This window comes from Hyperolius riggenbachi, chromosome 10 (assembly GCF_040937935.1).
Source record: "Hyperolius riggenbachi isolate aHypRig1 chromosome 10, aHypRig1.pri, whole genome shotgun sequence".
NCBI classification, from domain to species: Eukaryota; Metazoa; Chordata; class Amphibia; order Anura; family Hyperoliidae; genus Hyperolius; species Hyperolius riggenbachi.
The window spans coordinates 278,548,765-278,692,943 of NC_090655.1; the positions used below are offsets into that span (position 1 = coordinate 278,548,765).

The following is a 144,179-nucleotide window of genomic DNA, read 5'->3' on the forward strand; positions in this document are numbered from 1 at the left end:
CTCCGCCCTCCATGCATGCAGGCCCAGACTCACATCACAGGCTCCTATAGGCACAGATGTCCTCACACCCTGGACTCCGCCCTCCATGCATGCAGGCCCGGACTCACATCACAGGCTCCTATAGGCACAGATATCCTCACACCCTAGACTCCGCCCTCCATGCATGCAGGCCCGGACTCACATCACAGGCTCCTATAGGCACAGATGTCCTCACACCCTAGACTCCGCCCTCCATGCATGCAGGCCCAGACTCACATCACAGGCTCCTATAGGCACAGATATCCTCACACCCTAGACTCCGCCCTCCATGCATGCAGGCCCAGACTCACATCACAGGCTCCTATAGGCACAGATGTCCTCACACCCTGGACTCCGCCCTCCATGCATGCAGGCCCGGACTCACATCACAGGCTCCTATAGGCACAGATGTCCTCACACCCTAGACTCCGCCCTCCATGCATGCAGGCCCGGACTCACATCACAGGCTCCTATAGGCACAGATGTCCTCACACCCTGGACTCCGCCCTCCATGCATGCAGGCCCGGACTCACATCACAGGCTCCTATAGGCACAGATGTCCTCACACCCTAGACTCCGCCCTCCATGCATGCAGGTCCGGACTCACATCACAGGCTCCTATAGGCACAGATGTCCTCACACCCTAGACTCCACCCTCCATGCATGCAGGCCTGGACTCACATCACAGGAGCCTATAGGCACAGATGTCCTCACACCCTAGACTCCGCCCTCCATGCATGCAGGCCCGGACTCACATCACAGGAGCCTATAGGCACAGATGTCCTGGCACCCTAGACTCCGCCCTCCATGCATGCAGGCCAGGATTTACATCACAGGAGCCTATAGGCACAGATGTCCTCACACCCTAGACTCCGCCCTCCATGAACCTACAAACACTGCCGAACTGCACCGCAAGTGTGCTGGCTGGCCCAGCTGTCACTCTTACCTTACTTTCCTTGCCCCGGCGTAGGTAGCTACAGGTGCCCCTTAGTATTAGGTAGCAAGAGCTATCCTCTGTATTAGGTAGCTAGAGGTGCCCCTTAGTATTAGGTAGCTAGAGGTCTCCTCAAGTGGAGGGAGATCCGGTCAATGTATTGCCAAGCCCTGAGTGAGTAACCTCTCATTTACACTCCGCTCGGGAATCTGTATAGGTAAGGCAGGAGGGAGGAACTTGGGGAGGAGAGTGAGCCACCTTTCCATCATCAGGCGCCTATAGGCACAGGCCTACAGTGCCTTATGGTAAATCCGGCCCTGGATCATCTATATGTGTCTCATGCACAATACATGGAAGTGTAATAATCTGTTATTACTCAGCAGTGCATTACACAGAGCTCTGGTGTGATGATGATGATGCAGCATGCTGAACCTTCAATCAGGGTTGACCAGCACCCCAATGGGGACAAGGCGTGTGCTCAGCTGAAATGGTCCTGTAACCCAACAGGGCCTAAGCATAAAAACAACTGATAACCGGCTGGCTGTGGCTGCCTCTCTGTCTTTTATGCAATAAATTGCTTGAAATACATCTACTTGGGGCACTTGCTTCCATGCTGTCAATTCATGCTGTGTGACATTTCTCTGCTAGTCAGTGTCAGAAGTTTTTCTGCCATTCATGTTGTCACAAGACAAACTATCAATACGTAGCAATCACACAACATTCAATTTCTGAGTATGGAAAAAAAATAGTTCTGCTTATGGACATTATTTGCCTGGAGTTTGTATGTTGTCTCTGTGTCTGCATGGGTTTATTCCGGAGACTGCAGTTTCCTCCCAGACCCACATCCCATTAACATGCACAGATAGGTTATTTGTTCTCTTCGCTCCTACAAATAATAACAAACAGTGTCGGACTTGTAGGTGGAAAAGCTGAGGAAATCCACCTGATTGCCAAGCAGCAGTAACTTGCTTAATATGTCATGGGGAGTCACAGACCATAGTGGGAGGTTCATCAAGCCTCCAATGCAGTCATGTCCATACACATACAATCTGATCTGGACTCAACCCTTATAGGAAAAAGGTTTCTAAATGTATTTCCATATTCAAGTGGTTATTCAGCAAAACAGAAAGTACAATGATTTGGGCTACATGTCCTTTGTCAAGTGCTTTAAAGGGCATGTAGCCCGAAATGTTGTGCTTTTTGTTTTGCTTTATAACCGCCTGAATATGGAAATACATTTACAAAAACATTTCTGATAAGGGTTGAGTCCAGATTGGATTGTATGTGTATGGACACATCCCAGTCCAGACAGTTTCTCCATAAATTCTGCCTCTTCCTCCCAGTCTGGATTAAGAAACTGACACTTCCTGTAACTATAGAGCCACATCCATATGCCGGTGTAATGTCTGATTACGCTGCCTCAATGCTGCCCTCCATGGCAGACATGCGCAGACATGACTTCCTCATTCCACAGAGAGAAGGCAGTAGTGATGGGAATTCCGGCTCTTCTCGGAGAATCGGCTCTTCTGAATCGGCTCCCAGTAAAGAGCCGGCTCTTACGGCTCTCAATCGGCTCTTCATTAAATATCACTGGACACCACTCAGAATCGGAATAAAAGCCCCGCCCCCGTCTCCATGACCACTCCAGACTGCTTCGCTGACTGCCCCAATCCCTCCTGCTACTGCTCTGCTCTGCCCCATACACTCCTACAAGCTGCAACTACAGGACTACATCTCCCAGCATGCCTCAGCGCCCTTTATTACACAGCAAATCAGAGCTGTGTGGGGCGGCTGAGGCATCGGCTCTTTAAAAACTGAGAGCCGGCTCTTGTCGTTCACAGCAAAGAGCCGGCTCTTAGAGCCGGCTCGTTCGCGAACGACCCATCACTAGAAGGCAGCACAATCAGACATAGCACAGCTCAGACTGTGCTTCTGCAGAGCTGCCCTCCAATGGTAATTAATCTGCAGCACTTCCGTGCTGTGAATGGGGTCTATTGTAATGCGCTGAAGGTGGCTGATTGCAGCAGAAGATTACTGACAGGAGGACAGGACATTAGGGCAGACAGCAGTCAGAAGTGCTTGATTTAGAATACTGAGACTGTAATCCAATCAGCCGTCTAGCTGCTGTTCCGTTTCCACAGTAATACAGTCACTGTACTTTTTCTTTTAACACGAGAGACCTGTTTTATGTTAGATAACTGCCAGGAGCAAAGACCCTTTTTATTTGGGCTTTATTATCCTTATTTAGTATTTATTTATTTTAACAGGAAGCACAATACAGGAAGCACAATGCCTCCAGCCTGTGGAGCTCTGGGGCAGCTTAAAAATACTGCATCTGCGCATGTGCTAAGAAATGTCACATGATGCAGTGTAATTCTAGACGATGTTGCTACTGAGCATGCGCAGCAGCATAATCCTTAGGGCAGCGTAATCAGACACAACACCGGCTCTAAATCTCCAGTCTGGGGACTAATAATAATGGCTGGATGCGGCAGGGGTAATTACCCATAATGCCGCTGTCCACCCTGCGTTTCAATGAGCTTGCAAGCGTCCTATTGGTCGCATTGCAAGCCTCACTATGGCACACTTCCAGCTTCCAGCTTGAAGGAGGAAGTGCGCTATAGCGAGGCTTGCAACGCGACCAATAGGACGCGAGACAGCGGCATTATGGGTAATTAACCCCGTCGCATCCAGCTGCACACCTGCCGCAATTAAAGCTCATTTGAATCACGAGTAACCGATGTGGTTACTCCAGAGGCGTATCTAGAGGGGTGCAGGCATGGCTTGTGCCATGGGCGCCACAACACCATGGGCGCCATGGCTGCCTCCTCCTCCCTCATGCTTCACCACCGTACTGAAGGATGCCTCTCAGGCGTTTGTATTATAGTGGGGGATATCTTTCATTACCTATACTGGGGGGGTCTACTTATACTGGGGACACCTGCCAAATCTATCCTGGGGGGTTACTTATACTGAGGGGAACCTCTCATTACCTATACTGCTACTTATACTGGGGGGATACCTCTTACCACTTATGCTAAAGAAGGCTACTTATACTGGGGAGACATCTCTAACTACATATACTGGGAGAGTAACTTAAACATGGGTCTACTTATACTGGGTGAACTACCTCGGGCTACCTATACTAGGGTGCTACCTCTGGTTATTTTTACTTGGGGGTTAACTTTAGCAACCTATAGTGGGGAGACTTGTATCATTGGAAGAAAATAAGCTGTTATTATGGGAAAAGGTGGTCTGTTGGGGGAGGGGGCGCAATTTCAGTGTTTGCCATAGGCGCTATGTCACCCAGATACGCCCCTGGGTTACTCACGATTAGCTCATGATGAGCAAGCCTGGTGGCTGTAGATGAAGATGTTGTTCAGTGATAGAGAAAATTGTAATACTAATATTATTAGATGACGCTGCAGTTAGCCTATTTACCACAAGATGGCGACCTCGCAGCTCCTATGTGGAACGCACGGATAGGAAAAAAATTAGACAAAGATAGGAAGTGATGTAAAAGCAAGGCGACAATTTGCAGGCGGTGGAGAGAATACTCGGCTGGAAGAGGTAATTGTTGTTGTATATTGGGCAGAGCAGAGGTCGGGGTGGACATACTTTGTTACAGAGGAGGTCAGTGTGGAGCTGTGACTGGCCGATCTTGTATGCCATGGAATACTGAGCCCATAAGATCCTTGTGGAGCAGCTGCCACCTCCAGCTGGTGCCTCACACGTATGCACACTCTCTGTATTACTTTATCTCTGGATTTCTATTACTTCTTATGCTATAAATCATACATCTAAATACACCTGTTATCATCTGTGTTTATTACTGCAGTCACAGGAGTTTTATGTTTATCCCAGACATTATGGAAGGCAGGCCTGTATCTCTTCCCTGTGGTGCTGAATGTGCAGGATACCACAGCTTATGGGATATTATCACCCCCTAGCAAATGATGTTCTTTTCTGTGCTCTGATTATTAATGCTAATATCTTACTGCTATAATTTGTTCTCCTTTCCAGAACTAAGATATAAGCTCAAAAAACAAGAGACATATGTGAGGAGTGATCAGCAGTCTATGGAGGAGGGTGACATGATGGGGACAAATAAAGAGGAAGAACAAGAGACATATGTAAGGAGTGATCGGCAGTCTATGGAGGAGGGTAACCTGATGGGGACAAATAAAGAGGAAGAACAAGAGACATATGTAAGGAGTGATCGGCAGTCTATGGAGGAGGGTAACCTGATGGGGACAAATAAAGAGGAAGAAGAAGAGACATATGTAAGGAGTGATCGGCAGTCTATGGAGGAGGGTAACCTGATGGGGACAAGTAAAGAGGAAGAAGAAGAGACATATGTAAGGAGTGATCAGCAATCTATGGAGGAGGGTGACATGATGAGGACAATTAAAGAGGAAGAAGAAGAGACGTATGTGAGGAGTGATCAGCAGTCTCTGGAGAAGGGTGATATGATGCGGACAATTAAACAGGAAGAAGAAAAGACGTATGTAAGCCGTGATCAGCAGTCTATGGAGGAGGGTGACATGATGAGGACCAGTAAAGAGGAAGAAGAAGAGACGTATGTAAGGAGTGATCAGCAGTCTACGGCGGAGGGAGACATGATAAGAACAATTAAAGTGGAAGAAGAGGAGACGTATGTGAGGAGTGATCAGCAATTTATGGAGGAGGGTTTAATAATAAGAGTGATTAAAGAAGAAGAGGAAGAAGAAACATATGTGGGGAGTGATCAGCAGTCTGTAGAGGAGGGGGAGATAATGGGGACAACTATGGAGGAGGACAATCTTACAGAAAACAGAACAGGTGAGTGATCAACATTACATATGAACTATTGTTTTAGTTGTTACAACTGTGCCACTGCCCACAGACTGTCTACATTAAGGGTTATGCTGTTAAGTACTCATGTTAGATTTTTGTCATTTAAAGTGACACTGAAGCGAAAAAAAATGGTGATATGATGAACTGGTTGTGTAGCACTGATAACTAATATTACATTAGTAGCAAATAAATTGGTCTCCTATTTTTATTTTCAGTTCTATTGCTTTTTTTTATAACACTGCATCATTCTCTAATATTTGTAGTTTACACATTTCACTCAGCATTCTAAAGGATTTCACAGAGCAGGCTAATGAACTTTCGAACTCTCCTCTGCAGAAAAAAACAAAATACAGTGACAGACAGTTGAGATAACAAGCTTCAGAAGACAGAGCTCTCTATGACTTTGAAAGTCGCAAAGCTCAATGGTTCTTTTGCATAGATAACAACTTGAGTTTCTTAAAGTGGACCCAAATTAAAAAAAACTACATTGTACCCTATTTGTTAAATTATAATAATAAATAACAGCATTTCTTCTGCTGCATGATGAAAATTACTATTTTTTTAATGTTGGAGGCAGTAACCCCTCCCCTCCTTTGAAATTGCCGGGAAAAAACCGGCAAACTGTAGTAGAGTGAGAGGTGTCCGGCAAAGGAGGAGATGGGAAGAGGAGACCTTGCCTTGCCGGAGACGGCCAAGTCTCGCGGTGTCTTGACCACTGTGGGTGAAGTCATCCAGCGGCGCCACCTGTCAAAAAGTGGAGAGGAGAGTAGCGCCAGTAGCCGCCAGCAACTGCCAAGAGGGAGCCGGGAGCCGCCAGGAGGGAACCAGGAGCCGGAGCGAGCCGCCAAGAGCCGCTGGGAGCCAAAAACCGCCGGGAGCCGGAGGCAGCTGTGAGCCGCCAGGAGCCGGAGGGAGCTGCGAGCCGCCAGGAGCCATGAGCCGCCAGGAGCCGGAAGGAGCTGCGAGCTGCCGGGAGCCATGAGCCGTCAGGAGCCGGAAGGAGCTGCGAGCCGGAGGTAGCCAGGAGCCGAGAGATGCCGTGAGCCACCAGGAGCCGGAGGGAGCCATGAGCCGCCAGGAGCCGGAGGGAGCTGCGAGCCGCCGGGAGCCATGAGCCGCCAGGAGCCAGAAGGAACTGCGAGCCGCCAGGAGCCATGAGCCGTCAGGAGCCGGAAGGAGCTGCGAGCCGGAGGTAGCCTGGAGCCGAGAGATGCTGCGAGCCACCAGGAGCCGGAGGGAGCCGAGAGCCGCCTGAGGATAAAAAGAAGATAGTGACAGCTACTGATTAAACTGGGGAGCGGGGACTATTGGGGCAGCTATTGCCTATACTTGGGGGGGGGGGGGGGGGGGTATAGGGGACAGCTAGTGACTATATACTAGAGGAGCGGGGTACTACTGGGGCAGCGATTGGCTATACTTGGGGGGGGTGGATAGGGGACGGTTACTGGCTATACTGGGGGAAGGGGGACTATTGTTGGTAGATGCTGGGTGAGGGAGGACTACTGGGGTCTATTGGGGCAGCTATTGCCTATACTTGGGGGGGGGGGGGGGGTATAGGGGACAGCTAGTGACTATATACTAGAGGAGCGGGGTACTACTGGGGCAGCGATTGGCTATACTTGGGGGGGGGGGGGGTGGATAGGGGACGGTTACTGGCTATACTGGGGGAAGGGGGACTATTGGTGGTAGATTCTGGCTATACTGAGGGAGTGTGAACTATTGGGGGCAGCTACTGGGTGTACTGGGGGAGGGGGGACTATTTGGGCAGGTACTGGCTATACTGGGGGAGGGGGGCACTATCTGGTCAGCTAATATGACTTGTCCTCAGGACACGCCAAGGGCTTGATTCACTAAACCGGGATAAGTCATATAATGACTGTTTTCACCTGCATTTTTGCCCGCGATCGCGAATTTGCATGCGCAAACACGAATTTCTGCGCACAAACGATGTCTTTGTGCACACAAACGCAAATTTGCGCGACAAAATATCATTTGCATGCAAATATTTGCGTGCGAAAAAGCGCAAATTCATGATCGTGCGCAAATTCATGATCAAGCGAAAATGCACGCAAAAAACGGCCGTGATATGACTTATCATGGTTTAGTGAATCAAGCCCCTAGAGTTGATGCTTTGTGTACATCCACACACGTTGTCCACAAAACATGAACTGTGGGTGTCGTAAAAGGTTTGAAAAACAATAGGGGCTAAAGAAGAAGAAGAAGAAAAAAAGAAAAGACCCTTTCTGTCTTTAGAAATTGCTCTGACAACTTACTGTTAGAGATTTCGGTGAATGGTTCCCGAACCGTTCACCGGCGAACACCTCACCCTGTACTACTTCCGGGTCGCTATGAGCTGGAGTAGTACGGCTGCGCTGGCCCGGTGGTGCGCATCCTAGATCGCGCTCCTGTTGCCGGGCACTTTCTGCGCATGTGCGTGATGTCATGAGTGATGTCACGCTCATGCGCAGAGAGTGCCCGGCAACAGGCGCGCGATCAAGGATGCACACGGCCGGGCCAGCGCAGCCGTACTACTCCGGGTCATAGCGACCTGGAAGTAGTACAGGCACATAAAGATTCGCCCACGAACAGTTCAGACCATTTTTACTTGCTGTCACTTCCTTGACAGGAGGAAAAAACAAATAAAAACACAGGCTGCTACTGATGATGTCACGGGAGGTGATCTCAGCTTGTGTGAGATTTCACATAGACAACGCCCATGTGAGGGAGGGCATCTGATGACAAACACACCCATGATCTAAAACCTCCTACTAAGCTCAGAAGTAATGGCTTCCTCCTGTATAACCATAGTTATGAAAAGAGAAAAGTGAAAGGCATGCATTGAAATGCTCATACGCTTGAAGGAGTGTTTATTTTTTTTTGTATGTATCAGAGTGGTGCAACTACATATTTTGTATTAAAACATTTTTTGGTTTGGGTCCACTTTAAAGCTTCCTGTACTGGAAACAATATTAGTCTCAAATCTCTGCTGCTAATGTTTTATTTTTCAGCTGTACTACACATATTACAAATCATTATATCAAGTTTATTTTCACTTCAGATTCCCATTATTCTGAATTGTGTTTGGTGGCAGCTCACTTACAATAACAGTACTGACATCTTGATGGCTTCAGAATATGTTCTGTTATGTTGAGACCGGAGGTGGTGGATGTGTGAGAAACATCCTGGTACATCTCACAGCAGAAATACAATGCTAAGGACAGGCGAAGACTTCCCAACTCTGAGGGCTCAGCCACACTATAAGCGCTTTTCTGAGCACTTTTTAAAAATCGCTCCCATTCACTTTCATTAACATTGTGGTAAAAATCGGCACAATCGTGCAATCACGGTGATTTTTATGAGATTTTTACTGCAATTCTTCTCACATTCCCTGTGTACATAATGGCCTCAATTCACAGAGCTTTATCAAACACTTTATCAAACGTTTGATAATTTACCTCATGGGTAAAAACTAATTTTGAATTCATTAATGTTTTATAGATTTATCGAATATTTTATTGATAAAACATTCGATAAATCTATAACACCTTAGTGAATTCAAAATTAGTTTTTACCCATGAGGTAAATTATCAAACGTTTGATAAAGTATTTGATAAAGCTTAGTGAATTGAGGCCAATGTGTTTACACCTCGTTACAGGCACACTGTGCAGTCACCTTACACACATCACACCCCTATTACTTCTCACATTCCCTGTGTACATAGTGTGTTTATACCTCATTACAGACACACTGTGCAGTCACCTTACACACATCACACCCCTATTACTTCTCACATTCCCTGTGTACATAGTGTGTTTACACCTCATTACAGGCACACTGTGCAGTCACATTACACACATCACATCCCTATTACTTCTCACATTCCCTGTGTACATAGTGTGCTTATACCACATTACAGGCACACTGTGCAGTCACAATACACATCACACCCCTATTACTTCTCACATTCCCTGTGTACATAGTGTGTTTATACCTCATTACAGGCACACTGTGCAGTCACATTACACACATCACACCCCTATTACTCCTCACATTCCCTGTGTACATAGTGTGTTTATACCTCATTACAGGCACACAGTGCAGTCACATTACACACATCACACGCCTATTACTTCTCACATTCCCTGTGTACATAATGTGTTTATACCTCATTACAGGCACACTGTGCAGTCACATTACACATCACACCCCTATTAATTCTCACCTTCCCTGTGTACATAGTGTGTTTATACCTCATTACAGGCACACTGTGCAGTCACATTACACACCACACCCCTATTACTTCTCACATTCCCTGTGTACATAGTGTGTTTATACCTCATTACAGGCACACTGTGCAGTCACATTACACACATCACACCCCTATTACTTCTCACAGTCCCTGTGTACATAGCATGTTTATACCTCATTACAGGCACACTGTGCAGTCACATTACACACCACACCCCTATTACTTCTCACATTCCCTGTGTACATAGTGTGTTTATACCTCATTACAGGTGCACTGTGCAGTCACATTACACACATCACACCCCTATTACTTCTCACATTCCCTGTGTACATAGTGTGTTTATACCTCATTACAGGCACACTGTGCAGTCACATTACACACATCACACCCCTATTACTTCTCACAGTCCCTGTGTACATAGCATGTTTATACCTCATTACAGGCACACTGTGCAGTCACATTACACACCACACCCCTATTACTTCTCACATTCCCTGTGTACATAGTGTGTTTATACCTCATTACAGGTGCACTGTGCAGTCACATTACACACATCACACCCCTATTACTTCTCACATTCCCTGTGTACATAGTGTGTTTATACCTCATTACAGGTACACTGTGCAGTCACATTACACACATCACACCCCTATTACTTCTCACATTCCCTGTGTACATAGTGTGTTTATACCTCATTACAGGCACACTGTGCAGTCACATTACACACATCACACCCCTATTACTTCTCACATTCCCTGTGTACATAGTGTGTTTATACCTCATTACAGGCACACTGTGCAGTCACATTACACACCACACCCCTATTACTTCTCACATTCCCTGTGTACATAGTGGGTTTATACCTCATTACAGGCACACTGTGCAGTCACATTACACACCACACCCCTATTACTTCTCACATTCCCTGTGTACATAGTGTGTTTATACCTCATTACAGACACACTGTGCAGTCACATTACACACATCACACCCCTATTACTCCTCACATTCCCTGTGTACATAGTGTGTTTATACCTCATTACAGGCACACTGTGCAGTCACATTACACATCACACCCCTATTACTTCTCACATTCCCTGTGTACATAGTGTGTTTATACCTCATTACAGGTGCACTGTGCAGTCACATTACACACATCACACCCCTATTACTTCTCACATTCCCTGTGTACATAGTGTGTTTATACCTCATTACAGGTACACTGTGCAGTCACATTACACACATCACACCCCTATTACTTCTCACATTCCCTGTGTACATAGTGTGTTTATACCTCATTACAGGCACACTGTGCAGTCACATTACACACATCACACCCCATTTACTTCTCACAGTCCCTGTGTACATAGCATGTTTATACCTCATTACAGGCACACTGTGCAGTCACATTACACACCACACCCCTATTACTTCTCACATTCCCTGTGTACATAGTGTGTTTATACCTCATTACAGGTGCACTGTGCAGTCACATTACACACATCACACCCCTATTACTTCTCACATTCCCTGTGTACATAGTGTGTTTATACCTCATTACAGGTACACTGTGCAGTCACATTACACACATCACACCCCTATTACTTCTCACATTCCCTGTGTACATAGTGTGTTTATACCTCATTACAGGCACACTGTGCAGTCACATTACACACCACACCCCTATTACTTCTCACATTCCCTGTGTACATAGTGTGTTTATACCTCATTACAGGCACACTGTGCAGTCACATTACACACATCACACCCCTATTACTTCTCACATTCCCTGTGTACATAGTGTGTTTATACCTCATTACAGGCACACTGTGCAGTCACATTACACATCACACCCCTATTACTTCTCACATTCCCTGTGTACATAGTGTGTTTATACCTCATTACAGGCACACTGTGCAGTCACATTACACATCACACCCCTATTACTTCTCACCTTCCCTGTGTACATAGTGTGTTTATACCTCATTACAGGCACACTGTGCAGTCACATTACACATCACACCCCTATTACTTCTCACATTCCCTGTGTACATAGTGTGTTTATACCTCATTACAGACACACTGTGCAGTCACATTACACACATCACACCCCTATTACTTCTCACATTCCCTGTGTACATAGTGTGTTTATACCACATTACAGGCACACTGTGCAGTCACATTACACACATCACACCCCTATTACTCCTCACATTCCCTGTGTACATAGTGTGTTTATACCTCATTACAGGCACACTGTGCAGTCACATTACACATCACACCCCTATTACTTCTCACATTCCCTGTGTACATAGTGTGTTTATACCTCATTACAGACACACTGTGCAGTCACCTTACACACATCACACCCCTATTACTTCTCACATTCCCTGTGTACATAGTGTGTTTACACCTCATTACAGGCACACTGTGCAGTCACATTACACACATCACACCCCTATTACTCCTCACATTCCCTGTGTACACTGTGTTTATACCTCATTACAGGCACACAGTGCAGTCACATTACACACATCACACCCCTATTACTTCTCACATTCCCTGTGTACATAGTGTGTTTATACCTCATTACAGGCACACTGTGCAGTCACATTACACACATCACACCCCTATTACTCCTCACATTCCCTGTGTACATAGTGTGTTTATACCTTATTACAGGCACACTTTGCAGTCACATTACACACATCACACCCCTATTACTCCTCACATTCCCTGTGTACATAGTGTGTTTATACCTCATTACAGGCACACTGTGCAGTCACATTACACACATCACACCCCTATTACTTCTCACATTCCCTGTGTACATAGTGTGTTTATACCTTATTACAGGCACACTGTGCAGTCACATTACACACATCACACCCCTATTACTCCTCACATTCCCTGTGTACATAGTGTGTTTATACCTCATTACAGGCACATTGTGCAGTCACATTACACATCACCCCCCTATTACTCCTCACATTCCCTGTGTACATAGTGTGTTTATACCTTATTACAGGCACACTGTGCAGTCACATTACACACATCACACCCCTATTGCTTCTCACATTCCCTGTGTACATAGTGTGTTTATACCTTATTACAGGAACACTGTGCAGTCACATTACACACATCACACCCCTATTACTCCTCACATTCCCTGTGTACATAGTGTGTGTATACCTCATTACAGGCACACTGTGCAGTCACATTACACATCACACCCTTATTACTCCTCACATTCCCTGTGTACATAGTGTGTTTATACCTCATTACAGGCACATTGTGCAGTCACATTACACATCACCCCCCTATTACTCCTCACATTCCCTGTGTACATAGTATGTTTATACCTCATTACAGGCACACTGTGCAGTCACATTACACACATCACACCCCTATTACTTCTCACATTCCCTGTGTACATAGTGTGTTTATACCTCATTACAGGCACATTGTGCAGTCACATTACACATCACACCCCTATTACTCCTCACATTCCCTGTGTACATAGTGTGTTATACCTCATTACAGACACACTGTGCAGTCACATTACACACATCACACCCCTATTACTTCTCACATTCCCTGTGTACATAGTGTGTTTATACCTCATTACAGGCACACTGTGCAGTCACATTACACATCACACCCCTATTACTTCTCACATTCCCTGTGTACATAGTGTGTTTATACCTCATTACAGCCACACTGTGCAGTCACATTACACACATCACACCCCTATTACTTCTCACATTCCCTGTGTACATAGTGTGTTATACCTCATTACAGACACACTGTGCAGTCACATTACACACATCACACCCCTATTCTCACATTCCCTGTGTACATAGTGTGTTTATACCTCATTACAGGCACACTGTGCAGTCACATTACACATCACACCCCTATTACTTCTCACATTCCCTGTGTACATAGTGTGTTTATACCTCATTACAGACACACTGTGCAGTCACCTTACACACATCACACCCCTATTACTTCTCACATTCCCTGTGTACATAGTGTGTTTACACCTCATTACAGGCACACTGTGCAGTCACATTACACACATCACACCCCTATTACTCCTCACATTCCCTGTGTACACTGTGTTTATACCTCATTACAGGCACACAGTGCAGTCACATTACACACATCACACCCCTATTACTTCTCACATTCCCTGTGTACATAGTGTGTTTATACCTCATTACAGGCACACTGTGCAGTCACATTACACACATCACACCCCTATTATTCCTCACATTCCCTGTGTACATAGTGTGTTCATACCTTATTACAGGCACACTGTGCAGTCACATTACACACATCACACCCCTATTGCTTCTCACATTCCCTGTGTACATAGTGTGTTTATACCTTATTACAGGCACACTGTGCAGTCACATTACACACATCACACCCCTATTACTTCTCACATTCCCTGTGTACATAGTGTGTTTATACCTCATTACAGGCACACCGTGCAGTCACATTACACACATCACACCCCTATTACTTCTCACATTCCCTGTGTACATAGTGTGTTTATACCTCATTACAGGCACACTGTGCAGTCACATTACACATCACACCCTTATTACTCCTCACATTCTCTGTGTACATAGTGTGTTTATACCTCATTACAGGCACATTGTGCAGTCACATTACACATCACCCCCCTATTACTCCTCACATTCCCTGTGTACATAGTGTGTTATACCTCATTACAGACACACTGTGCAGTCACATTACACACATCACACCCCTATTACTTCTCACATTCCCTGTGTACATAGTGTGTTTATACCTCATTACAGCCACACTGTGCAGTCACATTACACACATCACACCCCTATTACTTCTCACATTCCCTGTGTACATAGTGTGTTATACCTCATTACAGCCACACTGTGCAGTCACATTACACACATCACACCCCTATTACTTCTCACATTCCCTGTGTACGTAGTATGTTTATACTTCATTACAGACACACTGTGCAGTCACATTACACACATCACACCCCTATTACTTTTCACATTCCCTGTGTACATAGTGTGTTATACCTCATTACAGACACACTGTGCAGTCACATTACACACATCACACCCCTATTACTTCTCACATTCCCTGTGTTCATAGTGTGTTATACCTCATTACAGACACACTGTGCAGTCACATTACACACATCACACCCTTATTACTTCTCACAGTCCCTGTGTACATAGCATGTTTATACCTCATTACAGGCACACTGTGCAGTCACATTACACACATCACACCCCTATTACTTCTCACATTCCCTGTGTTCATAGTGTGTTATACCTCATTACAGACACACTGTGCAGTCACATTACACACATCACACCCTTATTACTTCTCACAGTCCCTGTGTACATAGCATGTTTATACCTCATTACAGGCATACTGTGCAGTCACATTACACATCACACCCCTATTACTTCTCACATTCCCTGTGTTCATAGTGTGTTATACCTCATTACAGACACAGTGTGCAGTCACATTACACACATCACACCCCTATTACTTCTCACATTCCCTGTGTACATAGTGTGTTTATACCTCATTACAGGCACACTGTGCAGTCACATTACACATCACACCCCTATTACTTCTCACATTCCCTGTGTACATAGTGTGTTTATACCTCATTACAGGCACACTGTGCAGTCACATTACACACATCACACCCCTATTACTCCTCACATTCCCTGTGTACATAGTGTGTTTATACCTCATTACAGGCACACTGTGCAGTCACATTACACATCACACCCCTATTACTCCTCACATTCCCTGTGTACATAGTGTGTTTATACTACATTACAGGCACACTGTGCAGTCACATTACACACCACACCCCTATTACTCCTCACATTCCCTGTGTACATAGTGTGTTTATACCTCATTACAGGCACACCGTGCAGTCACATTACACAACATCACATCCCCTATTACTTCTCACATTCTCTGTGTACATAGTGTATTTATACCTCATTACAGGAACACTGTGCAGTCACATTACACACATCACACCCCTATTACTTCTCACATTCCCTGTGTACATAGTGTGTTTATACCACATTACAGGCACACTGTGAAGTCACATTACACATCACACCCCTATTACTTCTCACATTCCCTATGTACATAGTGTGTGTATACCTCATTACAGGCACATTGTGCAGTCACATTACACACCACAACCCTATTACTTCTCACATTCCCTGTGTACATAGTGTGTTTATACCTCATTACAGGCACACTGTGCAGTCACATTACACTTATCACACCCCTATTACTTCTCACATTCCCTGTGTACATAATGTGTTTATACCTCATTACAGGCATACTGTGCAGTCACATTACACACATCACATCCCTATTACTTCTCACATTCCCTGTGTACATAATGTGTTTATAGCTTATTACAGGCACACTGTGCAGTCACATTACACACATCACACCCCTATTGCTCCTCACATTCCCTGTGTACATAGTGTATTTATACCTCATTACAGGCACATTGTGCAGTCACATTACACACATCACACCCCTATTACTTCTCACATTCCCTGTGTACATAGTGTGTTTATACCACATTACAGGCACACTGTGAAGTCACATTACACATCACACCCCTATTACTTCTCACATTCCCTGTGTACATAGTGTGTTTATACCTCATTAGAGGCACACTGTGCAGTCACATTACACACATCACACCCCTATTACTTCTCACATTCCCTGTGTACATAGTGTGTTATATTTCATTACAGGCACACCGTGCTGTCACATTACACACATCACACCCCTATTACTTCTTACATTCCCTGTGTACATAGTGTGTTTATACCTCATTACAGGTACACTGTGCAGTCACATTACACATCACACCCCTATTACTCCTCACATTCCCTGTGTACATAGTGTGTTTATACCTCATTACAGGTACACTGTGCAGTCACATTACACACATCACACCCCTATTACTTCTCACATTCCCTGTGTACATAGTGTGTTTATACCTCATTACAGGCACACTGTGCAGTCACATTACACACATCACTCCCCTATTACTTCTCACATTCCCTGTGTACATAGTGTGTTTATACCTCATTACAGGTACACTGTGCAGTCACATTACACATCACACCCCTATTACTTCTCACATTCCCTGTGTTCATAGTGTGTTATACCTCATTACAGACACAGTGTGCAGTCACATTACACACACCACACCCCTATTACTCCTCACATTCCCTGTGTACATAGTGTGTTTATACCTCATTACAGGCACACCGTGCAGTCACATTACACAACATCACATCCCCTATTACTTCTCACATTCCCTGTGTACATAGTGTATTTATACCTCATTACAGGAACACTGTGCAGTCACATTACACACATCACACCCCTATTACTTCTCACATTCCCTGTGTACATAGTGTGTTTATACCACATTACAGGCACACTGTGAAGTCACATTACACATCACACCCCTATTACTTCTCACATTCCCTATGTACATAGTTTGTTTATACCTCATTACAGGCACATTGTGCAGTCACATTACACACCACAACCCTATTACTTCTCACATTCCCTGTGTACATAGTGTGTTTATACCTCATTACAGGCACACTGTGCAGTCACATTACACTTATCACATCCCTATTACTTCTCACATTCCCTGTGTACATAATGTGTTTATAGCTTATTACAGGCACACTGTGCAGTCACATTACACACATCACACCCCTATTGCTCCTCACATTCCCTGTGTACATAGTGTTTGGTATACCTCATTACAGGCACACCGTGCAGTCACATTACATACATGCCACCCCTATTACTTCTCACATTCCCTGTGTACATAGTGTGTTTATACCTCATTACAGGTACACTGTGCAGTCACATTGCACACATCACACCCCTATTACTTCTCACATTCCCTGTGTACATAGTGTGTTTATGCCTCATTACAGGCACACTGTGCAGTCACATTACACATCACATCCCTATTACTTCTCACATTCCCGGTGTACATAGTGTGTTTATAGCTCATTACAGACACACTGTGCAGTCACATTACACATCACACCCCTATTACTTCTCACATTCCCTGTGTACATAGTGTTTGGTATACCTCATTACAGGCACACTGTGCAGTCACATTACACACATCACACCCCTATTACTTCTCACATTCCCTGTGTACATAGTGTGTTTATACCTCATTACAGGCACACTGTGCAGTCACATTACACACATCACACCCCTATTACTTCTGACATTCCCTGTGTACATAGTGTGTTTATACCACATTACAGGCACATTGTGCAGTCACACTACACACATCACACCCCTATTACTTCTCACATTCCCTGTGTACATAGTGTGTTTATACCTCATTACAGGCACACTGTGCAGTCACATTACACACATCACACCCTTATTACTTCTCACATTCCCTGTGTACATAGTGTGTTATACCTCATTACAGGCACACTGTGCAGTCACATTACACACATCACACCCTTATTACTTCTCACATTCCCCTGTGTACATAGTGTGTTTATACCTCATTACAGGCACACTGTGCAGTCACATTACACACATCACACCCCTATTACTTCTCACTTTCCCTGTGTACATAGTGTGTTATACCTCATTACAGGCACACTGTGCAGTCACATTACACACATCACACCCCTATTACTTCTCACACTCCCTGTGTACATAGTGTGTTTATACCTCATTACAGGCACACTGTGCAGACACATTACACATCACACCTCTATTACTACTCACATTCCCTGTGTACATAGTGTGTTTATACCTCATTACAGACACACTGTGCAGCCACATTACACACATCACACACCTATTACTCCTCACATTCTCTGTGTACATAGTGTGTTTATACCTCATTACAGGCACACTGTGCAGTCACATTACACACATCACACCCCTATTACTTCTCACACTCCCTGTGTACATAGTGTGTTTATACCTCATTACAGGCACACTGTGCAGTCACATTACACATCACACTCCTATTACTTCTCACATTCCCTGTGTACATAGTGTGTTTATACCTCATTACAGGCACACTGTGCAGACACATTACACATCACACCTCTATTACTACTCACATTCCCTGTGTACATAGTGTGTTTATACCTCATTACAGGTACACTGTGCAGTCACATTACACACATCACACCCCTATTACTCCTCACATTCCCTGTGTACATAGTGTGTTTATACCTCATTACAGGCACACTGTGCAGTCACATTACACACATCACACCCTTATTCACCTATAAAGTGCTGCATTGTGACTATATCCTCAGTGTTATGGGCTGTGATATGGTGAAATGGACGCCGCATTGTGTGTACCTAGCATTAAAGATTCCTGCAATGTGTGTTCCTTGTCTTCTGTTTTCTGACTGATAACGATCCCGATAGTGCCTTTGGAAACAGTGTGTCTCCCTCTTACAGAAGCCTATGAAGTAGATGCAGCCTGGAATGGAACATCACAAGTCAGTCAGTCAGGAATAGTGAATACACATATTCCTGCTAGTTACATTACAGTTTATAAAGTTACCAGCTACCTCCTCAGATCAGCCTCCTCCTCATGTCTCCTGCATGCTGTGACATGGTGAAGTATATTTGTAAGCTGTGTGAGGAATGATGGATGATTTTTAAGCAGGGAGAGAGAGCTGGGTGAATAAATAAAGTGTCCCTAGCACTAGTGATAATATGTACCCTAATGTATAGTAGTATATAGAGTATTAAAAAAAAAGTCATTTTAATTGATAATGTTCCTTTAACGTGAAAATGAGGTGAAGATAAACTGATGAGATAAACAATTATATTTATTCTCCTTCTCCTAAAATGCCTTTTTAGATATCCCATGGTTTCATTTTATGTTTAAGCGCTTCCAAAGTAGATTGAATGTTTGGTTGTCTCTGCTCAGTGGCAGCCTACCAAGTGTCCCTAAATGAAAATACTTGAACTATTGACCTTTTTCTATTTCCACCTGCTCTCAGAAGTTGTATTCTGCCAGGAAAACTTTTATGACTGTAATTTGCTTATCAGTGATGTTAACTATATTCCCGACAAAGTACTGTCAAGACAGAAGCTGTCACTTCCATGCCTTAAAAAAACCTCTTTCAGGCAGCAAAATAAAACAAGTAAAATAGCCCGGTTATTAATGTTTGGCACTGTACACACGCATGTTTATCTCATCATGTCACATGTCGCTTCAGGTACACTTTAACAGTGGGGGAACAGCGCTGGGGTTTCGCTGCATTTGTCAAACATCCTGAAATAGCACGTCGATTGAGCAAGTTGGCGCAACATCTTGCAGCATGCGCGATCGACTATGCGACCAATTTTCATCCCGAAATTGGTTGCATTGTCAGTCAGGCATGCACTTAATAATAATGGAATTGGATAGTCGATCGGCCGCCAAGTCGCCTGGGTTCCTTTACACAGAGCCCAGAAGGACCCCGCTCTCCTCTGCAGGCTGACTCCCAAGTGCCTGATTGAAATGTACACAGAGCCCAGAAGGACCCCGCCCTCCTCTGCAGGCTGACTCCCAAGTGCCTGACTGAAATGTACACAGAGCTCACAAAGCCCCGCCCTCCTCTGCAGGCTGACTCCCAACTGCCTGACTGAAATGTACACAGAGCCCAGAAGGCCCCCACTCTCCTCTGCAGGCTGACTCCCAACTGCCTGACTGAAATATACACAGAGCCCAGAAGGCCCCCACTCTCCTCTGCAGGCTGACTCCCAACTGCCTGACTGAAATGTACACAGAAGCCAGAAGGACTTCGCTCTCCTCTGCAGGCTGACTCCCAAGTGCCTGACTGAAATGTACACAGAGCCCAGAAGGCCCCCGCACTCCTCTGCAGGCTGACTCCCAAGTGCCTGACAGAAATGTACACAGAACTCACAAAGCCCCGACCTCTGCAGGCTGACTCCCAAGTGCCTGACTGAAATGTACACAGAACTCACAAATCCCCGCCCTCTGCAGGCTGACTCCCAAGTGCCTGACTGAAATGTCCACAGAGCCCAGAAGGCCCCCACTCTCCTCTGCAGGCTGACTGCCACGTGCCTGACTGAAATATACACAGAGCCCAGAAGGACCCCGCTCTCCTCTGCAGGCTGACTCGCAAGTGCCTGACTGAAATGTACACAGAGCCCATAAGGACCCCACCCTCCTCTACAGGCTGACTCCCAAGTGCCTGACTGAAATGTACACAGAAGCCAGAAGGACTTCGCTCTCCTCTGCAGGCTGACTCCCAAGTGCCTGACTGAAATGTACACAGAGCTCACAAAGCCCCGCCCTCCTCTGCAGGCTGACTCCCAAGTGTCTGACTGAAATGTACACAGAGCCCAGAAGGCCCCCGCTCTCCTCTGCAGGCTGACTCCCAAGTCGTCAGGCAACTGGTATTATTTTAAAAGGAAAATCCATATCCTTCTCAGTTTAGGTTCCCTTTAAGAAACTTCACTGGTGATCTATGCAAAAGAGCTTCTCCGAACTCTCCGACTAATTTAGTCAGAGAGCAGTGCTATTTTCTGAAGCACTTATCTCAACCTGTCTCTCGCTGTTCCTTGTTTGTTTAAGGTTTTACTGCAGAGCTAATGACCCTTTGAACTTTCCTGCTCTGTTTCATATTTTAAAATACAGATTATAGGTGTTGATTTACTAAAGGAAATCTCGCGAATATCCTCCTGTTACTCGCGCTATTTCCACAGCGTGCTTTTAGGGCTTGTACACATCTAGGGCATTTTCATTTTTTTTTCTTTAAGCTCCGGCGATTTTCAAAATCGCCCTAAAAACGCTTGTGCAATGATTCCCTATGAGAAAGCTCACATCTGAGCGGTTCGTTTCTGATCTGCTCAGCAAGGCGCAGCCTGGCCAATTTTTGGGGTGATTTGCCTCAATGGAAGGTGTAGGGAAATCGCAAAGCTCTTGAAAAAGCGCTTTATATAGCAATTTCCCCAGCGCTTTCATGAATAAATACAGTGTTCTCCCCAGAAAATGTTTCCAGCCGGGTGGCATGAAAAAGTAGCCGGGTGGGACTATATGAGAGAATGCAGCACCTGGCTAAAAGAACCTGGGGAGAACACTGTAAATACATTGCATTTATTCATTTCTGGGTGAAAGAGTTTACTTCCTGTGTGACGTCAGAAAGTGAAAAAACGAATCGCTGTGCAAAAACGCTTAGAAAAGCGCTTTTCTAAGCGCAAAGTGCAGGAAAAAGTGGAGGAAAAACTCTTAATAAATCCCTCAGCACTTGTTATAGCGCTGGCAATTTATGATGTGAACAATCCCTTAAAGTAATGCGCTGCACGCTATGCACACTAGTAGACGCATATCGCACATATACACAGGAGCGCACGCTATGCAGATTGGCGATATAAGGTGGTTGCAAGGACTGCAGCCCACCTGTGTGAGTATAAATACCCATTTGGCTCCTGGTCTCTCCTTGTCATTCAGGTGACCGTGGCATCCCCATTGTGTTGTGTCTTACTTCTGCTTCTCTAAATGGAGGGGCACGCATCCTGAGACCATAGTCAGGAGGCATGCTTCTTAGTGCAGACTTAAGTTGCCCATACATGGTACATTTTCTTCATTTTTTTCCAATTAGATAAATTCCTTCGATTATCCTATTAGATCGAAAAAATTGCATAGTTGTTTTCGAGGCAACACACACGAACGTTCGATTAGGCTGAAAATCCAAGGGAAAATGATTGAATATGCCGAAAAATCAAATTGAGAGAAAAAATAAAGCATTCAATCCATTGGTTTATTCGATCGGAAGTGACTTTTTTTCAACCGGAATCTTTTTTTTCAGCTCAAGCTGTATTTTAGCTCAGATACAGTGGGATTCAAAAGTTTGGGCAACGTTGTTAATCGTCATGATTTTCCTGCATTAATCGTTGGTTGTTACGGTAAAAAATGTCAGTTAAATACATCCTATAGGAGACACACACAGTGATATCTGAGAAGTGAAATGAAGTTTATTGGATTTACAGAAAGTGTGCAATAATTGTTTCAATACAATTAGGCAGGTGCATAAATTTGGGCACTGTTGTCATTTTATTGATTCCCAAACCCTTAGACCTAATTATTTAAACTCCAATTGGCTTGGTAAGCTCAGTGACCCCTGACCTACATACACGGGTGAATCCAATTATGAGAAAGAGTATTTAAGGGGGTCAATTGTAAGTTTCCCTCCTCTTTTAAATTTCTCTGAAGAGTAGCAACATGGGGGTCTCAAAACAACTCTCAAATGACCTGAAGACAAAGATTGTTCACCATCATGGTTTAGGGGAAGGATACAGAAATCTGTCTCAGAAATTCCAGCTGTCTGTTTCCACAGTTAGGAACATATTGAGGAAATGGTAGACCACAGGCTCAGTTCAAGTTAAGGCTCGAAGTGGCAGACCAAGAAAAATCTCGGCTAAACAGAATCGACGAATGGTGAGAACAGCCAGTCAACCCACAGACCAGCACCAAAGATCTACAACATCATGTGCATCGTTCAACCATTCGGCGCACTTTACACAAGGAGATGCTGTATGCAGAGGAAGCCTTTTCTCCACCCACAGCACAAACAGAGCCGCTTGAGGTATGCTAAAGCACATTTGGACAAGCCAGCTTCATTTTGGAATATAAAATTTAGTTATTTGGGCATAACAAGGGGCAATATGCATGGAGGAAAAACAACACAGCATTTCAAGAAAAACACCTTCTACTTACAGTAAAATATGGTGGTGGTTCCACCATGCTGTGGGGCTGTGTGGCCAGTGCAGGGACTGGGAATCTTGTCAAAGTTGAGGGATGCATGGATTCCACTCAATATCAACAGATTCTGGAGACCAATGTCCCGAATTAAGTGACAAAGCTGAAGCTACATCGGGGCTGGATCTTTCAACAAGACAACGACCCTAAACAGTGCTCAAAATCCACTAAGGCATTCATGCAGAGGAACAAGTACACTGTTCTGGAATGGCCATCTTATGCCGGGCAAACACGGCACGTTTTTTTTTTTTTTTTTTACATCAATCGAGCCGCTGATGGCTCAATTGATAATTTCCGACAGGTCCGATCACCACGCGGATCGATTCCCCGCTCAATCCCCTCGGGCGGACAATAGCGGGAAATTGAGCGGAAGCTGTGACAATCCAGCCCCGCGATCCCGTCGAGATCTGCTCCCGTTAGCGTACGCAGGAAGTACGGGTGCAGACGGACAACGAGACCAGTTGCTGTATCGTCGGAGGGAAGAAAGAAAAAGCGACAGAGCGTGCCAATCCCGTCTAATCTGATCCCGTTAGCATACGCAGGAAGTACGGTGAACAGACTGGCAATAAAGATTGGTCACGCAGTTGCCGACAATATGTAATGGGACAAATATCCACCAATCCCGTGTTACTAGGCCACTGTTGCCATGCAGGTCTCATGCACTAGAGACTGCTGGAGGCAAATTCACTGTGTGCGTAGTAAACGGTTAAGATTGGTTGGAGGTGCCCATACAATTCTGATTGTATGTACAATCTATAAACTAAAAAAATATCGATTTCGCGCTGGAAATCGGGTAAATACACTGCCACCACTGCCTGATTGAGGAGCAGGCAGTCTCCAACTAGGGTGAAGAGACCCCAACGCTATCATAATACGGTAGCCAGCCCAATCACGTTCGACATGCTCCAGTCACCGTTCGGGGAATAGTCACTTCCGACGGCTTAAAGACTGTGAGCAATGTGACGTTAAAGAAAGGTTGCTGGGTCCCTATATGATGCAATCTCGAATTGTATTTACAATTGAGAAACAAAAGTTATCGATTTTGCACAGGAAATCTGGTACTAGCTAATCCTAGAAGGAAGAAACGGTTATTTACAACCTAGCTAGCAAATCAACAATTTATAAGCAAATCATAAAACAATGTGGTAGTATGCCTGACTCTTCAGAGGGCAGATTCGTTATAGCAGCAATCAGATGACCAGAAAAGGCACAAGACTGAACGATAAAAATTGTTAGTTTATTTCTAAACTACAAAGACTAAACAAGAAAAGTAGTTCCCTCAAACACCGCACCACTCAGCAATAAATAGTAAATTCATCATCTTTATTCAAATTTAGACATAAAATCACTTAAAAACAATTGGAAGCCATACAACAAAAAAAGGGATCGGTTGAAAAGGGCGCCCGAGCTGCCTGTATGAAAAGGGCGCCGCCATAGACATCAATGTTATTTCTGGAAATATGGGCTACAAGGTGTAGAAAAGGGCGCCCGAGTTTTGATATAGGCTACAAGTGGGCTCCCCTTTGTAGCCCATATTTTTTCGGCTACAAGGTTTTCAGCTACAAGCGGGCTCCCCTTTGTAGCCCATATTTTTTTCGGCTACAGTAAGGTGCCCCTCTGTAGCCCATATTATTGCCTTTTTTTTCTAGCCTAAGTTTTTATATGGGCTACAAGCGCTGGAAGCCGAATTATTTCATTCCCCCACTATCCATGGCAGCCTGGAGGGGGAATAGTAATTAGCACATCCCGGAGTTTTTTTGTAGCCGAAGTTTTTATATGGGCTACACCAGGCGCCTTGTTTTTTTTGTAGCCGAAGTTTTTATATGGGCTACACCAAGCATCTTTTTGTAGCCGAAGTTTATATGGGCTACACCAGGCGCCTTTTTTGTAGCCGAAGTTGGTATATATATGGGCTCCACCAGGCGCCCTTTTTTACCGGCGCCCTTTTCATGTAGACCCCAAAAAAATAATATATATATAAAGTATAAATGAGTATTAAGCATATAATATATGGGTGCTAATCATTAACACTGTCCATAGAACACGATAATACTGGTAAGGTGCAGTAGTAAAGAGATTAAATGCTACTGATGAAATAAAATGCACAAAGCCAGGCAATCTGAACAACCACGTGATAATTTGAAAGTGACTGTGCAAAGAGAAGCCCACAAAGGGGTAAAAAACAACAAGGAATGTAAAGTGCAGAGTGCAGGAATAGGAACAGCGTAACCACGCTGGACAATAATGTGCAAGGAAGCATGAACAAGTGTTAAGTGCAAAGAAGACAGCGTGCCCGCTGACCAGTCAGCTAAACTTACCAGGGGAAAATCAAAAAGGACAGATAAGGCATGGCGTCCAAGGACGTGCCGTCGCGATTCGCCGCTCTCCGGAATGTGGCGGCTTCTACCGGGCATAAACTTAGCTCACTGGTCAGCATTTTATTTCATCAGTAGCATTTTATCTCTTTACTACTGCACCTTACCAGTATTATCGTGTTCTATGGACAGTGTTAATGATTAGCACCCATATATTATATGCTTAATACTCATTTATACTTTATATATATATATTATTTTTTTGTTGTATGGCTTCCAATTGTTTTTAAGTGATTTTATGTCTAAATTTGAATAAAGATGATGAATTTACTATTTATTGCTGAGTGGTGCGGTGTTTGAGGGAACTACTTTTCTTGTTTAGTCTTGGTATAATATTTCGAGTTCCTTACTGCACACTCAATATTCAGTACTTTATTGTATTATTGTGTGGTTGATGGTGCTTGCCCAGTTTTGTGGTTATTTCTAAACTACATACACACAGCTTATTTTAGAACAGATTGATTTGACAGAGAGAAGAGGTGAAAAGAAACAGAATGTCCGAATATACAGTTCAAATACCGTTATTGGTAGTCCATGCGGCAATCAAAGTCCAGAATGGCCGATTGTCATGCGGCCTTTGTGAGAAAGTCCCAAAATGGCGGTTTTGCCATGCGGCCAGAGGCCTTGTGAGAAATCCAATGGAGATTTTGCGCCAGTGTCCCGCTGGCTGCCCAGATGTTATGAGGCCAGGATTTCAGGTAAAATGGGCCAAGAGCTTTCTCGGCTCTCTGTGGTTATAGCCCTCACTCCAGCAAGGAGGGGTTAGGGGGCGTGGATCACACACCTCTTTGGAACAGGAGATCTGCCCGCCCCTCACATGAACACAAAAATATAGCTGAGTCATGATAGGTGTGCTAATCTTCAAACCATACAGGTTATGTTAAATCTGATAACATTTTCAGGTTGATCAGAATTTAATGATAACAATGATATCAAACTTGGGGGGTTTAGAGTGAACGGTGACCCCAAAATATCTCTGCTTTGGCAGGGCTTACCTTTAATTCGGAAGCATCCAATTGTGTGGTTTGTCCCAAATTTCATAATAAGTGGGTTCTAGAGGCTGTTGCCTATTTGGAAAGTCATCTTTATGACAAAAGATGGATTTCATATTTGTGAGATCACAGAAAGGTCAGCTGGGAGATGGATTCTCTTTGATCCTTCAGCTGAGGTAATCCTGGGAGAACCCCCTGGTGTGTTTGGTTCCTACCCGTCTGGGGGAAGGGGTGGTTTATTAGCTTCTGTCCATCTAATCTCTGATGGATGAGCTATAACCTTTCCAGGGATGCTGGGGGAACCGCTTTTAACACAGAGGTGAGAAGAGCTGTAATTAGAAGCTACCAAAGAGCCAGGGTTTGCTAGCAGCCAGAGAGTAAGAGAAAAAAAAGTGTATTTTAAACCAACAGATGTCAGTTTGGTTGGTTTGCGAAGAAACTGGCGTTCGTAACTCCATGACGCATTCGATATGTCATATCGACGGCGTCACAGAAGCGCCCGCGGGGATGAGCGGGAATCGATCCGGGCGGCCGCGGGGATGCGGCGGGAGTCGATCCAGCGGCTGATCGAGCTGCCAGATCGCTCCGTGTATGCCCAGCATTAGTCCTCAGAACTGAATATAATTGAAAATCTGTGGTGTGAGTTAGAGAGAACTGTCCATGCTCGGAAGCCATCAAACCTGAATGAACTAGAGATGCTTAGTAAAGAGGCATGGTCCAAAATACCTTCAACCAGAATCCAGACTCTCATTGGAACCTACAGGAAGCGTTTAGAGGCTGTAATTTCTGCAAAGAAGGATCTACTAAATATTGATTTCATTTCTTTGTTGTGGTGCCTAAATGTATGCACCTGCCTAATTTTGTTTAAACAATTATTGTGCACTTTCTGTAAATCCAATAACCTTCATTTCACTTCTCAAATATCACTGTGTGTGTGTCTCCTATATGATATATTTTAACTGACATTTCTTACCGTAACAACCAATGATTTATACAGGAAAATCATGACGATTAACAACGTTGCCCGAACTTTCGCATCCCACTTTAGTTAACACAGATGGCAGTTGTAGCTCAAAGCGTCTATTGAGCTGTATTTTTCCTCTGAGTGGTTAAATTTATTTATTGTGTTAAAGTGGATCCGAGGTGAACTTTTACTCATTGCATAATTGTGTACCTTTCCTATTGTTTATAGGGCATTCCTCAAGCCAAATGCTTTTTTTGTTTTAATACTCTAATTCCCTATAAACTTAACAAGCCACGCCCACAGGTTTTCAGAGAGCCTTGGTAGTAGCAAGGGCTCATGGGAGCTCAGTCTAAGCAGGAGGAGGGGGAGGTGTTACTAGCCATTGATTTCAGAGGCAGAGAGGAGGAATGGGGATTAGGCTGAGTGATGGAGATGCAGATAAGCTTACCTGTGTGTAATGTTTACAAACATGGCTGCTGTCATTTTATCACAGGAAGAAATAATCATATTCTGTTGAAGATGTTTGCTGTGTTAACTATCTAAACTTTAGATAAGATATATATAGACAAGTTACTTGTTATAGTTAGTTTTTAACCCGGACCCGCTTTAATATTACCTCAGAGCAACTAAATAGGTGTGTTTTACCTCACAGTGTTGGTATTTTTTTTTCGTGCTGAGGGAATTTTTACCACAGAGCGATTAAAATGTCTCTATAAACTAACAGGAAGAAAGCCAAAATTGCATTTGCATTGTAGGTACCTGTGGACTCTCCTTGATGAGGACAAACTTACTTTACTTTAGTAAGAAAAATATAATTATAAAATGATTTTAATCATACACATACTTCAATATTTAAAGGATACCCGAAGTGACGTGTGACATGATGAGATAGACATGTGTCTGTACAGTGCCAAGCACACAGATTACTAGGCTGTGGTCCTTTTTTTTCTTTCTCTGCCTGAAAGAGTTAAATATCAGGTATGTAAGTGGCTGACTCAGTCCTGACTCAGACAGGAAGTGACTATAGTGTGACCCTCACTGATAAGAAATTCCAACTATAAAACACTTTCCTAGCAGAAAATGGCTTCTGAGAGCAAGAGAGCGGTAAAAAGGGGAATTTCTTATCAGTGAGGGTCACACTGTAGTCACTTCCTGTCTGAGTCAGGACTGAGTCAGCCACTTACATACCTGATGTTTAACTCTTTCAGGCAGAGAAAGAAAAAAAAGGAACACAGCCTAGGTATATGTGTGCTAGGCACTGTACATACACATGTCTATCATCATGTCACATGTCACCTTGGGTATCCTTTAATCCTTAATCTTGTTATGAAGACAATGCAAATGTCTTTGAAACAATTCTTACAATTAGAATCTAAAGCTGGCCATACAGTAGGCCGATTCCCGCCAGATCGACAGCAGATTCGATCACTGGGATCGAATCTGCTGTCACATCGTTCCCGCAACACGCCGAATTTCGATCCATTTCGGCCGATGCCGTCGATCGCTCCGTGCGGAAAATTACCGTCGATCGCCCGCGGGTAGGGAGCGCGTCGCTAGCGGCGTTCGAGTACCCGACTGACGCAATAGAGCCCGCATACATTACCTGCTCCGCCGGCACGACTGCCCCCGGTCACCGCTGCTCCGTCTCCGCGCTGGTCTGGTCTCCGGGTCCGGCATGCTTCACTTCTTCTAGCCCAGTAATCATCAAAGGTCCGCACCATCCAATGTTCAAGTTTCAAGTTTCTTTATTTATAGCTCTTGTAAAAAGACATGACTAAAAACAAATCTGCATGATGATGACGCACAGGCGTTTTGATACTTCTTTCTCAAATCATTGCAGCATCTGACAATACATTACACACCACACACATCTTATATAGGTCTCGAGAGGACCTGATGGAAGACTTACAATTTGCATATTCATGAGTGAACTCTACCATAGGCTGTGAACACTATCTTTAGATTTTCATAAACAAATCATTAGGCATAATTAAAAACCAGTTTCCAACTTCAATTCACATTTCAAACATTTAAAACCACTCTCCAATGTCTCATTTACTGTTTTTAGCTCCACGGGAGAGAAATTGTCATATTGTGGGACACTCAACCAATCACCAGTACGCCTACAACGTCCGCCTAAGACTACATAGATGCGCAATAAAATACGCATATACGCGTACGTCATATTCAATCATAATCATGCCTACAACGTCCGCATGAAGACTGACGCGTCACATGCGTACATATGTACGCGTCCAGTCATAGCAAGCGTAAAAAAACGTCCGCAAAGCGACATTCAACGCATAAAAAACGCGTAAAAAACGCGCAAAAAATGCAAAAGGAACACGCAAGAAACGCGAAAAGACTTGATACCTTGGAACCCAAGGGGTTAAATCGTGAATACGATATTTGCAAACTTATTATGTAACGTATCTTGAGTTGAATGGATGGAGGTTTAGTTAGGAGATGGTTGTCATGTGTGGGGACAGTTTTCAACCAATGTGCCGGGTTTTTTTTGAACTTTACGGTTTTTTTGGAACTTTACGTTTTTTGATTACGCGTTCTTTTCGCGTTTCTTGCTTTCATTCGAACTTTCTCGACTTTCATTCGAATCGATCAGTTACATTGAATAAATGGGAAAATCGAATGTTTTTATTGTACCGTGTATGGGCACCATAACAATTATCAGCAGCTCACTGACCATCCCTAACTGTCCCTCCCCTCAGAATTATTTAATAGGAATTGATGATGTTTCTCTGTTTGCAGGTTGGAGTCCCGGCATCTGGAACCTCTCAGAGACTCATCTCCCTGTATCCACAGATTGTAACATGGGTGATTATGTCATTGGACAAGAGTCTTCTGCAGATATCCTGGGTGCCCCATACATTCCCACAGACTTGTCTTCCCTGTCTAACCCTATATGGTTTCATCCCCAGCACAGCTCTGCCCCTGCTGGAGGGCCTTATTTCTGTTCCACATGTGGAAAATGTTTTGTATTGAAATCACAGCTTGTTAGACATGAGAAATATCACACTATTAATAAGCCGTATTCCTGTTCTATGTGTGGAAAATGTTTTGTTTGGAGATCTCAACTTGTCATACATGAGCGATCCCACACTGGTGAGAAGCCCTTTTCATGTGCTGAGTGTGGAAGATGTTTTGGGAGTAAGTCAATCCTTGTCAATCATGAGAGATGTCACACTGGTGAGAAGCCCTTTTCATGTGCTGAGTGTGGGAAATGTTTTGGGATTAAATCAAACCTCATCATACATGAGAGGTCTCACACTGGGGAGAAGCCCTTTTCATGTACTGAGTGTGGGAAATGCTTTGGTAGTAAAGCACGTCTTGTCATACATGGGCGATCTCACACTGGGGAGAAACCCTTTTCATGCTCTGAGTGTGGGAAATGTTTTGGGAGTAAAGCACATCTTGTCCAACATGAGAGATCCCACACTGGCGAGAAGCCCTATTCATGTGCTGAGTGTGGGAGATGTTTTGGGAGTAAATCACAAATTATTGTACATGAGAGGTCTCACACTGGTGAGAAGCCTTACTCCTGTGCTGAGTGTGGGAAATGTTTTGCCCAGATAACAGCACTTATTTCACATAAGAGATCTCACACGGGTGAGAAGCCTTATTCATGTGCTGAGTGTGGGAAATGTTTTGTTCGAAAATCACAACTTGTTACTCATGAGAAATCTCACACTGGTGAGAAGCCCTTTCCTTGTGCTAAGTGTGGGAAAGGTTTTATAAGTAAATCTCATCTTGGCAGACATGAGAAATGTCACACTGGTAAGAAGCCTCATCCATGTGCTGGGTGTGGGAAATGTTTTCTGAGTAAATCACTGCTTGTTAGACATTCGTGTTGAGTCTAGGAAGTGCCTCGGCCATAAGAGTTCTTTGCCAATGTTTTTTTGCAGAGTTCACGTGATAACATTTTTTACACAGAATCTCCTGGACTGTTTCATGTTTCTCAACAGTGTATTGGTTTGTATTAAAGTTTCTGAACTTGGGTGACATGAGATAAATGTGGGTACCTATAGTATTAAGCCTAGTTAGCACTTGTCTGTATTTGCCTTTTTACATTTCCCATTGCAAAGGTTAATAAACCCTGGTGCTTTATATATAGAAATGAGGCAGGATCTGCAGTCTCATGCAGCCATGGCTCTCCTGAAGAGTAAATGGAAATCAAAACCCTTTTATCTGGCTAAACAAACACCCCTGATAACAAGAGTGCTGAAAAAATGTGTTTTGTTGGGAGCTAGATGAACCAGATTTTATGTCTCGCACAATTCAGACTCAGAATTCAACCCCCTTAAAGAGACACCGAAGTGAAAAAAAAATATGATATAGTGAATTGGTTGTGTACTATGAATAATTACTAGAAGATTAAAAAGTTTTCTGTTTTCTTTCCCATCGGAGGTGTGCATGGCTCCTTAATCGTAGCTCAGCTATGCGATCCCAGGCTCCCGCTGGTTATGTTGGTGGTTTGTAGCGATCCATCCTTCTACTACATTTCACAGTAGGAAGCAGATGTTTGGTTATGACCACACATTTCTGCCTCTTCAGTCCTAAATGTATCTGGTTTGTCTAAATGAGCTTTTGCATACAACAAGTAACTCTGTGGTATGAATGACTAAATAGACACGCCTGTCTATGAAGTTTTGGGCATATCCCAAATACGGTTGTGTGGGCAGTAATCAGTATTAAGCAGCTACATGCATTAAAGTTAGCAAAAATTACAAGTGTAGCCAAACTTTTGCACGGATAGCTTTTTATAGTTAACCCTCCTGGCGGTTTAAAAAAATCCGCCAGGGGGCAGCAAAGTAGTGTTTTTAAAAAAAAAACAAAGTCTCGCTACATGATAGCCGCTGCTGAGCGGCATCCCCCCAGCCCCTCCGATCGCCGCCGGCGATCGGAGATCAGGAGATCCCGTTCAAAGAACGGGATCTCCTGGAGGGCTTCCCCCGTCGCCATGGCGACGGGCGGGATGACGTCACCGACGTCAAAGGGGACTCCGATCCACCCCACGGCGCTGCCTGGCACTGATTGGCCAGGCAGCGCACGGGGTCTGGGGGGGGGGGCGGCTGCGGCGCGACGGATAGCGGTGGATCGGCGGGTAGCGGCGGCGATCGGATGCTACACGCAGCTAGCAAAGAAAAAAATTATGCAAATCGGCCCAGCGGGGCCTGAGCGGTGCCTCCCGGCGGCATAGCCCGTGCTCAGCACGGGCTTACCGCCAGGGAGGTTAAAGGATACCACAGCTGAAAAACACAGGATACCACAGCTGAAAAAAAAGATTGCTGCAGTGTGTGGGGAGTTAAAAGTACATACCATTATCTCCTCCTGCCCCCCTCCGTCTGCCGCCGTTAGTGTAATATACATGCCGGTGCCCCGGCGACTCGTTGACCTTTTTCCCGGACATACTGCGCCCTGTGTGCGCAGTATGTCCTTCCCTCTTCACTTCTGGCCGGCACATAGCGAGCGGCTCAGAAGCACACTGACCCGTCCGTCTACTCTGGGCTGGGTGTGCGCTCCATTACACCATGCGTCACATGATTAGCATGTGACGCTTGGTGTATTGGAATGCACACGCAGCCCAGCGGAGACAGGGGTCAGCGTACTTCTGAGCCGCTCGCTATGCTCCGGCCAGAAGTGAAGAGGGGAGGACATACTGCGCACACAGGGCGCAGTATGTCCGGGTCCGGGTGGGGGGTCGACCAAGTCGCCGGACACCGGGATCAATATTAGACTAACGGAGGCAGACGGAGGGGGGGGGGGGGCAGGAGGAGATAATGGTATGTACTTTTAACCCCCCACACACACGCGCACACACACTTTTTTTTCAGCTGTGGTATCCTTTAATGACTTAAACTAAATGCTGCTTCCCTAAAACCATGAAATATGAAAATATGATTTATTTATTTTTTGCAGAGGCAGCCGTGTAGGGGAGAAGCGGAGATGGCATCAGAGTGTCTTCTTTTAACTCTTGTAGAAGTTGTTAGGACAGGAAGAGGTGGGAGTCTTACAGCCACGCAGTCTAGAGGAGGGCTCATTTTTTTTGCTGATGGATGGCCAGTCAGCCGGGGTGCTGGAAAGCCCAGGAAGGCCTCTTAATTAGCTCTCACTTCTTATCACTCTGTGTTGTGGCTGTGATTGCAAACTCTTTTTCCAGCTATGGCTGCGGTGATATTGTAAATAAGGGGGGGATCACTAGATATCAGGGAACTGTATAGAGGAAGGGGGGGGGGGGGCACTAGATATCAGGGAACTGTATAGAGGAAGGGGGGCACTAGGCACCAGGGAACTGTATAGGGGAGGGAAAGGGCCACTAGACATCAGGGAACTTTTATAGAGCGGGGAAGGTGCCACTAGACACCAGTGAACTGTATAGGGGAAGGAGGAGGGCCACTAGACACCAGTGAACTGTATAGGGGAGGGAGGGGGGCCACTAGACACCAGGGAACTGTATAGGGGAAGGGGGAGCACTAAGCATCAGGGAACTGTATAGGGGAGGGAAAGGGCCACTAGACATCAGGGAACTGTAGGGGAAGGAGGGGACCACTAGACATCAGGGAACTTTATAAGGGAAGGAGTTGGCCACTAGACATTGAGGCTGGCCCACAACTTGGTCCCAGTGTTCAGTTTTTCCCACTTTGTATTTGAGTTTGGCGCCCTTGCTATAGACAAATGTGGGAAGCTGTTGCTGGAAGCGATTCTGTGTTATGTAACAAAATAAATCCTATTAGAATGGAAATCTGATGCGTTTCCAAGTTCCAAGTGTCTCTCCTGTGACTAAAGCTGCTAATAAAGTTATTCCTCTGGATAATGTGCTGAATATCAGCTGTATATTGTTCCCACAGTGTGACGTGTTTTGTTCCTCTGCATGGAATAAGATGTACGATTACTTGCATCAGTCACATTTACTGTAATAATTACATTGCATTGTTATAATTAATGAGGCCATTCTAAGCTCAGTCTCTTCCCTTCACCTCCATCCACTCCACAAGATTCTGCCACAACACATCCATTCCTAAGCTGTTACAAGAACTAGATTTGTTTGCCCACATTTTGAATCTGGAGCTAATGACGTTTAAGATCCCAGACCAAGCCAGCAGATTTTTAGCTGAATCTTTAGGAGTTCAGCTCCAACCAAACCAAAATACAAAAACGAATTGGGAATTAAAGTGAACCCAAGGTGAGAGTTATATGGAGGCTGCCGTATTTATTTTCTTTTAATCAATACCAGTTGCCTGGCTGCCCTACTGATCCTCTGCCTCTAATACTTTTAGCCATAGACCCTGAACAAGCATGCAGCAGATCAGGTGTTCCTGACATTATTGTCAGATCTGACATGATTAGCTGCATGCTTGTTTCTGGTTTGATTCTGACATTACTGCAGCCAAATAGACCAGCAGGACAGCCAGGCAACTGGTATTGTTTAACAGGAAATATATGGCAGCCTCAATATCCCTCTTACCCCAGGTTGACTTTTTTTAAACTTCCAAAAAATCCTAATGATCTCTACTCTGTTAATTATTCTCCCTTATTAAAAAAAAAGCTAGCCCAAGACGTCTTATTATGGCATAAATACCTGTTATTTAAGATAACCCTTCTGTCACACCTTTTCTATTACTTCAGGATGCTCCCAGTTGCTGTTTGTGGCAAGAGCGTTCAAAAACAGTGTCTTTCCTTCACTGGGCCCATAAACGTCCCAGGGTAAAATCTAACATTTTGACAACCTCACAAGATAATGCGGGTTTGAATGTTCCTAAGTTGACGGACGATTATAAAGCTGCAGAATTAATCCCACTAGCCTCTATTAACTCTGGGATTTACGCCCCACTCTGGATGCAGTTGGAGTCTTCTCTTATACAACCTTTGACTTGGTTGGGCATTCTTTGGTCTGGACTTGGTCAGGCATTCTTTGGTCTAGTCTTATGCTGGCTACACACCATGCGTTTTCCTGCTCGATCCGCGGGTCATCGGGATCGTTTTGACGATTTCCGACGTGCTCAATTCGGGCTTTGATCGTTCCTGCCATCGATTTGCATGTTAAGTATGCAAAATCGACCTTGCAGGAACGATAGGAGCCCGAATCGAGCACGTCGGAAATAGTCGAATCGATCCTGATCGACCCCCGGAAATGCATGGTGTGTACCCAGCATTAAAAATATCCCAGTGTTGTAGGAATTCTCCTTACACTGCTCGCATATTGAGATTGTAGAAGGCTAATAGATTTAAAGAGACTCTGAAGCGTTATTAAAAATTGCTTTTTACCCTATACTCAACATGGGCATGTTTGCCCCAGCTAAAACGCTGCCATCCGGCGGCAGAACGAGGGGTCTTTACCCCCCAAATCCCCTCCTGCAAAATCCACAAGCAACTTGGTCGTAGATTTTGCTGCTCATGGAGGCAGAACTAATGGCTGTAGTTCTGCCTCTCAGCGTGTCTATCAGCCGGTGGATCTCCGCCTCTCCCCGCCCCTCTCAGTGAAGGAAGACTGAGAGGGGCGGGGAGAGGCGGCGATCAGCGCTGATAGATGCGCTGAGAGGCAGGGCTGCGGCCTTTAGCCTTGCCTCAACAGGAAGCGCTCCCCGGGCACTATGGAGGGGATTTGGGGGGTAAAGAGACCCCTCGTTCTGCCGTGGGAGAGCGGCGTTTTAGTAGGGGCACACATGCCCCTGTTGAATATAGGGTAAAAAGTGATTTTTAATAACGCTTCAGAGTCTCTTTAACCTTCTGCCGCCCGCGTCACGCCAGTAGGCGTGGCCGCGGCGGCAGCCCCAGGACCGCCTAACGCCAATTGGCATAAAGTCCTGGGGCTCTGTTTTGCATGAGAGCGCACGCATGGTGCGCGCGCATCTCATGCTCGGAGGGCGGAGCTCCGCCCCGCCTTCAGTCTCCGAGCGGCTATTGCCGCTCGGGAGACTGTTAGACGGTGATCACGCCGTCTATTTACTAGGTGCAGCGCTGCGATGAACAGCAGCGCTGCACTAGGGACAGCTGTGTGACACGGCTGTCCCCATGGGGGACAAGAGAGCGATCGGCTCTCATAGGCAGAAGCCTATGACAGCCGATCGCCGTAATTGGCCGGCTGTGGGGAGGGAGGGAGCGAGGGAGGGAAAGGAATTAAAGGAAGAGGTTTTTTTTTTTTAAAAAGTGACAACATAAATATTTATTAAAAAAAATAAATAAACATGGGGGGAGCGATCAGACCCCACCAACAGAGAGCTCTGTTGGTGGGGAGAAAAGGGGGGGGAAATCACTTGTGTGCTGAGTTGTGCGGCCCTGCAGCTTGGCCTTAAAGCTGCAGTGGCCAATTTTGCTAAAAATGGCCTGGTCACTAGGGGGGTTTAGCCATGCAGTCCTCAAGTGGTTAAAGGGAATGTCCAAGCAAAATAAAAAAATGAGTTTCACTTACCTGGGGCTTCTACCAGCCCCATGCAGCCATCCTGTGCCCTCGTAGTCACTCACTGCTGCTCCAGTCCCCCGCTGGCAGCTTGCCGACCTCGGAGGTCATTGGGACGCATTGCGTACATTTTTACACATTCCCGCTAGTGCAGGAACATTAACACATACATTTTTACGCATTACTGGTTCAATGCGTAAAAATGTATGCATTGAACCAGTAACGCGTAAAAATGTATGTGTTAATGTTCCTGCGCCAGCGGGAATGCGTAAAAATGTACGCAATGCGTCCCGCCGACCTCCGAGGTCGGCAAGCTGCCAGCAGGAGACTGGAGCAGCACTGAGTGACTATGAGGGCACAGGATGGCTGTATGGGGCTGGTAGAAGCCCCAGGTAAGTGAAACTCATTTTTTTATTTTGCTTGAACCTTCCCTTTAAGTATGGCTTACAGTCAATGTTGTGGAATTACTTCATAATCCTGATTTCTTGCCAAGAGTGGGGTCTTTAAGTGGTGGCTTAAACGCAAGCTTACACTTTCAAACAGACAAAAGGCGGGGTTTTCTCTGAACCAAAGTTATCTTATTCATTCACAGTACCTTCAAATTGCGGACAGGACGTGTAGGTACAAAACCAGACTTCCATTTCACATAAAAAGATTGCCTGACATGTGTTTCACGGCCAAAAGCCACTTCCTCAGAGGTACATCATATACAAACATCCGTTTGTATACGATGTGCCTCTCAGGTCTCCTGCAACTTATGGATGCATACTATCGGCGCTGATTTCAGCTCCTTTTCAAACTACAGATTGTGGTGGTACTGTTGACAAGCCCACGGATGTTTGTATACGATGTGCCTCTGAGGAAGCGGCTTTCGGATGTGAAACACGTCAGGCAATCTTTTTTATGTGAATTGAAAGTCTGGTTTTGTACCTACACGTCCTGTCCACAATTTGAAGATACTGTGAATGAAGAATAAATAAGACCACTTTGGTTCAGAGAAAACCCCGCCTTTTGTCTGTTTGAAAGTGTAGCACTGGAATAGTTTTGGGGGTGGAACCACACTATTTTATCTTGCCTATATTAAACCCAAGCTTACCAGGGAGGGTCATGATTTTCTCCACTCTCTTGCTATTATTATGCATAGTCAGTTTTGCTAAAAGTTTCTTATGCCACACCGAGAACTCTTTAGATCTCTCCAGGGCATACATATGAAATCGCCGCCAGGAGACTTGGGCGCAGGATACAGCCGGTGTACGGCGGCGTTAATTGCTATTCCCCCTCCAGGTCCAGGTGGATGGTGCGAAATGATGTAATTTGACTTCCAGCTATTGCTGGCAGCCAAATTACAGTGTTTTATAATTAACTTCAGCTCTGTCATCTGACGGCGCCGAAGTTACTCAATGTGTGCTACTATACCCGTAATTCCTATTACGGTCTATGGTGGCGCCAGCTGCGCCCAAATCTCCTGCGCTGTAATTACAGCGCTCGCTCTCCAGATATTCCACTATAGTCAGTCATTGAAATCTTCTAAGAATACCATGGCTTATACTCCCTTTGAGACTTGGGCCTGATTCATAAAGCATTACCGCATACGGTAATGCAGAAAACAGCTGACTTTACTAAGCACTTAGGAAAATATCAATTCCTCAAGACTGTTACCGCATGGCAAGCAGAAATTACCAAGCAGTGAGGTAAATTACCGACTTGTGCGGTAATGACCTCAACACATGTCAGCAAATGTCAATTCATAAAGATTACAACATGCGGTTAAGCCCAGTAACATGTGCGGTGATTAGTGTCTAAAGCAGAGAGCCAATAGGAACAGCCTTCCTATCCTGCAAGTCCCACTGATACACTCCAACATGTTCTAAGGAGAGTCGAGCTTCTCTACCCCCCAGGCAGCAGAAAGTAGAGCCAACACAAAAGAGATTTCCTTTGCATCCCTTCAGATGTTTAACCCTTTAGGTTCCTGTTTGAAGATGCGGAGGAGCAAGTGGGGAAATTACCTAAGCATGACCTGTCTTATGTTTCTTGGAAGTTCATCTAAACTCTGGCCATTAAATAAACTGTTAATAAAGATGAATAGACAGATTCAGTGGGAGTAGAGCAGACACATACGGTACATCGAAAGGGATGCCAAGGATGCCTTTTACTTTTGTAATGCCGTCACTGCACAGAATTGGGAGAACAGCATGTAACAAAAAAGAGACCTTCTTTGCAGCTGTTCTGCTGTTACCGCACAGGTCTTTGTCATTTGAAGCCGTGATTTTCAGTAAATAACCGAACTTCGACCGCACCTGTGAAAATCTTTATGACTTGCCAAAAAAGTCTAAACTACCGAGTGCGGTATTTTACCGACCTGATTTTTTTTGTATTGCATAGCCCTTTACGAATTGAGACCAATGTGTAGAAATACTCTGCTCCAAAGAGATATGGTTTCCTTTTTGTATCAAGCCATCTCCTATATCCTGGGGTTATTATGGGTTGGGAAGCAGATGCAGCAGTAACTTCAACAGTAGAAAGATGGGCACACTGTTGTTCTACCCCAACAACTGGAAGCATGTACTATTCCATGCTGGAGACTTCCTTGTTACACCGCTCCTATCTGACCCGGCTAAGGTTGCACCAAATCGATCCTTCCAATTCTGCTTTATGCTTTAGAGGCTGTAACCAAATTGGTAACATTTGGTGGAGCTGTACTAAAGCTGGTAAGTTTTGGTTAGCGGTGCACACCAGCCAATGACTTCCCTTCCTAGCACTTCCCCCTTTGATCCCTCTATGATTCTCTGGGGAAACAGGCTGAAGAAGATCTCTAACCATGTTCACAAGTCTGTTGAAATGGTGGCAGCCTTATCTAGATGTCACCCAGCAAGACACTGAAAACCCTCTTACCTATCTGCCAGGGATGTGCTTCATTCAGTGACAAACCCCATGGTATTGGAATTTATACTAGCTAAAGCCAGTGATGGATTAGGAAACTTTCACAATTATTATTATTATTATTATTTAGTATTTATATAGCCCTGACATCTTCCGCAGCGCAGTACAGAGTATATTGTCTTGTCCCTCAGAGGTGCTCACTATCTAATCCCTACCATAGTCCTATGTCTATTTATGTATCGTATCGTGTAGTGTACGTGTCGTAGTCTAGGGCCAATTTAGGGGAGCCAACTTATATGCATGTTTTTGGGATGTGGGAGGGAACCAGAGTGCCCAGAGGAAACCCACATAGACACAAGGTGAACATACAAACTCCTTGCAGATGTTGACCTGGCTGGGATACAAGAAGAGTGCTATCCACTAAAGCCACCGTGCTGCCGACAATGTGTGGTCACATCGGAGGCTCAAACTTGAACATCTGTGTTTACGGCCTCTATTGCAGTTTTTGTTTTGTTCAATGAAGTTGTTGATGTTGGGCTACCTGATAAGCCTTACAAGACCGAGACTGTCCTTTTTATCGTCTGTTTAATAATATTGCATTCCTTTATGTTCCTTTATATATGTCTGTACACGTAAAAGTTGCCATATACAGAAGCTGCCCCTGCGAGGGCCACTCTTTGCATTTATATGGCTATGTTTTGGTTTTCATTGTGTGTATAACTAATAAAAATCTTTTGAAACTCAAGCTTCTTCATTAACCACTTAAAGCGGTATTGTCACCATAAAAATCAAATTTCAACAGCAACTGGTCTGAGTGTATTAAGTGATAAAGATGCTAATCCTGCATTCAAAACTTGCAAAACTTTTTCTGCTGTTATGGTTTGTAGTTATCACATACTTTAGGAGCACTGGCCCTAGTGCCAAACAGTGCCAAAGAGTTGAATGCTGGGAGTTCTTTTTATCTATAATATATTCCTCCTCTTCCATTTATTTCCCTGCCTAGCTGCTTATCAGAAACACCCTCTAATTACTTGTGTTTACAAGCAAGGCTGAGGTGACTCAGTGATTGGATGTAAAAATAAAAAAAAGACAGTGCAGTTGTTAGTATACACCTCAGTGGGAGTGCCTGAAGACTCAGGGAGGAGGGCAGCTAATGAATACACAATGAGCAAGAGAAGGAAGGGGGGAAAACAAGAGTCAGGGAGGATATGATGTAAGCATTAGCTTGGCAAGATGGCCACTGCCTAGAATAGGATTTTCTGCTTTTCCTTCATAAAATTCACAGGAATCATTATGTGGACAGCACAATGCATCTGTTATGTAAGTAGAAGTAGTATTTATCTACTTATATATGTGAATCAACGTCCAGCAGGTGGTGCTACCGTTCTGACCGGACATTGATTAACCGTCCGCGCTAACAAACCATCCCGACGCGATTGTGCGCACCGGAGAGGGGAGATTAAGCTGTCATATGACAGCTGGGATCTCCCCCGAGTGATCAGCAGCCATTGCGTATGGCTGCTGATCATGTGATCACTACGATCGCCGTCGAATCCTAGTGATCACTTTGACAGCTGCGGCGGTAGGGGGGAAAAGAAGACGATCGTCGCCCCCCTCTGCTCTGCCCAGCATCTCTGCTCCGGCCGGCATCTCTGCTCCGTCTGACATCAGCGCCGGGTCCCGGTTTGATGACGTCATCAAGCCGCGACCCGACCTGAGTGTCATTTGGAGCGGAGATGCCGGCTGGAGAAGAGGTGGCTACTGCGGCTCATTGCTGGAGCCTGGAAGGTGAGTGATGGCCGCCAGCTACAGGGGGGACAGCTGCCTCCATGGGGGACACCATGCCCAGCCAGCCACAGACGGGATCCAGCTGCCTGACCCCCCCCCCCCCCAAACGCGCCCCCCCCCCTCCCTCCATGCAAATTGCCCTGGTCCTTAAGGGGGGTTAGGCGGCCGTTCCTGAAGTGGTTAAGCCCGCAGGGTTGTTTATTTTTTGCATCTGAGTAATGCTACATACACACTTGAAAGATAAATGAAGGATATCAGACCAATTTTACCCCATTCCATGTAGTATGAGAGCCATACTCTACACCAGTGGTGCTCAACCTGTTTTGGCCCGAGGGCCGAACTTCAAATCAAGAAAAATCTCGAGGGCCGAAACACATGCATACAAAATTTCGATGTAAAACTTTTAACGTTTTTCTAGTAACAGTTAACATGGTGTTGGAAGTGGAAAGAAAACGACAATATAAGAATTGCTGTACTCACCATTTGATGCACATTTTCTTAATGAGAAGTTTGCGGGAGATTAATGCAGCAATGGTATCAGAGACCAGTGCTGGCTGAGGAAGCTGTCAGCTCTGCTGAGGAGGAACAGAGGCCTAATTACCCACACATGGCCTGCCTGTAGTGTGCTGGCTGAGGAGGCTGTCAGCTCTGTGTGAGGCTGAGGGGGCTGTCAGCTCTGTGTGGGGCAGAGGGGGCTGTCAGCTCTGTGTGGGGCAGAGGGGGCTGTCAGCTCTGTGTGGGGCAGAGGGGGCTGTCAGCTCTGTGTGGGGCAGAGGGGGCTGTCAGCTCTGTGTGGGGCAGAGGGGGCTGTCAGCTCTGTGTGGGGCAGAGGGGGCTGTCAGCTCTGTGTGGGGCAGAGGGGGCTGTCAGCTCTGTGTGGGGCAGAGGGGGCTGTCAGCTCTGTGTGGGGCAGAGGGGGCTGTCAGCTCTGTGTGGGGCAGAGGGGGCTGTCAGCTCTGTGTGGGGCAGAGGGGGCTGTCAGCTCTGTGTGGGGCAGAGGGGGCTGTCAGCTCTGTGTGGGGCTGAGGGGGCTGTCAGCTCTGTGTGGGGCTGAGGGGGCTGCCCGCTCTGTGTGGGGCTGAGGGGGCTGTCAGCTCTGTGTGGGGCTGAGGGGGCTGCCCGCTCTGTGTGGGGCTGAGGAGGCTGCCCGCGATGTCCTGCGGAGGAGGAGAGGATCGGTGGTATTGCGTAGTTATAGTATCGGCGTAGTCCCGCGCATACACCAGCTTGTGCTCCGCATTCAGCCCCGGGTAGCGCTGGGATAGTTAGAAAGCCTCGCTCATTGGTTACTGCAGGAACCTTCCTCCAATAGGAATCAGGCTGATTCCTATTGGAGGAAGGTTCCTGCAGTAACCAATGAGCGAGGCTTTCTAACTATCCCAGCGCTACCCGGGGCTGAATACGGAGCACACGCTGGTGTATGCGCGGGACTACGCCGATACTATAACTACGCAATACCACCCGATCCTCTCCCCCTCCGCAGGACACCGCCGCGCGGGCCACAGAAACTGGCCTTGCGGGCCACAAATGGCCCACGGGCCGTAGGTTGGGCACAGCTGCTCTACACAGTCTATTCTATTGAGCTGCACTCCCCTTCAGATAAAATCTTTGCAAGATGCTGCACACACAGATGCTGTAGACATGCGAAAGATCATTATCTGCAAAAGATCTGTTCCTGCAAAAGATCCATTCCTGCAAAATGCATTCATAGTCTATGAGATTTGCAGATCATCATACACACCTTGTTTAACAGACATTCATCTGCAGATCAGATCCACCAGGATGGATCTTCAGATCTGCAGATGATTGTCTGATCTGCAGATGAATGTCTGTTAAACAAGGTGTGTATGATGATCTGCAGATCTCATAGACTATGAATGCCTTTTGCAGGAATGGATCTTTTGCAGGAAGAGATCTTTTGCAGATAATGATCTGTTGCATGTGTACAGCATCTTTGTGTGCAGCATCTTGCAAAGATTTTATCTGATGGGGAGTGCAGCTCCATAGAATAGACTGTGTAGAGTATGGCTCTCATACTACATGGAAGGGGGTAAAATTGGTCTGATATCTTTCATTTATCTTTCAAGTGTGTACATAGCATAACTTTCACCTCCCATTCATTTGCCAATAACTGTTATCACTAATCACAATGAATTGATCTATATCTTGTTTTTTCTGCCACCAATTAGGCTTTCTTTGGGTGATACATTTTGCTAAGAATTCATTTTAAATCCATTTGAACAGGAATATTAATAATATGATTAAAAATCATTATTTCTCAGTTTTTGGCCATTATAGTTTGAAATTAATACATGCTACTATAATTAAAACCCATGTATTTTAGTTGCCCATTTGTCCCACTTATTACACCATTTAAATTATATCCCTATCACAATGTATTGCGCTGATATTTTATTTGGAAATGTGCATTTTTTCATTTTTGCATCCATCACTATTTACAAGCCAATAATTTAATTAAAAAATTATAATAATATACCTCTTTGACATGCAAATTTAAAAAGGTCAGACTCTTAGGTAACTATTTATGTTTTTGTTTTTTAATTGTATTTTTTTTATTTTATTTTTTTTATTAAAAATTTTATTTGGGTAATTTTTAGTGTGGGAGATAAACGGCTAATTTTTTAATGGAAAAAAAATGTATTTATTTATCGAAAAATGGATGTGGGTGTAGTTTTACTATTTGGCCACAAGATGGCCTCAGTCAAAAAGTCCTGAAAGAGTGAACGTAAGCTTCCAGGAAGCATTAGGAGGACGGCAAACTTTTCGTTACTCAGAAAAACTGCAGCCTCTGATAAGTGGCTGTCGGTTTTTCTGCGGGGGGCTTCAATCAATTAATGGGATCTATAATCCCATTCATTGATCGCTGGGCTAATTATTAAAATGTTTTTCTTGTAACTTAAATAGGAACTTTAAGAGGAACTGCAGTGAAATGGTACCCTTCTCCCTACCAACTGGCAGCAACCTCCTACCCACTGGCAGCCTCCTCACCCAGTGGCAACCTCCTCCTACCCACTGACATCCTCCTTCTTAACCCCTGACACCCTCCTTCTCACCCACTGGCTCCCTCCTCCTCCTCCCCCCCACATATTCACACCCTCCTCCCCACCCACTGGCACCCTCTTTCTCTCCCACTGACACCCTCCTCCTCACACAGTGGCACCCTCCTTCTCACCCACTTGCACCCTCTTTCTCACCCACTTGCACCCTCCTCCTCACTCAGTGGCTTCCTTCTCGCCCACTGGCATCCTCCTCACCCAGTGGCTCCCTCCTTCTCAATTGCTGGCACCCTCCTCCTCACCCCGTGGCACCCTCTTTCTCACCCACTGGTTCCCTCCTCCTCCCCACCCACTGGCACCCTCCTCCCCACCCAGTGGTACCCTTCTCCCCACCCACTGGCACCCTCCTCCTCACCCAGTGGTATCCTCACCCACTGGCACTCTTCTCCCCACCCAGTGGCACCCTGCTCCTTATCCACTGCCTCCTTGCTCCCCACCCAGTGGCACCCTCCTTCTCACACAGTGGCACACTCCTTCTCACCCAGTGGTACCCTTTTCCCAAACCAGTGGTACCCTTTCCTCCACACCCACTGGCACCCTCCTCCTCACCCACTGGAACCCTCCTCACCCAGTGGTACCCTCCTCACCCACCGGCCCCATTCTCCCCACCACCAGCTGCCCCCTCCTAACCAATGGCAGCCTCTTCCTACCCACCTACTCACACACTCCTTCTACCCACTGGCACCCTCCTCCCCACCCATATGGTTTTGCAGTTAACGCTGCAATGTTGAGTGTGGTTTGGGGTAATGCTACAATATTAGGTATGGTTCTGTAGATGCAGAAGTCTGTGCATGTGAAGGGTACTTTGCCTAATGTTTGGGAAGAAAATGTGGGTCCATTATTTTACAATAGGCTTTGCCCAAACGTGTCATGAATACACCCACTTACCGACAGTTTGCTAAAGTAGGGATGTAGCTTAAAGGACAACTGAAGTGAGAGGGCTATGGAGGCTGCCATATTGATTACCTTTTAACCTCCTTGGCGGTATGAAAAATACCGCCAGGAGGGAGCGTAGCAGTTTTTTTTTTAAAAATTTTTTTTTTAATCATGTAGCGAGCCGAGGGCTCGCTACATGATAGCCGCTGCTGAGCGGCATCCCCCCGCCCGCTTCGATCGCCTTCGGCGATCTCCGATCAGGAAATCCCGTTCATAGAACGGGATTTCCTGGAGGGCTTCCCCCGTCGCCATGGCGACGGGGCGGGATGACGTCACCGACGTCACTGACGTCGGGACGTCATTGGGAGTCCCGGGCCACCCCTCGGCGCTGCCTGGCACTGATTGGCCAGGCAGCGCTGGGGTCTGGAGGGGGGGGGGGGGGGCCCGCGCCGCAGCAGATAGCGGCGATCGGGCAGGGGCCGGCGGCGATCAGAGTGCTGGCGCAGCTAGCAAAGTGCTAGCTGCGTCCAGCAAAACAAAAATTATGAAAATCGGCCCAGCAGGGCCTGAGCGGCACCCTCCGGCGGCTTACCCCGTGTCACACACGGGGTTACCGCCAAGGAGGTTAAGCAATACCAGTTGCCTGGCTAAGCTGCTGATCCTCTGCCTCTAATACGTTTAGCCATTGACCCTGAACAAGCATGCAGCAGATCAGGGGATTCTTAGCTGCATGCTTGTTTCTGGTGTGTGATTCATACACTTCTGCAGCCAAATAGATCAGCAGGGCTGCCAGGAAACTGGTATTGTTTAATAGGAAATAAATATGGCAGCCTCCATAGTCTTCTCATTACAGTTGTCCTTTAAGGCCACACAGCGTGGCTTAAGGGTCCCTCTTTCTCAGCTTCAAAAGTTTTGGGGTCTGCATATGGCAGCTTTACATCTCCAGTCTGGGGACTAATAATATAATTCTTATAAATCATCATGAAATAGGATGTATCTGTAGATGAAGATGTTTTTAGTAGCAGAGAAAAATAGTAATACTAATAGTATTAGACGGCAGCGTGCAGGTGATTCCACACACACACATGCTGCAGTTAGCCCATTCACCACAAGGTGGCGACGTCACACCTTCCAGGTGGAACGCAAAGAAAGGAGGAAATTAACCCAAAGAAAGGAAGTGATGTAACAGCAGGAAAAGAGGTTGCAGGAGGTGGAGAGAACACTCGGCTGGAAGAGGTAATTGTGTGATTGTTGTTATATATTGGGCAGGGCAAAGGTCGGGGTGGACATATTTTGTTACAGAGGAGGTCATAGTACACCTGTCACTATCCGGATCATCCCCCTTGAAGTAATTGTCATACAAGAGACTTCTATATAACTGCTGTGACTTGTTTACCACCCGTTTCCCAGTGACCCCCCTACATGTGCCATAGATTATAGCTGGCATTTCACCTTCCTAGTAATAATTCAGTCACATCACAGAGACAAGAGAATATGTATATGGAATATTGCCATGTCCCTCCAGTGCTGGCATCTCACCTTCCTAGTAATAACTCACATCACAGAGACAAGAGAAGATGTATATGGAATATAGCCATGTCCCTACTGTGCTGGCATCTCGCCTTCCTAGTAATAATTCACACCACAGAGACAAGAGAGGATGTATATGGAATATAGCCATGCCCCCCCAGTGCTGGCATTTCACCTTCCTAGTAATAACTCACATCACAGAGACAAGAGAAGATGTATATGGAATATAGCCATGTCCCTCCAGTGCCGGCATCTCACCTTCCTAGTAATAATTCAGTCACATCATGTATATGATGTATATGGAATATAGCCATGTCCCTCCAGTGCCGGCATCTCACCTTCCTAGTAATAACTCAGTCACATCACAGAGACAAGAGAAGATGTATATGGAATATAGCCATGTCCCTCCAGTGCCGGCATCTCACCTTCCTCGTAATAATTCAGTCACATCACAGAGACAAGAGAATATGTATATGTAATATAGCCATGTCCCTCCAGTGCCAGCATCTCACCTTCCTAGTAATAACTCACATCACAGAGACAAGAGAAGATGTATATGGAATATAGCCATGTCCCTCCAGTGCCGTCATCTCACCTTCCGAGTAATAACTCACATCACAGAGACAAGAGAAGATGTATATGGAATATAGCCATATCCCCCCAGTGCTGGCATCTCACCTTCCTAGTAATAACTCACATCACAGAGATAAGAGAAGATGTATATGGAATATAGCCATGTCCCTCTAGTGCCGGCATCTCACCTTCCTAGTAATAATTCACATCACAGAGACAAGAGAAGATGTATATGGTATATAGTCATGTCCCTCCAGTACTGGCATCTCACCTTCCTAGTAATAACTCACATCACAGAGACAAGAGAAGATGTATATGGAATATAGCCATGTCCCTTCAGTGCCGGCATCTCACCTTCCTAGTAATAACTCACATCACAGAGATAAGAGAAGATGTATATGGAATATAGCCATGTCCCTCCAGTGCCGGCATCTCACCTTCCTAGTAATAATTCAGTCACATCACAGAGACAAGAGAAGATGTATATGGAATATAGCCATGTCCCTCCAGTGCTGGCATCTCACCTTCCTAGTAATAATTCAGTCACATCACAGAGACAACAGAAGATGTATATGGTATATAGTCATGTCCCTCCAGTACTGGCATCTCACCTTCCTAGTAATAACTCACATCACAGAGACAAGAGAAGATGTATATGGAATATAGCCATGTCCCTCCAGTGCCGGCATCTCACCTTCCTAGTAATGATTCAGTCACATCACAGAGACAACAGAAGATGTATATGGTATATAGTCATGTCCCTCCAGTACTGGCATCTCACCTTCCTAGTAATAACTCACATCACAGAGACAAGAGAAGATGTATATGGAATATAGCCATGTCCCTCCAGTGCTGGCATCTCACCTTCCTAGTAATAACTCACATCACAGAGATAAGAGAAGATGTATATGGAATATAGCCATGTCCCTCTAGTGCCGGCATCTCACCTTCCTAGTAATAATTCACATCACAGAGACAAGAGAAGATGTATATGGTATATAGTCATGTCCCTCCAGTACTGGCATCTCACCTTCCTAGTAATAACTCACATCACAGAGACAAGAGAAGATGTATATGGAATATAGCCATGTCCCTCCAGTGCTGGCATCTCACCTTCCTAGTAATAACTCACATCACAGAGATAAGAGAAGATGTATATGGAATATAGCCATGTCCCTCCAGTGCCGGCATCTCACCTTCCTAGTAATAATTCAGTCACATCACAGAGACAAGAGAAGATGTATATGGAATATAGCCATGTCCCTCCAGTGCCGGCATCTCACCTTCCTAGTAATAACTCACATCACAGAGACAAGAGAAGATGTATATGGAATATAGCCATGTCCCTCCAGTGCCAGCATCTCACCTTCCTAGTAATAATTCACATCACAGAGACAAGAGAAGGTGTATATGGAATATAGCCATGTCCCTCCAGTGCCGGCATCTCACCTTCCTAGTAATAATTCAGTCACATCACAGAGACAAGAGAAGATGTATATGGAATATAGCCATGTCTCTCTAGTGCCGGCATCTCACCTTCCTAGTAATAATTCAGTCACATCACAGAGACAAGAGATGTATATGGAATATAGCCATGGCCCCCCAGTGCTGGCATCTCACCTTCCTAGTAATAACTCACATCACAGAGACAAGAGAAGATGTATATGGAATACAGCCATGTCCCTCCAGTGCCGGCATCTCACCTTCCTAGTAATAATTCAGTCACATCACAGAGACAAGAGAAGATGTATATGGAATATAGCCATGTCGCTCCAGTGCCGGCATCTCACCTTCCTAGTAATAACTCACATCACAGAGACAAGAGAAGATGTGTATGGAATATAGCCATGTCCCTCCAGTGCTGGCATCTCACCTTCCTAGTAATAACTCAGTCACATCACAGAGACAAGAGAATATGTATATGGAATATAGCCATGTCCCTCCAGTGCTGGCATCTCACCTTCCTAGTAATAACTCAGTCACATCACAGAGACAAGAGAAGATGTATATGGAATATAGCCATGTCTCTCCAGTGCCGGCATCTCACCTTCCTAGTAATAATTCACATCACAGAGACAAGAGAAGATGTATATGGAATATAGCCATGTCCCTCCAGTGCTGGCATCTCACCTTCCTAGTAATAACTCAGTCACATCACAGAGACAAGAGAAGAGGTATATGGAATATAGCCATGTCTCTCCAGTGCTGGCATCTCACCTTCCTAGTAATAACTCACATCACAGAGACAAGAGAAGATGTATATGGAATATAGCCATGTCCCTCCAGTGCCGGCATCTCACCTTCCTAGTAATAACTCACATCACAGAGACAAGAGAAGATGTATATGGAATATAGCCATGTCCCCCCAGTGCCGGCATCTCACCTTCCTAGTAATAACTCACATCACAGAGACAGGAGAAGATGTATATGGAATATAGCCATGTCTCTCCAGTGCCGGCATCTCACCTTCCTAGTAATAACTCAGTCACATCACAGAGACAAGAGATGTATATGGAATATAGCCATGTCCCTCCAGTGCTGGCATCTCACCTTCCTAGTAATAACTCACATCCCAGAGACAAGAGAAGATGTATATGGAATATAGCCATGTCCCTCCAGTGCCGGCATCTCACCTTCCTAGTAATAATTCAGTCACATCACAGAGACAAGAGAAGATGTATATGGAACATAGCCATGTCCCTCCAGTGCCGGCATCTCACCTTCCTAGTAATAACTCACATCCCAGAGACAAGAGAAGATGTATATGGAATATAGCCATGTCCCTCCAGTGCCGGCATCTCACCTTCCTAGTAATAATTCAGTCACATCACAGAGACAAGAGAAGATGTATATGGAATATAGCCATGTCCTCCAGTGCCGGCATCTCACCTTCCTAGTAATAACTCACATTACAGAGACAAGAGAAGATGTATATGGAATATAGCCATGTCCCTCCAGTGCCGGCATCTCACCTTCCTAGTAATAATTCAGTCACATCACAGAGACAAGAGAAGATGTATATGGAATATAGCCATGTCTCTCCAGTGCCGGCATCACACCTTCCTAGTAATAATTCAGTCACATCACAGGGACAAGAGAAGATGTATATGGAATATAACCATGTCCCTCCAGTGCCGGCATCTCACCTTCCTAGTAATAATTCACATCACAGGGACAAGAGAAGATGTATATGGAATATAGCCATGTCGCTCCAGTGCTGGCATCTCACCTTCCTAGTAATAATTCACATCACAGGGACAAGAGAAGATGTATATGGAATATAGCCATGTCCCTCCAGTGCCGGCATCTCACCTTCCTAGTAATAATTCAGTCACATCCCAGAGACAAGAGAAGATGTATATGGAATATAGCCATGTCCCTCCAGTGCCGGCATCTCACCTTCCTAGTAATAATTCAGTCACATCACAGAGACAAGAGAAGATGTATATGGAATATAGCCATGTCCCTCCAGTGCTGGCATCTCACCTTCCTAGTAATAATTCAGTCACATCACAGAGACAAGAGAAGATGTATATGGAATATAGCCATGTCCCTCCAGTGCTGGCATCTCACCTTCCTAGTAATAATTCAGTCACATCACAGAGACAAGAGAGGATGTATATGGAATATAGCCATGTCCCCCCAGTGCTGGCATCTCACCTTCCTAGTAATAATTCACATCACAGAGACAAGAGAAGATGTATATGGAATATAGCCATGTCCCCCCAGTGCTGGCATCTCACCTTCCTAGTAATAATTCAGTCACATCCCAGAGACAAGAGAAGATGTATATGGAATATAGCCATGTCCCTCCAGTGCTGGCATCTCACCTTCCTAGTAATAATTCAGTCACATCACAGAGACAAGAGAGGATGTATATGGAATATAGCCATGTCCCCCCAGTGCTGGCATCTCACCTTCCTAGTAATAATTCACATCACAGAGACAAGAGAAGATGTATATGGAATATAGCCATGTCCCCCCAGTGCTGGCATCTCACCTTCCTAGTAATAATTCAGTCACATCCCAGAGACAAGAGAAGATGTATATGGAATATAGCCATGTCCCTCCAGTGCTGGCATCTCACCTTCCTAGTAATAATTCAGTCACATCCCAGAGACAAGAGAAGATGTATATGGAATATAGCCATGTCCCTCCAGTGCCAGCATCTCACCTTCCTAGTAATAATTCAGTCACATCACAGAGACAAGAGAAGATGTATATGGAATATAGCCATGTCCCCCCAGTGCTGGCATCTCACCTTCCTAGTAATAACTCAGTCACATCACAGAGACAAGAGAAGATGTATATGGAATATAGCCATGTCCCTCCAGTGCTGGCATTTTCCCTGTATAGCCTCTTCTGCCCCTAGCAGTGCCATATTACCCTGCAGCACAGCCATATGCCCCCCAATATCACCTTCTTGGTATTGCAGTGCACTCCCTGAGGTCTTGGTCAGGTATCTCTTTCTGGTTCAGCTCATTTGGGGGGTTTGAGATGTGATTGGTGCCCTTATGTTTAATAATAATGGGAGGGACTGAAGCGGGTAAAGGGGAGGTGGTAAAGATCTCATCGTATAAAGCATAAGGGTGTGTGCACAATCATTTTTGATTGGCCAATCTTACCATTTCCAAATAGTATGAGAGTTTGCCTACACATTCTGTTAAAATGTGTTAACTCTTAGGCCCTGTTCACAGTGGTCAGTTGCATTGCAGAATTCTGCATGTCATCTCATTGCCCATACAATTCTATGGGGCTGGTCACAGTACTGTGTTGTAATTGATCATTGTAACTTGTTGCATGCAGGCTTTGTATTAATGTCTATGGCCTATGTCTATTGCTGTTCACACTCATTATAACGAATGTGTTGTGCAACTGACCACTGTGAACCTAGTCTCATCCTTCATGGATTTGATAAAATTGGCCAATGAAAACTGCATCTGTGTTTTCACCATAAATCTTATACACACTCACCTAAAGGATTATTAGGAACACCTGTTCAATTTCTCATTAATGCAATTATCTAATCAACCAATCACATGGAAGTTACTTCAATGCATTTAGGGGTGTGGTCCTGGTCAAGACAATTTCCTGAAATCCAAACTGAATGTCAGAATGGGAAAGAAAGGTGATTTAAGGAAATTTTGAGCGTGGCAAGGTTGTTGGTGCCAGACGGGCCGGTCTGAGTATTTCACAATCTGCTCAGTTACTGGGATTTTCACGCACAACCATTTCTAGGGTTTACAAAGAATGGTGTGAAAAGGGAAAAACATCCAGTATGCGGCAGTCCTGTGGGTGAAAATGCCTTGTTGATGCTAGAGGTCAGAGAATGGGCCGACTGATTCAAGCTGATAGAAGAGCAACGTTGACTGAAATAACCACTCGTTACAACCGAGGTATGCAGCAAAGCATTTGTGAAGCCACAACACGCACAACCTTGAGGCGGATGGGCTACAACAGCAGAAGACCCCACCGGGTACCACTCATCTCCACTACAAATGGGCAAAAGAGGCTACAATTTGCATGAGCTTAACAAAATTGGACAGTTGAAGACTGGAAAAATGTTGCCTGGTCTTATGAGTCTTTATAGAGTCAGAATTTGGCATAAACAGAATGAGAACATGGATCCATCATGCCTTGTTACCACTGTGCAGGCTGGTGGTGGTGGTGTAATGGTGTGGGGGATGTTTCTTGGCACACTTTAGGCCCCTTAATGCCAATTGGGCATCGTTTAAATGCCACGGGCTACCTGAGCATAGTTTCTGACCATGTCCATCCCTTCATGACCACCATGTGCCCATCCTCTGATGGCTACTTCCAGCAGGATAATGCAACATGTCACAAAGCTCGAATCATTTCAAATTGGTTTCTGTAACATGACAATGAGTTCACTGTACTAAAATGGCCCCCACAGTCACCAGATCATAACCCAATAGAGTATCTTTGGGATGTGATGGAACGAGAGCTTCGTGCCCTGGATGTGCATCCCACAAATCTTTATCAACTGCAAGATGCTATCCTATCAATATGGGCCAACATTTCTAAAGAATGCTTTCAGCACCTTGTTGAATCAGTACCACGTAGAATTAAGGCAGTTCTGAAGGCGAAAGGGGGTCAAACACCGTATTAGTATGGTGTTCCTAATAATCCTTTAGGGGAGTGTAGATTGAAATAAGATCACCCCTTAAAGTGAACCTCCGGACTAAAAATCTACTCAGCAGAACTGAAAAGGCTTGGTGTTTCTTTAACCGTTTCACAGTATCAGAACTTTGTTTTTCTTACCAAAGCATCATTTTAGCTGCATTTTTAGCTAAGCTCCACCCATCAAAGAAAACTGTCCGGCCTTTTTTTCCCTGATGCTGTGCAAAGCATGATGGGATTTCCTATGTTGTTATTCACATTGCCTAGCAACTGGGAGTGGTGATCAGCACACAGGACAGTTGGAACTGTGTCTCATGCTCCCTGTCACCTCCTTTCAACTAAAAAGATGACTGCCCTCATGAAATCACAAACATTTGCCTGTTCTTTTAAAACAGGGTGGGTAAGAGATTATATTACCTATCTATTTTAATTAACATAACTAATGTAACTTAATGACAGTATGTTTGTTTAGGCTGGAGTTCTTCTTTATGCTTCATTACTGTGTTATTAATGACTGGAGTGACAAAGTTTATATGGCTGAGAGATGTCTGATGGAAATGTTATACTTTTTAGTGCTATAAGGGTTGTGAGCAGGAATCCTGGCGCATACATCTTCAGAGAAAGAATTTACAGTGAAGAAAATTATTTTGCTTTTAGGGTAGTCGGCCTTTATTCCTGAGAATGGTACAAAGTATCTGTATGGGGAATTAGGTTAGATAATTGCATCTCAGGGATGGAGACATAGAGAAGAATATAATCTGTGAATAGTGCGGAGTGGAGCTGTGACTGGCTGATCTTGTATGCCATGGGATACAGAGCCCATAAGATCCTTGTGGAGCAGCTGCCACCTCCAGCTGGTGCCTCACACGTATGCACACTCTCTGTATTACCTTATCTCTGGATCTCTATTACTTCTTATGCTAGAAATTATGCAACTAAATACACCTGGTATCATCTGTGTTTATTACTGCAGTCACAGCTGGTTTATGTCCTGCAGTAGGAGAGTCTGCACAAAGATAATGGCTGGTGGGTCACAGCTAGGGGGTGGAGCCAGGTAACAAGGGGCGTGGCTGGTAGGACAGGCAGAGAAGATGGAGGCTGCAGCTGGAGAGGGGTTGGGTGCCCTCTGCTGCTTCGGTCCTGGTATTGGCACTGTCCCAGCTGGGAGGTTTGTTGCTATGGCTCTTGGAGGGTTTGGGGTTAGTAGGTGATGGACAGGTGGGCTCAGGTATGGTCAGGATATGGAGCTGCAGTCCCATCTGCCTAGTTCTTCAGGTGCCAGAGCCATAAGTAATGATAATTTATAGCTTATTAGCTGCAGGCCTCTGCTCCTATCTCCCTCTGTCTCCAGCTGTTCTCTCCTCACATCCTCATCCATCTACCGCTGCTGGCACTGCTGTAACCTCCCAGGAATGTGTGCATGGAGAGGAGGAGAGAAGCACCAGATGATGAGCAAGGCACACTGGAGGAGAGGACTGTGGTACTGAATGTGCAGGAGACCACAGTGTATGAGGGATTATCACCCCCTAGCAAATTATGTTATTTTCTGTGCTCTGTTTATCACTGCTAATATGTTACAGCTATAATCTGTTCTCCTTTTCAGAACTAAGATCTGAGCTCAAAGAGCAAGAGAGGAGTGATCAGCTGTCTATGGAGGAGGGAGACATGATGAGGACAATTAAAGAGGAAGAAGAAGAGACGTATGTGAGGAGTGATCAGCAGTCTATGGAGGAGGGTGACATGATGGGGACAATTAAAGAGGAAGAAGAAGAGACATACGTGAGGAGTGATCAGCAGTCTATGGAGGAGGGTGACATGATGAGGACAATTAAAGAGGAAGAAGAGGAGATGTATGTGAGGAGTGATCAGCAGTCTATGGACGACTATGACATAATGAGGACAATTAAAGTAGAAGAAGAAGATGAAGAGACGTATGTGAGGGGTGATCAGCAGTGTATGGGTGGTCTAATAATAAGAGTGATTAAAGAAGAGGAAGAAGAGGCGTATGTGAGGAGTGATCAGCAGTCTATGGAGGAGGGCGACATGATGGAGACAACTAGAGATAAGGATCTGCTTATAGAGGGTAGAACAGGTAAGTAATAAACAAAATATTGAATATTTTTAGTTATTATAACTGTGTCACTGCTCACAGACTTGCCATATTAGGGGTTATGCTATGTACCGTACTCATTTTAGAATTTTTTTGTCATCTAAAGCTATTATTCTTGATTGTATTTGCTGACAGCTTAGTAATGATAACAGTGTATACACCCTAATTCAGGGGTCAGGAAAACATTGTATACCCTAATTCAGGTTCTCTAGGGTTTCAGCAACATCAGCAATTTCCAGAGAGCCAGACAGGAGAAATACTAACAGCTTGTACAATTAGCTAGCTGACTTGGGGGTTGATTCACTTTGTAGGACGAGATCCCTGTACTTTGGCCCAATAGGCTGTCAAGTGACAGGCAGTTTATTCTGCCAATCAAAGTGCGGGGATCTTGTCCTACAAAGTCACTGGACCTGACAAGGTCCAGAGTGGGACAGTTGTAGCGGCCGTTAGTTTTGGGGGGAGCGTGAGTAAGTTAGTAGTGTATGCTACAGCAGTACTTTTACTTGCCACACCAAGCTGTGCTGCTTGAGCAGTGTAGCTTAGCGAATCAAACCCTATTTATTTATTTATTGTATTTATAAAGCGCCAACATATTACGCAGCGCTGGACAATAAATAGGGGCGCTGGACAATAAATAGGGGACTGAATTGTCTGTGAGCCAGATGTAGCCATCAAAAGAGTCACCTCTGGCTCCTGAGCCATAGGTTCCCTGCCCTAATTGCTTTGGAATATGTTCTGTTCTGTGGAGAGGGGGAGGTGATGGAACTATAAGAAGCCTCCTGATACATCTCACAGCAGAAATACAATGCTGATCAGGTGAGGACTTTCCAACTCTGAGAGTCACTCACTAAATTGTGTTTATATCTAGTAGCAGTAGAGTATTGTACCGTGTTAGCCATCAGTAAAAGCAAGAAGTTTTTGAATCAGGATGATACCATTTATTGGCTAACTTAAAAGAATAAGAGTAAGCGAGCTTTCGGCTTTGCAGCCTTTGTCGGGCTTCAGTCCTGTTTGCTTGCAAGCTTATGGAACAGACAGCTGTATACTGTACATGCAACATCAAAAGGGGATACATAGATTTTTTTCAAGCATAATTACATGTCATTAAGATGCCTTAAGTGAAACAGAACATCTAAATGGGGTGGGAGGTTGTTAGCTGAGATAAGACTCCTTGTTTACACAATACTCACAGACTTGGGAGTCAGACTGTCACAGAGGCATCGTAAATTCCAAGTTCATAAGTTTAGTTACAAGCAGAGTGGATGCAATAAAGGCTGAGAAAGAGTTATGGCATTAAATCTAATCCGCCTCATACCAGTATAAAACGTTTTGTCGTTATTCAAGACTTTGTCCACAGCTTTGAACCACTTTATAAATTTTGTTTCTGCTATTAATCGATCATTTGACATTTTGAAGCCACCCTTCAGGGCAGTGACACGAAGATCATCCATGCTGTGTCCGTTGGACTGAAAGTGTGTAGCAACTGGGAGTCCAGATTTGGTATCTTTAATAGTGTGCCTGTGTCCATTCATACATTGGCGCAGAGTTTCTCCAGTTTCTCCCACGTACATAACATTGGGGCATTTAGCCACATGATCAGATACACCAGATTGGTGGAACCACAGGAAAATGTGCCTTGTACCCTGTACTCCTGTTGTGAACCTGGTATCGTTACCCTGTCAGTGGAGTAGATGTGTCTGCAGGTCCCACACTTGTTTTGTCGGCAGGGTGATGTTCCGTTTTGTTGTGGTCTATTCAAAGAACTCCTGACAATCATCTGTTTTAGATTGTGTGGTTGCCGATATGACAAGAGGGGAGGTTTAGGGAATATCTTTCTTAGTCTGTAATCCTTGAGTAAAATGGGATGAAGTTCCTTAGCAATCCTCCTTAAGCTTTCCAGGTGTGGGTTGTAGTTGATGACCATTGGGACACGGTCCTCTTTCTGGTTTTGCTTATATTTCAGGAGTTCAGTCCTGGGGATTAGGCCTGAACAATTTCAGGAAAAGATTGAATTGCACGATTTCAGTCAGAAATTGCGATTTTGATTCGATGCACAATTTTTTTTTCTAATCAAGCTTTAGCACTAAAGGGGATCAGCGTTACATATAAATTTAATAAGGACACTGGGAAGGGTGTCTTTAGGGAGGAGGTGGGGTTAGGTAATGGCCTTGTGCTGGGAGACTTTATCGTGCTCACATCAACACATGATAGCAGTTACTGCACTTTGCAAATTGGGGGTTACATCTCTTCCACAATTTAACCCAGATAGGGCGTTTTGGAAAGCTAGAATATCGATTCCATCTAATAGAATGCATAGAGAGTGCCTGCGGGCGGAGTCTGCCGCCCGCTCAGCTGATAGGCAGCCACTGCACACTAGGCAGACATTAGGGGAGAGAGGAGTGAGCCCACCTCCTCTCGATTGATAGGTGTGCGGGCTGCCCGGTGCCCGCCCCCTGCTGATGACGCGAGGTGCTAGGCCAATAGCCTGTGCTTAGTCCGCTCACCTGATAGGCTGCACAATAGATGGAAGTAAAGGGACAGAGTGTGCTGCGGCCGCTGTGAGTTTGGGACAGAGCCACTGCACGGAGCAACAAGCTGTAAATAGCAAGACAAAGGATTGATGGATTGGCTGCAGAGAACAGAGGGGGAAAGCTTGAAAATCGATGGTTTGATGATCATGGAATCGCCATTTCCGTGATCGCGATTTAGATCCCTAAACGATAAATTGGGATGATGTTAGCTTTCCAGATTTGGGACTCAGTCATAAGAAGTAGCAGTGAGTTTGAGGGGCAAGGCCACAAGTTGTGAGTCTGAGGGTGAAGCCAGAAGTTGCAGTGAGTCTGAGGGGAGGGGCCACAGGTTGTAGTGAGTCTGGGGTGGGGCCACAAGTTGTAGTGAGTCTGAGGGGGAGGGGCCACAAGTTGCAGTGAGTCTAAGGGGCAAGGCCACAAGTTGTAGTGAGTCTGAGGGATGAGGCCACAAGTTTTAGTGAGTCTGAGGAGCAGGGCCACAAGCTGTAATGCATCTGGTGGGCGGGGCCACAAGTTGTAGTGTGTCTGAGGGGCAAGGCCACAAGCTGCAGTGTGTCTGAGGGGCAGAGCCACAAGTTTTATTGCGTCTGAGGGGCGGGCCACAAGTTGTAGTGAGTCTGAGGGGCGGGGTCGCACATTGTTGTGAATCTGATGGGAGGGGCCACCAGCTGTAGTGTGTCTGAGGGGCAGGGCCGTACATTGTGAATCTGATGGGAGGGGCCACAAGCTGTAGTGTGTCTGAGGGGCAGGGCCACAAGCTGTAGCGCAGTTGAAGCTAAGATGCAGATTTGAATGAACCACAAAGCAAATGAGGTTGTCAGGAATTAAAGCGGACCCAAACCAAACATTTTTTTTTATCAAAAATATTTAGTTGCACCACTCTGACACATACAAAGATAAATAAACACTCCTTCAAGCCTATGAGCATTTCAGTGCATGCTTTTCACCCTTCTCTTTTCATAGCTAGGGTTATACTGGGGGCAGCCATTAGCAATTCCTCCTTTGCCAGACACCATCTACTCCACCAGTTTGCCGGAAAAATCCCGGCAATTTGAAAGGAAGGGAGGGGTTCCTCCACTAAATGTAAAATATTATATATTTGTCATCATGCAGCTGAAAAAGGGCTGCTATTTATTATCATAATTTATAAAATAGATTTTATTTCTGAAATCTTGTATTTTTAATTTGGGTTCACTTTAACAGTCCACACTTTAGGATGATGGTGGGTCTGGGCAGTGAGGACTATGCCTCTCCTGGCAAGGACAATACAAAGCATATGCACAAGGGAGCGGTGAGGAGAGCATAGCCATCCCGTCCCCACAGCAACAGACTTTACAATAACAGGGAAAAGCATATGTGGGTTCAAAAATGTAACCCGTCCGGTCATAACCCGTATGCCAGGGTCCATGCGGCAAAGAGGGCAACAGAGCCATTATAACCAACAGGAGCTCTGTGAACAGGTAACTGAGGTGGAGGCCCCTCGATAAGAGACCCATTAAGGCATCACTCGAATATGACAAGCATCGCAGTAAGAAAGATCTCACCCAGTGTGGCTGGTCTGGGAAGATGTCTGATTCCTGCACCTCCCTCTGTGGCCAGCAGTGCACCATCTGCTTCTCCACAAGTCTCCGGCGTTCCCAGAGGCCATTCACAAAGCTTTATCGGTGGGAGGTCCAGGATAAAGCAGAATTCTCGGTAAGTCCTCCGGTGAGGACAGGAAAGCCGATTCACCTTCATGTAGCTGAAAGGGGTATCCCTGCCTGTAGTGTAAGTGCTTCTCCCTTAGTGCATCCAATACCGGCAGCAGTGCTCTGCACATCTGCAGGGGGAGGCTAGACTAGGTATGGGCAAACTCATCCCTCCAGCAGTTACGGAACTACAAGTCCCACAGTGCATTTGCCTTTATGAGTCATGACTGTGGCTGTCAGACTCCTGCAATGCATTGTGGGACTTGTAGTTCCTGCAGGAGGGCCAAGTTTGCCATGCCTGGGCTAGACAGATCTGCTGATATGGAGACTTTGACACATCAAGGTCCACGCAACTCCACGCTTATACTTAATTCTCCCCCATTTATACTTAATACTCCCCCATTTATACTTAAAGAGACTCTGTATTGTTAAAATCACACAAAAGTAAACATACCAGTGCGTTAGGGGACATCTCCTATTACCCTCTGTCACAATTTTGCCGCTCCTCGTCGCATTAAAAGTGGTTAAAAACAGTTTTAAAAAGTTTGTTTGTAAACAAACAAAATGGCCACCAAAACAGGAAGTAGGTTGATGTACAGCATGTCCACACATAGAAAATACATCCATACACAAGCAGGCTGTATACACCCTTCCTTTTGAATCTCAAGAGATCATTGTGTGTTTCTTTCCCCCTGCATCTCTCATGCACTGAAGTTTCAGGCTGCTCTTTTCTTCCTGCAAACAGCATTGCCCTTGTTTGTAATTCCTCAGTATGTGAAAGCCCAGCCAGCTCAGAGGACGATTTATCCAGCTTGTAAAAGATAAGAGAGAAGAGAGAAGCTGCTCTAATCTAAATAATACACAGGCAGTGTGCAGAACGGGGCCTAGAAGGGGGAGTTCATAGCAGAACCACAACACTGAAGAACTTGGCAGCCTTCCAGACACAGGCCTGACAAGTCTGACAAGAGAGAGATACATTGATTTATTACAGAGATGGTGATAGTAGAACATGCTGCAGTTAGCCAGAACACATTAGAATAGCTTTTGGAACTTGTAGGATGATAAAAAACAGGATGCAATTTTTGTTACGGAGTCTCTTTAATGCTCCCCCACTTATACTTAATACACCCCTATTTATACTATATACTATAGCATGACGGCCTCCTTAATGTTATATTGATAGATTTTGCACGTCGCATGGACTGTCAGGATCTCCTACAATAACTCTTCATTGTGCCTACTTCCTGCTTTCATGGAAGCAGACATATTGATCACATTCTGTGTTTACAAATTAGCTGCTCTGCCATGGCAGAGAAGATTCCTGAGCTGACACAGCTGAGAGATCAAATAACAGCTGTGATTAGTCACAGATGAGGAGGAATTAGAACGGCTAAACTCTCTTAATTTACACAAAGTGCATTTCTCTATGTCTTCCTTCTGTCCTGTGCAAGAGTTCAGGTCCACTTTAAGTTGCTAGTGACAGATCCACAGAAAGTGACAGGTTAAAGTAAGGTTCTCGAAGTGGTTTTCCACTCCTAGTTGCCGCCAGACAGGCCTTTTATTTAACAATAGCTTTTTATTGATATTTATATATGAAAATAAATGAAAAAGCAAAGAGAGCAATATTACAGGGCCTCACTCAGGGTAGGATGGACTATTCTGTAGATGTTGCTATAAGCACCTCTGCGTGAAAAAATGAGTTTAGTCTTCTGGAGGCAGAGAACATAGAAACTAGAAAAGAAATGCAGAACACAAAAGAAAAGAGAAGATAAGTTCTTGACTCTATAATTGTTATTATTATTTATTGTAGTTATAAAGCACCAACATATTATGCAGCGCACAATCATGTAGAGTACACTAGGGGGATGGGAGAGGGTACAGATTACATGATCAGGTGATTTGGGCTGGTTAGGTAGGTCCAGTAATAGAAGTATGAGGCAGTCATAGGAAAGGAGCACAGGATCCTGTAGAATACACTAGGGAAGAAAGAGGGTACAAGATACATGATCATGTGATTTGGGCTGGTTAGGTAGGTCCAGTAATAGAAGTATGAGGCAGTCATAGGAAAGGAGCACAGGATCCTGTAGAATACACTAGGGAAGAAAGAGGGTACAAGATACATGATCATGTGATTTGGGCTAGTTAGGTAGGTCCAGTAATACAAGTACGAGGCTGTCATAGGAAAGGAGCACACAATCATGTAGAGTACACTAGGGAAGAAAGAGGGTACAAGATACATGATCATGTGATTTGGGCTGGTTAGGTAGGTCCAGTAATACAAGTACGAGGCAGTCATAGGACAGGAGCACACGATCATGTAGAGTACACTAGGGGGATGGGAGAGGGCACAAGATACATGATCATGTGATTTGGGCTGGTTAGGTAGGCCCAGTAATACAAGTACGAGGCTGTCATAGGAAAGGAGCACACGATCATGTAGAATACACTAGGGAAGGGAGAGGGTACAAGATACATGATCAGGTGATTTGGGCTTGTTAGGTAGGTCCAGTAATAGAAGTATGAGGCAGTCATAGGAAAGGAGCACAGGATCCTGTAGAATACACTAGGGAAGAAAGAGGGTACAAGATACATGATCATGTGATTTGGGCTGGTTAGGTAGGTCCAGTAATAGAAGTATGAGGCAGTCATAGAAAAGGAGCACAGGATCCTGTAGAATACACTAGGGAAGAAAGAGGGTACAAGATACATGATCATGTGATTTGGGCTGGTTAGGTAGGTCCAGTAATACAAGTACGAGGCTGTCATAGGAAAGGAGCACACAATCATGTAGAGTACACTAGGGAAGAAAGAGGGTACAAGATACATGATCATGTGATTTGGGCTGGTTAGGTAGGTCCAGTAATACAAGTACGAGGCTGTCATAGGACAGGAGCACACGATCATGTAGAGTACACTAGGGGGATGGGAGAGGGCACAAGATACATGATCATGTGATTTGGGCTGGTTAGGTAGGCCCAGTAATACAAGTACGAGGCTGTCATAGGAAAGGAGCACACGATCATGTAGAATACACTAGGGAAGGGAGAGGGTACAAGATACATGATCATGTGATTTGGGCTGGTTAGGTAGGCCCAGTAATACAAGTACGAGGCTGTCATAGGAAAGGAGCACACGATCATGTAGATTACACTAGGGAAGGGAGAGGGTACAAAATACATGATCATGTGATATGGGCTGGTTAGTAAGGTCCAGTAATACAAGTACGAGGCTGTCATAGGAAAGGAGCACACGATCATGTAGAATACACTACGGAATGGAGAGGGTACAAGATACATGATCAGGTGATTTGGGCTGGTTAGGTAGGCTCAGTAATACAAGTACAGGCTGTCATAGGAAAGGAGCACACCATCATGTAGAATACACTAGGGAAGGGAGAGGGTACAAGATACATGATCATGTAATTTGGGCTGGTTAGGTAGGTCCAGTAATACAAGTACAGGCTGTCATAGGAAAGGAGCACACGATCATGTAGAATACACTAGGGAAGGGAGAGGGTACAAGATGCATGATCATGTGATTTGGGCTGGTTAGGTAGGTCCAGTAATACAAGTACAGGCTGTCATAGGAAAGGAGCACACGATCATGTAAAATACACTAGGGAAGGGAGAGGGTACATGATCATGTGATTTGGGCTGGTTAGGTAGGCCCAGTAATACAAGTACGAGGCTGTCATAGGACAGGAGCACACCATCATGTAGAATACACTAGGGAAGGGAGAGGGTACAAGATACATGATCATGTGATTTGGGCTGGTTAGGTAGGCCCAGTAATACAAGTACGAGGCAGTCATAGGAAAGGAGCACACGGTCATGTAGAATACACTAGAGAAGGGAGAGGGTACAAGATATATGATCATGTGATTTGGGCTGGTTAGGTAGGCCCAGTAATACAAGTACTGGCTGTCATAGGAAAGGAGCACACGATCATGTAGAATACACTAGGGTATGGAGAGGGTACAAGATACATGATCAGGTGATTTGGGCTGGTTAGGTAGGCCCAGTAATACAAGTACAAGCCTATCATAGGAAAGGAGCACACGATCATGTAGAATACACTAGGGAAGGGAGAGGGTACAAGATACATGATCAGGTGATTTGGGATGGTTAGGTAGGCCTAGTAATACAAGTACGATGCAGTCATAGGAAGGGAGCACACGATCATGTAGAATACACTAGGGAAGGGAGAGGGTACAAGATACATGATCATGTGATTTAGAGCTGGTTACATAGGTCCAGTAATACAAGTACGAGGCTGTCATAGGAAAGGAGCACACGGTCATGTAGAGTACACTAGGGAAGAGAGAGGGTGCAAGATACAGGATCATGCGGTATGGGCTGGTTAGGTAGGCCTAGTAATACAAGTACTGGCTGTCATAGGAAAGGAGCACACGATCATGTAGAGTACACTAGTGAAGGGAGAGGGTACACGATACATGATCATGTGATTTGGGCTGGTTAGGTAGGTCCAGTAATACAAGTACGAGGCTGTCATAGGAAAGGAGCACACGATCATGTAGAATACACTAGGGAATGGAGAGGGTACAAGATACATGAGCATGTGATTTGGGCTGGTTAGGTAGGCCCAGTAATACAAGTACAAGGCTATCATAGGAAAGGAGCACACGATCATGTAGAATACACTAGGGAAGGGAGAGGGTACAAGATACATGATCAGGTGATTTGGGCTGGTTAGGTAGGTCCAGTAATACAAGTACGAGGCTGTCATAGGAAAGGAGCACACGATCATGTAGAATACACTAGAGAAGGGAGAGGGTACAAGATACAGGATCATGCGGTATGGGCTGGTTAGGTAGGCCTAGTAATACAAGTACTGGCTGTCATAGGAAAGGAGCACACGATCATGTAGTATACACTAGGGAATGGAGAGGGTACAAGATACATGATCATGTGATTTGGGCTAGTTAGGTAGGTCCAGTAATACAAGTACGAGGCTGTCATAGGAAAGGAGCACACAATCATGTAGAATACCCTAGGGAAGGGAGAGGGTACAAGATATATGATCATGTGATGTGGGCTGGTTAGGTAGTCTCAGTAATACAAGTATGAGGCTGTCATAGGAAAAGAGAACACGATCATGTAGAATACACTAGGGAAGGGAGAGAGTACAAGATACACGATCATGTGATTTGGGCTGGTTAGGTAGGCCCAGTAATACAAGTACGAGGCAGTCATAGGAAGGGAGCACACGATCATGTAGAATACACTAGGGAAGGGAGAGGGTACAAGATACATGATCATGTGATTTGGGCAGCTTAGGTAGGCTCAGTAATACAAGTACGAGGCTGTCATAGGAAAGGAGCACACGATCATGTAGAGTACACTAGTGAAGGGAGAGGGTACAAGATATATGATCATGTGATTTGGGCTGGTTAGGTAGGCCCAGTAATACAAGTACTGGCTGTCATAGGAAAGGAGCACACGATCATGTGGAATACACTAGGGAATGGAGAGGGTACAAGATACATGATCAGGTGATTTGGGCTGGTTAGGTAGGCCCAGTAATACAAGTACAAGGCTATCATAGGAAAGGAGCACACGATCATGTAGAATACACTAGGGAAGGGAGAGGGTACAAGATACATGATCAGGTGATTTGGGCTGGTTAGGTAGGTCCAGTAATACAAGTACAGGCTGTCATAGGAAAGGAGCACACGATCATGTAGAATACACTAGGGAAGGGAGAGGGTACAAGATACATGATCATGTGATTTGGGCTGGTTAGGTAGGCCCAGTAATACAAGTATGAGGCGGTCATAGGAAAGGAGCACACGGTCATGTAGAGTACACTAGGGGGATGGGAGAGGGCACAAGATATATGATCATGTGATGTGGGCTGGTTAGGTAGTCTCAGTAATACAAGTATGAGGCTGTCATAGGAAAAGAGAACACGATCATGTAGAATACACTAGGGAAGGGAGAGAGTACAAGATACACGATCATGTGATTTGAACTGGTTAGGTAGGCCCAGTAATACAAGTACAGGCTGTCATAGGAAGGGAGCACACGATCATGTAGAATACACTAGGGAAGGGAGAGGGTACAAGGTACATAATCATGTGATTTGGGCTGGTTAGGTAGGCCCAGTAATACAAGTATGAGGCTGTCATAGGAAAGGAGCACACGATCATGTAGATTACACTAGGGAAGGGAGAGGGTACAAAATACATGATCATGTGATTTGGAGCTGGTTACATAGGTCCAGTAATACAAGTACGAGGCTGTCATAGGAAAGGAGCATACGATCATGTAGAATACACTAGGGAAGGGAGAGGGTACAAGATACGTGAACATGTGATATGGGCTGGTTAGGTAGGCCCAGTAATACAAGTACAGGATGTCATAGGAAAGGAGCACACGATCATGTAGAATACCCTAGGGAAGGGAGAGGGTACAAGATACATGATCATGTGATTTGGGCAGCTTAGGTAGGCTCAGTAAGACAAGTATGAGGCAGTCACAGGAAAGGAGCACACAATCATGTAGAGTACACTAGGGAAGGGAGAGGGTACAAGATACATGATCATGTGATTTGGGCTGGTTAGGTAGGCCCAGTAATCCAAGTACGAGGCTGTCATAGGAAAGGAGCACACAATCATGTAGAATACCCTAGGGAAGGGAGAGGGTACAAGATACATGATCATGTGATGTGGGCTGGTTAGGTAGTCTCAGTAATACAAGTATGAGGCAGTCAAAGGAAAGGAGCACACAATCATGTAGAATACACTTGGTAAGAGAGAGGGTACAAGATACATGATCATGTGATATGGGCTGGTTAGGTAGTCTTAGTAATACAAGTATGAGGCAGTCATGGGAAAGGAGCACATGATCATGTAGAATACACTAGGGAAGGGAGAGGGTACAAGATACATGATCATGTGATTTGGGCTGGTTAGGTAGGTCCAATAATACAAGTACGAGGCGGTCATAGGAAAGGAGCACATGATCATGTAGAATACACTAGGGAAGGGAGAGATTTCAAGATACATGATCATGTGATTTGGGCTGGTTAGGTAGGTCCAATAATACAAGTACGAGGCTGTCATAGGAAAGGTGCACACGATCATGTAGACTGCACTAGGGAAGGGAGAGGGTACAAGATACATGATCATGTGATTTGGGCTGGTTACGTAGGCCCAGTACTACAAGTACAGGCTGTCATAGGAAAGGAGCACAGCATCATGTAGAGTACACTAGGCAAGGGAGAGGGTGCAAGATACACGATCATGTGATTTGGGGCTGGTTAGGTAGGTCCAGTAATACAAGTACAAGGTGGTCATAGGAAAGGAGCACACAATCATGTAGTATATACTAGGGAAGGGAGAGGGTACAAGATACATGATCATGTGATTTGGGTTGGTTAGGTAGGTCCAGTAATACAAGTATGAGGCGGTCATAGGAAAGGAGCACACAATCATGTAGAATACACTAGGGAAGGGAGAGGGTACAAGATACATGATCATGTGATTTGGGCTGGTTAGGTAGGTCCAGTAATACAAGTATGAGGCAGTCATAGGAAAGGAGCACACGATCATGTAGAATACACTAGGGAAGGGAGAGGGTACAAGATACATGATCATGTGATTTGGGCTGGTTAGGTAGTCTCAGTAATACATGTATGAGGCAGTCAAAGGAAAGGAGCACACGATCATGTAGTATACACTAGGGAAGGGAGAGGGTTCAAGATACATGATCATGTGATTTGGGCTGGTTAGGTAGGTCCAGTAATACAAGTATGAGGCAGTCATAGGAAAGGAGCACACGATCATGTAGAATACACTAGGGAAGGGAGAGAGTACAAGATACACGATCATGTGATTTGGGCTGGTTAGGTAGGCCCAGTAATACAAGTACGAGGCTGTCATAGGAAAGGAGCACACGATCATGTAAAATACACTAGGGAAGGGAGAGGGTTCAAGATACATGATCATGTGATTTGGGCTGGTTAGGTAGGTCCAGTAATACAAGTACAAGGCTGTCATAGGAAAGGAGCACACGATCATGTACAATACACTAGGGAAGGGAGAGGGTACAAGGTACATAATCATGTGATTTGGGCTGGTTAGGTAGGCCCAGTAATACAAGTACGAGGCTGTCATATTAAAGGAGCACACAATCATGTAGAATACACTAGGGAAGGGAGAGGGTACAAGATACATGAACATGTGATATGGGCTGGTTAGGTAGGCCCAGTAATACAAGTACAGGCTGTCATAGGGAAGGAGCACTCGATCATGTAGAATACACTAGGGAAGGGAGAGGGTACAAGATACATGATCATGTGATTTGGGGCTGGTTAGGTAGGCGCAGTAATGCAAGTACGAGGCTGTCATAGGAAAGGAGCACACAATCATGTAGAATACCCTAGGGAAGGGAGAGGGTACAAGATACATGATCATGTGATTTGGGCTGGTTAGGTAGTCTCAGTAATACAAGTATGAGGCAGTCAAAGGAAAGGAGCACACAATCATGTAGAATACACTTGGTAAGAGAGAGGGTACAAGATACATGATCATGTGATATGGGCTGGTTAGGTAGTCTTAGTAATACAAGTATGAGGCAGTCATGGGAAAGGAGCACATGATCATGTAGAATACACTAGGGAAGGGAGAGGGTACAAGATACATGATCATGTGATATGGGGCTGGTTAGGTAGGCCCAGTAATTCAAGTACAGGCTGTCATAGGAAAGGAGCACACGATCATGTAGAATACACTAGGGAAGGCAGAGGGTACAAGATACATGATCATGTGATATGGGGATGGTTAGGTAGGCCCAGTAAAACAAGTACGAGGCTGTCATAGGAATGGAGCACACGATCATGTAGATTACACTAGGGAAGGGAGAGGGTACAAGATACATGAGCATGTGATTTGGGCTGGTTAGTAAGGTCCAGTAATACAAGTACGAGGCTGTCATAGGAAAGGAGCACACGATCCTGTAGAATACACTAGGGAAGGGAGAGGGTACAAGATACATGATCATGTGATTTGGGCTGGTTAGGTAGGTCCAGTAATAGAAGTATGAGGCAGTCATAGGAAAGGAGCACACGATCATGTAGAATACACTAGGGAAGGGAGAGGGTACAAGATACATGATCATGTGATTTGGGCTGGTTAGGTAGTCTCAGTAATACAAGTATGAGGCAGTCATAGGAAAGGAGCACACGATCATGTAGAATACACTAGGGAAGGGAGAGGGTACAAGATACATGATCATGTGATTTGGGCTAGTTTGGTAGGCCCAGTAATACAAGTACAGGCTGTCATAGGAAAGGAGCACACGGTCATGTAAAATACACTAGGGAAAGGAGAGGGTACAAGATACATGATCATGTGATGTGGGCTGGTTAGGTAGGTCCAGTAATACAAGTACAAGGCTGTCATAGGAAAGGTGCACACAATCATGTAGAATACACTAGGGAAGGGAGAGGGTTCAAGATACATGATCATGTGATTTGGGCTGGTTAGGTAGGTCCAGTAATACAAGTACAGGCTGTCATAGGAAAGGAGCACACGATCATGTAGAATACACTAGGGAAGGGAGAGGGTACAAGATACATGATCATGTGATGTGGGCTGGTTACGTAGGCCCAGTAATACAAGTATGAGGCTGTCATAGGAGAGGAGCACACGGTCATGTAGAGTACACTAGGGAAGGGAGAGGGTACAAGATACATGATCATGTGATTTGGGCTGGTTAGGTAGGCCCAGTAATACAAGTACGAGGCTGTCATAGGAAAGGAGCACACAATCATGTAGATTACACTAGGGAAGGCAGAGGGTATAAGATACATGATCATGTGATATGGGCTGGTGACGTAGGCCCAGTAATACAAGTATGAGGCTGTCATAGGAAAGGAGCACACGATCATGTAGATTACACTAGGGAAGGCAGAGGGTACAAGATACATGATCATGTGATATGGGCTGGTTACGTAGGCCCAGTAATACAAGTACGAGGCTGTCATAGGAAAGGAGCACACGATCATGTAGAGTACACTAGGGAAGGGAGGACCTTGTCAAAGGCTTACAGTCTATAGGGAGGGGAGATGGACACACTAGTTAAGGCCGTAGAGTTAGTATTCAGTAAGCTTTTTAAAAGTTTTTTGAGGGCTTTCTTGAATTTATTGAAGCAGAGTATACTAGGATGTATAACAGAGGCGCCAACATAGTATAAAAAGGCTTAAAAACAGTTTAAAAATAGGAAAGAGGAAGCGGTGGTGGACTTACCTCCTCCAAGAAGACACCAAAAATTGTTGCTTTATAGTAAACAACAATTTATTCACAATGTTCTCAAAGCGCAACACGTTTCGCAGGTTTGATCCTGCTTCATCAGGCAATAACAACGGAGTAATAGCATATATGGTCAGTAGAGGAGCTCTGGTGCACATTATCTTCATTTGCAGTATTGGGGACAAGAGAGAGATAGAGGGACATTACAAGGGGCATATGAGTGACACGAGGATACAATGGTAATAAGAATGGAAAAGTCCATTAGCCCAGTGTACAGTGATCATCTGGTAAATACAGCTTCTCTACAGACCTATGACTATGATTTCATTTCCGTAAAATTCATAGTGCAGATGTGTATGCCAAGTCCTATGACCATACTTGAGCTGGGTCAGTGATTGGTCACATGGGCAGCGTGCCTCTTGCTGCTGGTTGTGGGTGCTCCACCCACTGCTAGGGAGTAGGAGGAGTCAGAGAATCCATGGTACAAGGGTCTGTCATGGATGACCCCTAATAATGTCCTCTGTAGAGTGGAGTGGAGTATTAGAGGCATTTAGCATTTTAAAATTTAGGTTTGCTTTAATGTAGCAGCACGGTGGTGTATTGGTTAGCGCTCTCGCCTTGCAGCGCTGGGTCCCTGGCTCGAATCCCAGCCAGGTCAACATCTGCAAGGAGTTTGTATGTTCTCCCCGTGTCTGCATGGGTTTCCTCTGGGCACTCCGGTTTCCTCCCACACCCCAAAAACATGCAGATAAGTTAATTGGTTTCCCCCTAAATTGGCCCTAGACTATGATACATACACTACACAATACATATATAGACATATGACTATGGTAGGGACTAGATTGTGAGCCCCTTTGAGGGACAGTTAGTGACAAGATAATATATGCTCTTGTACAGCTCTGCGTAATATGTCAGCGCTATATAAATACTTAAAGAGACACTGAAGCGAAAAAAAAAATATGATATAGTGAATTGGTTGTGTACTATGAATAATTACTAGAAGATTAGCAGCAAAGAAAATATTCTCATACTTTTATTTTCAGGTATATAGTGTTTTTTCCAACATTGCATCATTCTATAATATGTGCAGATTACACAACACTCAGCATTCAAAATGAGTCTTTCAGAGCAGTCTGTGAAGTAATGACCTCTCCTCTGGCAGAGGAAAAGTAAATAGTCCAGGAACAGTTGAAATAATAAAAGTCAGATAACAGCCCTCTCCACGACTAAAGGTGCCCATACACTCGTCAGATTGGCAGCAGATAGATAAGAAATGCATCTGATGATCTATCTGATGCGTTTTTAGAACATTTTTTACCAGAATAGAATTCCAATAGATTTCAGTTTGAAATCTATTGAAATTCGATCTGATGGCATTATTTTGCCATCAGATTTCCATTAAGGCCAATGCAAACTGATAAGCAATCTCATCAGATCGACCTAAATTTTCCACCCTGCCAGCTCGATGGAAATCCATCGAAATCGATCGAAATCGGCCATCGATCGGTCGATTGGTCAACCGATTTGCAAACGATCGATCGATCGGGATCGATCGGTCGGCCAGAAAATCGGCTGAGTGTATGCAAACTGATAAGCTGAGTGTATGAAAACTGATAAGCAATCTCATCAGATCGACCTAAATTTTCCACCCTGCCAGCTCGATGGAAATCCATCGAAATCGATCGAAATCGGCCATCGATCGGTCGATTGGTCAACCGATTTGCAAACGATCGATCGATCGATCGATCGGGATCGATCGGTCGGCCAGAAAATCGGCTGAGTGTATGGGCCCCTTTACTTAGTCGGAGAGCTTAATGGCTTGTTTGCATAGAGATAACAACTGGAGTTTCTCAACTCTTCCTGTACTGGAAACAATTACACTGATGTATCTGATCTTAATGTTTTATTTCTTAGCTGTGCTACACATACAAATCATAATATCATCATTTTTTTTTCGCTTCAGTGTCTCTTTAAGGTAAATAAATAAATGTGTAAGTGACACCACATTGCTCTACAAACATAACACAGATTTCTTGCTATAAGTACATATAGGTCTGTTGTCACAGGAGTAACACATTGCTTCCATTATCTCGTCAAGCCTTACAATATACTGCTTTCCATGTATGGCCAATGCTTTATGTGTAGGGAGGGTCAGTGAGATGCAAATAACTCTGACTTGTATGCCAACATGATGCAAATTGTATGCCCATGATTGGCCACCTGTAATGAGCACAACCTTCTGCTGCTCTCTGTCAAGTTGATAACTGGTGTTGGTCAGTGACATGCCAATAACTCTGAGTTGGTGCAAATAGTGTGCTAATTATATGCAAAGCTATGCCACCGCTATTATTATTAAAAACATATAGATAAGTTAATTGGCTCCCCCCTAAATTGGCCCTAGACTATGATATATACATAAAACAAACAGATGAAAGGCAGCACCGGAAAGCCACAGATGGAGTGTGCCTGTACCCAAAACCCCAGTGCCTCCTGGAGTACTGCAGATCCACACAACGAAAAGGGTCGGCACCACTCAAATGTAAATAAAGCTCTTTATTGTAGTGCATAAACGGCAGCAGGACAGGCCGCTGTTTCGGGACTAAGCCCTTCTTCAACTGCATCAGCCATATCATATATATATATGGCTGATGCAGTTGAAGAAGGGCTTAGTCCCGAAACAGCGGTCTGTCCTGCTGCCGTTTATGCACTACAATAAAGAGCTTTATTTACATTTGAGTGGTGCCGACCCTTTTCGTTGTGTGGATCTGCAGTACTCCAGGAGGCACTGGGGTTTTGGGTACAGGCACACTCCATCTGTGGCTTTCCGGTGCTGCCTTTCATCTGTTTGTTTTATGTATATATCATAGTCTAGGGCCAATTTAGGGGGGAGCCAATTAACTTATCTATATGTTTTTGGGAGCTCGAGGAGAACATACAAACATACAAACTCCTTGCAGATAATATCTGGGTTGGGATTCAAGCAAAGGATCCAATGCTGCAAGACAGGAGTGCTACATCTGTATCTGGTCCGATTCTAATCTGCATAAACTTTGCATCAATGGTTCCCTAATGATAATTGCTCCTCCCCTCAGAATTCTCTAACAGGAAGTGATGTTTCTCTATTTGCAGGGCGGAGCCCCGGCATCAGGAACCTCTCAGAGACTCGTCTCTCTGTATCCACAGACTGTACAACGGATAATGATGTCATTGGACAAGAGTCTCCTGCAGATATCCTGGTGACCCCAAATATTCCCCCAGACTCCCCTCACCTGTCTAACCCTGAGGGGCCTCATACCCAGCACAGCTCTCCCTCTGCTGGAGGGCCTTATTCCTGTTCCACATGTGGGAAAAGTTTTGTATGGAAATCATACCTTGTCAAACATGAGAAATCTCACACTAGAGAGAAGCCCTGTTCATGTGCTGTGTGCGGGAAATGTTTTGTGTGGGAATCAGAGCTGGTCATACATGAGAGATCTCACACTGGTGAGAAGCCGTATCCATGTGCTCAGTGTGGCAAATGTTTTGCTTGGAAATCATACCTTGTCAGACATAAAAGATCTCACACTGGTGAAAAGCCCTATTCATGTGCTGAGTGTGGGAAATGTTTTATTCAGAAATCACAGCTTGTTATACATGAGAGATCTCACACTGGTGAGAAGCCCTATTCATGTGCTCAGTGTGGGAAATGTTTTGTTCAGAGATCACAGCTTGTCATACATGAAAGATCTCACAATGGAGAGAAACGTTATTCGTGTGCTGAGTGTGGGAAATGTTTTGTACAGAAATCACATCTTGTCAGTCATAAGAGATCCCACACTGGTGAGAAGCCCTTTTCATGTGCTGAGTGTGGGAAATGTTTTGTAAATAAATCACAGCTTGTCATACATGAGAGATTTCACATGGGAGAGATGCCCTATTCATGTGCTGATTGTGGGAAATGTTTTGCACATAAATCAGTTCTTGCTAGACATGAGAAATCACACTCTGGTGAGAAGCCCTATCCATGTGCTGTGTGTGGGAAATGTTTTGCACATAAATCCGTTCTGGTCAGACATGAGCGATGTCACACTGGAGAGAAGCCATATTCTTGTGCTGATTGTGGGAAATGTTTTGTTCAGAAATCACAGCTGGTCATACATGAGAGATCTCACACTGGAGAAAAGCCATTTTCATGTGCTGAGTGTGGGAAATGTTATGTTCAGAAATCACAGCTGATTATACATGGGAGAGCTCACACTGGTGAGATGCCGTATGCATGTGCTGAGTGTGGGAAATGTTTTGCACAGAAATCAAATCTTGTCAAACATGAGAGAACTCACACTGGTGGTAAGTATGGGTCAGTGAAACAGAGCTTCACCTTCAGTGAACCTGAAGTGGCCACAGCACACTGCTCTCCATCTCCCCAGCAAAGCAGGAAGTAGGAAGTATGGAGAGGGGAGTGCAGCGGCCAATCACAGACTTGTTCAGTTACACTTATCCCTCTCTCATTACTGGTGAGAAGCTCTATTACTGCACTGAGTGTGGGAAATGCTTTGGCCATAAGTGTTCGTTTTCATTGTTTCTTTTATACAGTGGGTTGCAAAAGTATTCGGCCCCCTTGAAGTTTTCCACATTTTGTCACATTACTGCCACAAACATGCATCAATTTTATTGGAATTCCACGTGAAAGACCAATACAAAGTGGTGTACACGTGAGAAGTGGATCGAAAATCATACATGATTCCAAACATTTTTTACAAATAAATAACTGCAAAGTGGGGTGTGTGTAATTATTCGGCCCCCTGAGTCAATACTTTGTAGAACCACCTTTTGCTGCAATTACAGCTGACAGTCTTTTAGGGTATGTCTCTACCAGCTTTGCACATCTAGAGACTGAAATCCTTGCCCATTGTTCTTTGCAAAATAGCTCCAGCTCAGTCAGATTAGATGGACAGCGTTTGTGAACAGCAGTTTTCAGATCTTGCCACAGATTCTCGATTGGATTTAGATCTGGACTTTGACTGGGCCATTCTAACACATAGATATGTTTTGTTTTAAGCCATTCCATTGTTGTCCTGGCTTTATGTTTAGGGTCATTGTCCTGCTGGAAGGAGAACCTCTGCCCCAGTCTCAAGTCTTTTGCAGTCTCCAAGAGGTTTTCTTCCAAGTTTGCCCTGTATTTGGCTCCATCCATCTTCCTATCACCTCTGACCAGCTTCCCTGTCCTTGCTGAAGAGATGCACCCCCCGAGCATGATGCTGCCACCACCATATTTGACAGTGGGGATGGTGTGTTCAGAGTGATGTGCAGTGTTAGTTTTCTGCCACACATAGCATTTTGCATTTTGGCCAAAAAGTTCCATTTTGGTCTCATCTGACCAGAGCACCTTCTTCCACATGGTTGCTGTGTCCCCCACATGGCTTGTGGCAAACTGCAAACGGGACTTCTTATGCTTTCTGTTAACAATGCCTTTCTTCTTGCCACTCTTCCATAAAGGCCAACTTTGTACAGTGCATGACTAATAGTTGTCCTATGGACAGAGTCTCCCACCTGAGCTGTAGATCTCTGCAGCTCGTCCAGAGTCACCATGGGCCTCTTGACTGCATTTCTGATCAGCGCTATCCTTGTTCGGCCTGTGAGTTTTGGTGGATGGCCTTGTCTTGGTAGGTTTACAGTTGTGCCATATTCCTTCCATTTCTGAATGATCGCTTGAACAGTGCTCCTTGGGATGTTCAAGGCTTTGGAAATCTTTTTGTAGCCTAAGCCTGCTTTATATTTCTCAATAACATGATCCCTGACCTGTCTTGGTCCTGTTTTGTGTGTTCTTTGGACTTCATGGTGTTGTTTCTCCCAATATTCTCTTAGACAACCTTGGAGGCCCTCACAGAGCAGCTGTGTTTGGACTGACATTAGATTACACACAGGTGCACTCTATTTTGTCATTAGCACTCATCAGGCAATGTCTATAGGCAACTGACTGCACTCAGATCAAAGGGGGCCGAATAATTATGCACACACCACTTTGCAGTTATTTATTTGTAAAAAAAATGTTTGGAATCATGTGTGATTTTTGTTCCACTTCACATGTGGAACACTTTGTGTTTGTCTTTCATGTGGAATTCCAACAAAATTGATTCATGTTTGTGGCAGTAATATGACAAAATGTGGAAAACGTCAAGGGGGCCGAATACTTTTGCAACCCACTGTATCTTGCTGTAGATTCACATGGCATTGGATTGTAAAGCATTACAGTCTAAACTGAGGTGGCATGACATAAACATGGGTACATATACTATTATACACACAGTATGTATGTCTGTGTGTCTTTTCCGCTCTACACCCAGCTCTTTCCACCAGCCTCACCCGGAATGTCTTCATGTATGTTAACTCATTTATGAGAGAAATGAAGTGGATTTGCAGCGGAATAGCTGATGGTGCTGGACTTCTGGTTTCTTCATGTGAGTGACATTAAGTACTATAGAAAGAAAAGAAAAAACAATCGAGAGTCCCCAATAGTGTATTACTGTTGGACCAGTTGCGTATAAATAACAGATGAGATGTATACTCACAAGTGTGGGTTGCCAGCCTCAGGCAACCACTCCCAATGCGTATGGGGAAATTACACCTGTCCCCACTCAGGCTAAAAGAAGTCGCTCTCCGTAGACAGAAAAAAGGGTATAATCACCCATCCACCAGGGGGATTCCAATGTGTAAGAACGGAACAGAGGCGCCAACAGAATAAAAATAGTAACCAATTAAAACCAATTAAAATGTGGGTGGCGAGGGTGGACTCGTCTCCCCAACAAAAACCACAACCGCTGTGTATGTTACAACAATTTTAATCAATTTAGTAGGTACTCCAAAAATAACTGCAACGCGTTTCTCGGGTCTCAAGCCCGCTTCATCAGGCAAAAATGTAAACAGGAGTAACAGCGCAGTAGTGTGTGCTCGTGTAGCGTCTCTGCCATTAAGTACTAAGCCTAGTTAGCACTTGTCTGTCTTCACTTTTTATATTTTTGTAGAAAGGGTTATTAACCACTTGAGCCCCAGAGGTTTATACCCCCCTAGTGACCAGGCCTTTTTTTTTTACAATTCAGCACTTAACAACTTTAACGGTTTATTGCTCGGTCATACAACTTAGCACCCAAATTAATTTTACCTTCTTTTTTTATAGATAAAAAAAGACCAAAATATTTGTAAAAAAAAAAATATAATAATTTATTCCCCACCCCCCAAATTGGCCCTAGAATAACATATACACTACAGTATACATACATATACACATGCCTATAATAGGGATTGCATTGTGAGCCCCTCTGAGGGACAGTGAAGTGACAGGGGTAGATTCTGTACAGTGCTGAGTAAGCGCTATATAAACAGTGTTAGTTTACCTAAATACAAAAACCAGCCTGCTAGCGATGACCAGCCACTGGCAGGCTGCTCACTGGCCCCCACTGTTTACAGTGACAGAAGGGAGTGCAAGCGCAAGCCCCCCTCAAATCTCGCTACACACGAGATGACACCATATGGTGTCATGGAGGAACAACACAACAGAGCTTCTCTGCCGCTGCCATCCTGCGTTAGGTGATTGGCAAGGGGTTAAACGAGCTGTTTTATCTATTCAAATGAGGCAAGGTCTGAAGTCACATGCAGGTACAGCTGTTCTGAAGAGTAAATAGAAGTCCACACACTTTAATCTAGCTAAATACCGGGCCCTCCAACAGAGAAAAGGAGCAGCCTGAGGAGGCGGCGAGGGGCTGAGTGGCCTGAAGGAGGCTGGAGGAAGCCCAGGTAAGTATAAAACCTAAGACGTATTTTGTCTCAGGCACATTATAACTCGTGAAACTATTGTCAGCTCCTGTCCAATTCTTCATGATTTTCAAACTCCCTTAGCTCATGAAATCGATTACTTTGATTTGTTGTTGAATTTGAGGTTGGTGACGACATATGTAGAGTATAGTGTTACTGTGTAACTTAGTTTGTAGGTTAGTGACTACAAACTAAGTTACACAGTAGTACTATACTCTCCATATGCACTCCCCGCAGAGCTGCAGGGAATCCACTGAGAATGTTGTGCACGCTGATCGCAGAGGTGTTGTCTATCATCCAATATCTTGATGATACAATTCCAAACAAAAAACTGGTATGACCCTCTAGTTGCCATTATCTACCCACTTCAATGGTTGTCCCACTAGTCTCCTTCTAGCTACAATTGTCAGCTCTTCAGCCTACCATGATCATTTATCAACACTCCCCTCAAACGCACTGCGTAGTATTCTGCAGGTGCTACAATAGATATAGTCTTCAGTAGATAAAAAGACTTCCAAACAGGGCCCAGATCCTGCAAAGGTCCAATGTCGCCTCTGACCAAATCCAACCCAAGTGGATGAGGAAATAGGATGAGTGATAGCAAACGGTTTAAAGGGAGACCTAAGGTGCACCCGAGGCACCGTGTGACATGATGAGATAAACATGTGTATGTACAGTGCCAAACATTAATAGCCAGGCTTTTTTACTTGTTTATTGTGTTGCCTGAAAGAGTTAATTTTTAGGCATGAAAGTGACAGCTTCTGTCTTGTCGGTACCTTGTCGGGAATATAGTAAATCTCACTGATAAGCAGATTACAGCCATACAAGTTTTCCTTGCAGAATACAACTTCTGAGAGCAGAGGGAGATCGAAAAAGATCAATAGTTCACATATTTTCATTTAGGGACACTTAATAGGCTGCCACTGAGCAGAGACAACACAACATTCAATCTGCTTTGTAAATGTTTAAATATAAAAAGCATGGAATATCATTTTTGGGATTAGATGGATAAATACAATAATTTATCTCATGAGTTTATTTTCACCGCAGGCTCACTTTAATTCAAATTAAAAAAAAGAGAGTTTAACTTACCTGGGGCTTCCGGCAGCCCCCTGGAGTCTTCCTGCACCCATGATGTGGGTCCGACTCCCTCAGGCAAGCAGCGGCAACTCCTACAAAGCTGGCCATTCACCACCAGTAGGCGGCTACTGCGCATACGCAGCCCGAAGCCATTCACACCCTGATTGCACTCCCGCTGCCAGGGGCACTGCGCAGGCGCAGTAGCGGTCTTTGTGTACTGGGAATCCCGGCCATGGGAGTGCAGAGAGGAGGGGCGTGGCCAGCCAGTGCTGCAGGGGTCGCCATTGCTTGCCGGAGGGACTTGGACCAACGTTGTGGCCACAGAAGGACTCCAGGGGGCTGCAAGAAGCCCCAGGTAAGTTAAACTCATTTTTTTATTTGCCTTAAAGGGAACCAGAAGTGAGAGGTATATGGAGGCTGTTATATTTATTTACTTTTAAACAATACCGGTTGCCTGGCAGCCCTGTTGATTTATGTCGGAGTCTGAATCACACCAGAAACAAGTATGCCGCTAATCTGGTCAGATCTGACAAAAAAGTCAGAAACACCTGAATTGCTGCATGCTTGTTCTGGGGTTATGGCTAAATGTATTAGAGGCATACGATCAGCAGGACAGCCAGGCAACTGGTATTGCTTAACCACTTAAGTACCAGCGGTACAATAACGACAGAATCCCGAGGAATCGCCGGGCATACCCGCCGCATGCCGGGATCCTTATAACATCCACTCTGTTGTCTCTATGACGGCAGAGTCATGTGAGCCGGTCAGGAGCCGCTTTCATTGGCTACTGACCGTGTCTATCAATGTAAGCCAATAGGAGCGGCTTACATTGATAGACACAGCCAGGAGGCAATGAAATCGGCACCTGACCGGCTCACGTGGCTCTGCCATCATAGAGAGAGGCAGGGCCAGTGAGCTGCGGCGAGAGACGTCGGGTTTGAGCGTGATTGGCAGGGAGCGACGGAAACGGCGGATGCACGCTGTGGGCGGTGATTGAAATCTACGCCCTGCCAGCCGGGAGCCCACCAAAACAGGGCTTAGATTTCAATCATTTTGGCCCTTAACCTCCTGAGCGGTCTGGACGAGCTCAGCTCGTCCATCACCGCCGGAGGCTGCCGCTCAGGCCCTGCTGGGCCGATTTTTATCAAATAAAGTGCAGCACACGCAGCCGGCACTTTGCCAGCCGCGTGTGCTGCCTGATCGCCGCCGCTCTGCGGCGATTCGCCGCGAGCAGCGGCGATTCGCCGCGAGCAGCGGCGAAAGAGGGCCCCCCTAGCCGCCTGAGCCCTGCGCAGCCGGAACAAAAAGTTCCGGCCAGCGCTAAGGGCTGGATCGGAGGCGGCTGACGTCAGCTGACGTCGATGACGTCACTCCGCTCGTCGCTATGGCGACGATATAAGCAAAACAAGGAAGGCCGCTCATTGCGGCCTTCCTTGTTTATTCTGGGCGCCGGAGGCGATCGGAAGATCGCCTCCGGAGCGCCCTCTAGTGGGCTTTCATGCAGCCAACTTTCAGTTGGCTGCATGAAATAGTTTTTTTTTAATTTAAAAAAAACCCTCCCGCAGCCACCCTGGCGATTTAATCAGAACGCCAGGGTGGTTAAGTAGTTAAAAGGAAATAGATATGGTATCCTCTATGCACCTTTTGCTTCAGGTACCCGTTAAGATTTCCTTTGAGTATAAGATTTAACACAAGTATTTGATACTTTTCTTTTGCTATATTTAGCTACTTTAATATTTGTGTTTGAATGCTCTTTCTCTTTACCTTTCTGCCTTGCTAAACAACAAAAGCTGTTATATAATATATGATAGTGAACAACTTGGATGGTACTGTTCTATACAGCTGCAGTGTTCTCCCCAGAATCTTTTTCCAGCGGGTGGCATGAAAAAGTGGCCGGGTGGGGCAAGGGCTGGTGCTTCTCTGCACAATTCTGCCTAAGACATAGCAGGAGGTGAGCCGATGACAGCCGGGTGCTCACCGAAACTAGCCGGGTGGAGCACCCGGCTAAAAGAGCCTGGGGAGAACACCGAGCTGGATTGCTGTAGCGTTTGTAGTTGGATACTACTATGATGACATTGTAAACACAGTGGAAAAAACAAACCAATTAAAAAAAAAACCAATAAAGATTGTCTAAAGCCCAAATGATTTTTGTTTTGCTTTTTTTTTTGCTCCTGTCTGCGTCCTCTGCAAGTACTCTTACCAAGAACTAGTTTTGATTTCTATTTAAAGGATACCCCAAGTGACATGTGACAGGATGAGATAGACATGTGTATGTACAGTGCCTAGCACACAAATAACTAGGCTGTGTTCCTTTTTTTTCTTTCTCTGCCTGAAAGAGTTAAATATAAGGTATGTAAGTGTCTGACACAGTCCTGACTCAGACAGGAAGTGACTACAGTGGGACCCTCACTGATAAGAAATTCCAACTATAAAACACTTTCCTAGTAGAAAATGGCTTCTGAGAGCAAGAAAGAGGTAAAAAAGAGGAATTTCTTATCAGTGAGGGTCACACTGTAGTCACTTCCTGTCTGAGTCAGGACTGAGTCAGCCACTTACATGCCTGATATTTAACTCTTTCAGGCAGAGAAAGAGAAAAAGGTACACAGCCTAGTTATTTGTGTGCTAGGCACTGAACATACACATGTCTATCTCATCCTGTCACATGTCACTTCGGGTATCCTTTAAGAGCTAGGGATGGCAAATTTCAAGTTGATGCAGTATTTTGCGAATGTATGCAGCTTGAACGTGAACCAATCATTTCTGACATTGTTGTCAGATCTGACAAGTTTAGCTACAGGTTTGTTTCTGGTGTGATTCAGACACTGCTGCAGCCAAATAGACCAGTAGGGCTACCAGGCAACTGGTATAGTTTAAAAGGAAATACATATGGCAGCCTCCATATTTTTCTCATTTCACTTTCCTTTAAAGTGCATCTCTGGTGTACATAAAAACACAGAGGTATACTTAAAAGTTACAGTTTCCCAACACATTGTTTAATAAGATTCACTGGAACCCGTAACAGCTGGGCTCTGGTGCATAGCGGCCCTGGCCTTTTTCTGCAAGGTAGTTCAGCTACACACCCGAACCCAGCTAATTTAGGGCACTGGTGAATCTTATTATACAGACAATGTTTTGGGGAATTCATATTGGCAATGACAAGCCGGGATGACCGACTGGGTAGAATAGAATGTCATCTTTCAGGCCAGGAAGCACATGGACAAATGTGACCAGAGAGATATGGAGGCTGCCATGTCTATTTCCTTTTAAACAATACCAGTTGCCTGGCTGTCCTACTGATTGTATGCAAACAAACCGAAAGGTAGTACAGGTAATAAAATATGTCACACTTTGCTTGTTAGGACCTAACCTATTTGTACAGCAAGTGATAGCATCAATTACTCGTAATCAGCCGGTCCATAAATTGTGTAAAAGACCAGCTGAAATGAAGAGATAATTTGAATAGTGCAAAAGTCCACAAACGCACAGACTTCGATAGGTCTGCCTACATCATATCATAGATGAAATATTAGAATCCCCACCCCCCCACACACACACACACTTGTGTCTATCTAGTGTGATATTCTGGGGGTTTTAGCTCATTGGTAGAGTAAGTCAGCAGCATCAAGGGTCACAACATACCAGCCAGTGAGTCTTCTTAGGGTAAAAATAAAACAATCCAGCTTTATTGTCAGTCACAACAATGTCCAGACACAGCAACAAAAATACCCCACTCTTGGTATTTAGTGATCACAGCATAAAATATACAACCTTCTGAGTCTGTACCACTTCCGTCTCAGGCTTCTTGCCTTCTGCAGCCACACTGGCTTGTGAGGGACCTCTTATGGCAGTCCTGGGCCACTCACCTTTTCTAGGCTTCTCCTGGTCTACCAGTACTGGAGTAACTCTCCTCCAGCACTTCCGCATCAGCAGCTTCCCTGCTGCTACAGGCCTGGCTGCCCTCTCTTGGCTGCACAGCCTTCCCAAAGCCTTCTTGCTCCACATACAGCCCACTGCATAGTGAGAGATGCAGCTACTTAACCAATTCATGCAGGTGAGTTCATTAACCCCCTCTCGGCCAGACTCAGACCTGGAGGAGTGGCGGGTAAGGCCCACCCTTCTCACAATACACGCCAGCCCTGGATCCCATACGAATCTACAGGATAGCGTTGTTGCAAACATGCAACAACTGACACTATCCAGAACCTTTTCCTTCAAATCCAGACCAGAACCAAGCAGACCTCTGCTCTCTAACCATCACACTAGACTGTGGAGTGTAGCTATTCCCACCAAAGGAGCCCACAGTGTATGGTCACCTCAGATGAAATAAGGCCAAGCACGTTTACAAAGAGTGGTTGGAATTGATGGGGAGGTGGTATATCAGTAGAATACGTAGTTTCAATGGATGCACACCATGCACCAACACTGACACATGAGTAATGTTGGTCAGAAAACCAATTCATTGCAATGCCACACTCACAGCCTTCATCAGAATCATTTATTTTGCCAAGTACAAACAGGGATTTGTACCCAGAATTGGTTTTGCTCATACAGGTTCTGGAAGGATGGGGGGGGGGGATAATGTCAGAAAGTCAAGAGGCTATGGTGCCACCAGTCACACTTGGCAATCGTCTGTTACCCCTAAAGAGACATGGGGGGAGGGGGACAGAGGGAGGTAGAGGTTCAGCAGTGATGACCCAGTACTTCATAGAATCCTGCGATGTTGGCTGACACTGCTGAGCAGAGCTGGGACAAGGTCCTCCAGCACCCAAGGCTGAGACACCGAAGTGCGCCCCTCCACCCCTCCCACCCCAGCCATCACCCACTGATTGCTATTACACTAAGAGGTGCCCCAAGGCCCCCAACACCTTAATCTCTAGTTATCTGGCTTGCAGTCACTGCCATGTATCCCCTTTTCTTATTTCTCTCTGCTTCAAACACAACAGGGGAATGATAGCTGAGTGAGTTGTGCGCCCCCTCCTACAATGCGCCCTGAGGCTGGAGCCTCTCTCGCCTCTGCCTTGGCCCATCCTTGTGTGTGCCCCTCCTACACTGCACCCTGAGGCTGGAGCCTCTCTCGCCTCTGCTCGGCCCGACCCTGCTGCTGAGGATCCCAATTGCAGATATCTGGTATCTGGCAGTGCTGGCCAAGTTGTTCCAGTTCAGAAGATGCAGTAGTGTTCATTTCTGTGGAGGGTCCCGACTCCTGGGCAGCGTTCGGCAGGGCTGGTCAAGATAATCTGGTTGTCACAGAAGCATTCGGTTGCAGCAGCCCTTACTTCCGGTTTAGTGGCTGACATCATAGAGGGGCTGAACCAGAGGTGTCCCTGCTGTGATGGAGCAGCAGCAGCTGATGGATGAATGAATGGAGCCAGCATCCAGCGAGGCCAAAGGTTTCCCGATCAGCATGGTGTCTTCCTACCTCAGTGGAAACCCCGACCTCCTGGGTAGCTGGGGTGGACTCCACGCTGTCTGTACCTGCACAGACAACAGACATGGGCAGCTGCAAGGTGGAAAAAAGTCCCGAACTCCCCACAACCCGCACCAGCATCCCAGGCTACACTGGACCACACTGCACACCTTCAGGGGGGAAAACAAGATTAATTGGTAGGTAAAGAGAAGAAAAACAAGAAAAAGCCAGAATCCTGCAGCAGTGGCTGCCAATTAAGATGCCATCTTCCTGAATGGCCGTTCATAAATGGCAATTAAAGGTATAAATGGTAGGAATAAAAATAATGGGTGCATACTACATACAGTCCAAGTGTATAACTCCACTAGTTTCATCCTATGAAAGGGCTTTGTCAGGAGAAACAATACAGTGCAATAAAAATATTAAACAGAAGACCCCCCGCCACGCAGTCAAAGATTCCCCCAGCAATAGCTGAAGTCTACTTACAGTGTTTCCCTTTAACCTCCTTAGCGGTATGGACAAGTTTTTTCGTCCATGACCGCCGGAGGGCGCTGCTCAGGCCCCGCTGAGCTGATTTTCATAATTTTTTTTTTTTTAACGGACGACCGCCGCTACCCGCCGCGTAAGGGCCCCCTCTCGAGACCCCTGCGCAGCCTGGCAAATCAGTGCCAGGCAGCACTGAGGGGTGGATCGGGACTCCAGATGAAGTCACGACGTCGATGACGTCATCACGATCGTCGTCATGGCGATGGGGGGAAGCCCTAAAGGAAATGGGTAATAGCGCCGACGGCGATCGGAGGGGTGGGAGGGATGCGGAAGGGAGGGGGGCATTATGTAGCTAGCGCTAAGCTAGCTACATGATTGAAAAAAAAATAGCGCTGCGCTGCCTCCCTGATGATCTTAATAGAACGCCAGGGAGGTTAAATATGGAGCCTGATGCTCATGGGGATGGCCAGTGTAGCTCCACCCACTCACCCCTGATAAGCAATGATCCATGGTGCTCACACATCGGTCCTCGGCCATAGAAATCTGGAGTGAGGAAAATAGAGCCCCGACCGCTGCATGTGCACTGAGCTCTGAATCGCCTGTGATCCACCCATGCTGCGAGCAGGGGGATTCTGAGCTGTTGCCACCTAGCTGGTCACCATGGTAATATGTATGTACCACCATGGCGCCGAAATGTATTGTGGCGGTATTTAAATGGACAAAGGAGAACAGGCGGCGATTAACACCTCGAGAGACCCGTCTCTGCCTAACTTTAGGCACATTAGAAAAAGCTGACTGACCTTTTTAAGAAATTGACTGAATGCCCGATCCTATCAGTCTTTTATGACTTACCAAAGATTCACAAGTGACCTGTTGACCCTGTGGGTAGACCTAAATCTCAGGCAGGGAGAGTCTAACAGACACTCAATACATCAACACTTTTTTGAGACCCTTAACTACTTGAGGACCATAGGCTTACACCCCCCCTAGTGACCAGGCTATTTTCCACAATACATTGGCTGTTCAGCTTGGTCAGGTTGCTGCACAGCCCTGCAACTCAGCACACACGATTTTTACCTCCTTTTAGTGTCCTTAATAGGACACTCTGCCGGAGGTATCTGATCGCTGTTGCAATCTTCGATCGCAGAGCTGTACAATTGTAAACAAAGGGGTATTACTTCCTCTTATGGCGGAAAACGGCCTGCTAGCCGCGGAGCTCCGTGAACCAGCAGGGAAGGATTGTGCATGTGCGCACACATTGCCTTCTAAACTGCAGCTCCAGGACGTGATGCCAATTGGCGTTAAGCGGTCCCGGGTCTGCCACCGCGGTCACGTCCATTGGCGTGACGCTGTCGTTCGGTAGTTAAAGGATACCCGATGTGACATGATAAGATAGACATGTGTATGTACAGTGCCTAGCACACAAATAACTATGCTGTGTTCCTTTTTTCTTTCTCTACCTGAAAGAGTTAACTATCAGGTGTGGAGATATATTGGGGTGCTGATGATGTTAGGAATACAGGAACATACTTCTTTCATTTTTCTGTCTACTAAGTCTGCTAACAGCTAGACTGGCTCTTGAAGGTGTCACCTAGCTCCAGGAAACGGTTAATGGGAGCCTGTATGTACATGTAAATTCTGTATGCCTGTTACAAGAAATTCTGGCTTTGGGGAAGCTGTGTGTACTATAGGACAATAGGAAGTGCTTTTGAGTCTGTATGCAGTTCCTCTGAGAGTGAGTAACTGCTAATTGGGTTGTCTGCATAGGTTCTGAACTCTTTGACATGGAGACACCAAATTGTCCCAAAAGACAATCGGACTAATTGAATCTGCCAACTTCATAGGCTATCAGGAAACTCGGTAATTTACTTCACACAGGACATCCTGCTGCAATGTGAAAGCCTTAATCAATTGTCACCTGTAACCTGGGGAGATTGGAGGTTAGGGAAATCTTTTCATGTATGTGGGCTATAGTACATTTTTCCCATATGGATGTTAGATCTCTGGAAATCCAATTATGACTGAGATTTAATTAAAAACTAGTTCCTCCCCTCCCCAAGGAAGTTGCAGCCTCCAGGCGTATCTTACAGTATAAAACCGCAGCTAGGATAGCCACAACTTGTAGTTCTTGGAGGTAGCTCACACGGCTAGAACTAACCTGGTTCCTGACCAGAAGTGCGTACCCCCCGCAACAACACCAGATCGATACGCTGGTACGTTTATTTCCCGTTTATTTTGGTAAGCAAAATCGCTTTGTGTGGTATCTTTGTAACTCTTAATTTTGTACCTTTTTTACTTTGTTTTTTGTAATCTTTTGTATATATTAAGTTCTGCATTGTTCTATGTTTTTCTGGAATATTAAATTATTATTTAATAAGCTTGACTTCTGCCGTACTAAACTAACACTCATAGCCTAGAAGAGACTGAAGTGTAACCGTGTACAAGTTCATGCCTAATTGTACGCTTGAGCAACACTACCGTATGAAATTGTAATTGCATTGTGTGTGGGGGCGTTTGTCATACGTTGGCCTAAGCGCGCAGCTGACCCAACGTACGAACAACGGCAGTGCGAGTAGCGACAGCAGAGTGGCTAACAGTATCGTTCGGAACGACTGTTAGTGGGTCTTTGCTTCACGACAGTGTAAGATTGTAACTGTGTGTGTGTGTGGGTGCGTGGCGTTCCCGTATTTGGCCTAAGTGCAAAGCTGACCCAAATACGAAAACGCGGAGTGCGCGCTGAGGACTCGACAGCAGAGTGGAAGTGTCTAGCGAACTGCTAGTGGTGGCAGTGAGAGGTGTTCTGAGGGGTCCCAGCCTTGTTTTAGCTTGACTAAGGCTGCTTCCCCTCTCAGTCTGGTCAAACCCGCAGTCGGGAACCGTATACGCAGGCGTGCCGCGGGCCGGTTCCTGACATAATTGGCTGGCAGTGGTGGGATCGTTTAGTACATTAGTACGCAGTTTAGCTCTCTATTCTGAGTACTAAAGGCTGGAAGCTTGCTAGAAGCAACTAGCCTACAGAAGTCTACTCAGTGCAGAACCTATATACGTTTTTTTTTTGTTCAAAGATACACACTTGGTATTTGCTTTCCCTCCCCCCTTTTTTTCTTTTTCTTTTTTGCAACACGATGGCTCAGAAAGCATCCAGCTATGCAAGGCAAAACAAAGAGATACTACTCAACCTGTGTGAGCACAAAGGCATCGAGACGGTGAGCGGCCAGACTAAGGAGCAGTTAGTTCGTGCGCTCGAGGAGCATGATGAGGCAGAGCGAGCCTGTGCTTCAACGTCAGCGGATGCAGCTCACGACACGCCAGAGGAGGAATCGCTCCCGCCACAGGATGCGAGTGGTGACGATGTCCTGGATGATCCACCGAACACGGAGATGACATCTCTGGAAGCCGACCTACAGCTACTAGGTTCGGCTGAGCCCGAACTGTGCCTAAAGCTGATTCTGGAACATCGGCAAGCAGAGAGAGAAATACGACAAGCTCAGAGGGAACAAGTTGCACAGCGACACCAGCTGGAGCTGGCTAAACTTCAGCAGCAGAACCGGTCTGCTGGACTCGCAGAACGCGAAGGTGAGCGAGTCCACAGAATCCCCCTGGATAAGTTCCCCGCTATGGACAAGGATTCTGACATAGACACTTTCCTACAGGGGTTTGAAAGGACTTGTCGGCAGTATGGGGTGCCCCTTGAGCAGTGGGCAAGATACCTCACACCAGGGCTGAGAGGCAAGGCCCTGGAGGCGTTTGTGAGTCTCCCCCAGGAGGAAGAAACAGACTTTGAGGCAATTAAGAAAGCCATTATTGCGCGATACCACCTCACGCCAGAGGTGTATCGCAAACGTTTCAGGACAGTGCAGCAAGGTCCTAAGGACAGCTACCTGGATCATGCTTGCAACCTGCGCACTGCCTTCCAGCAGTGGCTAAAAGGACTGTCAGTTAAAACCTTGGATGCCCTGCAGGAGCTGATGATAAAAGACCAGTTCCTACACACCTGTCCTGTGGAGGTCCGGCTGTTTGTGCTGGATCGAGAACCAAAGACAGTGGATGAGGCTGCGGAAATGGCCGATGCCTACACCGCCCATAGAGCACCTGAGTCCCGGAGGACTACTACGCCCAGCTGGAGAGGAGAACAGATTGCTAAACCTGTTTCACCCAGCACCCAGAGGAGGCAAGCACCGCTGTCTCCTGGATTCAAGCAACCTGACACTCGGAAATGCTTTGTATGTGACAGGGTGGGTCATATCAGCACGACTTGCCCAGAGAGGAAGAGGGAGGCCCCAAAATCCAGTGAGGCCTCAAACGCCAGTGAAGTCCCAACGGCTTTGTGTGCTACCAGGAATGCCACTGGCTATGCAGAGAATCTGCAGCTTGTCACGGTTGGGGGTACAGTTGCCACTGGGCTGAGAGACACTGAAGCAGAAGTGCCTCTCCTACATCCCCAGCTTGTGAACCTGGAGCAGTACATACCTGGGAAAATGATTGCTGTCAGAGGAATTGGGGGTGTCACCCCAGCAATACCCACCGCCTTGGTCCACCTGGATTGGGGGGCCGGCAGCGGACTGAAAGAAGTTGGGGTAACTGACAAAATCCCCACCAACGTTTTGCTGGGTACTGACCTAGGACGGTTAGTGGCCCGGTATGAGCCTACTCCAAACCCCGTGGAGCCTGCATCCCCAGCAGGAGTTCAGGACTCTTGCAAGGTACTGTCTGATAATGCTGTGCAAATGGGGAGTGCTGGTGAGGCCCCAGGGGCTATGGACTGTGTGCTAGGAGCCAGCCCTAGTGAGTCTCCAGTGCCTAGGCCTGGAGTGGGACATGTTGATACAAAGAATGCAGAAATTGATAATGTCATTTATGACGCACGGACTATCGAGGTGATCGATGCAAGAACTGTTGATGCTACTTGTGAAGTGCTGAGTAGCAATGTGTGTAAAGATACAGATAATGTTGATGTTTTATGTGATGTCCCAAATGACAATATATGTAGGGCTGATAATGCTGATGTTATGTGTGTTGTGCTACGTAATGCTGTGTGTCATGTGGACACTCCGTCAGCTGCAGGAGGAACCAGCGGCGCTCGCTGGGCTGCAGCAGGTGGACTGTCCACTGAAGGGGCAGATGGCACCAGGCCAGATCCTTCCCCTTCAGATGGTTTCAAGACCAAAGGTGATGTGGTTTATGATATGTGTAAGGTGGGCGCTCCCTCGGCTGCCGTGGTAACCCGCAGCGCTAGCGAGTCTACAGCAGAGGGACTGTCCACTGAAGTGACAAATGTTGCTGGGTCAGCCACATCCACTTCGGAACCTGGCCCTGAGGGCCCAGGAGCCTCTCCGTCTGCAGCCTTCCTGGAATGTGTGACAGGCAGCACTGAGCTCTCTGGGGCTGTTCGATTTGACAGCAGCCTGGAAGAGCTCAGGGGGCTAGCCAGCAGGTCACCAGCTGGGAGGGGCGGGCTGAGAGGGTTCTGGGAGGTTATTCCCTCGGAGCTGTCCGAAGTGGAGGAGGCAGACCGTCAGAGAATCGTTCCCCAAAGGGACCGAGAGATAGCTCCTGCCACTATAGAGAAAGTGCGTGTAGCGACGGTTGGAACCCTCCCCCAGCTGCAGCACTGTCTCTATGGTCGCGAATTCACGGTCGTCACTGACCCACATTCCCCTGGTTGGTTACGTCAGGTTGCCAAGGGCAACGACACATTGCAGCAACCGGACCTAGCTTTCCAGTCCTGTAGCTTGGAGCTAACTGACAGGTGGGGAACCCTCCTGAGGATGCTAAAGGGTTTCCACACCCGGCCAGGCCGTCAATGTAGGCTTTGGCAGGATGATTCGTTAGATTCACCTGCCAGCTCCATCTGGAAGGGGAGCAATCATGGGAATGCGGACGGGCTGTCCCGTCAAGCAGAACCAACAGTGTAGGTGCAGGCAGGATGATCTGGGAAGATCATCTGCCTTGCACCAAGTTAACGGCGGAGGTGTGGAGATATATTGGGGTGCTGATGATGTTAGGAATACAGGAACATACTTCTTTCATTTTTCTGTCTACTAAGTCTGCTAACAGCTAGGGTGGCTCTTGAAGGTGTCACCTAGCTCCAGGAAACGGTTAATGGGAGCCTGTATGTACATGTAAATTCTGTATGCCTGTTACAAGAAATTCTGGCTTTGGGGAAGCTGTGTGTACTATAGGACAATAGGAAGTGCTTTTGAGTCTGTATGCAGTTCCTCTGAGAGTGAGTAACTGCTAATTGGGTTGTCTGCATAGGTTCTGAACTCTTTGACATGGAGACACCAAATTGTCCCAAAAGACAATCGGACTAATTGAATCTGCCAACTTCATAGGCTATCAGGAAACTCGGTAATTTACTTCACACAGGACATCCTGCTGCAATGTGAAAGCCTTAATCAATTGTCACCTGTAACCTGGGGAGATTGGAGGTTAGGGAAATCTTTTCATGTATGTGGGCTATAGTACATTTTTCCCATATGGATGTTAGATCTCTGGAAATCCAATTATGACTGAGATTTAATTAAAAACTAGTTCCTCCCCTCCCCAAGGAAGTTGCAGCCTCCAGGCGTATCTTACAGTATAAAACCGCAGCTAGGATAGCCACAACTTGTAGTTCTTGGAGGTAGCTCACACGGCTAGAACTAACCTGGTTCCTGACCAGAAGTGCGTACCCCCCGCAACAACACCAGATCGATACGCTGGTACGTTTATTTCCCGTTTATTTTGGTAAGCAAAATTGCTTTGTGTGGTATCTTTGTAACTCTTAATTTTGTACCTTTTTTACTTTGTTTTTTGTAATCTTTTGTATATATTAAGTTCTGCATTGTTCTATGTTTTTCTGGAATATTAAATTATTATTTAATAAGCTTGACTTCTGCCGTACTAAACTAACACTCATAGCCTAGAAGAGACTGAAGTGTAACCGTGTATAAGTTCATGCCTAATTGTACGCTTGGGCAACACTACCGTATGAAATTGTAATTGCATTGTGTGTGGGGGCGTTTGTCATACGTTGGCCTAAGCGCGCAGCTGACCCAACGTACGAACAACGCCAGTGCGAGTAGCGACAGCAGAGTGGCTAACAGTATCGTTCGGAACGACTGTTAGTGGGTCTTTGCTTCACGACAGTGTAAGATTGCAACTGTGTGTGTGTGTGTGTGTGTGTGGGTGCGTGGCGTTCCCGTATTTGGCCTAAGCGCAAAGCTGACCCAAATACGAAAACGCGGAGTGCGCGCTGAGGACTCGACAGCAGAGTGGAAGTGTCTAGCGAACCGCTAGTGGTGGCAGTGAGAGGTGTTCTGAGGGGTCCCAGCCTTGTTTTAGCTTGACTAAGGCTGCTTCCCCTCTCAGTCTGGTCAAACCCGCAGTCGGGAACCGTATACGCAGGCGTGCCGCGGGCCGGTTCTTGACATCAGGTAAGTGGCTGACTCAGTCCTGACTCAGACAGGAAGTGACTACATTGTGACCCTAAGAAATTCCAGCTATAAAACACTTTCCTAGCAGAAAATGGCTTCTGAGAGCAAGAAAGAGATAAAAGGGGGAATTTCTTATCAGTGAGAGTCACACTGTAGTCACTTCCTGTCTGAGTCAGGACTGAGTCAGCCACTTACATACCTGATATTTAACTCTTTCAGGCAGAGAAAGAAAAAAAAGGAATGCAGCATAGTTCCATAAATTCTCTTCGGGCCCAGACTTCAGGAATGAAGACAAAATGTGACATCCAGAACAGTATAGACAGTATAGGTCAACCCCGTGTGCCTTATTATTATTTTTTATTTATATAGCGCCAACATATTCCGCAGCGCATTACAAAGCACAATAAGACAACAAGGGAAACATAGATACACAACAAACAAAACATAACAAAATGTAAAACAGAGTTCCAAGCAGCACACATATTGTGACAAAAACAGTAAACATTAGGAGGATGACCCTGCCCTTGCGAGCTTACAATCTAATGGGTAGTGGGGGACACACTAGGTAAGGGGGTGGAGGATGGATGAGGCAGTGACCCTTTGCCTCTGATTACATTGTGTCAGATAAGTAAATAAGGGCTATAGAATGTTATAAGCTTGTCTGAAAAGGTGTGTTTTAAGAGTGCGTTTGAAGATGCCCAGGTTTGGAGCATGACGTACAGGCTGTGGTAGAGAGTTCCAGATAAGAGATGATGCTTGTGTAAAGTCTTGGATGCGAGCATGAGAGGAGGTGATCAGCTTAGAGGCCAGGAGAATTTCTTGGGAGGAGCGGAGGTTGAGGGAGGGACAATATGTTGAGATTAGTGAGGAGATGTATGGAGGAGACAACTCGTGGAGGGCTTTGTATGTTAGAGTCAGGAGTTTGAACTGGATCCTCTGGGTAATGGGTAACCAGTGGAGAGAGCGGCACAGTGGTGCTGCATCGGAAGAGCGTGTGGAGAGGTGAATGAGGCAGGCCGCTGAATTTAGTAGGGATTGGAGAGGTGCTAGCCTTTTTGTGGTAGACCACAGAGCAGGGTGTTGCAGTAGTCTAGGCGGGAGATGATTAAGGCATGTACAAGCATTTTGGTGGCCTCTTGTGTGAGGAAGGGACGGATATGGAATATATTTTTGAGTTGGAAATAGCAGGTGGTGGTTAATGAGGCAATGTGAGGTTTAAAGGAGAGCTCTGAGTCAAGTATAACCCCCAAGCAGCGGGCCTTAGTGGTTGAGGTTATTGGGGTGTTATCTACAGTTATGGTTGCAATTGGTGGGGGTGTAGATAGCGATGGTGGAAAAATCACAATTTCCATTTTAGTCATGTTGAGTTTGAGGAAGCGGGAGGACATGAATGCAGAAACGGCACGTAGACAGTCGGGGACAGTGATGACACATAGTAGTGATGACACATCAGGAGCTGAGAGATAGATTTGGGTGTCATCCGCATAGAGGTGATACTGGAAGCCAAAAGAGTTAATTAGTTGTCCCAGGCCATGAGTGTAGACTGAGAAAAGAAGTGGCCCAAGAACAGAGCCTTGAGGAACACCAACAGACAGTGGGCGTGGGGAGGAAGTACTTTCTACAATCATGACAGATCAAAATCGTTTTTTATAAACAACTTCATCAATTGTGCAACCGAAAAAGTTATCTACCAAATTCGGTGTCCATGTGACTTAATCTATATTGGCAAGACTTACCGTGCCCTGAATGTAAGAATTGGGGAACATATATCCAATATTAAAAGCAACACGATTGATAGGAAAAAATTGAACCCAATGGCTTTGCATTTTAAGACTGCGCACAATGCAGACCCCAGGGGTTTTAAAGTAATGGGAATATATAAGCTCAATATAAGCTCAAGAAGAGGTGATTACGACAAGAAACTTCTTAGAAAAGAATCATATTGGATTTATCAATGTGGGAGCTTGCACCCGTTGGGGTTGAATAAAGATCTTAATATTAAAGCTTTTCTATGAACTTTGTGATGTCATCCTGCATCTGGAATACAAGGTTTAAAACAGTGATCCCGCGCTGTATTGTTTTAAACCTACATATCTTTTGCATATACCCGCCCCGCTGGAGGATAAGTAGGGGATCTGGTATGCAGAGAGTACGACTTCCTCAGACTCCTTGTGTATAAATATCTTTCTGCACATGTGTCCACGTTGTAACTGGCATTCATGCTGTAAGATCTGACAACAAGTTTTTCCTGCTGATACTGGCTTGAGAGGTTTGACATTTAATATATATATATGTCAGTAATGAGCATGTAGATGCATATTTTGCATAAAGGCGTGCAAATGGATGTAAGGCACGCGGGGTTGACCTACACTGTCTATACTGTTCTGGATGTCACATTTTGTCTTCATTCCTGAAGTCTGGGCCCCGAAGAGAATTGATTGCAATATAATTAAAAGCTGTAAATTATCTTCTTTGATGGGAGTGCACTCCAAGGAGTCATAGTTTTTTGCATTGCTCAGCTCAAGGTTGTTTGACAAACATCAGTTTTAAGGGGGGGGGGGGGGGGGGGAGTTATATACACTTATTCACAGTTTTTGACACTGCATATTTGAATAATAAATGGAATATTAATTAATTAAATATGGGTTCTGGCTCCCTTAACCTTTCTCTAATTTGATTGCATACTGTTTATAAGGTGAGACGGATACACAAAAATAATTTTGAGGTTGATATCCCGTAGCTTTCTTTGAATGCAGCATAGTTATTTGTGTGCCTGGCACTGTACATACCCATGTCTATCTCATCATGTCACATGTCAATTCGGGTATCCTTTAACCCTCCTGGCGGTCTATTAAAAACCGCCAGGGGGCAGCGCAGCAGTTTAAAAAAAAAAAAATTAAAATCATGTAGCGAGCCTGGGGCTCGCTACATGATAGCCGCTGTGCAGCGGCATCCCCCCACCCACTCCGATCGCCTCCGGCGATCTGCGATCAGGAAATCCCTTTCCAAGAATGGGATTTCCTGGAGGGCTTTTCCCATCGCCATGGCGACGGTCGTGATGTCGTCATCAATGTCATCGGGAGTCCCGATCCATCCCTCAGTGCTGCCTGGCGCTGATAGGCCAGGCTGCGCAAGGGGTCTGGCAGGGGGCGGCGGTTAGCGGTGAATCTGTGCGGAGCGGCGGCGATCGGTGTGCACACGCAGCCAGCAAAGTGCTAGCTGCGTGTAGCAAAAAAAAATAAAATTATGCAAATCAGCCCAGCAGGGCCTGAGAAATCCTCTAGCGCGGCTTACCCCGAACGACGTTCGAGGTTACTGCCAGGAAGGTATATATATATATATATATATATATATATATATATATATATATATATATATATATATATATATATATATATATATATATATATATATATATATATATATATATATATATAGATATATATATATATATATATATATATATATATATAGATATTCAGGGGATCTGGGATCAAGTTTCACATAGTTTAGGCAGCCATAAAGTTGAAAAAAAACAACAGTTTTGTTTATTCTTGCAACACAAGTTAGGCATCCGCCAGAAAAACAGAAAATAAAGTGCAGCTTCACTCAGCCAACAAAACTATGCAGTTCATTGTTCAATTCAACATAAGGGAAAAGTCCATCTTTCTTCAGCAACCCAAACTTAAAAGTCTTTGCAAGAAACAGTTCAATTTCTGACACACCTCAGTATTTCTTTTCTTTTTAGCAAGAGGGTTACCTTCCTTGTAACACTGGGAAGTCCAGCCAGGAGCTCTGATCCACACACACACTGTCTGCAGCCTGCACAGCTCATCAGCAATGCACACCTGCTCAGGAAAATCACACACTCCTTTCCCAGAGCTCCTTGCAGATATTGCTTCCTGCAATAGGTTAACCCCTGCTGTACTGGCATTAATTTTATCAAGGCTATCTCCAGACAAGCCCTGGGGTGGAATGGAAGAGCCCGCCCAACCATTTCCCTTCCATTCCAGAGTCCGGGCCCTAACAAATGAAAGAACATGCAACCCTGGGTTGCAAACTACCCCGGACTCCTTCCCCAACTGCCTGTCTAAAGGGAGCCAAAACCAAAAATAGGGGAAATGTATCTTCCGTCCAGGACCCATCCCTGGAGTCCTGTACATATCCCCCCCCTTTGCCTCAACCCGGAGGAGGTGGAGGCATCACTAGACACCATACAGTGGACTCGGGAGAGGGCATCAGCATTTTGATGCAGTCTCCCGGGTCTGTGCTCTACCACAAACGAAAATTCCTGTAGGGACAGGAACCACCTTGTCACCCTGGCATTGGTTTCCTTGTTTCTCATCATCCAAGTCAAAGGAGCATGGTCTGAAACTAACCGGAATTTCCTACCTAATAAAAAGTAGCGTAACGAGTCAAGGGCCCACTTGATAGCCAAACATTCCCGTTCGACCACAGCATACCTTCTTTCAGCTGCTGTTAACTTCCTACTCAGAAACAGCACAGGATGCTCCTCACCACCCACTATTTGTGACAGGACAGCCCCCAGCCCAACATCTGATGCATCAGTCTGTACCACAAATTCTCTTGAAAAATCTGGAGCAACCAATATCGGGTGCTGACACAAAGTGGCCTTTAGCTCCAGAAAGGCCTTTTCTGCATATGTGTTCCAGCTCACCATGACTGACTTCCGACCCTTAGTCAGATCAGTCAGTGGTGCTGCTAGAGTGGAAAAGTTGGGTATAAACCGCCGGTAATACCCAACTATGCCAAGGAATGCCCTTACCTGTCTTTTTGTAATGGGGCGGGGCCAGTCTTTTATCGCCTCTACTTTATTGAGTTGGGGTTTTACCAAACCTCTACCCACAATGTACCCCAGGTACTTAGCCTCCTCCATCCCAATGGCACACTTTTCAGGGTTCACTGTGAAGCCTCCCTCTCTTAGTGAGTCTAACACAGCTTGCACCCGGGGAAGATGGGAATCCCAGTCCCTACTAAAAATCACAATATCATCAAGATACACAGAGGTGTAACGTTGATGAGGCCGAAGCAACCTGTCCATAGCTCTCTGAAAGGTGGCTGGAGCAGTGTGAAGACCAAAGGGCATTTTTTTGTACTGGAACTGACCATCTGGAGTGGAGAACGCGGTTTTCTCCCTGGCACTTTTGGATAGAGGTATCTGCCAGTACCCCTTTGTCAGATCCAGAGTGGTAATAAACCGGGCTGGGCCTAGCCTTTCTATCAACTCATCTACTCGAGGCATGGGGTAAGCATCAAATTTTGACACCTCATTCAATTTTCTGAAGTCATTGCAAAACCGCAGAGTTCCATTGGGCTTTGGGACCAGCACGATGGGACTCGACCAGTCACTCTGCGATTCCTCAATTATATCCATTTCCAACATTTTTTTAACCTCGTCTGAAACTGCTTTCCTGCGGGCCTCGGGAATGCGGTATGGCCTGACACGTACTTTGACTCCAGGCTCAGTGATAATGTCATGTTCTATAACGTGGGTAAGGCCTGGCAGTTCTGAAAACACTTCTTTGTTTCTCTGCAAGAACTCTCTCACCTGTTGGGATTGTGCCCCTGACAACGTGGGGGATATTTTCACATGCTCAATCCCTTTGTGGGGTTCAGGGCTTAGGCCTACCAATGCCAGTGCTGGTTCCCGGTCTCTCCAGGGTTTTAACAAGTTTACATGGTAGATCTGATATGGCTTCCTTTTCCCAGGTTGGTACACTTTGTAATTTACGTCTCCCACTTTTTCCACCACTTCAAATGGCCCTTGCCATTTAGCCAGGAACTTGCTTTCCATGGTAGGTATTAAGACTGCCACTCGATCACCCACTTGAAACTGTCTAACCTTTGCTGACCGATTGTACACTTTTCTCTGTGCTTCCTGAGCACTCTGGAGATGTTCCCGGACCAAGGGCATCACCTTATCGATTCTGTCTCTCATTTGGGAGATATGTTCAACCACTGTTTTATGAGGCGTGGCCTCACTTTCCCAGGTTTCTTTGACAAGATCAAGCAACCCACGTGGCCTCCGACCATACACTAACTCAAATGGTGAGAAGCCCGTGGATGCCTGAGGAACCTCCCTGATAGCAAACATCAATGCAGGTAGCAGACAGTCCCAATCTTTACCGTCCTGTTGTACTACCCTCTTTAGCATGGACTTCAGGGTTTTATTGAACCTTTCGACCAGCCCATCTGTCTGGGGGTGATAGACAGAGGTCCGCAACTGCTTAATCTGAAACAGTTTGCAGAGGTCTGCCATCACCCTCGACATAAATGGGGTGCCCTGGTCGGTAAGGATCACCTTAGGAAAATCAGTTCTTGAGAACATCTGAAACAGTTCCCGTGCAATGATTTTCGAAGTAGGGTTTCTTAAAGGGATGGCCTCTGGGTATCTGGTAGCATAATCTAGTACTACTAGTATGTATTGGTGTCCCCTGGCTGATTTCACTAGAGGGCCTACTAAGTCCATGGCAATCCGCTCAAAGGGAACTTCGATTATGGGCAGGGGCACCAAGGGACTTCGGAAGTGTGGAGCCGGAGCGGTTAACTGACATATGGGGCAGGAACTACAGTATTTTTTAACATCTGCCTTAAGCCCTGGCCAGTAAAACCGGTCCATAATCCGCGCCTCCGTTTTTTCAGCACCCAGGTGTCCTCCCAAAACCTCATTGTGGGCCATATCCAACACCATTCGCCTGTAAGGTTGGGGAACCAAAAGCTGCTCCATTACATCAGAGCGTACCTTGGCTACCCGATACAGCAAATTATCATTCATTGAAAAATAGGGATATCTGTTCTCAGCCCCAGGTTCTTGAGGCACCCCATTTATTACAGTTACCTGCTGACGGGCATGTACTAAAGTGGGGTCTTGTACTTGAGCTGTACCAAAAGCTCCTTTCCCCACTTCCAAATCTGGATAAACCGTATCAGTGGAGGGGTCTCCTTCATCCTCCCCAAGCATAACTTGTAATGGGGATATTTCCCCCCCCTTAGAGGTTAACTCAGACTCGTTTGTCAACTCTAGCAGGGGTAATTCCACTTGATCACCTTCTGACATAGGTACAAGTGGATCACCATTCATTTCTACTTCTTTTAACACCATAGTTGAATCATGCTGCATCAAGCTCCATAACTCTGAAAACAATGGGAAGTCACATCCTATTATAACATCATACATTAGGGAGGGTACCACCCCCACATTATGTGTCATAGTTCCACACATGGTAGAAATGGAGACAGCCACCAAGGGATATGCCTTAGTGTCCCCATGTACACAAATAACCCGCAAGGTGGGTACCATTGGATCGACCTGTCCCACCACCCGGGTATGCACCAGAGTCACCATGCTTCCTGAATCTAGTAAAGCATGAGCAGGAAAACCATTTACATTAACCCTGCATTCAAATTGCCCCTTATTCTCAGGGCGTGCGGTGCAATTTATTTGAGCATGAAATGATACTCGACGGACAGTTCCACATTCCATTGGCTCTTCTTGCAACGGGCATTGTGCCCTCACATGCCCCCAGGCTTGGCACTTCCAGCACTGTGTTAAGCCAGCCTTCCGGGACACAACACCCTCTTTAGGGGGGCTGTTATTGCTAGATCCCCTGCTTGAGCCAGGAAAACGTGTAGCTCCTCCTTCCGACACTGAGGAGGTCTTTGTCACTCTGTTAGCCGGGTAGTTCCTAGGCCTTGAAGGTCCTAGCAGATCCTCTACAACAGTGAACCTTTCCACCATATCTACAAGCTGGTCCGCAGTCTTGGGGTCCCCATGGCTCACCCAGCGCTGTAACGGTCCAGGAAGGGCCCTTAAATACCGGTCCAGGACAATGCGTTCCACTATCTGTGGTCCTGTCAAGGTCTCCGGCTGCAACCACTTCCTCACCAGCTGTATAAGGTCATGCATCTGTGACCTAGGGGGTAGATCAGGTTGGTACCTCCAGCTATGCACTCTCTGCGCTCTGACAGCTGTAGTAACACCAAGGCGGGCTAATATCTCTGCTTTTAAGTCATCATAACGTTTAGCTTTCTCTGAAGGCAGATCAAAATATGCTTTTTGTGGATCTCCTGTTAAGAAAGGTGCAATAAGGCCAGCCCATTGCTCTCTTGGCCATCCCTCTCGCTCTGCAGTTCTCTCAAACGTGGTAAGAAATGCTTCAGTGTCATCTGAGGGTGTCAGTTTTTGCAAAAAATGACTGGCCCGAATGGTTGCCTGGTTGCTAGGGGTAACAGCAGCTGTTTCACGCCCCTGAGCGAGCTGCTGCACTGCCTCGGACAACATTTTAGACTGTGCCTCTGTAGACTCTCGCAAGGCATTCGCTTGCGCTGCGGTAGATTCACGCAGGGCTGTCAGTTGGGCCTCAGTGGCTTGCTGTTGCACTGCCATACTCTGCTGCATCTGCACTGTAGCCAGAGCTAATTGGCGCACTAATTCCTCCATTGTGTGCACCACACTAGGCCTTTAAATGTTAAATTAGAAAACAGTACATGTACTTCTCTGTGATGGCTGCTGCCCGCATCCGAAACACCAATTGTGATATTCAGGGGATCTGGGATCAAGTTTCACATAGTTTAGGCAGCCATAAAGTTGAAAAAAAACAACAGTTTTGTTTATTCTTGCAACACAAGTTAGGCATCCGCCAGAAAAACAGAAAATAAAGTGCAGCTTCACTCAGCCAACAAAACTATGCAGTTCATTGTTCAATTCAACATAAGGGAAAAGTCCATCTTTCTTCAGCAACCCAAACTTAAAAGTCTTTGCAAGAAACAGTTCAATTTCTGACACACCTCAGTATTTCTTTTCTTTTTAGCAAGAGGGTTACCTTCCTTGTAACACTGGGAAGTCCAGCCAGGAGCTCTGATCCACACACACACTGTCTGCAGCCTGCACAGCTCATCAGCAATGCACACCTGCTCAGGAAAATCACACACTCCTTTCCCAGAGCTCCTTGCAGATATTGCTTCCTGCAATAGGTTAACCCCTGCTGTACTGGCATTAATTTTATCAAGGCTATCTCCAGACAAGCCCTGGGGTGGAATGGAAGAGCCCGCCCAACCATTTCCCTTCCATTCCAGAGTCCGGGCCCTAACAAATGAAAGAACATGCAACCCTGGGTTGCAAACTACCCCGGACTCCTTCCCCAACTGCCTGTCTAAAGGGAGCCAAAACCAAAAATAGGGGAAATGTATCTTCCGTCCAGGACCCATCCCTGGAGTCCTGTACAATATATATATATATATATATATATATATATATATATATTAAAAATATATATATAAAAATGGGAACTTAAAACAAGAACTAAGAAAAAAGACCAGAAAAAGAACTCCCAAAACATCCTAGAATGATAATATACACACAGTAGGTTCCAGCACAGAGATCAGAAGCATTGTATACATATTTATCTAAGGGTGCGATTTCGCATCGTTTTTTTTCTGCGATTCTGCATGTGATTCCACATAGGTTAGGGTATATGCGAATTTAACCATGTCACTGCCTGTGTGATTTAACAGTGATTTCTATGTGGAATCGCACGCGAAATCGCGGAAAAAAACACGACAAAAACGTATGCGATTTCCCTATTAAATACATTGCGTGCGATTCGCATAGCGGTGGGCGGGGAGCGAATTCTGACGGCTCTGCCGTGCAGATTTTCCCCGCACACAAAAACGCTCCGCACAACGCACAAGTGGAAACAGGCTTGTGCTGCAGCCCCTCTGTAATGATATATTTCTTATGGAGGTTGGGGACCTCCTGTGCTGCGTGCATGCTTTGCATAGAATTGCATAAAAAAAATTTGGTTTGTGCTGCTTACCCCTTGGTATTTATTTATAATTATCCCCTGTAAGCCTGCATAACCACACCCACCTCTAGCACAGTTAAGCATATAAATTAGTGCATTGCACATGTTCAGAGAGTTCATTTGGTAGCTAGTGAAAGGTAAGGTGTTTTTAATTTCTTTTTTTCCCATTTAGTTGACTCTTGGGTTTTTGGTTTAGTTCCCACTAGACTGCTTATAAAAACTGGCATTATGCATGGTAGAGTAGGACTCACCAGATCGGGGACACTTTGGCGCAGTTGGTGAGCTTAAGCGCGTTAAAGCGTAACCAAGAGCCCCTGTCACTGTTTTCCTATTGTGTGCTGCAGCCCCTCTGTAATTATATATTTCTTATGGAGGTTGGGGACCTCCTGTGCTGCGTGCATGCTTTGCATAGAATTGCATAAAAAAAATTTGGTTTGTGCTGCTTACCCCTTGGTATTTATTTATAATTATCCCCTGTAAGCCTGCATAACCACACCCACCTCTAGCACAGTTAAGCATATAAATTAGTGCATTGCACATGTTCAGAGAGTTCATTTGGTAGCTAGTGAAAGGTAAGGTGTTTTTAATTTCTTTTTTTCCCATTTAGTTGACTCTTGGGTTTTTGGTTTAGTTCCCACTAGACTGCTTATAAAAACTGGCATTATGCATGGTAGAGTAGGACTCACCAGATCGGGGACACTTTGGCGCAGTTGGTGAGCTTAAGCGCGTTAAAGCGTAACCAAGAGCCCCTGTCACTGTTTTCCTATTGTGTGCTGCAGCCCCTCTGTAATTATATATTTCTTATGGAGGTTGGGGACCTCCTGTGCTGCGTGCATGCTTTGCATAGAATTGCATAAAAAAAATTTGGTTTGTGCTGCTTACCCCTTGGTATTTATTTATAATTATCCCCTGTAAGCCTGCATAACCACACCCACCTCTAGCACAGTTAAGCATATAAATTAGTGCATTGCACATGTTCAGAGAGTTCATTTGGTAGCTAGTGAAAGGTAAGGTGTTTTTAATTTCTTTTTTTCCCATTTAGTTGACTCTTGGGTTTTTGGTTTAGTTCCCACTAGACTGCTTATAAAAACTGGCATTATGCATGGTAGAGTAGGACTCACCAGATCGGGGACACTTTGGCGCAGTTGGTGAGCTTAAGCGCGTTAAAGCGTAACCAAGAGCCCCTGTCACTGTTTTCCTATTGTGTGCTGCAGCCCCTCTGTAATTATATATTTCTTATGGAGGTTGGGGACCTCCTGTGCTGCGTGCATGCTTTGCATAGAATTGCATAAAAAAAATTTGGTTTGTGCTGCTTACCCCTTGGTATTTATTTATAATTATCCCCTGTAAGCCTGCATAACCACACCCACCTCTAGCACAGTTAAGCATATAAATTAGTGCATTGCACATGTTCAGAGAGTTCATTTGGTAGCTAGTGAAAGGTAAGGTGTTTTTAATTTCTTTTTTTCCCATTTAGTTGACTCTTGGGTTTTTGGTTTAGTTCCCACTAGACTGCTTATAAAAACTGGCATTATGCATGGTAGAGTAGGACTCACCAGATCGGGGACACTTTGGCGCAGTTGGTGAGCTTAAGCGCGTTAAAGCGTAACCAAGAGCCCCTGTCACTGTTTTCCTATTGTGTGCTGCAGCCCCTCTGTAATGATATATTTCTTATGGAGGTTGGGGACCTCCTGTGCTGCGTGCATGCTTTGCATAGAATTGCATAAAAAAAATTTGGTTTGTGCTGCTTACCCCTTGGTATTTATTTATAATTATCCCCTGTAAGCCTGCATAACCACACCCACCTCTAGCACAGTTAAGCATATAAATTAGTGCATTGCACATGTTCAGAGAGTTCATTTGGTAGCTAGTGAAAGGTAAGGTGTTTTTAATTTCTTTTTTTCCCATTTAGTTGACTCTTGGGTTTTTGGTTTAGTTCCCACTAGACTGCTTATAAAAACTGGCATTATGCATGGTAGAGTAGGACTCACCAGATCGGGGACACTTTGGCGCAGTTGGTGAGCTTAAGCGCGTTAAAGCGTAACCAAGAGCCCCTGTCACTGTTTTCCTATTGTGTGCTGCAGCCCCTCTGTAATGATATATTTCTTATGGAGGTTGGGGACCTCCTGTGCTGCGTGCATGCTTTGCATAGAATTGCATAAAAAAAATTTGGTTTGTGCTGCTTACCCCTTGGTATTTATTTATAATTATCCCCTGTAAGCCTGCATAACCACACCCACCTCTAGCACAGTTAAGCATATAAATTAGTGCATTGCACATGTTCAGAGAGTTCATTTGGTAGCTAGTGAAAGGTAAGGTGTTTTTAATTTCTTTTTTTCCCATTTAGTTGACTCTTGGGTTTTTGGTTTAGTTCCCACTAGACTGCTTATAAAAACTGGCATTATGCATGGTAGAGTAGGACTCACCAGATCGGGGACACTTTGGCGCAGTTGGTGAGCTTAAGCGCGTTAAAGCGTAACCAAGAGCCCCTGTCACTGTTTTCCTATTGTGTGCTGCAGCCCCTCTGTAATGATATATTTCTTATGGAGGTTGGGGACCTCCTGTGCTGCGTGCATGCTTTGCATAGAATTGCATAAAAAAAATTTGGTTTGTGCTGCTTACCCCTTGGTATTTATTTATAATTATCCCCTGTAAGCCTGCATAACCACACCCACCTCTAGCACAGTTAAGCATATAAATTAGTGCATTGCACATGTTCAGAGAGTTCATTTGGTAGCTAGTGAAAGGTAAGGTGTTTTTAATTTCTTTTTTTCCCATTTAGTTGACTCTTGGGTTTTTGGTTTAGTTCCCACTAGACTGCTTATAAAAACTGGCATTATGCATGGTAGAGTAGGACTCACCAGATCGGGGACACTTTGGCGCAGTTGGTGAGCTTAAGCGCGTTAAAGCGTAACCAAGAGCCCCTGTCACTGTTTTCCTATTGTGTGCTGCAGCCCCTCTGTAAATATATATATATATATATATATATATATATATATATATATATATATATATATATATATATATATATATATATATATATATTAAAAATATATATATAAAAATGGGAACTTAAAACAAGAACTAAGAAAAAAGACCAGAAAAAGAACTCCCAAAACATCCTAGAATGATAATATACACACAGTAGGTTCCAGCACAGAGATCAGAAGCATTGTATACATATTTATCTAAGGGTGCGATTTCGCATCGTTTTTTTTCTGCGATTCTGCATGTGATTCCACATAGGTTAGGGTATATGCGAATTTAACCATGTCACTGCCTGTGTGATTTAACAGTGATTTCTATGTGGAATCGCACGCGAAATCGCGGAAAAAAACACGACAAAAACGTATGCGATTTCCCTATTAAATACATTGCGTGCGATTCGCATAGCGGTGGGCGGGGAGCGAATTCTGACGGCTCTGCCGTGCAGATTTTCCCCGCACACAAAAACGCTCCGCACAACGCACAAGTGGAAACAGGCCCATCCACTTGTATTGGCTATGCTAATCCGCATGCGGACAACGCATGCGGATTCGCGATAGTGGAAACGGGCCCTAAATGAAGAGCAATGATATATTGCGTAATAAGCATCCCAAAAGGATCATTAACCCGATATGCCTCTTAGTTTGTTTTCCATGTCTAAATTGAGAAGAGCTTGATGTAGGATGTGTTCTATATTAGGTGGTGAGCAATTCTTCCAATGAGAAACAATAAAATTTAAAAAAAACCTCTCTTCCCTCTGCACCCACCACCATGCCACAACAATCCACCTCAGGGTATGTGTTCCTACCATGTTGTTTTGCATGTATACATGTTTACATGTTGCCTTTACTGGAGTTAATAAATTGTGAATGACAGCAGTGCCGGCGCTTTTCTCCTTCCTTGTTGATGCAGACACACTGCTGCCTGAGCACGCTGGGGACTCACCTATCCTTACCTGACTGTGTGGAATGAGCCATCTCCCTCCCCCTCCCACCTATACAGGAGTTTACTAACTGCAGTGCCAGCATTTTCACATCTTTACTTCTTACTGCATTCAAGAAACAATAAAATGTCTAGTGGCACATAGTAAGGCCCAGTGCACACCGAGCGGTTTTTGGAGCGATCCGCCGGCCGCATCCGCCTCTAAAAACGCTTGTCTAATGTATTGCAATGGGATGGTGCACACCGGCGGTTTGCGGTTTTTGCCAAGCTGCAAACGCGCCTCCTGCTGCGCGTTTGCGGTTTTCGGAAGCGTTTCGTCCTCAATGTAAAGTATAGGAAAAACCCAAACCGCTCTGAAAAACGCTAGTTCAGAGCGGTTTGCCAGGCATTTTTGTTACAGTAGCTGTTCAGTAACAGCTTTTACTGTAACAATATGTGTAATCTGCTACACAAAAACGCACCCAAAACCGCTAGGTATGTTTAGAAAACCTCTCTAAACATACCTAGAATCGCTCTGAAATCAGCTCCCAAAACCGCTAGCATATTGCGGATCTGCTAGCGGTTTTGGTGTGCACTGGGCCTAAGTGTGTAGCTAATAATCTATGATCATGTGGGATTTGGTGTAAATCTACGTGTAGTAAGGCCAGTTTGGGGGAAGGGAGAATTGTCCGACCTATGGATTTAGAAATTTCAGAAAATAATTGTATCCATACCGGTTAGATTACGGGACATTGCCACAATAAGTGGTATATTGTGCCTACTTCTCCACAGTTCCTCGAACAATGCGCTGAATCTCCTTTGCAAAATTTATGTGTAGCATAATGAAAGTCCTTTCTTTGCTAGACGTCCTTTCTCAAACAAGGTGAGCAAAGGTTCAGGCCAGATGGATGACTGGGAAGAGGAGCTGTTAATAAAGTGTCTTAATTGGAGATACGTATGAAATTCTAAATTAGGGATATGGAAATCATCTTTAATTTGTAGGAAACTGAGCACACCTGCGGGTGAACTTAATTGTTGGGTATTTATTATACCAGCTTTAAACCAATTTTTAATGCTAATATTGTCAATTAAAAATGGGAGACTGAGGAGTGGGAGTGGTAAGGAGGTAGTTAGGGAATGGTGGGTAGGAAGTGATGTTGCATGTTGCCAAGCTTTACAAATGTTTACATCTAAAGGGATGTCGGGATGCCTTCTATTGTAAATGCCTCACGGCAGCTTGTATCAGCACAGAGACACTCCAAGCTGCTCTGCACTGCTGTTATCCAACAGCCTTTGATGAATTGAAGCCGTAGTAGTTCGGTAACTTAACGAACATCTACCGCACATGGGAAAATATTGATGAATTAGCACACCAGTGTTGCCAACTCATCCCTTTAATTACTGACACATCTAAGTTATACAGGTTCTGGGGCTATTTGCACATAATCAGTGCCTTAACTGCATCTACCTAGCCACAAAACCTGTATAATTCATATGTGTCAGTAATTAAAGGGATGAGTTGGCAACACTGTAGCACACACAAATGTAAAATACCGAATGCGGTATTTTAACGACTGGGATTTTGTTATCGAACAGCCTTTGATGAATTGAAGCCTAAGTCTGTGCGACATTCACAGTGCACACATTGCATTTTTGGGTAACGTGTAGCGTTATTAGAAAGTGCTGCATGCTGTGCGTTTAGCAATGGATTTTCTGCGTTATGTGTGTTGCACATGCTTAGTAATGTTTTTTTTAAAAAATGTAACGCATGCGCATTTTCGTTCCATCACTATGCGATGAAAAAGGTGCACCAAGAGACACGTAACACAGTGTTGAAGAATGCACAATAACGTCCAAGTTAATGTCCATATGCGGTGCATTAGGCCTACGATATGCGACCTTAACGTCACACTGAAACGCAATGTCCTACTGTGAAAGTAGCCTGAAGGTTATTTTGCTGCTGTGTTTCTTTGAGAGCAGAGAGAAGTTCTGAGTTCAGGTCCATTTTAATCCAAGTCCCCGTGTGAATGACGCTGACAATGAATTAGATGCCGCGTCATTCACAAAAGCCGATTCTTACACATCCACTCATTCCTTCCTGTTCCCTAATAGTATGCAACAGAAAAGAATGCATGAGGCCATCTTGTGGCCAAATATTAAAATTACACCTACGTACAATTTTTTGTTAATAAAAAGTCATACATTTACATTTAAAATGAACTATTTCCTTCCCACACTCTCCCATAGTACCCAGGGTTTTTTGTATTAAAAAAATCATTAAAAAAACATAAAACATAAAAATTTAAAAAATATCAGAATTATATCCTTGTGACAGACATATTTAAAAAGTTCAGTCCATAAGGTAACTACCTTATGGACTGAACTTTTTAAATATGTCTGTCACAAGGATATATTACTGATATTTTTTAAATCATGGGCTTGTAAATAGTAATGGATGCGAAATTGAAAAATATGCACCTTTATTTCCAAATAAAATATTGGCGCCATACATTGTACTAGGGAAACATTTTTAATGTTGCAATAACTGGGACAAATGGGCAAATAAAATGTGTGGGTTTTAATTACGGTAGCACATATTTTAAAATTATAATGACCGAAAACTGATAAATAATGAATTATTCCTATTATTTTCTTATTATTCCTGTTAAAATGTATTTAGAATAAAATAATGATTAGCAAAACGTAACACCCAAAGAAAGCCTAATTTATGGCGAAAAAAACAAGATATAGATTGTTTCATTGAGATAAGTAACAATAAAGCTATAGGCGAATTAATGGAAGCAGCGCTATTGCTCTGTGTGTACCTTTACAGTCTGAGTACAGGTGATTCCACAAACAGAGGCTGCAGTTAGCTTATCGAGCACAAGATGGCGACCTACCCCTCTCCAAGGTGGAACGCATGGAAAAGAAGACATTAAACTAAAGATAGGAAGTGGTGTAATATAGGCAGGAAGTGATGTCACAAAAGGAGAAGAAGTTGCAGGAAAAGGAGAGAAGACGTTGTTGGAAGAGGTGATTGTGAGACTCTTGTTATATATTGGACAGGGCAGAGGTCGGGGCGGACATACTTGTTATATATTTGGCAGAGCAGAGGTCGGGGTGGCATACTTGTTATATATTGGACAGAGCAGAGGTCGGGGTGGACATACTTGTTATATATCGGGCAGGGCAGAGGTCAGGTGGACATACTTGTTATATATTGGGCAGAGCAGAGGTCGGGGTGGACATACTTGTTATATATTGGGCAGAGCAGAGGTCTGGGTGGACATGCTTGTTATATATTGGGCGGAGCAGAGGTCGGGGTGGTCATGTTTGTTATATATTGGGCGGAGCAGTGGTTGGGGTGGACATACTTGGTATATATTGGGCAATGCAGAGATTGGGGTGGGCATACTTGTTATATATTGGTTATTTATATACGCTAGCATTAAATCGGGCACTTCCAGCACAGCGTACCATAACTTGGGAAGTATAAACTTCCCCATAGACTTTGAGTGCAGCTATTTGCTGCAAAGCACCGCGCCACTGTGAAAGGGCCCTTGTGTTTGGGGCATGCTAATACACAAAGGTTGGATTGTACATAAGACACTGTTCTCTTGTGCCTATAGGCTCCTGAGCTGTGAACCCAGCCCTGCTAATACATGAACCAAATAAATCACTATGGGCTTGATTCACTAAGACAAATAGCATGCCTTATGAGAATTAACATGTCTTATCAGAGTAGCATAGCGAATTTATGCCTGCTAACTGGCAATGACGAGAGCTCCACTCATCCTGCCCTGAGCCCCTGCAGGTCCAATCACTTTAAAGGACATTATCCCTGCACTTTGATTGGCCCAATAGGCTGCCTGCCACTTGACAGGAAACTTGACAGGCAGCCTGTTGGGCCAATCAATGCGCTGGGATAATGTCCTTTTAAAGGGATTGGACCCACAGGAGCTCAGGGAAGGACACATGGAGCTCTCGTCATTGTCAGTTAGCAGGCATAAGTTTGTAGCGCTCGCTGTGTTACTCTGATAAGGTTTATCAACTCTGATAAGGCGTGTTAGCGCTGATAAGGCATGTTAACTGATCAGGCATGTGAACTCTGATAAGGCATGCTATTTGTCTTAGTGAATCAAGCCCAGTGTAAGGATAAGTGATATATTGTGCTGTCCGCTTTATGTTTTGCTAGTACAGAGTTTGACCACTTTTCACCCTTCGCACTCTACACATTCCTTTTCCTCATTCATTTAGACGCAATGCACTTAGCGCGATACTCTTTCATTCAAAGGCAGGCAAATGGAAGCAGTTTGACTACAGTGCTGATCATGGAATAAACCATTTTGTTTTTTAGGGTTTTTTGGGGTGCAGAAATGACTCGTTGTATAATTCCGGGCTGCCTGAGTTGTTCTGGGCAGAGGAAGCAGAGGAAGAACAAGCCCGAAGTTATAATGCATACTTTCCCAAAGGATGTACCGAGAATTGAAGCGTGGCTCCTTGCCGCTGGGTTCCACAAGGACGTCTTGTGTAAGATGGTAGAAGATATCACTGTCGACACCAGAGGACACAAATTCCGCATATGTTCTGCTCATTTTTCTCCAGAGGACTACAAGCTTTGTGGACAGAAGATGACCCTGAAAGACACCGCAAAACCTAGTGTATCTGTGGAGCACTATGGTGTTATGTCAACCACTTGTGCCGCCCGTCAGGCAAGTATGCTACAACTGTCTCAGTTTGTGATGTCACCCTCTGATGTATGTCTGTGCAGTTGTTGCAAGCATAAAAAAGCCACCTTTGTTCCAGAACGTGCTGACATGGGAACACAAACCCAACTTTCAGTATTTGCTGCTGTCCAACAAGTCCTAGTAGTTTAAGTGGAGCACTCCTCTAATAAATCCCATGTGATGTGCCACAGTCAGGCCGGCCACACTCCAGCTCTTAAAGTAGTTCCAATGGATGAGACTGGCACCATCAGGTAAATATAAGCTCTTTTATTCAATGACAGCCACAGCTACAATGGCTGTCATTGAATAAAAGAGCTTATATTTACCTGATGGTGCCAGTCTCATCCATTGGAACTACTGCTGTCCAACAAGAACACCTAGAATTGTCCGCCAGAGCATCACAAGTGGACCATACCGATGAGTCAACCCTTGTTGTCTCCACTCCCTCCAGTAACGTTCGGTGAAACTTACTGTCAATGTTGAATGCATCTCCATTAACATTGTTGGAACAAGAGCCATTGTTATTAACCTTTTCCCGACCGCTCCATGCCAATTGGCATGAACGAGGCAGCTCCCACAGGACTGCTCAATGGCAATTGGCGTGAAATCCTGAGAGCGTGTTTTGCTGGGGATCAAGCACGCCAAAGCACATGCATCCCCGGCAGTTTGCACCGCCCCAATGTGTCATCAGCTCACCGGCCAATTAGCAGCGCTGGCGGGCTGTAATTATACGATCTGCCCAATAGAAATAGTATAATACAGACTGTTTAGTAAACGGGTTATATTACACTAACTGCCTCCTCTGGTTGTCTCCAGTGATGAGCGACGGATTAAAAACAGATGAAAGCCAAATGGGTTTTATTCGGACTTCATCCTCCTAATTACTGCAGCTGAGCGGGCATGTAAGGGGGGGAGGGGGGGGGGATTAAACTTACCCAGCATGTGTCTTCTTTCATCCGTACCACGGCGCCTCCCATGCTGCGTTCCAAGCGGCGGTCACGTGACTGCAAACACTCCCTCCTTCCGGTTTGAAGGAGGAAGTGTTTGTAGTCACGTGACGCGGCTTGGAATGCAGCATGGGAGGCGCCGTGGCATGGATAAATGAAGATGCATGCTGTTTAAGTTTAACCCCCCCCCCTTACACGCCCGCTCAGCTGCAGTAATTAGGAGGATAAAATCCGAATAAAACCCATTTGGATTTCATCTGATTTTAATCCGTCGCTCATCACTGGTGGTCTCCTTATCGCCGATCGACCACCAGAGAGGACAGGCAGCCCTGTGAGTAAAAGCACACCACATTTCCAGTTAGGCACATTTGACCCCCTGATCGCCCTCAGACCTCCCTCAGATCGCTCTCTGATCACCCTCCCTGCCATTGTTTACATTTGATCCCCCCCAATCACCCACTGATCACCCCCGGTCACTGTCACCCATTTGATCAGGCCCTAATCAGCCCCCTGCGGGGTCCTGATCACCCCCCCCCCCCTCAGATCCCTCTCTGATCACCCCCCAACCCCCGCCCCCCCCACTATTGTTTACTACTGATCTCCTGTCTGTAAGGCCTTTAAACAGCCTTTTATCACCCCCTGATAGCCTCCTGCCAGCCCCCTGTCATTGTCACCCACTGATCAAGCCCTAATCTGCCCTCTGCAGGCTCCTGATCACCCCCTTATCCCCCCCCCCCTCATCACCCCTCCCCCCCACACACACACACACACACATCACCCCCCTGTCACTATCCTAGTGATCTAAAAACAGTGATCAGTAAAAACTGTCACTGTTTTAGTATTATTAGTTAGGCCAGTTAGTTAACTCGGCCCCTTTGTTGGGTAGTTAGCGCCTAGCCCACCACACGACTAATAAGTCGCTGATTAGCGTCATCACTGTCATTAGTCAGCATTGGTACTATATAGTATCCAGTGTTCTCCTTAGAAATTTTTTCCAGCCGGCTGTCATGAAAGAGTAGCCGGGTAGGACGAGATGAGAAAATGCAGGGCCGGTGCTTCTGTGTGAAACTCTGCCTACAGCAGTGGAGGAGGTGAGCTGATGACAGCCAGGTGGTCACTAAAACTAGCCGGGTGGAGCACCCAGCTAAAAGAGCCTGGGGAGAACACTGAGTTCTGAGTAAGTGATCAGTACTGATCGCAGTCAGATCTATATCGGTACATTAGGGTCTCCTTCGTTTAGGCTCCACTTAAAATGCAGGGTTTGCCCTATTAGGCCTGATCATTCGCCCCCACACTTGCGTTCAGCCCGACCCACCGCAGTGACAGAATTTTTTTTAAATCGCTGCAAAAACACAATACAATAGCTACAGCCATAAATTGTCCGACAATGTTGCGCTCCTCCTCCTCTCAATATCCTATCAGTCTCTATAGACCGGATCGCAAAACCCCAATACAGTCACCTTTGAAACAATCAAGAGAGTGTCGGCGCTCAAAACGGTGTCCTGTGGCAGTCTTTGTGACAAATCAGTTTAAACTCCAACAGCCATATGCACTCCAATTTCTGATGGTAGTTTACATAATCAGCCTCAGGCGAGCTGTACATATGTTGAATGGAAAAATAGAAAAAGGGGACTACATAGTGTAGTAAATTCTGTTCAAATTTGCACCATCACCATCCCGTGCACCACACATCCAGCAGTGATACACTCGAATGGCGGTATAATGAGCAGGATTGCTGCTCAATTACAAACAACAACGGAAGTCTTTATATAAACCCAAACGATCACAGCTTCTTCATATCAGCTCCTGGGTCCAGGTAACCTCATAAGAATATATAAAAACGAGATCTAGTTCAGTATCTCTATGCTTGCATGCACCTCCACCCATTTTACCAGGCGCCTTGGCGCCTCCTTACATTTTACCAGGCGCCTTGGCATCAAACCATACATCCCAAGCAAGCGTGCCCGCCGTATGGGGTCACATTGTATAAGCTGTGAAATGGCCACGGGCTATACTTATCGTTTAAAGGGGAACTGAAGAGAGAGGTATATGGAGGCTGTCATGTTTATTTCCTTTTAATCAATACCAGTTGCCTGGCAGCCCTGCTGGTCTATTTCTCTGCAGTAGTATCTGATTAAAACCAGAAACAAGCATGCAGCTAGTCTTGTCAGATCAGATTTATAAGTCTGAACCACTGAAACACCTGATCTGCTGCATGCTTGTTCAGGGGCTATGGCTAATAGTATTAGAGGCAGAGGATCAGCAGGGCTGCCAGGCAACTGGTATTGTCTAAAAGGAAATAAACATGACAGCCTCCATATACCTCTCTCTTCAGTTCCCCTATAAGGGTCTATGGGGGAAAAGACTCAAAATTGGAGCCGGTCGGATGCCTTGACTACCTGGGGAGCAGTGGCAAGATTGTGTGGGACTTGGTGTCACCCTTATTCCAGAAGGGGTACCATCTCTACGTGGACAACTTCTCCACAAGTGTGGCCCTCTTTTAGCATTTAAAGTTAGTCAGAATTCCCTGCTGTGGCACCATGTGACCTAGTCACTGGGGCTTCCCCCAACGGCTCAGTAGTACCCAACTTGCATGGGGGGAGAGGGCTGCCTTGCGTAACAAAGACCTTCTTGCAGTGAAATGGAAGGACAAGAGGGACGTTTACCATTACTGTCCACTATTCACGGAGACTAAACATCCAAATTGAACAAGCAACTGGAGTAGTTGAAAAGCCCCTCCCTGTCTACGACTATAATTTAAACATGGGAGGGGTGGACTTCAACGACCAGATGTTGGCTCCCTATTTAATTTCCCGTTGGACCAGACGCTGATATAAAAAAGGTGTATTTATTTAATTCAGTTGGCAACGTACAATAGTTTTGTTCTCTATAGTAAGGCTGAGAGAATGGGATCCTTCCTTCAATTTCAGGAAGAGATTGTTTCAGAACTCCTGTATCCAGGAGGAGATCGTGGCCAAACCCCCTGATGCAGTTAGCCGGCTACATGAAAGACGCTATGCTTATGTCTTTGTGAGTGCCCCTGGTCAATGCTCTCCAAGAAAAGCTTGTTGTGTCTGCAAGAAGGCTGGAATAAGGCGTGGCAACACTTTTTACTGTCCCACCTGTCCTGAACATCCTGCCCTATGCATAGGGGAGTGTTTCGAAAAGTAACACGAGCAGGTACACTATTAGAGTAGGGATCTCGAAACACAGCAGTAGGCACACAAGGGTCTCTCAGGGCTCTTTCACACTGGTGCGATGCGTTGCGGCAAATGGCCTAGCGAAAGTCCCACTTTGCGGTCCCCACTACACTGGAAGGGGTTAACCTAATGCTAGTTCATACATTTTTTTTTTGGGGGGGGGGGGGGTAAATTGTGAGCACCCCTGTAAAGCCTAAAGGTGCTCATTGGACTTTGGGCCCCTTTGCAAAAAGTGCCACACATGTGGTATCACCGTACTCAGGAGAAGTAGTATAATGTGTTTTGGGGTGTCTTTGCACACATACCCATGCTGGGTGGGAGAAATATCTCTGTAAAGGGACAATTTAGTGTGAAAACTTGAAAAAAATTGTCATTTACAGACATATTTCTCACACACAGGATGGGTATGTGTTCCCCCTCTGTGACTCTCTCTGTGACCCCTCTGTGTCTCTCTCTGTGTCCCCTCTGTGTCTCCTCTGTGTCTCTCTCTGCCTGCTCTGTGTCTCCTCTGTGCCCCCTCTGTGTCTCTCTCTGTGCCCCTCTGTGTCTCTCTCTGTGCCCCCTCTGTGTCTCTCTCTGTGCCCCCTCTGTGTCTCTCTCTCTCTGTCTCTCTCTGTGCCCCCTCTGTGTCTCTCTCTCTGTGCCCCCTCTGTGTCTCTCTCTCTGTCTCTCTCTGTGCCCCCTCTGTGTCTCCTCTGTGCCCCCTCTGTGTCTCCTCTGTGCCCCCTCTGTCTCTCTATGTGACCGCTCTGTGTCTCCTCTGTGCGCCCTCTGTGTCTCTCTATGTGCCCCCTCTGTGTCTCTCTATGTACCCCCTCTGTGGCTCTCTCTTCCTGCTCTGTGACCGCTCTGTGCCCCTTCTGCTCTCTCTATGTGACCGATCCGTGCCCCCTCTGTGTCTCTCTCTGTGCCCCATCTGTGTCTCTCTCTGTGCCCCCTCTGTGTCTCCCTATGTGACCGCTCTGTGTCTCTCTCTGTGCCCCCTCTGTGTCTCCTCTGTGTCTCTCTCTGTGCCCCCTCTGTGTCTCCTCTGTGTCTCTCTCTGTGCCCCCTCTGTGTCTCCTCTGTGCCCCCTCTGCTCTCTCTATTTGACCGCTCTATGCCCCCTCTGTGTCTCTCTCTGCCTGCTCTGTGACCACTCTGTGTCTCCTCTGTGACCGCTCTGTCTCTCTATGTGCCCGCTCTGTCCCCCGAGCTGCGGCAGTGCTGGACATACCTTCCAGCAGGAGTCCAGGGATGAGCTGTGCATAAAATTCGGATGAAATCTGAGTGAGTTTCATTCAGATTACATCCACTAATTAGTGCAGCTGAGCAGGTGGGCGAGGGGGGGTTAAACTTACTCTGCAGCCTTCTTCTTTAAACCTTCCCATGCTGCGGTCCAAGCCGCGGTCACAGCGTAGTAGTCATGTGACGCAGCTTGGAACACAGGATGGGAGGCGCCGTGGGACGGCTTACCCAGAAGGCTGCTGGGTAAGGTCCCATCCCCCCCCCGCCTCCCGATCACACCCGTTCAGCTGCACCAAATTTTATCTGGAGCTAATCATGCCTGCTGCTGCTTGTCCTGCCTGCACCGATTTCTCCTGGACTTTCTTCTAATCGAGGCTGCAAGTGGAGGATGTGACGCTTTGTGCTCCATGCACGGGTACACAGGTGCTCAGTCGCCATCTAGTGGATGAGGCTGATGTAAGCATGCCACATGCCGAATGGGATTGGAACTTACTGGAGGAGGAGGCCAGGGGCAGAGTAGGTACCAGCGGCAGCAGCAAAAAACGCTGCTTTAACGATCTGAAGATCGTCTTGGGCCTGATCACGATTTTTGGTTTAAAATTGAAAATCGTTCAGCCCTAGCCCACAGTAATGGCATTGCTTCCCCAGTATAGCCATGTCTCCTCTGTGTCCCCCAGCATTGCCATTATCCTCCAGTATGTAATGTTCCCCACCCCAGTAATGCCATTTCTCCCCCAGTATAGCCATGTCTCCTCTATGTCCCCCAGCATTGCCATTATCCTCCAGTATGTAATGTCCCCCACCCCAGTAATGCCATTTATTTCCCAGTATAGCCATGTCCCCCTGTGTCCCCAGCATTGCCATTAGCCTCCAGTATGTAATGTCCCCCACCCCAGTAATGACATTTCTCCCCCAGTATAGCCATGCCCACACTCCAGTATTGCTTCCTTCCCCCACCTCCATGCAGAGCAGTAAAAGGAAGGATTACATTGGTTTATAGCTAGCTGTCACAGTGTGCTCCAGTCCTCTGCTCCCATTAGCCTCAGTCTCTGACTCTCCTCATATCCTCATCCATCTACCGCTACCAGCACTGCTGTAACATCACAGGAATGGTAACAGTGGGAGGGGGATGCCTCAGTCTCCGCCTCTCCTCATATCCTCTTCCATCTACCACTACCAGCACTGCTGTAACATCACAGGAATGGTAACAGTGGGAGGGGGATGCCTCAGTCTCCGCCTCTCCTCATATCCTCTTCCATCTACCACTACCAGCACTGCTGTAACATCACAGGAATTATTTTCTTATTTTTTTTATAGTGATTCATAGGGGACCAGTCCTTTTCTATTAATTATATTACCTGTTATATAATCAAAGAACAAATATTTACATTCAGAGACTATAGGAATTTCTGGTGCTTTCTGTGCATTGTTAAAAGTTCCCCAGTGTAAGTCACTATTGTGTCAAGTCTGTGAAATGTTTGCTATTTGTTAAAGGAGATACCTATTGATATTGTGACCCCTTATGTAAGCTAGAATGCATTGTTTATATGAGTCTTTGCTATTGTGCATGTGAGTATAATCACAAACTAAGGCCAGGTAGCCAAACATACTACAATGTACACTATTGTTTTAAAGAGACTCTGAAGTCTCTTAAAATTCAGCTTTATATATCATAAATGTGTGTAACATCACCCCCCTAACTAAAATGCCACATCCCCGCGGCTGGACACTAACTAAATCCCCCCAAACCCCCCTCGCAAAATCCACAACTTTCTTGGTCATGGATTTTGCTGCCCTGTGCGCTTCCGTGTGAGGCAGAGCTTTCAGCTGCAGCCCTGCCTCTCAGCGCGTCTATCAGCGTGTATCTCCGCCTCTCCCCCACCCATCTAAGCGAAGCAAGACTGAGAGGGGCAGGGAGAGGCGGCAATCTGGGCTGACAGACGCGCTGAGAGGCAGAGCTGCGGCTCATAGCCTCTGCCTCTCACGGAAGCGCTGCCTGGATTGCCCCCCGGGGAGTTTGGGGGGTTTTAGTCAGTTTTCAGCCGCGGGGATGCAGTGTTTTAGTTAGGGGGATGATGTTACACGCATTTATGAAATAAAAAGCTGAATTTTAAGAGACTTCAGAGTCTCTTTAAAGTAGAGAGGGTTGTTATTGTGTATGTAAATATAATGACAAACTAGGGTCATGTAGCCAAACATGTATGCCATTCTGATTGGTTGGTAGCCAAACACACTGAAATGTATAAACAGCTGGTTGGTCTGTAAAATCCTGAATTCACTGACTGTCTATATAGACCTTGTTTCAAATACATAAATCAGATGCATTTCCACCAATCTGAGTGTTGTGTGGTTCTGTATCTCCCAGCTGGAGAAAGAGTATTCACTACAGGGAGGGAATTGAATCCACTGGGTTGCAGATCTGGGATCTGCTAAATCATTATGCAGCTACCTCTGATGAGATTGAGCTATCAGTAACAGTGGGAGGTGGATGTGGGGAGAGAAGGCAGAGAGAGGAAAGGACAGCAGCACGCTGTGAGTATAGTGCACAGGTAGCTATAAACCAGCTTATTATGCTTTCCTGCAATACTCTGCATGGCCCCACCGCACACAAGTGACAGCAATGGGAAGTGCTGGGGGGAGGGGGATCCTGTATTGGTAGTTTCACCACTGACAACTGTACAGCCTAAATTATCTTCCCCTTTTTATCTATCAAAAGGCAGCAGCTTCCTGTACAGATCACATGACCGCATTACTGAGGATGGAGGCGGAACAGAATCGCATGACCGAGAGGATATTCAACCTCACCCTGGCGATCATCTGCCTGCTGACTGGAGAGGTGAGGAGGATTCTGGGAGGTCACATGACATCTCTCTTATCTCTAGTAGTATAACACACAGGTGACCGGAGAGGTGTGGAGGATTCTGGGAGATCACATGACATCACTCTTATTTCTAGTAATATAACACAGGTGACTGGAGAGGTGAGGGGGATTCTGGGAGGTCACATGACATCACTCTTATCTCTAGTACTATAACACACAGGTGACTGGAGAGGTGAGGAGGATTCTGGGAGTTCACATGACATCACTGTTATCTCTAGTAATATAACATACAGGTGACTGGAGAGGTGAGGAGGATTCTGGAAGGTCACATGACATCACTCTTATCTCTAGTAATATAACACAGGTGACTGGAGAGTTGAGGAGGATTCTGGGTGTCTCTTATCTCTAGTAATATAACACACGGCCAGTTCTGGGCTGAGGTGGGGAAGGCACTAGCCCCTGAGGGCGCACCCATGCCCCCTCCCTTCGAGTGCCCCCTTGCCTGGCTGATGCAGAGTCACAAGCAGAGGTTGTAGTGCTACTCCTCATCACTCCAGGAACTCAGCCACATCACAGGCTTGCAGTAACTTATCTCTGTCTCCCTCTAGTGGCTTTTCTCATTATTTTCATCACTATTATTATTATTATTACCACCGTATATACTCGAGTATAAGCCGAGTTTTTGGGACAAAATAATTGGCCCAAAGGTGGGGGCCATGGCTTATACTCGAGTCCAAAAAAATAAAAAAACAGAGTGCTCCGTCTTATAACCTGAGTGCTCCCTCTGCCAAATGCCGGACAGAATCTCAGCTCAGTGATGTGATGTGTGAGATGTTCTGCCCCTCTCGCCGCCCTCCCCCCGCACCCCTGGGTTTTCAAGCTTCGCCCCAGCAGAGCAGAGTAGCCGCAGCATGTCTGCCCCCCTCAGGCACAGACAGGCTCTATTAGCAGAGTGTACGTCGGAAGCTTTCACTCACCGCTCCTCGCCATTAGGATTCCCCTGCTTGCCTGTTCACTGCACCTCGCCACTAGAGGGCATCATAGATATTAGCCGGTGACAGGCAAGCAGGAGAATCCTAACGGCGAGGAGCAGTGAGTGAAAGCTTCCGCCGTACGTTCTGCTAATAGAGGCTGTGTGTGCCGGAGCGGGCAGACACGCTGCGGATAAACTACTACTTTGCTACTCTTAAAACGGAGGTAGGAGGCGCCCAGGTGGGTACTCGTGACTTACTTTAAGGGATTGACATATATACGTATAGCTGTTAAATGATTATACATGTACATAAAGGTAAGAGGAGATCCTACCTTAGTAAGTAGTCATTCACAGATTCAAAAGAAAATTACTTTATTGGGGCTCTTACCTTTTATGTACATGTATAATCATTTAACAGCTATACGTATATATGTCAATCCCTTAAAGTAAGTCACGAGTACCCACCTGGGCGCCTCCTACCTCCGTTTTATGCTGAATCTCCTCTGGGACTACGGGACACCACCTTGGCAAGTGTTTTTTTTCTAAGGAGCTGCGACCACCTGAGTTACACCACCAGGCCGAGTGGCGACGGTACTTCCCTACACGCTACTTGAAGTGGTTGCCTTACATGCAACCCGGCTTTGTGAGTATATCTGAGTACTTGATACTGTGCTGATCCAATCCGCTTGAGATAATACACAGTTTGGGCTCCCAGTTTCTTCCCGTTCCCCTTTTTTCTATCCCTTCAGTACTTTGCTACTCTGCTCCGTTGGTGGCCACCAGTGGGGAGCCATTTAATATAAATAAGGAGGTGGGGGGTTTATTTAGATTTTTCCTCTGGAACACCATCACTTGAGTCTTCTTTGGGTTGATGGGCAGTGACCATGTGGTGCAGAAACTCTCCAGTACTGCCAGGCTATCATGTAGGCCCCTCGCTGTTGAGGAGAGCAGCAGGAGATCATCTGCATACAGCAGGAACTTCACCTCGTGGTCATGCAGGAGGAGGCCTGGCGCTGGGGAGGACTCCAGGGCTACAGCCAGTTGGTTAATGTATATGTTAAAGAGTGATGGGCTCAGACTGCAGCCCTGCCTGACTCCTCGATGCTGCTTGAAGAACGTGCTTCTCTTCCCATCCACTTTCACACTGCATTGATTCCCAGTATATGAACTCCTATTCCGCTCTCTTTAGGAAAAGGCCTGGGTGCCACACCAAGTCAAACACCTTTTTAAAATCCACAAAGCAAGCGTGTATTTTGCCACCTGACCCGCTGACATGGGGCTTGATGAGGCTGTGCAGTGTGTAGATGTGGTTTGGATTGAACCCGGCTCGGCTTTGCTGAGTACAGTATGTCCTACACTGTGAGGAAGGAGAGGATCCTTTCATTAATGATGCTAGTAGAAAAGAGAATTCCGCTACACCAATGGCTGGGTGAAAAAAGGTTCTCCATTTATTTATAACATCAGTGGATACAAAAAGTATTAAAACAGCTCACGCGTATCGGAGCTCATGGCTCCTTAATCATAGCTAACACATTGTTGTAGTGCACCAGTTTAAATAGTCCAGTGCCATCCAGCCCCAAAGAGGGAGGGAGGTGTGGCCGAAGGCCTTAAAGAGGAGCTGTTAGGTATAGGGTCTCAGAGAAAATAAACACATATATCAGTAGCTAAAGATTGGCTGTACTTACATTACATATGCATTTCACTGTCCACGTTTGGATTTCACAGAATTTGTATATAGTATATGCAGAGAATGATGCTCCTGACAGCTCATGGCAGGTTCCATGTTTGTGAAGCCAAATGTGTCGTCATGTCCTGCCTGCTTCCTGATCACAGAGGAGCTGGTACAGAATAACACAGTGTGCAGTCAATATTAATGAGCCATGTGGCTAGGAACAATAGCGGACTCCTGCAGTGTACGCTGCCCCGAGATTTATCTGTGCTGTGGCTGGACTGAGTTTTAGAAGCTGCTGAAACTTGATCCCGTCTTCTCCTTAGCAGCCGAGGGGAGGGCCCCAGAATGCTTTGCAGTATGTTATGCGGCTTGCGTCCTGCTTAGGTCTAAGCATTGCTGATAAGCATACATCAAAGGTAAGAGAGATCTTTATCTTCAGTAATGTCTTTTTGGCTTCCTTCTAAACTGTTTAACACAGGAGACTAGAGGTTTAAATTAGCTTCTGCAGCCTGACAGTTACTCTTTAAAGTAACACACAAAAATATAGCACCACATTAAAATGGCAAGAGCCAGAATATGAAATGTGATAAAATGTTACAAACACAGTAACAACCATGACAATAGTATGTGAACTAGTCCAGATGCTCTAAGCGACATAGCAAGGAATACATATATACAATAACAACGAAATTCTGACCTAAGGACTACTATGGGTCCGGAATGCTGGGACATTAAAGACCAAAGTCATATGCTAGACTAACGTCCATTCTTGAATTTAACCCCTGTGGAATCCGTGTCCCCAATTTCCATATCCAAAAAGCCTCTCTTTTGCGCAAAACCCTGTACAGATCGCCCCCTCTAGCAGAACGCATAACCCTCTCCACTCCCTGGAAAAAAAAAACCCTCATGTCACCCTGGTGTGTGTTCAGAAAGTGCTTAGACACACTAGAGACCTGAGAGATGAAGGAGCTGTTTCTGAGGCATCTGGAGGCTCCGTTGTAAAGTTCGGAAATGCGTTGGCGTAGAGATCGTGTGGTACAACCTACGTACTGCAGCCTGCAAATGGTGCAACTGTAGAGATAGACTACATAATTAGTATTGCAATTAATACATTGCTTAATACTAAATTTCGTCCCATTAGAAGCAGAAACTATCTCACGAGTTGCACCATGCACGGTGCAGTACCTGCAGGTGTTATACCCACACTTAAAAGAACCCGTATAGGTTAACCACGTAGGGACCCTTCTCTCCGAACTGGAGAAAAGGCTTGGGGAAAGCTGAGACCCCAAAGTAGGGGCCCGACGTGCAGAAAACCCACAGCCTTGTTTTAAAATCTCATGGAGCTTCGGGTCCGAGTGCAGAAAGTACTGTTAACGTGGACCTGAACTCTTGCACAGGACAGAGGGAAAACATAGATGAATGCACCCTGTATGTATTTAGAGAGTTCAGCCTGTCTAATTCCCTGTCACCTGTGACTAACCTCCACTGTAATTTGATCTCTTCAGCTGTTTCCGCTCAGGAATCTCCTCTGCCATGGTGGAGTTGCTAATTTGTAAACACAGGATATTAACCTTATATCTGCTTAAATGAAAGCAGGAAGTAAACACACTGTAGATTTGTTGCAGGATTTCTATTAGTTGTAACAAAGAATTTGTTTTTCTTTAAAGGTTATTATTATACTGTTGCATATCTTTTAGAGCAGAGAGGAAGTTCTGAGTTCAGGGCCGCTTTAAACAGTTTCCCCAGTGTGCTGCTGACACAGATTCCTCTGTAGTTTGCTGGATCATATCTGTCCCCATTCTTGTAGATGGGTGTTATGAGGCCTTTGCTCCAGGCCTGAGGAAAGCAGCCCGCACTCAGGATGAGGTTGGATAGTCTTGCGAGTGCCTCATGTATGTCTGGGGGGCTGTATTTGATATTCTCTGGCAGGATGCCATCGGTACCGCTGGCCTTCTTACATATTATCAGCTTTATGCTTTCTCTTATTTCCTGCACTGTGATTGGTGTATACAGATGGTTTTGAAAGTCCTTGACTGTCTCCTCCATGTCCTTCAGTTTTGCGGCTATTTGTTTCTGTTCCGGGGTTTGGGCATTTTCTGGGATGTCTTTGTAGAGGTTCCTGAAGTGGTGGAGCCAGATGTGGCCATTTTGGATATGAAGAGGGCTTTTCTGGGACTTTTTGCCGATATGGTTCCAGGTCTCCCAGAATGAGTTGTCTTGGAGGGAGTCCTTCCGCTTTTTGAATTTTTGGGAGATGTGGCTGTGTTTTCCGCCTGATAATGTCTTTGTATTGCCTCTGTGGGTGGTCATGGGCTTCCCTTAGGTCCTGGTTGTTGGGGTCTCTGTGCTTTTGGTTAGAGGCTACCCTTAGTGAGTTGCGTAGAGCCTTGCACTCACTGTCAAAACAATTTTGGGATAGTTTATTGGTGGGTCTTTTCAAGTTGGTCTGCTTGAGGCCAGTGAGTACTGCCATCTCTCTCTCTCTCTCTCTCTCTCTCTCTCTCTCTCTCTCTCTCTCTCTCTCTCTCTCTCTCTCTCTCTCTCTCTCTCTCTCTCTCTCTCTCTCTCTCTCTCTCTCTCTCTCTCTCTATATATATATATATATACATATATATATATATATATATATATATATATATATCTATATCTATATCTATATCTATCTATCTATCTATCTATTTCTATCTATCTATCTATTTCTATCTATCTATCTATTTCTATCTATCTATATATATATATATATATATATAAAATCGTGTGTGTGTGTGTGTGTATATGTGCCGCGATCACGCGAAAACGGCTTGACCGATTTGAACGAAACTTGGTACACAGATCCCTTACTACCTGGGATGATATGTTCTGGGGGTCTCGGGTCCCCCCTGCATACATGGGCGGGGCTACAAACAGCAAATCAGATTTCACCCATTCAAGTCAATGGAAAAAATGTAAAAGGCTGCCATTCTGACAGTAATCAAGCCAGAGTCCCCACACTTGGCACAGTTGGTCACTTGGTGACCGAGGTTACACATCCAGGGAAAGTGGGCGGAGCATAAAACAGCCAATCAAATTTCAGCTGTTCATTTTAAACTGCCGCCATTCTTAGACTGTTAATTCCAGGGTTCTCAAACTTGCCACAGTTGGTCACTGGGTGAATGCAATTAAGATTCAAGAAAATGGGTGGAGCCTACAGCAGCCAATCAAAATTCACCTATTGATTTTCAAGGGCAATATTTAAACTGCTGCCATTCTTACACTTTTAATGGCAGAGGCTTCAAACTTGCTACAGTCGGTCATTGGGTGACAGGGGTCCAAATTCACTAAAGGGGCGGGGCCACATACAGCCAATCAGATTTCCTTGGTGGATAAACTGCTTCCATTCACACATTTTTTATGCCAGGCTGAAAGCTCACAAACTTGGTCACTGAGTGACTGTGTGTCAAGGTTACAAAAAGTGGGCGGAGCCAAAACAACTTTTACTGGGAAAATATAAACTGCAGCCATTCTTACACCGTTAATGGCAGGGTTCTCAAACTTTGCACAGTTGGTCATTGGGTGACTGTGATTAAGATTTTGGAAGGTGGGTGGAGCCTACAACAGCCAATAAAAATTCACCTTTTGATTTTCAAAGGGAATATTTCATCTGCTACCATTCTCTTATACTGTTAAAAGCAGATGCCTCAAACCTGGTACAGTTGGTCATTGGGTGATTAGGGTTCAAATTCAGAAAGGGGGCGGAGCCACAAACAGCCATATTTGTTTATTTTTCAATGGGAATATACAAAGTATTGATACCAAGGACCCCAAAGCTGATAAACTTGATAATTGAGTGACTGTGTGTCAAGGTTAGAAAAAGTGGGCGGTGCCAACAACTAAATATTTAACATGGCAGGATTCCCAAACTTTACACAATTGGCCACTGGGTGACTGGGATGAATATTCAGAAATGTGGGTGGAGCCTACAACAGCCACTCAAAATGTACCTATTGATTTTCATGGGGAATATTCACATTGCTACCATTCTTACACTGTTAGTGGCAGAGGCCTCAAACCTGATGCAGTCAGTCATTGGGTGACTGGGGTCCAAATTCACTAAAGGGGTGGAGCCACAAACAGCCAATCAGATTTGTTAGATTGATTTCAGCCATTCTGTTATTGGCAGGGTTCTCAAACGTGACACAGTTGGCCACTGGGTGACTGGGACTAATATTCAGAAAAGTGGATGGAGCCTACAGCAGCCAATCAAAATACACCTTTTGATGGGGAATATTTACATCGCTGCCATTCATACACTCTTAATGGCAGAGGCCTAAAATCTGCTACAGTCAGTCACTGGGAGACTGGGGTTTAAATTCTGAAGGGAGCGGGCCAAAAAACAGCCAATCAGATTTGTTTAATTTCAATGGTAAAATGCAACTTTGCCAAGGACCTCAAAACGCATAAACTTGGTCATTAAGTGACTGTATGTCAAGATTAGATATAGTGGGCGGAGCCAAAAACAACTAACTTTTTACATGGGAAAATGTAAACTGCAGCTTTTCTTACACTGTTAATGGCAGGGTTCTCAAACTTCACACAGTTGGTCACTGGATGACTAGGATTAATATTCGGAAAAGTAGGTGGAGCCTACAAGAGCCAATCAAAATTCACCTATTGATTTTCAAGGGGAATATTGAAACTGCAGTCATTCTCACACTCTTAATAGCAGAGGCCTCAACCCTGCTACAGTTGGTCGTTAAGTGTCTGGGGTTCAAATTCAGTAAAGGGGTGGAGGCAAAAACAGCCAGATTTCTTTGCTGGATAAAATGCTTCCATTAGCACAATTTTGATGCCAGGAACCCAAAAGCTCACAAACTTGGTCATTGAGTAGTGACTGTGTGTCCAGGTTACAAAAATTGGGTGGTGTTAAAAACCAGATTTTTCTGGGAAATTGTAAACTGCAGCCCTTCTTCACTGTTAATGGCAGGGTTCTCAAACTTTGCACAGCTGGTTACTGGGTGACTGGGATTAATATTCAGAAAAGTGGGTGGAGCCTAAAAATGCCAATCAAAAATCACATGTCACTTTTCAAGGAGAATATTAAAACTGCCATTCTTGCACTGTTAATGGCACAAGCCTAAAACCTGGTACAGTTGGTCATTTGGTCACCGGGGTTCAAATTCAGAAAAGGAGACAGAGCCACAAACAGTGAATCAGATTTGTTTCATTTCATGGGAAAATACAAATTATTGATGCCAAGGACCCCAAAGCTCACAAACTTGGGCATTAAGTAGTGACTTTGTGTCCAGGTTACAAAAAGTGGGCGGAGCCAAAAACAAATTTCACTGGGAAAGTGTAAACTGCAGGCCTTCTTAAGGTGGCCATACACTGGCCCGATTCCCGGCCGTTTCGACAGCAGATTCGATCCTGGGATCGAATCTGCTGCCAATCGTTCGCGGTAAACGCCGCCGACGATCCGATTTCCTCCCGAAATCGGATCGGTCCGTCGATCGCGCCGTGCGGGAAATTACCCTCGATCGCCCGCGGGTAAAGTGCGCGTCGCTAGCGGCGGCCGATCCGATGAAAAATACATTACCTGATGCGGGCTCCCGGGCGTCTTCTCCGCATCTTCTCAGCGCTGCACCCGCTCCATCCCGGCGCTTCCTGGGTCACTGCAGTGACCCAGGAAGTTCAAATAGAGGGCGCTCTATTTGAACTTCCTGGTCACGGAGTGACACAGGAAGCGCCGAGATGGAGCCGGAACAGAGCGGTGCAGTGCGGAGAAGACGCCCGGGAGCCTGCGTCAGGTAATGTATGCGCGGGGGGGGGGGGGGGGGACAGGCGGCAGGAGCAGCTGAACAGATTGTGATCGGTTTCAGGCTGAAATCGATTCACAATCTGTTTGCAGTAAAGGCAGCCATACGATCCCTCTCTGATCAGATTCGATCAGATAGGGATCTGTCAGCTGGTCGATCTGATGGCACATCGACCAGTGTATGGCTGCCTTTACACTGTTTATGGCAGGGTTCTCAAACTTTGCCCAGATGGTCACTGAGTGACTGAGATTAATATTCAGGGAAGTGGGTGGAGCCTATAATAGCCAATCAAAATTCACCTGTTGATTTTCAAGTGGAATATTTAAATTGCTGCCATTTTTACACTGTTAATAGCAGATGCCTCAAACCAGCTACAGTTGGTCATTGGGTGACTGGGGTTCAAATGCTGGAGAAGGGCGGAGCCACAAACAGCCAATCTGATTTGTTTAATTTCTATGGGAATATACAAATTATTGATGCCAAGGATCCCACTGCTCACAAACTTGGTCATTGAGTGTTTGTGCGTTAGGGTTAGAAAGTGGGCGGAGCCAACACCAGTCAAATACATACCCGGGCAACGCCGGGTCATCAGTGTGTGGAGACAAATACAAATTTCACTGGGAAAATGTAAACTGCAGCCATTCTTACACTGTTAATGGCAGGGTTTTTAAACTTTGCACAGTTGGTGACTGGGATTAATATTCAGAAAAGTGGGTGAAGCCTACAAAAGTGAATTAAGCTTCACAAGGGGAATATTTCATTGCTACCATTCTTGCACTGTTAATGGCACAGTTGGTTATTGGGTGACTGGGGTTCAAATTCAGAAAAGGGGGTGAAGCCACAAACAGCCTATCAGATTTTTTTTTCATTTTAATGCACATTATTGATACCAAAGACAGCAAAGCTCACAAACTTGGTCATTGAGTAATTGTGTGTTAGGGTTAGAAAAAGTGGGTGGAGCCAACACCAGCCAAATACATACCCGGGCAACGCCGGGCAATCAGCTAGTGTTATATAAGATGTTGCTGAAGTCCTTCACTGCATGGTTGAAGCCTTGTTGGTTTGGTTCACATAGGTTGGTATAAAAGTTTGTCAGCAGTTCTTGGATTTTGGCAGTGTTGGTCATGTTGGAGTATTTGATGGCAGACTCTTTGGGCCATTTGAAGGATGGTGGCAGCTTGTAGAGACCGGTCTGGTAAGGCTGCTGTGCGGTTGGTTTATCGGTGGATTTCAGGTAAAGCAAGATTTGGCTGCGGTCTGACGGGTGTGGTTCAGGGGTGACTATGAGGGCCTTGATGTTTATGGGGTCTGTGTCTGTGACAACATAATCTACCACGTTGCTGCCCATTGCTGTGAGTTCATAGTAAATATCCCAAGAGAGTCACCCCTGGTTCGACCATTCATTATGTATAGGCCGAGGCTCTGACAAAGGTTCCACAGGGTGTTCCCACTTTTGTTTACTGTCTAGTCATAGGTGTTTCTTGCTGTCTGCATTGGTTCCTGGTAATAGCTCTCTCCTCCATGTATGTATGTGTTTCCCTCAGAGTTTAGATAGTCCCTCTCTATGCCCGTTGCACTGAGGTCTTTATAGATGAGCACCCTGCCCTGAGACTGGAAGTGGCTGGCTATCTTAACTGGGGAGGGAGCTACCTAATACTGGGGCTGATCTGGCTCTATAACATGGGGAGGGGCTGCCTAATACTGGGGCTGATCTGGCTATATAACTTGGGGAGGGGCTGCCTAATACTGGGGCTGATCTGGCTATATAACTTGGGGAGGGGCTGCCTAATACTGGGGCTGATCTGGCTATATAACATGGGGGAGGGGCTGCCTGATACTTGGGGCTGATCTGGCTATGTAACTTGGGGAGGGGCTGCCTAATACTGGGGGCTGATCTGGCTATATAACATGAGGAGGGGCTGCCTAATACTAGGGGGGATCTGGCTATATAACATGGGGAGGGGCTGCCTAATACTGGGGGCTGATCTGGCTATATAACATGGGGAGGGGCTGCCTAATACTGGGGCTGATCTGGCTATATAACATGGGGGAGGGGCTGCCTAATACTGGGGCTGATCTGGCTATATAACATGGGGAGGGGCTGTCTAATACTGGGGCTGATCTGGCTATATAACTTGTGGAGGGGGCTGCCTAATACTGGGGCTGATCTGGCTATATAACATGGGGGAGGGGCTGCCTAATACTGGGGCTGATCTGGCTATATAACTTGGGGAGGGGCTGCCTAATACTGTTGCTGATCTGGCTATATAACATGGGGAGGGGCTGCCTAATACTGGGGCTGATCTGGCTATATAACATGGGGGAGGGGCTGCCTAATACTGGGGCTGATCTGGCTATATAACATGGGGAGGGGCTGCCTAATACTGTTGCTGATCTGGCTATATAACATGGGGAGGGGCTGCCTAATACTGGGGCTGATCTGGCTATATAACATGGGGAGGGGCTGCCTAATACTGGGGCTGATCTGGCTATATAACATGGGGAGGGGCTGCCTAATACTGAGGGCTGATCTGGCTAACTAACATTGGGAAGGGGCTGCTTAATACTGGGGGCTTATCTTGCTTTCTACACTAGGCAAAGGGCTACCTAATACTACTGGCTCATCTGGCTATCTAAACTGGGGAGAAGGCTGCCTTATGCTGGGGGCTGATCTGGCTATATAACATGAGGAGGGGCTGCCTAATACTAGGGGGGATCTGGCTATATAACATGGGGAGGGGCTGCCTAATACTGGGGGCTGATCTGGCTATATAACTTGTGGAGGGGGCTGCCTAATACTGGGGCTGATCCGGCTATATAACTGGGGGAGGGGCTGACAATAAATTAATCAGTTGTGCAATCTATGTAGAAGAAAGATGCATAATTTCAGTAAATGGTGAGCAGATCAAGCTGAAGAAATACTGTTCACAAAATCCCCCTGAGGAATAAGTGCGTGTAAGGAACAGCGCACCCTGCTGTAGAGGGAGAGGAAACGGACTACGCAGCGGCCCAACAAGAAGTGAGGAAGTGTATACGGCCAAGGAAGGGAAGCTATAACAGAGTGCTGTAGTGACACCAGTGAGAGATAGGAGTCCATCCAGGAGACACACCCACACCACTTCCGGCCAGGAGACACCCCCCCACCGCTTCCTGCCAGGAGACACACCCCCACCACTTCCTGCCAGGAGACACACCCCAAGCGCTTCCTGCCAGGAGACACACCCCCACCACTACCTGCCAGGAGACACCCCCCAAGCACTTCCTGCCAGGAGACACACCCCCACCACTTCCTGCCAGGAGAGATCGGCAGGGGCAGCTTTTCCTTTATTATTATTATTATTATTATTATTATTATTATTATTATATTATTTATTTTTCTGGGGGGGGGGGGTTCAACACAATATTTTTTCTGCTTGATATGCTCACTATTGCACGCAAGCACATACATAAGCACCAGGACTTTGGTTGCATTTACATGCATAATTATGCATTTTTTTTATACACAGATTGCGCAATTGATTTATTTATTGTCCGTATTTAGGCACTCACACTTTATGTCCTCCAAGAGTTACTCGGGTGAGCAATGTGTGACATTATGCAACTATTTGTGAGTAGTTCACAGCCCGCCCATTTAGAAACGGGCGCTAGGCCTTCGGCCGCAATCCTCCAACACCATGCCTGCAATGGCCATGCTTGTACGGCTGCATCACACCCACATGCGGCACCGTGTGTGCAATGCCGAGCACACACGCATGCCCCCCTGCACCCATCCTCTGCTGTCCCAGAGTCCACCCGCGAGCTGCACATGCATGTCCCCCTGCACCCTAGAGTTCACCTGCGCCCATCCTCTGCTGTCCCTGAGTCCGCCCGCGAGCTGCGCATGCATGCTCCCTCTGCACCCATCCTCTGCTGTCCCAGAGTCCGCCCGCGAGCCGCGCATGCATGCTCCCCCTGCACCCATCCATTGCTGTCCCAGAGTCCACCCACGAGGCGTGCATGCATGCCTCCTGCACCCATCCTCTGCTGTCCCAGAGTCTGCTTGCAGTGCATGCAACCTAGGCAAAATACACGGACACAGGAGGATGCAGGGACACGGGGGCTTTATTATGTAGGATATTGATTTATATACCCCGCCTTTACGGCTCTGCTTAATTGTTATTGATAATTCATGGTTTAATGATTGTATCTATTGATTAATCTCGGTTTGGTGCAGAGATTTGTGGCTTAGCTGTTTAGGTTTGATGTGTGATTTTTATGCTGTTCTGCACATTCTGGGCATTATTAGACAGCAGCAGAATCACTATAGTGGATGGTGCTTGTCCATTGTGTATGATGTGGTTGTTTATACTGGGGGCTGATCTGGCTATCTAACATGGGGAGGGGGATGCTTAATACTGGGGCACATATGGCTACCTGAACCGGGGGGAGGAGCAACCTACTTAAAGGAAACTAAGCACCTATTTTTTATAAAAGTATTTAACATATACCTCCCACTAAGGAAGGTTTATGAATGATGTATTGTGTGGATGGGGGGGTCAAGAACACAGTGGACTCTTGGCCACTTTAAACTGCGGTCACACTGCAATGATGTCTTCAAGATGGATGCCTTGAGAGAGCCAAAGAAGACCCCACAAAGAGACATAATCTATGAACCTCCCTTGGGGGAAGGTTCATTTGGTTTAGTTTCTTTCTTGTTTTTTTTTTTTTTTTTTTAAGAAATGAGGTTTCCTGTAATATAGGGGCTGCATCTGCTACCTACACTTGTGCTGGGGAACCTTGTCCTGGCCCTGCACACAGCTGACCAGAGAGGTGAGGGGGATTCTGAGAGATCATGTGACATTATGGTTGATGTTTCCATACAGAGTTTTCCTCCAGTGAAGTCTGGTGATCATGTGACCATCATGGTGCCCCCACCCCACTCCCTGATATCTGAGGGACACAACAAGCAGAAGATTCTGGAAATCACCAGGAAGATGATGGAGCTGCTGACAGGAGAGGTGGGTGGTGCTGGGAATTATGGGACATTATCCAGTAACAGCAAGGGGGTGTGTCTGGGTGGTGACTTAATCATTTTGTGTGTCAGGTTCCTATAAGGTGTCAGGATGTCACTGTCTATTTCTCCATGCAGGAGCAGCAGTATATAGATGAACACCAGGACCTCTACAAGGACGCCATGATGGAGAATCAGCCGCCCCTCACATCACCGGGTAAGAGGAGACTTTCATGTCTTGTGCAGGAGAGAGCAGACCTAGATCCCCTCCATCATTTGATAAACACATGGAGACAATGTACAGGTGAAAGTCCATTTATTTCTGTGATTCTACTTAAAAGATGAAACTAATATATGAAATAGAAACCCTTTGCGGGTGTTTTGGATTTATTTGGATTAATTAGCTGATTAGACATTGACACTTTGAGTTGAGAATATTGAACAGTTTCTCAATATTCTAATGGTCTGAGATTTTGATTTTAGAGTTTTCATAAGCTGTAAGCTGTAATAATCAAAATTATAACAAAAATAAAGGCTTGAAATATATTACTTTGCATGTAATGAGTCTATTGCATATATTAGTTTCACCCTTTAAGCCCTATCTACACGAGGTGATCCGGCGGCTCGATTAGCCGCCGGATCGCCTCTTCCGCATCCCCGCGTGTACCCGCCGCATTCCCGCTCGCCCACCAGATTCGATCCGCTCTCGTCCCCGCGCGGCACCGCTTATCTTCCGCTCGATTCCCTGCCATTGTCCCCTTGTGGGGAACGAGCAGGGAATCGGCGGCAAAATCGGACCTGGCGGATCTTCTCAATCGAGCCGCATCAGCATCTCGATTGATAAGGAACATCGCCGCCTCATCTACGCGTGTAGGTGACGCTTTCAGTTGAATTACTAAAATAAATGGTGTTTTGCACTAAATTCTAATTTTTTTGAGTTTCACCTGTATTCAGTCATTGGGTGTGTTTCCTGCAGATGGATCCAGTAACAGAAACCCACCAGAGAGATGTACAGGTCCTCTTTATTCCCAGGATTGTCAACAGGAAGATCTCCCCACCCCCCACTATTATCAGGTAGGTGGGACTGAGGGTCCCCGGAGACCCCAAACCATGACACATTCTTTTTCTGTGCTGTTATCTGTGTTCACATTTTACATTATCTCTCACTTTGTGTACTTAGGGTGGAGAACTTGTACATGAAAGTGCTGTGGTTAAAGGGGAAGAAGAGACATATGTGAGGAGTGATCAGCACTCTATAGAGGGTGGTGACATGAAGACAATTAAAGAGGAAGAAGAGGAGACATATGTGAGGAGTGATCAGCAGTCTATGGAGGAGGGAGACATGATGAGGACAATTAAAGAGGAAGAAGAAGAGACATATGTGAGGAGTGATCAGCAGTCGATGGAGGAGGGTGTCATGATGGTGACAATTAAAGAGGAAGAAGAGACGTATGTAAGGAGTGATCAGCAGTCTATGGAGGAGGGTGACATGATGAGGACAATTAAAGAGGAGGACAATGTTACAGAGGGCAGAGCAGGTGAGTAATCAGCAATGAGTATAGAATAATGTGTATCTGTATTGCTGTTATGACTGTCGCTGATCAGACTGGCCATATTAGGGGTTATGCTTTGTGCTCATGTTAGATTTTTGCCATCTATAACTATCATTCATGACGGTATTGGGTGACCGCTAACTAACAATTGCAGTAAAGACTGCCAGGGAAGAGATGGGTCTCTTTATTCATCTAACACTGGGCTGCCCTCTTTTCCTTTGAGACTTTAGCAGGGGCTGCTTACTAGTGTCAGCAGCACTGATTACCTAATAAAGTGTTACGTTTCTGCTTATCCGTTCCAGTGATGATGCCCATATGTCATTGTTCAGCCACCTTTGTGCGATCCCTGGTTGCTTAGCAACCAAAAGAGGAAGAAAGCGCTTCTATAGGGCATTAATCCTCTTGATTCATAAGTTGCACTTACACAGGTTTCAAATGGAACCTGTGTGTCCAGAGCCACCCACATCTGCTGCATCTGCCCCAAGGTCTGGCCGGGACCTGGGATTGCCATGGTGTCTCTCTGGGGTGTGGCTCCAGGAGGTGCGGGAGTAGCAGGGGGCGTGTCCAGGACCGCCCATGACTGCTGCATCCGCCCCAAGATCTGGCCGGGACCTGGGATTGCCATGGTGTCTCTCTGGGGTGTGGCTCCAGGAGGTGTGGGAGAAGCAGGGGGCGTGTCCAGGGACGCCCACGTCTGCTGCATCCACCCCAAAGCCTGGCCGGGACCTGGGATTGCCATGGTGTCTCTCTGGAGTGTGGCTCCAGGAGGTGCGGGATAAGCAGGGAGCGTGTCTAGGGCCGCCGACGTCTGCTGCATCTGCCCCAAGGCCTGGCCAGGACCTGGGATTGCCATGGTGTCTCTGGGGAGTGGCTCCAGGAGGTGTGGGAGAAGCAGGGGGCGTGTCCACTGTGCGTCAGTGCCGTTATGTCACTACGGTTTCGGCAATACCACACCTTCTTCAGGTGACGTAGTGGCTGTGGGGCATTGGCTATGTAGTCTCTATCTAAGATTACTTAGCATAAGGGGCGGGGAGATGCCAGCGTGCTGATAAGGCGAATGTTAGCGTACTGTAATAAAAACGCTGGCAGCCCTTTCCACACTTACAGATATAAAACCAATTGAGAGTGGCTGTTACTTAAAAACGTATGAATAAATACATATAAATAACTGAATAAGATTATTAAACAGAAATTAATCATAATAATAATAATAATCATAACATAATAATCATAAACCCATTCCGCCCATGCTATTACACCACTCTGCAATGCTAAGGAGGGTTATAAAAAGACCTCTGCCCATAAAGCTGTCAGTGGGCGCATGGGCTCAGAGTGACATCGGGCTGTCATTGAAATGTTGGCAGTAATTGGGCTATAATGTATGTGTGCGGCCACGCCCAGGACATGATGCGCTAATTAGGGCTATAGAATCTAGTTACTTCCCGATCAGCATAGTGTCCTAGTGTGCTATAGCGCTCTGCATTCAGGCTGCAAACTTATACAGGAATGGATAAATGCAGAGCTAGTAATATTGATAATATGATACAATAGATGAGTAATAAAGATGTGGTGCTATGGTTCCTGCCTGGTAGCCTGTGCAGCAACTGCCCTACTGTGTGTCCCGTATCTGCAACCAGGGAGGCTATCTATGGGGAATTACCCTCATCTCAGCTCTCCCTGTGTGTCCCGTATCTGCAACCAGGGAGGCTGTCTATGGGGAATTGCCCTCATCTCAGCTCTCCCTGTGTGTCCCGTATCTGCAACCAGGGAGGCTGTCTATGGGGAATTGCCCTCATCTCAGCTCTCCCTGTGTGTCCCGTATCTGCAACCAGGGAGGCTATCTATGGGGAATTACCCTCATCTCAGCTCTCCCTGTGTGTCTGACACAGCTGAGGTGCACGGCCATAGACCCAGAGGTGCAGTATCGTGATGTCATTCACCTGTAAGTACGCAGAACTCCGTTTAAACATCTGGAAGTACGGCTATACAGCGATACAGCCCTGGAAAAAGCTGCCACCAGCGTGAAACAGCTGTCAGGCTTGCTTTAGGGCCCTGTCCCCACTGCCTGACTCCTCCCATCACCTCAGTATGTCAGGCTTGCTTTAGTGCCCTGCACCCACTGCCTGACACCTCCCATCACCTCGGTATGTCAGGCTTGCTTTAGGGCCCTGTCCCCACTGCCTGACTCCTCCCATCACCTCGGTATGTCAGGCTTGCTTTAGTGCCCTTCACCCACTGCCTGACACCTCCCATCACCTCGGTATGTCAGGCTTGCTTTACTACCCTGCACCCACTGCCTGACTTCTCCTATCACCTCAGTATGTCAGGCTTGCTTTAGTGCTCTGCACCCACTGCCTGACTCCTCCCATCACCTCAGTATGTCAGGCTTGCTTTACTACCCTGCACCCACTGCCTGACTCCTCCCATCACCTCAGTATGTCAGGCTTGCTTTACTACCCTGCACCCACTGCCTGACTCCTCCCATCACCTCAGTATGTCAGGCTTGCTTTACTACCCTGCACCCACTGCCTGACTCCTCCCATCACCTCAGTATGTCAGGCTTGCTTTAGTGCCCAGCACCCACTCCCTGACTCCTCCCATCACCTCAGTATGTCAGGCTTGCTTTAGTGCTCTGCACCCACTGCCTGACTCCTCTCATCACCTCAGTATGTCAGGCTTGCTTTAGTGCCCTGCAACCACTGCCTGACTCCTCTCATCACCTCGGTTTGTCAGCATGCACACAGCTTAAGCTGGTGTATGTGCATGGTGCACATGGACACATAACGTTAGCTCCCTTGTGAGAATGGTAAGATGCACTATCTGTCCCAGGAGAGGACGTCAGGATGTGTGCTCCTAATCCATTGATAGGTTTGATGCAATGAATGTGTTTGCATGTCTGCACTATGCATGTTACAGGGCTAGAGTTAGGACACCTATGTTTACCTGGGTACTTCTGCGCAGTATAGGTGATTAAGCATAAGAATGCATTCTTCTGTGAACTAAAGCCCCGGCTTTTAACTTAGCTGTAGGGATAACAGTTGTGCCTGGATGAGTGAATCTGTGAATGCATTTGTTTGAACATTTGCATGCGAGAGTGCGAAGGGTTAATAGATTTTTGCTGCACCCACTGCCTGACTCCTCCCATCACCTCGGTATGACAGGCTTGCTTTAGTGCCCTGCATCCACTGCCTGACTCCTCCCATCACCTCAGTATGTCAGGCTTGCTTTAGTGCCCTGCAACCACTGCCTGACTCCTCTCATCACCTCGGTATGTCAGCCTTGCTTTACCACGCTGCACCCACTGCCTGACTCCTCCCATCACCTCAGTATGTCAGCCTTGCTTTACTACCCTGCACCCACTGCCTGACTCCTCCCATCACCTCAGTATGTCAGGCTTGCTTTAGTGCTCTGCACCCACTGCCTGACATCTCTCATCACCTCAGTATGTCAGGCTTGCTTTAGTGCCCTGCAACCACTGCCTGACTCCTCATCACCTCGGTTTGTCAGCATGCACACAGCTTAAGCTGGTGTATGTGCATGGTGCACATGGACACATAACGTTAGCTCCCTTGTGCGATTGGTAAGATGCACTGTCTGTCCCAGGAGAGGACGTCAGGATGTGTGCTCCTAATCCATTGATAGGTTTGATGCAATGAATGTGTTTGCATGTCGGCACTATGCATGTTACAGGGCTAGAGGTAGGACACCTATGTTTACCTGGGTACTTCTGCGCAGTATAGGTGACTAAGCATAAGAATGCATTCTTCTGTGAACTAAAACCCCGGCTTTTAGCTTAGCTGTAGGAATAACAGTTGTGCCTGGATGAGTGAATCTGTGAATGCATTTGTTTGAACATTTGCATGCGAGAGTGCGAAGGGTTAATAGATTTTTTCTGTTTTCTAGCCACACCCCCTTCAGCACCTCCCTTTCCTTAATAATTTAGGGAAAGGACCCAAATTAAAAATACAAGATTTCAGAAATAAAATCTATTTTCTAAATTATAATATTAAATAGCAGCCTTTTTTCAGCTGCATGATGACAAATATAAAATATTTTACATTTATTGGAGGAACCCCTCCCTTCCTTTCAAATTGCCGGGATTTTTCCGGCAAACTGGTGGAGTAGATGGTGTCTGGCAATAGAGGAATTGCTAATGGCTGCCCCCAGTATAACCCTAGCTATGAAAAGAGAAGGGTGAAAAGCATGCACTGAAATGCTCATAGGATTGAAGGAGTGTTTATTTATCTTTGTATGTGTCAGAGTGGTGCAACTAAATCTTTTGAATTAAAAAAATGTTTGGTTAGGGTCCGCTTTAATGTCCTAACTAGAGGCGATGTGCCTGGATATATGTATTTTTTTCTTGTTACTGACCCCTGTGGCTAGGGTCTAATTCAGTGCACTCCCTCCTTCCCCTGTATTTGTTTGTCAGCATGCACACAGCTTATGCTGGTGTATGCGCATGGTGCACATGGACACATAACGTTCTCTCCCTTGTGCGAATGGTAAGATGCACTATCTGTCCCAGGAGAGGACGTCAGGATGTGTGCTCCTAATCCATTGATAGGTTTGATGCAATGAATGTGTTTGCATGTCTGCACTATGCATGTTACAGGGCTAAAGTTAGGACACCTATGTTTACCTGGGTACTTCTGCGCAGTATAGGTGACTAAGCATAAGAATGCATTATTCTGTGAACTAAAGCCCCGGCTTTTAACTTAGCTGTAGGGATAACAGTTGTGCCTGGATGAGTGAATCTGTGAATGCATTTGTTTGAACATTTACATGCGAGAGTGCGAAGGGTTAATAGATTTTTGCTGCACCCACTGCCTGACTCCTCCCATCACCTCGGTATGTCAGCCTTGCTTTACCACGCTGCACCCACTGCCTGACTCCTCCCATCACCTTGGTATGACAGGCTTGCTTTCAGTGCCCTGCACCCACTGCCTGACTCCTCTCATCACCTCGGTATGTCAGCCTTGCTTTACTACCCTGCATCCACTGCCTGACTCCTCCCATCACCTCGGTATGTCAGCCTTGCTTTACCACGCTGCACCCACTGCCTGACTCCTCCCATCACCTTGGTATGACAGGCTTGCTTTCAGTGCCCTGCACCCACTGCCTGACTCCTCCCATCACCTCGGTATGTCAGGCTTGCTTTACTACCCTGCCCCCACTGCCTGACTCCTCCCATCACCTCAGTATGTCAGGCTTGCTTTACTACCCTGCACCCACTCCCTGACTCCTCCCATCACCTCAGTATGTCAGGCTTGCTTTACTACCCTGCACCCACTCCCTGACTCCTCCCATCACCTCAGTATGTCAGCCTTGCTTTACTACCCTGCACCCACTGCCTGACTCCTCCCATCACCTCGGTATGTCAGGCTTGCTTTACTACCCTGCACCCACTGCCTGACTCCTCCCATCACCTCAGTATGTCAGGCTTGCTTTACTACCCTGCACCCACTCCCTGACTCCTCCCATCACCTCAGTATGTCAGGCTTGCTTTACTACCCTGCACCCACTGCCTGACTCCTCCCATCACCTCAGTATGTCAGGCTTCCTTTAGTGCCGTGCACTCACTGTCTGACTCTTCCCATTACCTCAGTATGTCAAGCTTGCTTTACTACCCTGCACCCACTGCCTGACTCCTCCCATCACCTCGGTATGTCAGGCTTGCTTTAGTGCCCTGCACCCACTGCCTGGCCCTTCCCATCACCTCAGTATGTCAGGCTTGCTTTACTGCCCTGCTCCCACTGCCTGACTCCTCCCATCACCTCAGTATGTCAGGCTTGCTTCAGTGCCCTGCACCCACTGCCTGACTCCTCCCATCACCTCGGTATGTCAGGCTTACTTTACTACCCTGCACCCACTTTCTGACTCCTCCCATCACCTCAGTATGTCAGCCTTGCTTTAGTGCCCTGCACCCACTGCCTGACTCCTCCCATCACCTCAGTAGGTCAGGCTTCCTTTAGTGCTGTGCACTTACTGTCTGACTCTACCCATTACCTCGGTATGTCAGGCTTGCTTTACTACCCTGCACCTACTGCCTGACTCCTCCACCTCAGTATGTCAGCCTTGCTTTACTACCCTGCACCCACTGCCTGACTCCTCCCATCACCTCAGTATGTCAGGCTTGCTTTATTGCCCTGCACCCACTGCCTGACTCCTCCCATCACCTCAGTATGACAGGTTTGCTTTAGTGCCCTGCACCCACTGCCTGACTCCTCCCATCACCTCAGTATGTCAGGCTTGCTTTACCACCCTGCACCCACTGCCTGACTCCTCCCATCACCTCAGTATGTCAGGCTTGCTTTACTACACTGTACCCACTGCCTGACTCCTCCCATCACCTCAGTATGTCAGGCTTGCTTTACTAACCTGCACCCACTGCCTGACTCCTCCCATCACCTCAGTATGTCAGGCTTGCTTTATTGCCCTGCACCCACTGCCTGACTCCTCCCATCACCTCAGTATGACAGGTTTGCTTTAGTGCCCTGCACCCACTGCCTGACTCCTCCCATCACCTCAGTATGTCAGGCTTCCTTTAGTGCCGTGCACTCACTGTCTGACTCTTCCCATTACCTCAGTATGTCAGGCTTGCTTTACTACCCTGCACCCACTGCCTGACTCCTCCCATCACCTAGGTATGTCAGGCTTGCTTTAGTGCCCTGCACCCACTGCCTGGCTCCTCCCATCACCTCAGTATGTCAGGCTTGCTTTACTGCCCTGCTCCCACTGCCTGACTCCTCCCATCACCTCAGTATGTCAGGCCTGCTTTAGTGCCCTGCACCCACTGCCTGACTCCTCCCATCACCTCAGTAGGTCAGGCTTCCTTTAGTGCTGTGCACTCACTGTCTGACTCTACCCATTACCTCGGTATGTCAGGCTTGCTTTACTACCCTGCACCCACTGCCTGACTCCTCCCATCACCTCAGTATGTCAGCCTTGCTTTACTACCCTGCACCCACTGCCTGACTCCTCTCATCACCTCAGTATGTCAGGCTTGCTTTATTGCCCTGCACCTACTGCCTGACTCCTCCCATCACGTCAGTATGACAGGCTTGCTTTAGTGCCCTGCACCCACTGCCTGACTCCTCCATCACCTCAGTATGTCAGGCTTGCTTTACTACACTGTACCCACTGCCTGACTCCTCCCATCACCTCAGTATGTCAGGCTTGCTTTAACTAACCTGCACCCACTGCCTGACTCCTCCCATCACCTCAGTATGTCAGGCTTGCTTTAGTGCCCTGCACCCACTGCCTGACTCCTCCCATCACCTCAGTATGTCAGGCTTGCTTTACTACCCTGCACCCACTGCCTGACTCCTCCCATTACCTCCGTATATCAGGCTTGCTTTAGTGCCCTGCACCCACTGCCTGACTCCTCCCATCACCTCAGTATGTCAGGCTTGCTTTACTAACCTGCACCCACTGCCTGACTCCTCCCATCACCTCAGTATGTCAGGCTTGCTTTAGTGCCCTGCACCCACTGCCTGACTCCTCTCATCACCTCAGTATGTCAGGCTTGCTTTAGTGCCCTGCACCCACTGCCTGACTCCTCCCATCACGTCGGTATGTCAGGCTTGCTTTACTACACTGTACCCACTGCCTGACTCCACCCATTACCTCAGTATAAGAAACACTGTAGGAGGCGCCCTCGTATCTTATAATAATTTATAATCAATAGTTTGGTAAGCGTAGTGTGTCTTACCTGTTACGAAGGCACGTACACACGTAAGTCATAAAATTGGATTTAATTGTAGCACAACGAACTAGACAACGCGTTTCGCGACCACAAGTCGCTTCCTCAGGTCAAATACAGTGCTTAAAAAAAGAACACAATGATGGCGCTCAGACTGACATACTTCACTTCATATAAAACAACAATAATAATAATGACATATATATATAAAAAAAGAATTTTCCAACATACATACATATATATAAAACATCATTTCCTGCAGCAAAACTCATAGAGAGCATAATAAAACTATAAAATTATAAAATGATTCCTCCTACACCATTCTAGTAGCCAAGGGGCCATAAGTGGTTAATAGTAAATTCCTTATCCCTAAATCCGTCCTCATACACCCAAAAATTAGCCTGCTCTATTCAATCCTGATAGTGTATAGATCCCTATATAGTTGTTGGAGGCTTCCTGATGGGACATAAATTAGTGTGGTGTAAGTTTATATACATATGAGACCATGCTAATTATCAAAGGGAAGTGTGGAGTCTAATCGTACCAGGGTCAGGGAAAATGGGTGCATATAAGCATTTTATAAGATATTCAGCAAGATTAGTATTATTGCCGCAGTATGGAGGCATTCCCAGGAACTATAAGTATGGGGAAACAAAAGGGTTGCGTGCCTGGTTGGCTGAACCCACTGACGACTATAGCTGAAGGTGCCTAGCGTGGGGTACATCAGCGGATGGACAGGGTGGGCATGCTAAAAGATGGCTTACCTGTAAGCCAGAAGATGTGCAGCGTGGACGCCATGGCTGCGCTCTGATGTTCCGCTGTTTATATGCGGATAGTTGCGGCCAAGATGCCCGTCGGCGTGGAGGTTAGGAATTCCCATGACGTCACTTCCGTGGGAAGTGCGTCTAGGGTAAGGGGGTTGTCCGGGCGGCAGCCATCTTGCAGGTGGCGGTTGTGGGCTAGATGTATAACCGTCCAATATGGACAGCCATCTTGTGTAGGGCATCTGGCCTCCAACAGTAGGAGGGTATGCGTAGCAGCCATCTTATGTGTGGCCTTTCCGTCCCCGCGCCCATATTCGTGCAGTACGGGCTATTAGAGTTATGGAGCCACTGATAGGTGGTCAGGGCGGGGGGAGGGGCTATAGAGCGTACAATCCTGCTCGTATAGGAGTAATTAACAAAGAACGTTAGCTGGGGAAGGAATTCATAACTGAGGGCAAAGCGTTCATGAGACCCCTCTATCTTGTTTATATGTAAATAACCTTATTAACAACTTTGCTCCAGAACGTAATGACTACAGTGTACAAAGGTCTGCCCACCCCATATGTATATAATGTAATACATCAAACAGTAATTCCATTAGGACCTACTACCTTATCATGGTGTAGACCAGTAGACTCTATTACAGATTCTATACACGAATCTAGTATATATGACCCTGCCGACCCCAAGTATACAGTATTGGAACCTGGAGGGGATGGGGAGGGGGGGGGGGGGGAAGCTCAGTTGGTTGTAGGGATGCAGGGACAGAGGGGGAGCCATATATAGACGA

At 45.8% G+C, this 144,179-nt stretch overlaps 2 protein-coding genes across 2 annotated transcripts; both read left to right on the forward strand.

Moving 5' to 3' along the window:
• The first annotated feature begins 4,467 nt into the window (after positions 1 to 4,467).
• On the forward strand, positions 4,468 to 75,686 carry LOC137535497 (zinc finger protein 605-like). The gene is made up of 4 exons (XM_068257331.1): positions 4,468 to 4,522; positions 4,976 to 5,773; positions 31,000 to 31,923; positions 74,578 to 75,686. The coding sequence occupies exons 2-4, from the start codon at positions 5,032 to 5,034 to the stop codon at positions 75,531 to 75,533; spliced, it is 2,622 nt and encodes an 873-aa protein (XP_068113432.1). The 5' UTR covers positions 4,468 to 4,522; positions 4,976 to 5,031; the 3' UTR covers positions 75,534 to 75,686.
• Positions 75,687 to 110,003: 34,317 nt separating this feature from the next.
• LOC137537235 (gastrula zinc finger protein XlCGF53.1-like) lies at positions 110,004 to 134,916 on the forward strand. The gene is made up of 7 exons (XM_068259330.1): positions 110,004 to 110,054; positions 111,379 to 111,737; positions 119,843 to 119,958; positions 133,243 to 133,377; positions 133,509 to 133,587; positions 134,347 to 134,444; positions 134,551 to 134,916. The coding sequence occupies exons 2-7, from the start codon at positions 111,398 to 111,400 to the stop codon at positions 134,914 to 134,916; spliced, it is 1,134 nt and encodes a 377-aa protein (XP_068115431.1). The 5' UTR covers positions 110,004 to 110,054; positions 111,379 to 111,397.
• Positions 134,917 to 144,179: the final 9,263 nt, after the last annotated feature.

Coding starts and splice junctions, on each gene's coding strand:
- LOC137535497 (XM_068257331.1), top strand. CDS start 5,032: ATGGAGGAGGGTGACATGATGGGGACAAATAAAGAGGAAGAACAAGAG. Junction 5,774..30,999: donor TCTTACAGAAAACAGAACAG/GTGAGTGATCAA, acceptor CTCTGTTTGCAG/GTTGGAGTCCCGGCATCTGG. Junction 31,924..74,577: donor AAAATCACAACTTGTTACTC/ATGAGAAATCTC, acceptor AGCTGGTCATAC/ATGAGAGATCTCACACTGGT.
- LOC137537235 (XM_068259330.1), top strand. CDS start 111,398: ATGACTCGTTGTATAATTCCGGGCTGCCTGAGTTGTTCTGGGCAGAGG. Junction 119,959..133,242: donor TCTGCCTGCTGACTGGAGAG/GTGAGGAGGATT, acceptor GTTTCCATACAG/AGTTTTCCTCCAGTGAAGTC. Junction 133,588..134,346: donor GCCGCCCCTCACATCACCGG/GTAAGAGGAGAC, acceptor TGTTTCCTGCAG/ATGGATCCAGTAACAGAAAC.